The 138,455-nt window shown below is 49.2% G+C and overlaps 1 protein-coding gene, 4 long non-coding RNA genes, 43 other non-coding genes and 1 pseudogene across 48 annotated transcripts in view; 19 read left to right on the forward strand and 30 right to left on the reverse strand.

The window, feature by feature from the left end:
* LOC148638439 (uncharacterized) overlaps positions 1-193 on the reverse strand; it is a 1,942-nt gene extending 1,749 nt beyond the window's left edge. The window contains exon 1 of the long non-coding RNA XR_015931038.1: positions 1-193. This exon is cut by the window's left edge and continues 75 nt beyond it. This is a non-coding gene — a long non-coding RNA (uncharacterized LOC148638439).
* Positions 194-12,429: 12,236 nt separating this feature from the next.
* Positions 12,430-26,970, reverse strand: LOC148638440 (uncharacterized). Its single transcript, XR_015931054.1, has 2 exons — positions 26,897-26,970; positions 12,430-13,921 (listed from the first exon to the last, which is right to left on the reverse strand). It is a non-coding gene; the product is annotated as an uncharacterized LOC148638440 (long non-coding RNA).
* Positions 13,873-16,870, forward strand: LOC148638441 (uncharacterized). Its single transcript, XR_015931047.1, has 2 exons — positions 13,873-13,958; positions 16,407-16,870. It is a non-coding gene; the product is annotated as an uncharacterized LOC148638441 (long non-coding RNA).
* Positions 26,971-33,104: 6,134 nt separating the features above from the next.
* LOC148638442 (uncharacterized) lies at positions 33,105-40,667 on the reverse strand. Its single transcript, XR_015931042.1, has 2 exons — positions 40,621-40,667; positions 33,105-33,446 (listed from the first exon to the last, which is right to left on the reverse strand). It is a non-coding gene; the product is annotated as an uncharacterized LOC148638442 (long non-coding RNA).
* Positions 40,668-47,352: 6,685 nt separating this feature from the next.
* Positions 47,353-47,425, forward strand: trnav-aac (transfer RNA valine (anticodon AAC)). The gene has a single exon. It is a non-coding gene; the product is annotated as a tRNA-Val (tRNA).
* A 574-nt stretch (positions 47,426-47,999) lies between these two features.
* trnah-gug (transfer RNA histidin (anticodon GUG)) lies at positions 48,000-48,071 on the reverse strand. Its single transcript has one exon. It is a non-coding gene; the product is annotated as a tRNA-His (tRNA).
* Positions 48,072-48,765: 694 nt separating this feature from the next.
* On the forward strand, positions 48,766-48,838 carry trnav-cac (transfer RNA valine (anticodon CAC)). The gene has a single exon. It is a non-coding gene; the product is annotated as a tRNA-Val (tRNA).
* A 621-nt stretch (positions 48,839-49,459) lies between these two features.
* trnad-guc (transfer RNA aspartic acid (anticodon GUC)) lies at positions 49,460-49,531 on the reverse strand. The gene has a single exon. It is a non-coding gene; the product is annotated as a tRNA-Asp (tRNA).
* Positions 49,532-50,557: 1,026 nt separating this feature from the next.
* On the forward strand, positions 50,558-50,630 carry trnaf-gaa (transfer RNA phenylalanine (anticodon GAA)). The gene has a single exon. It is a non-coding gene; the product is annotated as a tRNA-Phe (tRNA).
* A 756-nt stretch (positions 50,631-51,386) lies between these two features.
* trnah-gug (transfer RNA histidin (anticodon GUG)) lies at positions 51,387-51,458 on the reverse strand. The gene has a single exon. It is a non-coding gene; the product is annotated as a tRNA-His (tRNA).
* Positions 51,459-54,425: 2,967 nt separating this feature from the next.
* Positions 54,426-54,497, reverse strand: trnaw-cca (transfer RNA tryptophan (anticodon CCA)). The gene has a single exon. It is a non-coding gene; the product is annotated as a tRNA-Trp (tRNA).
* Positions 54,498-59,719: 5,222 nt separating this feature from the next.
* Positions 59,720-59,801, reverse strand: trnal-uag (transfer RNA leucine (anticodon UAG)). Its single transcript has one exon. It is a non-coding gene; the product is annotated as a tRNA-Leu (tRNA).
* Positions 59,802-63,296: 3,495 nt separating this feature from the next.
* Positions 63,297-63,385, reverse strand: trnay-gua (transfer RNA tyrosine (anticodon GUA)). The gene is given in 2 exon segments: positions 63,297-63,333; positions 63,349-63,385. It is a non-coding gene; the product is annotated as a tRNA-Tyr (tRNA).
* Positions 63,386-64,129: 744 nt separating this feature from the next.
* On the forward strand, positions 64,130-64,435 carry LOC148638452 (histone H4-like). Its single transcript, XM_088623363.1, has one exon. The coding sequence runs from the start codon at positions 64,130-64,132 to the stop codon at positions 64,433-64,435; it is 306 nt and encodes a 101-aa protein (XP_088479489.1).
* Positions 64,436-64,741: 306 nt separating this feature from the next.
* LOC148638453 (U7 small nuclear RNA) lies at positions 64,742-64,797 on the reverse strand. The gene has a single exon (XR_015931065.1). It is a non-coding gene; the product is annotated as a U7 small nuclear RNA (small nuclear RNA).
* Positions 64,798-74,328: 9,531 nt separating this feature from the next.
* trnaf-gaa (transfer RNA phenylalanine (anticodon GAA)) lies at positions 74,329-74,401 on the reverse strand. Its single transcript has one exon. It is a non-coding gene; the product is annotated as a tRNA-Phe (tRNA).
* Positions 74,402-75,425: 1,024 nt separating this feature from the next.
* On the forward strand, positions 75,426-75,497 carry trnad-guc (transfer RNA aspartic acid (anticodon GUC)). The gene has a single exon. It is a non-coding gene; the product is annotated as a tRNA-Asp (tRNA).
* A 621-nt stretch (positions 75,498-76,118) lies between these two features.
* Positions 76,119-76,191, reverse strand: trnav-cac (transfer RNA valine (anticodon CAC)). The gene has a single exon. It is a non-coding gene; the product is annotated as a tRNA-Val (tRNA).
* Positions 76,192-76,885: 694 nt separating this feature from the next.
* trnah-gug (transfer RNA histidin (anticodon GUG)) lies at positions 76,886-76,957 on the forward strand. The gene has a single exon. It is a non-coding gene; the product is annotated as a tRNA-His (tRNA).
* Positions 76,958-77,531: 574 nt separating this feature from the next.
* Positions 77,532-77,604, reverse strand: trnav-aac (transfer RNA valine (anticodon AAC)). Its single transcript has one exon. It is a non-coding gene; the product is annotated as a tRNA-Val (tRNA).
* A 109-nt stretch (positions 77,605-77,713) lies between these two features.
* trnaf-gaa (transfer RNA phenylalanine (anticodon GAA)) lies at positions 77,714-77,786 on the reverse strand. Its single transcript has one exon. It is a non-coding gene; the product is annotated as a tRNA-Phe (tRNA).
* Positions 77,787-79,505: 1,719 nt separating this feature from the next.
* On the reverse strand, positions 79,506-79,578 carry trnav-cac (transfer RNA valine (anticodon CAC)). The gene has a single exon. It is a non-coding gene; the product is annotated as a tRNA-Val (tRNA).
* A 694-nt stretch (positions 79,579-80,272) lies between these two features.
* Positions 80,273-80,344, forward strand: trnah-gug (transfer RNA histidin (anticodon GUG)). Its single transcript has one exon. It is a non-coding gene; the product is annotated as a tRNA-His (tRNA).
* A 574-nt stretch (positions 80,345-80,918) lies between these two features.
* trnav-aac (transfer RNA valine (anticodon AAC)) lies at positions 80,919-80,991 on the reverse strand. The gene has a single exon. It is a non-coding gene; the product is annotated as a tRNA-Val (tRNA).
* Positions 80,992-81,098: 107 nt separating this feature from the next.
* trnaf-gaa (transfer RNA phenylalanine (anticodon GAA)) lies at positions 81,099-81,171 on the reverse strand. The gene has a single exon. It is a non-coding gene; the product is annotated as a tRNA-Phe (tRNA).
* Positions 81,172-82,195: 1,024 nt separating this feature from the next.
* trnad-guc (transfer RNA aspartic acid (anticodon GUC)) lies at positions 82,196-82,267 on the forward strand. Its single transcript has one exon. It is a non-coding gene; the product is annotated as a tRNA-Asp (tRNA).
* Positions 82,268-82,888: 621 nt separating this feature from the next.
* Positions 82,889-82,961, reverse strand: trnav-cac (transfer RNA valine (anticodon CAC)). Its single transcript has one exon. It is a non-coding gene; the product is annotated as a tRNA-Val (tRNA).
* A 694-nt stretch (positions 82,962-83,655) lies between these two features.
* Positions 83,656-83,727, forward strand: trnah-gug (transfer RNA histidin (anticodon GUG)). The gene has a single exon. It is a non-coding gene; the product is annotated as a tRNA-His (tRNA).
* A 756-nt stretch (positions 83,728-84,483) lies between these two features.
* trnaf-gaa (transfer RNA phenylalanine (anticodon GAA)) lies at positions 84,484-84,556 on the reverse strand. The gene has a single exon. It is a non-coding gene; the product is annotated as a tRNA-Phe (tRNA).
* Positions 84,557-86,273: 1,717 nt separating this feature from the next.
* Positions 86,274-86,346, reverse strand: trnav-cac (transfer RNA valine (anticodon CAC)). Its single transcript has one exon. It is a non-coding gene; the product is annotated as a tRNA-Val (tRNA).
* A 694-nt stretch (positions 86,347-87,040) lies between these two features.
* trnah-gug (transfer RNA histidin (anticodon GUG)) lies at positions 87,041-87,112 on the forward strand. Its single transcript has one exon. It is a non-coding gene; the product is annotated as a tRNA-His (tRNA).
* A 574-nt stretch (positions 87,113-87,686) lies between these two features.
* trnav-aac (transfer RNA valine (anticodon AAC)) lies at positions 87,687-87,759 on the reverse strand. The gene has a single exon. It is a non-coding gene; the product is annotated as a tRNA-Val (tRNA).
* A 109-nt stretch (positions 87,760-87,868) lies between these two features.
* On the reverse strand, positions 87,869-87,941 carry trnaf-gaa (transfer RNA phenylalanine (anticodon GAA)). The gene has a single exon. It is a non-coding gene; the product is annotated as a tRNA-Phe (tRNA).
* Positions 87,942-88,967: 1,026 nt separating this feature from the next.
* trnad-guc (transfer RNA aspartic acid (anticodon GUC)) lies at positions 88,968-89,039 on the forward strand. The gene has a single exon. It is a non-coding gene; the product is annotated as a tRNA-Asp (tRNA).
* Positions 89,040-89,660: 621 nt separating this feature from the next.
* Positions 89,661-89,733, reverse strand: trnav-cac (transfer RNA valine (anticodon CAC)). Its single transcript has one exon. It is a non-coding gene; the product is annotated as a tRNA-Val (tRNA).
* A 694-nt stretch (positions 89,734-90,427) lies between these two features.
* On the forward strand, positions 90,428-90,499 carry trnah-gug (transfer RNA histidin (anticodon GUG)). Its single transcript has one exon. It is a non-coding gene; the product is annotated as a tRNA-His (tRNA).
* A 756-nt stretch (positions 90,500-91,255) lies between these two features.
* On the reverse strand, positions 91,256-91,328 carry trnaf-gaa (transfer RNA phenylalanine (anticodon GAA)). The gene has a single exon. It is a non-coding gene; the product is annotated as a tRNA-Phe (tRNA).
* A 2,336-nt stretch (positions 91,329-93,664) lies between these two features.
* trnah-gug (transfer RNA histidin (anticodon GUG)) lies at positions 93,665-93,736 on the forward strand. The gene has a single exon. It is a non-coding gene; the product is annotated as a tRNA-His (tRNA).
* Positions 93,737-94,310: 574 nt separating this feature from the next.
* Positions 94,311-94,383, reverse strand: trnav-aac (transfer RNA valine (anticodon AAC)). The gene has a single exon. It is a non-coding gene; the product is annotated as a tRNA-Val (tRNA).
* Positions 94,384-94,492: 109 nt separating this feature from the next.
* Positions 94,493-94,565, reverse strand: trnaf-gaa (transfer RNA phenylalanine (anticodon GAA)). The gene has a single exon. It is a non-coding gene; the product is annotated as a tRNA-Phe (tRNA).
* A 1,024-nt stretch (positions 94,566-95,589) lies between these two features.
* Positions 95,590-95,661, forward strand: trnad-guc (transfer RNA aspartic acid (anticodon GUC)). The gene has a single exon. It is a non-coding gene; the product is annotated as a tRNA-Asp (tRNA).
* Positions 95,662-96,282: 621 nt separating this feature from the next.
* trnav-cac (transfer RNA valine (anticodon CAC)) lies at positions 96,283-96,355 on the reverse strand. The gene has a single exon. It is a non-coding gene; the product is annotated as a tRNA-Val (tRNA).
* Positions 96,356-97,049: 694 nt separating this feature from the next.
* Positions 97,050-97,121, forward strand: trnah-gug (transfer RNA histidin (anticodon GUG)). Its single transcript has one exon. It is a non-coding gene; the product is annotated as a tRNA-His (tRNA).
* A 742-nt stretch (positions 97,122-97,863) lies between these two features.
* trnaf-gaa (transfer RNA phenylalanine (anticodon GAA)) lies at positions 97,864-97,936 on the reverse strand. Its single transcript has one exon. It is a non-coding gene; the product is annotated as a tRNA-Phe (tRNA).
* Positions 97,937-108,804: 10,868 nt separating this feature from the next.
* LOC148638483 (5S ribosomal RNA) lies at positions 108,805-108,923 on the forward strand (annotated as a pseudogene).
* A 623-nt stretch (positions 108,924-109,546) lies between these two features.
* Positions 109,547-109,710, reverse strand: LOC148638484 (U1 spliceosomal RNA). Its single transcript, XR_015931059.1, has one exon. It is a non-coding gene; the product is annotated as a U1 spliceosomal RNA (small nuclear RNA).
* Positions 109,711-111,498: 1,788 nt separating this feature from the next.
* On the forward strand, positions 111,499-111,617 carry LOC148638485 (5S ribosomal RNA). Its single transcript, XR_015931070.1, has one exon. It is a non-coding gene; the product is annotated as a 5S ribosomal RNA (ribosomal RNA).
* Positions 111,618-113,906: 2,289 nt separating this feature from the next.
* On the reverse strand, positions 113,907-114,076 carry LOC148638486 (U1 spliceosomal RNA). The gene has a single exon (XR_015931068.1). It is a non-coding gene; the product is annotated as a U1 spliceosomal RNA (small nuclear RNA).
* A 6,830-nt stretch (positions 114,077-120,906) lies between these two features.
* Positions 120,907-121,025, forward strand: LOC148638487 (5S ribosomal RNA). The gene has a single exon (XR_015931069.1). It is a non-coding gene; the product is annotated as a 5S ribosomal RNA (ribosomal RNA).
* The last annotated feature ends 17,430 nt before the right edge of the window (positions 121,026-138,455 follow it).

Here is a 138,455-nt window from a genome sequence, read left to right on the forward strand (position 1 = left end):
ATCTTTGTCTCTCTCTCTCCTTCCTTTCTGTCTGTCACTCTGTCTGTCCTGCGTTGTCCCAGCTGGGCCTGTCTCCCCGGCTCTCTGCCTTCAGCTCTGTTCGCCGATGTCCCACCAGCCCGTCTCTCTCTCAGCCTGTCTCTTGACTTGCAGGAGGAAGAGGAGGTGGAGACAGCTCCTCCGGCAGGAGAGAGGAAGGAGGTCAGTGCTGGTCCCACCCTGCCTCCTGTCCTGTCTGTGGTGGAGTTTCGCCGTCTTGTCTGTCCCTGGGTCTCAGTGTCTCTCTCTCTTTCAGCCCTGTCTGTCAGTGTCTCTCTCCTCCTCCTCTCTGTCCTCAGTGTGTCTCTCTCCTCCTCCTCTCTGTCCTGTGGTGTCCTGTGGGTCAGTATTAGTGGGCTACACCCAGGCTCACTCACTGCGAGTGTGATCTCAGCAGAGTCTCTGTGCTCTTGGGACACTTGACTCACCTGTCTCTCTCTTTCTCTCCCTGTGCTGTCCCTCTCCTGCCCCCTCTCTCCCTCCAAGGACTCCAGCTGGAGGAGGTCCAATCACCACCTCCTGTGAGACAGAAGAAAAAGAAGGTGGGTAATGCTCTGATCCTCTCTTTACTCCTGTCCAGTGTCCAGTCAGTGTGTCTGTATGAACCCCTCTCTCTCTCAGTGCAGTGTTCATGTACTGGAGTGTCCAGTCATGTGTCTGTATGAACCCCCCTCTCTCTCTCAGTGCAGTGTTCATGTACTGGAGTGTCCAGTTAGTGTGTCTGTATGAACCCCTCTCTCTCTGTGCAGTGTTCATGTCCTGGAGTGTCCAGTCCGACTCTTAACGTGACTCTCCTGTCTCTGCTTCAGAAGCGCTGGTGCATCTTTTTGAAGTCCCTGAGCTGCATGTCGGTGGAGACAGAAGATCAGGACGAGCCAATGGAAGTGGCGGAGACCGTTTCTCAGGAGAGGAAGAGCGAGGGAGAGGAGGAGCAGGCTGCCGGGAAGGACAAGAAGAGGAAGAGGAGGTGCAGTTGAGCAGACGGGGGCGCCGCCCGGTCGTGTCTGTGATTCAAGGAGGAGTCTCCTCTTGCTGTTTGATGTCATGGTGACGTCTGTGTCTATGTCCCTCACACCTGCAATAACAATATTCTTTCCAGGTTCCTTTCCTGGTTCTGTGCCTGCTAAGATCTGGACTGGACTGTGCTGGATCGGAGCTGAGGGGCCCCAGACTGTGCTGGACCGAAGCTGAGGGGCCCTAGACTGGACTGGACCTAACCTGAGGGTCCCCAGACTGGACTTAATCTGTATTGTAATTTTTGTTCTTTTGTTAAGCATCATTAAAATGGTTTTAAAAAAAATCTGTTTAGCTTTTGTTTTTTTCCCTCCCCCTCCCTGAAACGAACGAACAGAGTCTGTCCTTCTCTTTCATCCCGGAGAGTTTGTGGTTGACGGATTGAGGCTGAGAGCCCTCGTCGTCAGCGTGCCACCAGTTGGCGGGGATATATACAGCAGGTGGGAGCCTGGTCAGTACGTGGAGGGGAGACTCCTGGGAAAAACTGAGGTTGCTGCTGGGAGAGGTGTTAGTAGGGCCAGCAGGGGGCGCTCACCCTGCGGTCTGTGTGGGTCCTGATGCCCCAGTATAGTGACGGGGACACTGGACTGTAAACAGGCGCCATCCTTCAGATGAGACGTCAAACCGAGGTCCTGACTCTCTGTGCTCATTAACAATCCCGGGCTGTTTCTGGAGAAGAGTAGGGGTGTTACCCCAGTGTCCTGGCCTGATTCCCCCCCTGGTCTTGACCCATCATGGCCTCCTAATCACCCCCGTCTCTGAACTGGCTCCATCCCTCTGCTCTCCTCCCCACTGAGAGCTGCTGTGTGCTGAGCGGACTGGAGCATCATCCAGGTGGGGGTTGCACACTGGGGGGACTGGAGGGGATCCCCCTGACCTGGGAAGAGCTGGGAAGAGCTCTGAGGGGAGGGTCCAGACTTATTAATTATTATTATTATTCGTGCTGCACTGGGCTTCAGTCCTGGCAGTGAGAGGGGGACTCTGTGATCAGTACAGATACTTATGACTGTATAATAATACACGATAGAAATGGAACACAGGGTAGCGCTGTAGTCTCTTCGAAATGTTTTGAACTGCCAGAAGAAGTTTTCACAACCCAGACTCATGAAGGTACAGGTCTTCTCCCTTCGGCCGGAGCAAGGTGTATGGTGTCCTGGTGATTGCTCCCGTTTTGAACGGAGTTTAATGTTGCGTTTCTACTTTATTAGAGAGAGGCACTGAACATCCTGTGATGGACTGGTGTCCTGTCCAGGGTGTGTGAGTGTGTGTGTCCTGTGATGGACTGCTGTCCTGTCCAGGGTGTATGAGTCTGTGTGTGTCCTGTGATGGGCTGGTGTCCTGTCCAGGGTGTGTGTGTGTCCTGTGATGGACTGGTGGATCACAATATTAATTCTCCTCCTTGATTCCCTCATTCATCGCCAGAGTGAAAGGGGGACACGGCAGTAAAAGCTCAGCCCTGCGGGTGGTGGTCCTCTCGGTATTTTTTTCCCCACGGTTTGAAACAGAAACGGCCGGGTGGTGTTGTAGAGAGGTCGACGTGCCTGGTTTTCCTCGTCTGCGAAGCCCGTTTTTTTTGGGGGGGGGGGTCGCAGCGCTCGGAAAAGAAAATGGCGTTTCTTTTCCCCGCAGGACGTGGCGTGGCCCGAAATTTCCGCCCTTGGGCGCTAGAGGGGAGTGGAGGTTGGTCTTTCTTTGATTTGGGGTTCGGGGGGGATGCTAATTTCACTGAACCAAACCCCACGGAAACCCGTGTTGGACGTGGGGGTGCTGAATGCGCCCTTGACGTGATTTTGTCTTTAAATTCAAGTGCAGCTTTTGTAACCCTTGGGCCGGAAACAGCTGGACCCGTTTCCCCTGCCTGTCCGAGGTGGCGACTACCGGGGTCGTACAGGGACACCCGGCTGGGTGCGACGTCACGGGGGCGTCACAATGAGCCGCCTGACGTCACAGAGCGGCGGATTCTAGCGGGGGGCGGCGCCGGAGCCCCATGAGCTCAGAGGAGTGAAGAGAGAAGAGGAGGAAAGCACTATATAGTCCTTTCTAAACACGTGTTTCTTCCAATAAAGTTACTTCGACTTCAATCGTTAGTTTCAGCTTCAGAATCGCTCTTCAATATCCCCGTGAAATCGGTAAGTCAGTCAAAAGCGCCGCTGGCGAGAAATAACAAAATAAGTGGAGAAGTAAGTTGTTTTTCTTACCGTTACTCCACTCTTATGGGTGTGATCGTGCTGTAAAAAGATATTGAGAGGAGGTGCACCTCTACACAGAGAGTGGTGGGGGTGGGGAACAAAGCCAATACCCTGGCTTCTCTCCAGACACAGCTGGGTGAGCTCCTCCAGTCAGGACAGGAGGCTCTACTGTACACAGAGAGTGGCGGGGGTGTGGAACAAAGCTGATACCCTGGTTCCTCTCCAGACACAACTGGGTGAGCTCCTCCAGTCAGGACAGGAGGCTCTACTGTACACAGAGGGTGGCGGGGGTGTGGAACAAAGCTGATACCCTGGCTTCTCTCAGGACACAGCTGGGTGAGGTCCTCCAGTCAGGACAGGAGGCTCTTCTGTACACAGAGGAGGGCGGGGGTGGGGAACAAGCCGCCCAGCTGTGTGGCTCCGCCCCCTCTCCTCCGCTCTGTGACTCTGCTTGTCTCGACAGGACGATGGACCGACAGAGATGCCTCACGGCCGTGCGCGGTCGCAGCAGGACCCGGGCCCGGCGAGGCGTCGTAAGTCCACCCCTCCCGCCCACCATCCAGCGTCCAGCGTCCAGCGTCCAGCCCTCCTCCGACTGGCCTCTCCGCCCCCAGCAGCGCTCGCTGTATTATAATAATAATAATAATAATAATAATAAACTTCACTGATAGAGCACCTTTCACACACATAGCAGCGCAAAGCGCTTGACAGACCAGGTCATACGGTAACACCTCTAGACGAGGAGAGACACTTCCAGTGGTGATCTTGACTGAGGACACGCCTCGGCTCAAGAGACAGGGTCGCGGGTCCGAGGAAAACCAAGCTGCAGGTCCATTATGGCCTTCTGACAGCACAGATTGCCTCTGGATGTCCCACACTCTTCCTGGACCCACTGTAGAGACTCACCTGTCCAGACATTCACTGGACACACTGGATACACTCACCTGTCCGGACTCTTACTGGACACACTGTACACACTCACCTGTCCAGACTCTTACTGGACACACTGTAGAGACTCACCTGTCCAGACTCTTACTGGACACACTGTACACACTCACCTATCCAGACTCTTCCTGGACACACTCACCAGTCCAGACATTCACTGGACACACTGGATACACTCACCTGTCCGGACTCTTACTGGACACACTGTACACACTCACCTGTCCAGACTCTTACTGGACCCACTGTAGAGACTCACCTGTCCAGACTCTTCCTGGACACACTCACCTGTCCAGACTTTCACTGGACACACTAGATACATTCACCTGTCCGGACTCTCACTGGACACACTGTACACACTCAACTTTCCAGACTCTCACTGGACACACTGTACACACTCACCTTTCCAGACTCTCACTGGACACACTGTAGAGACTCACCTGTCCAGACTCTTACTGGACACACTGTACACACTCACCTGTCCAGACTCTTACTGGACACACTGGTCAGACTCACCTGTCCAGACTCTCACTGGACACACTATACACACTCACCTGTCCACACTCTCACTGGACACACTGTAAAGACTCACCTGTCCAGACTCTCACTGGACACACTGTACACACTCACCTGTCCGGACTCTTACTGGACACACTGTAGAGACTCACCTGTCCAGACTCTCACTGGACACACTGTACACACTCACCTGTCCACACTCTCTCTGGACACACTGTAGAGACTGCCCAAGGCCCCTAGTCTCGACACGACTGGGCTTGGCTATTTGGTTAGAGCTGTCTCAGAGATGGGCTGTTTGGCGTTTTCACAGGTCACACCGGTCAGGCCGAACCCGGACTGGCAGCGGGAGAGGTCCCGGCCCAAGTCCCGGTGCTTTTCCGTAAGTCTGACCCGGTCGCCTTCCGCGAAACTGGACCGGCCGCCCTGTGGTGGGCCCGGTGCCCCACATCTACCCTACAGCTCCCACCACTGACCCCTAAACTCCCGATACCCTACAGCTCCCCACACTGACCCCTAAACTCCCGATACCCTATAGCTCCCAACACTAACCCCTAAACTCCCGATACCCTACAGCTCCCCACACTAACCCCTAAACTCCCGATACCCTACAGCTCCCCACACTGAGCCCCACAGTCCTGATGTCCGAGAGGTCTCTGCTTGCTGTAGTGATTGAGTGAGCTCTGTGGACCTGACCTCTGTCTTGTGTCCTCGTTTCCAGCATCTCCTAGTGGTCCGGCATTTCACCAGACATGAAGGTGAGATCTGGGGAGGAGACAGAGCACCCCCTAACACCCATGTGCTGGGTTACAGGGTAAGACAGCTTCATACTCTTGAACACATCTGTCTACACTCTTACTGGACACACTGGACACACTCGCCTGTCCGGACTCTTACTGGACACACTGTAGAGACTCACCTGTCCAGACTCTTACTGGACACACTGTCCACACTCACCTGTCCAAACTCACACTGTCCACACTCACCTGTCCAGACTCTCACTGGACACACTCACCTGTCCAGACTCTCACTGGACACACTCACCTGTCCAGACTCTCACTGGACACACTCACCTGTCCAGACTCTCACTGGACACACTCCACACTCACCTGTCCACACTCTGACTGGACACACTGGACACACTCACCTGTCCACATTCTCACTGGACACACTGTACACACTCACCTGTCCAGGCGTAGTCTCTGCTCCTCATCCCCCCTGCGTTGTGTTTCCCCCTCTTCCCGCTGGACAGAATCCTGTGGTGTCTTCGTGTCTCCCCGAGCTCGTCCTGGAGAGGGCGGCCGAGCTGCAGCTGGAGCTCCCGGGGTCGCCCGGCTCGTCCCGCTCAGTGTCCCCCCCCTCCGCGCCCGAGAGCCCCCTCCGCTCCCTGCCCCCGGCCCCCCCCTCCGGCCCCCTCAGGCCCCTGCCCGCCCCGCCCCGCCGCCCCCCCTTCCTCCCCGCCATGCCCCTCGAGCCCCCCCTGCTGCCCGGGGCGGTGCCCCTGCCACTGCCCCCGCCCGTCCTGCCCCCCATCGCCCGCCCAGCCCCGCCAGGCCCCGCCTGGTGCTCCCCGGTGGGGAGGGTAAGGAGAGAGGCTGAGATGTCTGACGAGGCAAGTGGGGCAGTCTGTCCGTCTGTCCATCTGTCTGTCTGTCCTTTTCTCTGTCCGTCTTTTCTTCTGTCCATCTGTCATTTTCACTGTCCTTCTGTCCTTCTGTTCGTTTCTCTGTCCATCTGTCCTTCTGTTCGTTTCTCTGTCCATCTGTCCTTCTGTCCTTTTCTCTCTTTCTGATCATCAGTCCATCTGTCCTTTTCTCTGTCTTTTTGTCCGTCTGTACTTCTCTCTTTCTGTCCTTCTGTCTGAGTCTCTTTTTCTCTGTGTCTGTCCCTCTCTCCCTGTCTCTCTCCCTGTGTCTTTCCATGTCTCCCTGCTCTCTGTCTGTCCTCCGTTGTCCCAGCTGGGTCTCTCTCCCTGTGTCTCTTCGTGTGTCTCCCTGTCTGTCTCTCTGTCTGTCCTGCGTTGTCCCAGCTGGGCCTGTCTCCCCGGCTCTCTGCCTTCAGCTCTGTTCGCCGATGTCCCGCCAGCCCGTCTCTCTCTCAGCCTGTCTCTTGACTTGCAGGAGGAAGAGGAGGTGGAGACAGCTCCTCCGGCAGGAGAGAGGAAGGAGGTCAGTGCTGATCCCACCCTGCCTCCTGTCCTGTCTGTGGTGGAGTTTCGCCATCTTGTCTGTCCCTGGTTCTCAGTGTTTCTCTCTCTTTCAGCCCTGTCTGTCAGTGTCTCTCTCCTCCTCCTCTCTGTCCTCAGTGTGTCTCTCTCCTCCTCTCTGTCCTGTGGTGTCCAGGCAGTGTGTCTCTCTCCTCCTCCTCTTTGTCCTGTGGTGTCCAGGCAGTGTGTCTCTCTCTTCCTCCTCCTCTCTGTCCTGTGGTGTCCAGTGGGTCAGTATTAGTGGGCTACACCCAGGCTCACTCCCTGCGAGTGTGATCTCAGCAGTGTCTCTGTGCTCTAGGGACACTTGACTCACCTATCTCTCTCTTTCTCTTTTGTGGTTGACGGATTGAGGCCGAGAGCAGGGCAGTGTTCATGTACTGGACTGTCCAGTCGTGTGTCTGTATGAACCCCTCTCTCTCTCAGTGCAGTGTTCATGTACTGGAGTGTCCAGTCAGTGTGTCTGTATGAACCCCTCTCTCTCTCTCAGTGCAGTGTTCATGTCCTGGAGTGTCCACTCCGACTCTTAACGTGACTCTCCTCTCTCTGCTTCAGAAGCGCTGGTGCATCTTTTTGAAGTCCCTGAGCTGCATGTCGGTGGAGACAGAAGATCTGGACAAGCCGATGGAGGTGGCGGAGACCGTAGCTCAGGAGAGGAGCAGGCTGCCGGGAAGGACAAGAAGAGGAAGAGGAGGTGCAGGTGAGCAGACAGGGGGGCGCCGCCCGGTCGTGTCTGTGATTCAATGAGGAGTCTCCTCTTGCTGTTTGATGTCATGGTGACGTCTGTGTCTGTGTCCCTCACACCTGCAATAACAATATTCTTTCCAGGTTCCTTTCCTGGTTCTGTGCCTGCTAAGATCTGGACTGGACTGGACTGGACTGGACTGGTTCGGAGCTGAGGGACACCAGACGACTGGACTGGAGCCTAGGGACACCAGCTTGGACTGGACCGGAGCTGAGAGACACCAGACTGGACTGGACTGGAGCTGAGGGACACCAGACTGGGCTGCACTGGAGCTGAGGGGCCCCAGACTGGACTGGACCGGACCGGAGCTGAGGGGCCCCAGACTGTGCTGGACCGAAGCTGAGGGACCCCAGACTGGACTGGACCAAAACTGAGGGTCCCCAGACTGGACTTAATCTATATTGTAATTTTTGTTCTTTTGTTAAGCATCATTAAAATGGTTTAAAAAAAAATCTGTTTAGCTTTTGGTTTTTTCCCTCCCCCCCCACCAAAACGAACGAACAGAGTCTGTCCTTCTCTTTCATCCCGGAGAGTTTGTGGTTGATGGATTGAGGCCGAGAGCCCTCGTCGTCGGCGTGCCACCAGTTGGCGGGGATATAGCAGGGGGGGCATCGTGTCCAATACTCCTTGAAACGAGACAGATTTCAAGCCACCTCCGTCTGAAGAGAAGGAAGTCGACCACGAAGTCCAGGGTGTCCTAGGAAACTCTTTAGCCATCGTTTGCCCAGCAGCCATCTCACCCTGCAGCTCCCAGCTGGCAGCCCCCTCCCCACTGGAGCCCAGCAGGTGGGAGCCTGGTCAGTACGTGGAGGGGAGACTCCTGGGAAAAACCGAGGTTGCTGCTGGGAGAGGTGTTAGTAGGGCCAGCAGGGGGCGCTCACCCTGTGGTCTGTGTGAGTCCTGATGCCCCAGTATAGTGACGGGGGACACTGGACTGTAAACAGGCGCTGTCCTTCGGATGAGACGTCAAACGGAGGTCCTGACTCTCTGTGCTCATTAACAATCCCGGGGTGTCTCTGGAGAAGAGTAGAGGTGTTACCCCAGTGTCCTGGCCTGATTCCCCCCCTGGTCTTGACCCATCGTGGCCTCCTAATCACCCCCCTCTCTGAACTGGCTCCATCCCTCTGCTCTCCTCCCCACTGAGAGCTGCTGTGTGCTGACCGGACTGAATTGTCATCCAGGTGGGGGCTGCACACTGGGGGGGCTGGAGGGGATCCCCCTGACCTGGGAAGAGCTCTGAGTGGAGGGTCCAGACTTATTATTATTATTATTATTATTATTCGTGCTGCACTGGGCTTCAGTCCTGGCAGTGAGAGGGGGACTCTGTGATCAGTACAGATACTTATGACTGTATAATAATACACGATAGAAATGGAACACAGGATAGCGCTGTAGTCTCTTCGAAACGTTTTGAACTGCCAGAAGACGTTTTCGCAACCCGGACACGTGAAGGTACAGGTCTTCTCCCATCGTCCGGAGCAAGGTGTATCGTGTCCTGGTGATTTCTCCCGTTTTGAACGGAGTTTAATGTCACGTTTCTACTTTATTAGAGAGAGGCACTGAACATCCTGTGATAGACTACTGTCCTGTCCAGGGTGTGTGAGTCTGTGTGTGTCCTGTGATGGACTGCTGTCCTTTCCAGGGTGTGTGTGTGTCCTGTGATGGACTGGTGGATCACAATATTAATTCTCCTCCTTGATTCCCTCCTTCATCGCCAGAGTGAAAGCGGGACACGGCAGTAAAAGCTCAGCCCTGCGGGTGGTGGTCCTCTCGGCCACACGGGGGCGCTGTGGCCCCACGGGGGGGTTATGTTCAAGTCCCGCTGGGAATCGCACCGACGCGGCGGAGTTCGTGAACGTCCCAGACACCAAAAAAACGAGAGAGAGAAAAAAGGTCGTTTTCGGGGTTCAAGAAGCAACCCCGAGATTCAGAGAGTTTCCCCGCTGAGCTTACTCTGCCGAAAACACGCAGGTTTTATTTTTTTCCCGTGCCCCCCCCTCACACAGGCCATTTCTGTAGCATGAAGTTGTGTTTTTTTGCGCGGCGGTCGGTGAGGGGCGAAATTGTATTTATTTTTTTCCCACGGTCTGAAACGGCCGGGTGGTGTTGTAGAGAGGTCGACGTGCCTGGTTTTCCTCGTCTCCGAAGCCCGTTTTTTTGGGGGGGGGTCATGAGGTCCCACGCAGTGCTCGGAAAAGAAAATGGCGTCTCTTTTCCCCGCAAGACGGGGGGGGGGGAACCCGTGTTTTTTGGACGTGGCGTGGCCCGAAATTTCCGCCCTTGGCCGCTAGAGGGGGGTGGAGTTTGGTCTTTCTTTGATTTGGGGTTCGGGGGGGATGCTAATTTCACTGAACCAAACCCCACGGAAACCCGTGTTGGACGTGGGGGTGCTGAATGCGCCCTCGACGTGATTTTGTCTTTAAATTCAAGTGCAGCTTTTGTAACCCTTGGGCCGGAAACAGCTGGACCCGTTTCCCCTGCCTGTCCGAGGTGGCGACTACCGGGGTCATACAGGGACACCCGGCTGGCCGCTGAGAGTTGGATAAATAACATTTCCACCCAAAAAAAAATGTGGACCCGGCGGCCATTTTTGTTTCGCGGCCGAGCCGTGAGCGCGTCGGGGGCGACGTCACAGGGGCGTCACAGTGAGCAGCCTGACGTCACAGAGCGGCTGATTCTAGCGGAGGGCGGTGCCGGAGCCCCGTGAGCTCAGAGGAGTGAAGAGAGAGGAGGAGGAAAGGACTATATAGCGCTTAATAAAAACGTGTTTCTTCAAAAAAAGATTCGCGGGTTACTTCGACTTCGATCAAATCACAGTTTCAGCTTCAGATTCACTCTGAAGTATCCCCGTGAAATTGGTAAGTCGCTCAAAAGCGTCGCTGGCGAGAAATAACAAAATAAGTTGAGAAATAAGTTGTTTTTTTTAACATTACTCCACTCTTATTGGTGTGATCGTGCTGTAAAAAGATATTGAGAGGAGGTGCACCTCTACACAGAGAGTGGCGGGGGTGTGGAACAAAGCCGATACCCTGGCTTCTCTCCAGACACAGCTGGGTGAGCTCCTCCAGTCAGGACAGGAGGCTCTACTGTACACAGAGGGTGGTGGGGGTGGGGAACAAGCTGCCCAGCCCTGTGGTTGAAGCCGATACCCCGGCTTCTCTCCAGACACAGCTGGGTGAGGTCCTCCAGTCAGGACAGGAGGCTCTACTGTACACAGAGGGGGGCGGGGGTGGGGAACAAGCCGCCCAGCTGTGTGGCTGCGTCCCCTCCCCTCCCCACTGTGACTCTGCTTGTCTCGGCAGGACTATGCACCAACAGAGATGCCGCACGGCCGTGCGCGGTCGCAGCAGGACCCAGGCCCGGCGAGGCGTCGTAAGTCCACCCCTCCCGCCCGCCAGCGTCCAGCGTCCAGCCCTCCACCGACTGACCTCTCCGCCCCCAGCAGCGCTCGCTGTATTATAATAATAATAATAAAGCTCCACACTCTGACCCCTAAACCCCCGATACCCTATAGCTCCCCACACTGACCCCTAAACTCCCAATACCCTACAGCTCCCTACACTGACCCCTAAACTCCCGATACCCTACAGCTCCCCACACTGACCCCTAAACTCCCGATACCCTACAGCTCCATACACTGACCCCTAAACTCCCGATACCCTACAGCTCCCCACACTGACCCCTAAACTCCCGATACCCTACAGCTCCCTACACTGAACCCCACAGTCCTGATGGCCGAGAGGTCTCAGCTTGCTGTAGTGATTGAGTGAGCTCTGTGGACCTGACCTCTGTCTTGTGTCCTCCAGACCTGAAGGTGAGATCTGGGGAGGAGACAGAGCACCCACTAACTTTCCTGAGCTGGGTTAAAGGGTTAGACAGCTTCTTACTGTTGGACACACCTGTCCACACTCTTACTGGACACACTCGCCTGTCCGGACTCTTACTGGACACACTGTACACACTCGCCTGTCCAGACTCTTACTGGACACACTGTACACACTCACCTGTCCACACTCTCACTGGACACACTGTACACACACTCCTGTCCGCACTCTCACTGGACACACTGTAGAGACTCACCTGTCCGGACTCTTACTGGACAAACTCACCTGTCCAGGCGTAGTCTCTGCTCCTCATCCCCCCTGCGTTGTGTCTCCCCCTCTCCCCGCTGGACAGAATCCTGTGGTGTCTTCTTGTCTCCCCAAGCTCATCCAGAAGCTGGAGAGCGCGGCCGAGCTGCAGCTGGAGCTCCCGGGGTCGCCTGGCTCGTCCCGCTCGGGCTCGCCCGGCTCGTTCCGCTCGGTGTCCTCCCCCTCCGCGCCCTCGAGCCCCCTCCGCTCCCCGCCCCCGGCCCCCCCAACCGGCCCCTGCCCGCCCCGCCTCGCCGCCCCCCCTTCCTCCCCGCCATGCCCCTCGAGCCCCCCCGATGCCCGGGGGCGGTGCCCCTGCCCCTGCCCCCACCCGTCCTGCCCTCCATCGCCCGCCCGGCCCCACCAGGCCCCGCCTGGGGCTCCCCGGTGCGGAGGGCAAGGAAAGAGGCTGAGATGTCTGACAAGGCCAGTGGGGCAGAGTCTGTCCGTCTGTCCTTCTATCCATCTATCCTTCTGTCCTTTTCTCTGTCCATCTGTCCTTTTCTCTGTCCCTCTGTCTTTCTTTCTTTTTCTCTGTCCTGTCCTTCTGTCCTTCTGTTTTTCTGTCCTTCTGTTCTTTTCTCTGTCCTTTTCTGTCTTTCTGTCCATCAGTCCATCTGTCCTTTTCTCTGTCTTTTTGTCCATCTGTACTTCTCTCTTTGTGTCTTTCTGTCCTTCTGTCTGAGTCTCTCTTTTTCTCTGTGTCTGTCCTTCTCTCCCTGTCTCTCTCCCTGTGTCTTTCCATGTCTCCCTGCTCTCTGTCTGTCCTCCGTTGTCCCAGCTGGGTCTCTCTCCCTGTGTCTCTCAGTGTATCTCCCTGTCTGTTTCTTTGTCTGTCCTGCATTGTCCCAGCTGGGCCTGTCTCCTCTGCTCTCTGCCTTCAGCTCTGTTCCCCGATGTCCCGCTAGCCCGTCTCTCTCTCAGCCTGTCTCTTGACTTGCAGGAGGAAGAGGAGGTGGAGACAGCTCCTCCGGCAGGAGAGAGGAAGGAGGTCAGTGCTGGTCCCACCCTGCCTCCTGTCCTGTCTGTCCCTGGGTCTCAGTGTCTCTCTCTCTTTCAGCCCCGTCTGTCAGTCTGTCCCTCGATCTCAGTCTCTCTCTCTCGGCCTGCTGTCTGCCTGTCCCTGCCTCTCTGTCTCTCTCTCTTTCAGCCCTGTCTGTCCCTTTGATCTCAGTGTCTCTCTCTCGGCCTGCTGTCTGTCTGTCCCTGCCTCTCTGTCTCTCTCTTTCAGCCCCATCTGTCAGTCTGTCTCTCTCTCTCTCTTTCCTCTCTCTCTCTCTTGGTTTGTTTGTCCCTCAAACTCAATCTTTCTCTTTGCCTGCTGTCTTTCTGTGCCATCATCTTTGTCTCTCTCTCTCCTTCCTTTCTGTCTCTCTCTGTCCTGTGGTGTCCAGTCAGTGTGTCTCTCTCCTCCTCCTCTCTGTCCTGTGCTGTCCAGGCAGTGTGTCTCTCTCCTCCTCCTCTCTGTCCTGTGGTGTCCAGTGGGTCAGTATTAGTGGGCTACACCCAGGTCACTCACTGCGAGTGTGATCTCAGCAGAGTCTCTGTGCTCTTGGGACACTTTACTCAGCTGTCTCTCTCTTTCTCTCCCTGTGCTGTCCCTCTCCTGCCCCCTCTCTCCCTCCTCGGACTCCAGCTGGAGGAGGTCCAATCACCACCTCCTGTGAGACAGAAGAAAAAGAAGGTGGGTAATGCTCTGATCCTCTTTTTACTCCTGTCCAGTGTCCAGTCAGTGTGTCTGTATGTACCCCTCTCTCTCAGTGCAGTGTTCATGTACTGGAGTGTCCAGTCAGTGTGTCTGTATGAACCCCCCTCTCTCTCTCAGTGCAGTGTTCATGTACTGGAGTGTCCAGTTAGTGTGTCTGTATGAACCCCTCTCTCTCTCAGTGCAGTGTTCATGTACTGGAGTGTCCAGTCAGTGTGTGTGTATGAACCCGTCTCTCTCTCTCAGTGCAGTGTTCATGTACTGGAGTGTCCAGTCCGACTCTTAACGTGACTCTCCTGTCTCTGCTTCAGAAGCGCTGGTGGGTCTTTTTAAACTCCCTGAGCTGCGTGTCGGTGGAGACAGATGATCAGGATGAGCCGATGGAGGCGGTGGAGACCGTGGGTCAGGAGAGGAAGAGCGAGGGAGAGGAGGACCAGGCTGCCGGGAAGGACAAGAAGAAGAAGAGGAGGTGCAGGTGAGCAGACAGGGAGGCGCCGCCCTGTCGTGTCTGTGATTCAAGGAGGAGTCTCCTCTTGCTGTTTGATGTCATGGTGACGTCTGTGTCTGTGTCCCTCACACCTGCAATAACAATATTCTTTCCAGGTTTCTTTCCTGGTTCTGTGCCTGATAAGATCTGGACTGGATTGGACTGGTTCGGAGCTGAGGGACACCAGACGACTGGACTGGACAGTCCAGCTAAGATCTGGACTGGACTAGACTGGACTGGAGCTGAGGGACACCAGACTGCGCTGGACCGGAGCTGAGGGACCCCAGACTGCGCTGGACCGGAGCTGAGGGACCCCAGACTGCGCTGGACCGGAGCTGAGGGACACCAGACTGGGCTGGACCGAAGCTGAGGGACCCTAGACTGGGCTGGACCGAAGCTGAGGGACCCTAGACTGGGCTGCACTGGAGCTGAGGGACACCAGACTGGACTGGACTGGAGCTGAGGGGCCCCAGACTGGACTGCACTGGAGCTGAGGGGCCCCAGACTGGACTGCACTGGAGCTGAGGGGCCCCAGATTGGACTGCACTGGAGCTGAGGGGCCCCAGACTGGACTGCACTGGAGCTGAGGGGCCCCAGATTGGACTGGACCGGAGCTGAGGGGCCCCAGACTGGACTGGACTGGAGCTGAGGGACCCCAGACTGGACTGGACCGGAGCTGAGGGACCCCAGTCTGTGCTGGACCAAAGCTGAGGGACCCCAGTCTGGACTGGACTGAAGCTGAGGGGCCACATTCTGGACTGGACTGAAGCTGAGGGGCCCTAGACTGGACTGAAGCTGCGGGGCCCCAGACCGGACTGGACTGAAACTGAGGGACCCCAGTCTGTGCTGGACCGAAGCTGAGGGACCCCAGTCTGGACTGGACTGAAGCTGAGGGGCCACATTCTGGACTGGACTGAAGCTGAGGGGCCCCAGACTGGACTGGACTGAAGCTGAGGGACCCCAGACCCCAGTCTGGACTGATGCTGAGGGACCCCAGACCCCAGTCTGGACTGATGCTGAGGGACCCCAGACTGGACTGTGGAAAACTTTCACATTATCTCCACCTGAGTCCTCAGACCGTCTGCATGACCTTGTATTATTAAGTATTATTTTAAGGTCCTGTGATGATCGTAAGATGGGGGGGGGGGGGTCACTAAATAAACCCTTGACATTGATCTGTATTGTAATTTTTGTTCTTTTGTTAAGCATCAATAAAAATTTTTAAAAAAAAATCTGTTTAGCTTTTGGTTTTTTCCCTCCCCCCCGGAACAACGAACAGAGTCTGTCCTTCTCTTTCATCCCAGAGAGTTTGTGGTTGACGGATTGAGGCGGAGAGCCCTCGTCGTCGGCGTGCCACCAGTTGGCGGGGATATAGCGGGGGGGGCATCGTGTCCAATACTCCTTGTAACGAGACAGATTTCAAGCCACCTCCGTCTGAAGAGAAGGAAGTCGACCACGAAGTCCAGGGTGTCCTAGGAAGCTCTTTAGCCCTCGTTTGCCCAGCAGCCATCTCACCCTGCAGCTCCCAGCTGGCAGCCCCCTCCCCACTGGAGCCCAGCAGGTGGGAGCCTGGTCAGTACCTGGAGGGGAGACTCCTGGGAAAAACTAAGATTGCTGCTGGGAGAGGTGTGAGTGGGGCCAGCAGGGGGCGCTCTCACCCTCCGGTCTGTGTGGGTCCTGATGCCCCAGTATAGTGACGGGGGACACTGGACTGAAGGCGCCGTCCTTCGGATGAGACGTCAAACCGAGGTCCTGACTCTCTGTGCTCATTTACAATCCCGGGGTGTTTCTGGAGAAGAGTAGGGGTGTTACCCCAGTGTCCTGGCCTGATTCCCCCCCTGGTCTTGTCCCATGATGGCCTCCTAATCACCCCCCCTCTCTGAACTGGCTCCATCCCTCTGCTCTCCTCCCCACTGAGAGCTGCTGTGTGCTGAGCGGACTGGAGCATCATCCAGGTGGGGCTGCACACTGGGGGGTCTGGAGGGGATCCCCCTGACCTGGGAAGAGCTCTGAGTGGAGTGTCCAGAACTGGACCGGGGACACAGACCCCATGGACTGACTGGACCGGGGACACAGACCTCTGGACTGACTGGACAGGGGACACAGACCCCATGGACTGACTGGACCGGGGACACAGACCCCATGGACTGACTGGATCAGAGTCACAGACCCCCGGACTGACTGGACCAGGAACTGCCTGGGATAAATCAGTGAATCGATCTGTCAGATCAGCCAACCCTCTGACAACCCAGCAAGCAATTAGATCAGTCAAAAATCGAGTTAGTTAATGAACAAGTTAGTTGAGTTAGTCAATGATCAATTAATCAGTCTGGGCTGTCAAATGATTTTTTAAAAGCTCTCCCTGCAAAACCAAAGTCAGCTCTCCCACTGGTTTCTGGAGCTGGTGCTGAACTAACGTCTTTCATTCATTCCCAGACTTAACAACATCCAGCACCACCACTCCTGCTCCCACAAGTCACAGTGAGTATGGCTGGAACACCACTTCAAGGGTGTGCACTGGGAACACTGGGTATCCTCTGAACACTGGGCGTGCACTGGGAACACTGGGTATCCACTGAACACTAGGCACTAGGGAACACTGGGCCAGGATGGCTTTGCTGTACCTAATCAAACTCTGTTTCTCTTTCAGACTTTAATAAAAGCAGCGCTAATTGTTCAGGTGAGAAAGTATATAACTTCATTAAGGGTCTCCGACCTCTATATGAATTAAAAATAAATTATATGCTGTTTAAAGGGGACAGCGGGGGCTGAAGTAGACAGGATGGCTGTGCAGGGCGTCATCAAACTCTGTTTCTCTTTCAGATTGTGATGCATGTTGCACTGATTGTTCAGGTGAAAAAGTATATAACTTCATTAAGGGTCTCCAGCCTCTACATAAATGAGGAATAAAAGATACGTTGTTTGCACATTGGTTAAAGGGGACAGAAAGGATGCCTTTGTTGTTCCCTGATGTCGTGGGCAGAGCCCAGACACAATTATCCCTAAGTGATACTCACAATACTACATCATGCTTGTGTTACATAACGCTCATATTACATTACATTTGTATTTCCTTCAGAAAAACGCAGGATATGTTGGTGGAGACCTATTAAGGGTTTCTGAAGTCTACACTGGGCAGGTCAAACTCTTGCTCAAGATGTCCTCTTCGACAGGAAGCAGGCCTGTGCAAACTGCAATGACCCGAAAGTACGACCTTTATTAAAAATGGCTAATGACGGTAGCTAGCGATTGTTAAACAAGGTAACGGATATAGAAGACAGACAAAAAAAAACACCATAGATCAGAGAAGGAATGCTTTCCCATCTGGGTAAGAAAGGCCAACTGCATTTCCGGGGGAGGAAAGCTGCTTTAGAGGAAACACCGGAGAAGCAGAACTCAAACACTGGGAACACTGGGTATCCTCTGAACACTGGGCGTGCACTGGGAACACTGGGTATCCTCTGAACACTAGGCGTGCACTGGGAACACTGGGTATCCACTGAACACTAGGCGTGCACTGGGAACACTGGGTATCCTCTGAACACTGGGTGTGCACTGGGAACACTGGGTATCCTCTGAACACTGGGAGGGCACTGAGAACACTGGGTATCCTCTGAACACTGGGTATCCACTGAACACTAGGCGTGCACTGGGAACACTGGGTATCCTCTGAACACTGGGTGTGCACTGAGAACACTGGGTATCCTCTGAACACTGGGTGTGCACTGTGAACACTGGGTATCCTCTGAACACTGGGTGTGCACTGGGAACACTGGGTATCCTCTGAACACTGGGTGTGCACTGGGAACACTGGGTCTCCTCTGAACACTGGGAGTGCACCGAGAACACTAGGTATCGGTGTACAGATGCAGCCATTCAAACTGGGTGAGGTATTTCGCGGCATACCGCGACACGCCCACCGGGGTATCACGCGGTTCACGTGTGTCACGTGACTAACTATCCGGCGTCGCCTTGTAAAACCGCCAGGGGGAGCTTAACCTCTCATGTACAGCATTTGAGCCTTTAATTTTGAACTGTGTATTACAGCATGTTAATCATCAGTCATTAAAATGTTGGTATATTTTATGAAAGCAAGATTGCTCAGTTGGACAAAAGTACACAACCTACCTTTATCAGAAATATTTATGCATCAAAGCCTTTACTGAAGGTATTACTAATAGTATTAATAATGGATGACTTTGGACAAGCTGTATACTCAAAGTATAATTTCTTTAGCACATTTGTACAAGCACTTGGAATCTGTCCAAGCCATACTTTGTCAGGCATTTTGTTTTACTTCAACGGGCATAAAAACTTCCTTGCTTTTAACAGGGCGTTTCATAATTTCTAACTACGAAAATGATTTAAAATGCGACACCTATCATTCAACTAGAGCTTAAAATATCACAAGGATCCTCAAGAGCACAGCAAAGAGTGTATTAAAAGACACTTGTATTTATCAACGCTTTCTTTTCTTATGGAACCACTTCAGAGGGGTGTTCCAGGAATCGGCACTTTAAAGAAAAAAATACACACCAGTATTCCATTTCTCCCTAAACATTGTAAGCTTCAAAGTCTTTAACTAACTTGATACCGGAGTCAACAAGCATACTTTTAGAATTTGATTAAAAGGGAATATAAAATGGAATCGCGTATCTCAAGAATTTAATAACGGTATGATTATATCCGTGTACTGCGGCAGGGCTGTGTAGGGCTGTTTCGCCTGCCTGTTCATGCGAGCTGTCTTGTAGCCTACTGGTCTAGGTGCGTGACTACCAACTGGCAGGTTGTGTGTTCGAATCCAGCTGGTGCTGGACTTTTCATTTTAATTTATTTATTTTTTAATCGCGTAACATAAACATATTACCGTATGCAAACTGTACTGTATACAGTATGTATATGTATATTTAATGTCTTAACTGTGCCCGTTTAAGTATTGAATATTTATATCTAATTTTACCACTGAAGGGAAATCTTAGTAGCTGAGCATAAAAAAATAGGAGCATACTGTAACGCGTGTGAAGGCCATAAACGATATTAATTTTGGAACATAAACATACAGTATATGGCTGGTCTCGGTACTTTAAAGAAAACATACACGAAACATGGTTTCATTATGAGCAGAATCGGTCTTGAGATATTTTTAAGTTGATTTACAGTATTTGAGAGGTATGTCTTAACACCGATACTACAGTGCTTAAGTACTGCTCACGTATATGTTTCTAGGTTTATATTATGCATTTCATACGGTCAAATTACTTTTGAGCAACTAATAAGAACCGCGAAACGGTATGCGTTTTAGTTTCGTTTTGTGCTGGGACCCGTGGATTGATTAGAGATATCAAGTACATACAAGTCATTTTTTAAATGTTGTAGTTCGTCTTGAAAAAATGTTATGAGTACATCATCTATCAACAATTACACAGGTTATGTTTCCATATTGCGGATTTTGGTTACATAATATTATATATGGTTAAATATAATTCAAAATATTTTGCTAACAATGTTAACTGTTTTTGAATAATAAAATGTATTAACTAAGGAGTAGGATGGCACAGTTGTTTGTATGTTTTTTGTTTTGTTTCTTTTTCATAAATACAACAGTAGTACCTGATGTCTCAGTGGCTTTCAAAATTAAATTATGCATGCAAACCTGTGAACTAGAAAGATAACTAAGATATCCATCCATTATATTCCATAATATCCATGAAATATATGGCGCTGAAATATGTGTGACGCAGTGGTGGCCTGACACAGTGAGGTGCCCTGGCAGCTGTATGATGCAGTGGTGGCCTGGCACGGTGAGGTGCGCTTGCAGCTATGTGACGCAGTGGTGGCCTGGCACGGTGAAGTGCGCTGGCAGCTGTGTGTTGTGACGCAGTGGTGGCCTGGCACGGTGAGGTGCGCTAGCAGCTGTGTGTTGTGACGCAGTGGTGGCCTGGCACAGTGAGGTGCGCTGGCAGCTGTGTGACACAGTGGTGGCCTGGCACGGTGAGGTGCGCTGGCAGCTGGGTGATGCAGTGGTGGCCTGGCATGGTGAGGTGCGCTGACAGCTGTGTGGTGTGATGCAGTGGTGGCCTGGCACGGTGAGGTGCGCTGGCAGCTGTGTGGTGTGACGCAGTGGTGGAAATGTTCACCATGTTTCACCATGCTGAAAATGTTTGTACCACTTTTTTGAGGCCTGTTTAATTGTGTCTGAAGTCTGATGTTGTAAATTTTATTGTTAAAAAGATCCATGAAAATGTCACTACTGAAGTTAGCTGGTACTGTTGGTATTGTAAGTGGCAAATAGAGCTCATATTTTAGATTTTGTGTAGTTGCTAGCTGAACTGTGTGTTGGATGCACATGAATATATTCATTATATGCCAGCGCACCTCACCGTGCCAGGCCACCACTGCATCACCCACCAGCCAGCGCACCTCACCGTGCCCGGCCACCACTGCATCACACAGCTGTCAGCGCACCTCACCGTGCCAGGCCACCACTGCATCACACAGCTGCCAGCGCACCTCACCGTGCCAGGCCACCACTGCGTCACAACACACAGCTGCCAGCGCACCTCACTGTGCCAGGCCACCACTGCATCACACAGCTGCCAGCGCACCTCACGGTGCCAGGCCACAACTGCGCCACACCACACAGCTGTCAGCGCACCTCACCGTGCCAGGCCACCACTGCATCACACAGCTGCCAGCGCACCTCACCGTGCCAGGCCACCACTGCGTCACAACACACAGCTGCCAGTGCACCTCTACATACCCAACCACCACTGCATCATACAGCTGCAAGCGCACCTCACCGTGCTAGGCCACCACTGCATCATAAAGCTGCCAGGGCACCTCACCGTGTCAGGCCACCACTGCATCACACAGCTGCCAGCGCACCTCACCGTGCCAGGCCACCACTGCATCACACAGCTGCCAGCGCACCTCACCGTGCCAGGCCACCACTGCGTCACATAGCTGCAAGAGCACCTCACCATGCTAGGCCACCACTGCATCATACAGCTGCCAGGGCACCTCACCGTGTCAGGCCACCACTGCGTAACACCACATAGCTGCCAGCGCACCTCACCATGCCAGGCCATCACTGAGTCAGAGATTAAATAAAACCTCACTCGCACCAAACAAATTTATATTTCTACAACATGATCGAATTTAAGTCACTTTAATAACAATGAATAGTCACCTAGGCGTTACAATATAAACATTTATATTGATTTAAATAACGTTTTGATTTAAATCGCAAATGCGGGTTTAAATATATGTGTTTTTTGATTCACAATCAAACAAATGCAACATAAATTAATATCTTTGTCTTCTAAGTATCTTAATAAACTTTCAGCATAGCTTTCTCCCCGTTTAGATTTATTTTGGGATCAAACGTGGAAAGATTAGATTGTAATCGTTTTTATTTTTTAAATACATTTTAGAAAAGTGTAATCTATACTAAAAAGCTGTACACCACCTGCTATAAAGATACATATTGTAATACTTTCGGGTTCGGATAGGACAGACACAAGAACTCAGACTTGCGGAGTTAAAGCAAGTTAAAGCCTTGATTTTATATATCACCTTTAAAAGTGGCATCTCAAAGCAAAGTAAATACCCAACACTGATTGTACCCATCTGTCATGCTAATAAAGCAGCTTGAATTGAATTGAGAGGGGGGGGTATATTTGCTTTGTGTATAAAGTACATTGTGAATGTTTTCACAGCCTTCACTTTGTCGTTTTATGCCATTTTTTGACCACGCACGAATATTCCTATGTCCGTATCTTCGCAAGGGAATCAGTGTGAATTTTAATACTAATTAAATGACCGCGGGCACTTTCCACCCCCTCTACATTCTCAGAGTAGAACAGACTAATCTTCTAATGAAAGACGGTCCACCCCCCACGGACAGGAAAAGTGCCCACAGGCACTTAAACTTAATATGGTCAGTAACAGTAAACAGTAACATGGTCAGAAGGAGCACGTACAAACGTTTCCGAAATAACCACATGTAAGACTCTGATGCTTAAAATGTTTAGGGAGAAAGTGGAATACTGGTGTGTATTTTTTCTTTAAACTACCAATACCAGCCATATACAGTCTGTAACGTAGGGATTTCTATATGTCTTTATTTAGTGGTTACATTAGTGACAAAGGCTAAACTTTTAGCTTCAGTAACGTGTACATATCTCCCCTTTTTATAAAACGACTTGGTTGAAAACTGTTCCAGAGCCACTGTTGTTTCATCAGTGAAAAGTACATCATGAAATGCCTCTCCCTGTTCAATCCACTGGAAAAAAGAAAAGGAGCATAAAGCTTCTGATGGTCATAAACGATATTCATTAAGGAGCAGCATCAGAGGTATGTTTTTAACTGCACTGCATTGGAGAGAATACCATAGTGTGGTTTTTTTTTACTCCCTGGCGGAAACTGGCTTCCAGAAGAATCAGTATGGCTCAGAGATTAAATAAAACTTCACAGACATTAACGAAGAGCATAACGTGTGTACTGTATACACTGCAAGTACAACCCAACTCTCTGCAGGAGTGCTGGCTGTGACGAATTGAACCGGTTTCACGGGTAGGAGGCGAGATTTCCAGCGAAAGACACCTCCCCCCCCTCAAAAACCCAGTAAGTACAGTACTTACTAGTTAAAGGCTAGGCTCCCGACTACGGCGAAAGGAACCCTTCTTTCATTAGAAGACAATGAACATATTTTAGCCCTGAATGAATTAATAGCAAACATGGTTGACATAAAAGACATTTTTCCAAGAAAGTTTAGCCTTTGTCACTAATGAAACCACTAAATAAAGACATAAATATAAAAATCTTAAGATTTTTAAAATACATGACTTTGCTAAGATTTATTTGAAAATAAAAACAATTACAACCGCCAGGGGAGAGAGAGAACAGGGGAGGGATGTTGGTTCTGCATAAGGGGCGGGGCTATGGAAATTAGGTCTGTTTGGGAATGTGTAGTTACATGTTCTGGCTGTTTGTGAATTATCGTTGTTGAGTATGGAGTGTTGAGGTATTGATTTTGTGTAATGCTTTATGTTGAAAATTGAGGTGGATTTTGTTTATGAGAAACAGGATAAACTGGGATGGGAGGAAGGTTTGGTTTTGCATAAGGGGCGGGATTATGATAATTGGAGGACTGCGAGAGTAAAATGGTTTGATTATTTGATTTTGTATTGTGGTTGTTATCTATGTTTTTGGTTGGTATTATGTTTATATGGTTGTTTTTGTTGGTTGGTTGTTATTATGGTTATTAATAATACGATCTATAGTTGAAATCTGAGCCTAAATAAAAAGAAAAAGCAAGTGACTAGGTTTATGAGCAATCTAATTACTTATTCGTTTAAAACGCTATATAAAATAAAGTTTATTATTAATTTGCTGGACAGAGCGGTGAACATTATTATGCATAAGACAAAGATAACGATCCTGATCAGTTTAGAAATCTGTGTACGCTGTAAGGTTTTTACTTCTTAAACTTTTAAAATACACGTTTTGAATAGAAAGAAATCCTCTTCCTGGTACAGTATGTATAGCAAACCAGCACGTCTTTTTTCTCCAATCAGAGGGGTGTCAGATGGTGTCAGCCAATCACCATTCTGAAGCCCTACCATAATCTCTGGTATGGGGAGACCCCAGAATTCTGTCCCATAGTTTAGACAGATGATAGATACTTTTATTGATCCCGTGAGGGAAATAAAGTAAATCATTTTCATTTTAGGAAATTATTAAACGCTCGGTTAAAAGCAAAGGAGATTGTCTGTTATAGTGGACATAAAAACAAGAGTTCGCTGGCATTATATCCTGGAAGACACAGACCGGCGCCAGACCGGTAAATGCTTGATGAACTAGGGATTGGACAGTTTCCAAGCGCTTGTACAATCGATGGAAATGTTCAAATAAATGTGCAAAAGAAATAAACAAAATAATCATTTATTTCTTTATCATATTGGGTAGCTAATGTCCTGTCTTTGCTAGTTAGTGGCTGTGTTTCTGCGTTGGGTAGCAACGGGTGACTGTTCTCAGGCGGAAGATGTAAACAGCTTAATGTTCGTGTTCAATAATTTTTTTTAATTAAAATTCATTCTATACAGCAATCGCATATTTGGGTACCGTTTCATAAAACTTTCATGCTTAAAATGTTTAGGGAGAAATGGAAGACTGGTGTGTATTTTTTCTTTAAACTACCAAGACCAGCCATACACATTACAGTTTACATACATACAGTAATGTTTATGTTCCTAAATTAATATCGGAACAAGTAATAGGTTTATTCCATGCTGAAAAAAAGAAGAAAGAGAACACAACGTTTCGGCCGTGGAGCCTTCTTCAGGTGTGAGAGAGACAGGGCAGTAGGCAAAGGTAAAGTAGCGGGAGAACAAAGGTTGAGAGGGAGGAGGAGTGAGAGGCGGGAGCAGGGGACAGAAAGAGAGGCCAAATTAATATCGTTTATGACCTTCAGATGCGTTATGCTCCTCTTCTTTTTATGCTCAGCTACTAAAATTTCCCTTTAGTGGTAAAATCCATATAAATATTCAAAACTAAGCGGATTAAAATGTGCACAGTAAAGACATTAAATGATTAAATCTTTGCACTACCAACCAATGCACCACGAGTGCCCCTGTCGGTCATTTTGGCCAGCCAATCACTTGCCCTGCGGTGCCCTCCGGTGCCCCGCGGTGGCTTGTGGGTAGGTTACTGTACCGCGGGTTTTTACCGCGCATTTTGAATGGCTGCATCTGTATCTGATCTCCTCCATGAGGACTCCTTCACCGTCCTGACTCTCCCCTGTGTCTCTGATCCGGTCTCTGTCTGTCTGTGGCTCTTCTGTGAGTTTGACCTTGAGAGATCTGTAATGCAGAGTTCTCACTGGAGCAGTCCGATATGATGGTCAATAAAAGGTCCAGCAAAGTCAAAGCTGGTCGCCTGTATTCATGAAGTTTGTGGGTTTTAATGGATCCGGCCTGAGCAAGCCTGGTTCAGTTAGCAAACGGGCGGCCCACGATCGGCTTTCAACTCATTTCACAACTGCGGTCTCTCATCCTGTGTTTTGGGTTGTTTCAGAACGCCTGGAGAAAACGGACTCCAACTACTGCCTGGCGCAAACCCCACTCCCAGCCGGTCACGGTGAGATCCGAAGACCTTTTAGAACAGGACTCGTAAATATTCCCCTTCCATCGTCGTCAGAAGTATGAAGTGCCTCTGCGGGTTTTTTTAAAAAACCCAGCGATGCCGACTTTGTCTTCACCCGCAGCAGAGCAGGTCAAGGTTTATCCCTGCGCTGGAAGGACAGGAAAAGAGACGCGGCGTTTCGGCCGCGGAGCCTCCTTCGGGCGCATGAAGCCGGAAAAGACCACAGTCGAAATGTCGAAATGCGCGGGCTTGCTAGGTCAGTGCGAGGTGAAGTCGGGGCAGAGCCCCTGGACCACAGCCCCACCACCGGGAGCTCTGCTAAGTGGTGGGTTGGGCAATCATTACTGGATACGAGTGTCAAGTGTTGACACAAGTGTGAGCAGCGTCGATTCGAGTGTGAACGGTGTCGATAGAGTCCTGTTGGTCAGTACAGTGTCAATGCGAGTGCGAACAGTGTCGACACGAGTGTGAACAGTGAGTCCTGTTGATCAATAAAGTATCAATAAAAGTGTGAACGGTGAGTCCTCTTATCTGTACAGTGTCAATACGAGTGTGAACAATGAGTCCTGTTGTTCAGCACAGTGTCAATACGAGTGTGAACGGTGAGTCCTGTTGATCAAAAAAGTATCAATATGAGTGTGAACAGTGAGTCCTGTTGTTCAGTACAGTGTCAATACGAGTGTGGACAGTGAGTCCGGTTCTGTACAGTGTTAACTCATTGAATTCCTTCTTGCTCTGCACAGTTTAACGGGTGAGAACACGTGTTTTATTCTTTGCAGAATTAAAACAGACAGATACTGCTGTTGAATACTCCACAGTCAACAAACCCCGAGCCGCACAAAGTGAGGATCTTTTACTTCTATCTATTAAACTAGCAGAAATAAAACATCATGATAACTTCTTGCTGCTCTGTCCAGTTTTAACACAAGTGTGAACATTTGTAATAATAGTGAGTCCTGCTGTTGTGTACAGCGTGAATACAACCGTGAACAGTGAGTCCTGTCGTCTGTACAGTGTCAATACGCCTGTGAACAGTGAGTCCTGTTGTCTGTACAGTGTCAATACGAGTGTGAACAGTGAGCCCTGTTGTTCAGTATGGTGTTAATGTAAGTCTTATCCTGTATAGTATAAGTTAACATAAGTATTGACCCGTATCCTGTTCTCTACAGACATCACACTACCCAACAGTGATGTGGAGTACACCACCGTCAACAAACTGAGAGCAGCACAAAATGAGGACTTTTTTAACTCTTTACCACAGTATAAAACCCACAGGAGTAATGAGAATGACATTAAAAACAACAACACTGATAGTGAACAAAAGATTTTGAACAATACACATTCTAGTCAGATTTAAATACCCACAGACCTGACCGTTGGAAGTTGTAAAAAAATGCAAATTATTTTTTTTCTGCGTGCAGGTTTTCTAAGAACTGAAGAAAGGTTAAAAACGAGAGAACGCCATTCGGTTTTTCAAGCCTGTCTGGTAGTTAGTGATTAATTGGACCCATGATTTCATCCTCCTGTATCTGCAGAGAAGCCAGGGTATCGGCATCAACAACAAGTCTGGGCAGCTTGTTCCCCACCCGCCTCTGTGTAAAGACGCGTCACCCATTCTTGGTTTTATTTTCACCTTTCACTATACGTGAAGAATTCCAAAAGGTGCACAAATGCTCAGGAGCTATTCTGTGGTTCAGCGATGTCTCTGGAGCCTTTTGTCACAATGTGCGACTTCCCTGTGTGTCTCCCCGAACACAGGGTCTGACTGAAGGGGCACTGACCTGCAGGAATGGGAGGAGACCGAGCTGGGACGGTTCTGCCACGTCAGCGAAACTCTGGACCCCGACTTCATCTGCCAAAGAAACAGCAGCGTCAATTAACTCAGCCAGCGAGTTCAACTGTCGCCTCCCTTCTCTCCATCTCTGTGTGTCCCATCTCTTCATAACCCGTCTCCTATCAATCCTACTGTGTTTCATTTACTCTTCCTCACTCTGTCTCCTGTCCGGTTGTCTGCACTTAAAACTGAGGTATTTCCTGTGATTTCCTCTCTCTCGCTGTGTCTCCTGTCCTGTGGGTTTGTTACTGAGGGATTCTCTGTGATCTCCTCTCTCTCGCTGTGTCTCCTGTCCTGTGGGTTTGTTACTGAGGGATACTCTGTGATCTCCTCTCTCTCATTGTGTCTCCTGTCCTGTGTGTTTGTTACTGAGGGATTCTCTGTGATAGCCTCTCTCTCTCACTGTGTCTCCTGTCCTGTGTGTAAGTATGTTTGTTACTGAGGTATTTCCTGTGATCTCCTCTCTCTCACTGTGTCTCCTTTTCTTCAGTGTTTTAATCCTCTTAAATAATTTAGCTCATTCCTCTCTCACTCACTGCGACTCCTATCCATTCTGTGTTCAGTTCCTCTGACTTGCCTCTTGCATCAGCGCTAGCAATATCATGCATCTATTTAATTTAAAATTATTGATCTGTCACCTTGATAGTTTGATCTCTGCTACAGTTAGCATAGATGGCACAATTAAAAGGACGATGAGCTCAACATCTGTGCGCATCTAATTAACTGAACCGTACAGAACATCCTGCCTCAGCTAGTCTCTCGCTGGCGGGGTCGCCCATCGGCGAGACCACGTCTCCAGGAAATTCTGCGGACTGGACACTGCGGGAGGGTGGGGCTGTGTTTCCACACGAACGCCGGAAATCACTCAGGATCTCCAGAGAGACTCCTGTAGCCTTACAGCATCACAGTCACAGGCCTCAGCATTGCAACTGTATAATATCAAACGCCCAGACACCCTGAGGTGAGGCCGACCAGTCTGAAGTATTACCTGTAAACACCAGGCACACTGGAACCTGACTTCATCGTCCACTTAGCGCAGAGGTGGGGCGGACAGTCAGTTTTCTGGGGAGAAAAAAAACAACACCAGGAATTTAGCATACTGAAAGGATCATGGAGTGATGATCTGGCTGAACCCGCTTGGCTGAGGGCTCCTGGCCAGAGGACGAGGAGGCTGGGACCCCCCCTGCACAGCGAGGAGGAGTGACCAGGGGGGGCAGCTACACAGGTGGAGACGGGGTGGGAGAGGGACGCGTGGGAGAGAGGGGGATCACGTGCAGTATTGACAGTGTTTCAGGAGAGGAGTCAGGAGTGATTGCTAAAATATCGACAGCCGAGTCTGACCGAACTAGGGTGTGGCCATCCCTCTCGAACTTTCATCACAAACTCCTGTCTTCCTGCGGTGTCTCTGAGCAAGCTACCATTTTTCACTGGCTAATAAGAGGTGGAAGAGGTGTTAGTGGGACAGCAGGGGGGCGCTCACCCTGCGGTCTGATACCCCAGTATAGTGACAGGGGACACCATACTGTAAACAGGCGCCATCCTTCGGATGAGACGTAAAACCGAGGTCCTGACTCTCTGTGGTCATTAAAAATCCCAGGGCGTCTCTCGAAAAGAGTAGGGGTGTAACCCAGGCGTCCTGGACAAATTTCCCATTGGCCCTTACCAATCATGGCCTCCTAATAACCCCCCTCTCCGAACTGGCTTCATCCCTCTGCTCTTCTCCCCACTGAGAGCTGGTGTGTGGGGAGCGTTCTGGCGCACTATGGCTGCCGTCGCATCATCCAGGTGGGGGCTGTACATTGGTGGCGGTAGTGGGATTCCCCATTCCCTATGCAGCGCTTTGAGTGGAGTGTCCAGAAAAGCGCTATATAAGTGTAAACAATTATTAATAAAGCCCCTCAGTAGTTGAGATCTCTGTTATATCCATCTAGAAACATGCAATCAGCATGTTATTGATGAAGCAATAGTCACAACATTATTCCACACCTCTAACCCTGCACTAGGGGGCGTGCTTCTGGCTCGGGCCAGGGTGAGAGGCGGGTTATGATGACAGTCATGCTTTCTACACCTTATACTGAGCTCAGAAATGGACCGAGCGGACATCTCATGAGCAGATCCCTCTGCGTATAAGAAAGGCAACTTGTCTAGGCAAAAATACCACAGATTCACATCCGAAATATGATAAAAAGGCAAAAACCCCACACTTGGAATGCAAACGTACCCTAAAAAGGAAACACGGTTTTAAAACCAACTTGATTTTCCCCTGGAGAAACCTTTTTATGGACACATATCGCATCTATTACACATGTATAACTAAATATAAAGATAAAACTTAATATAAGAAGTCATGACGTATCACACATGACGAAGTCTGGTCCAGAAAAAACAGTTTACACTGACCCACCTTTATTTACCCTGGTCACTCACTTCTATTAACTGTTTTAATAAGGGTAACAAATGAATATTTGTTTCAATTTGGGATCTACATCTGGGAGCCCTGAAATGTTGGCCAGAGGGCAGAAGCTGATATTCAGACGTGAGAATATATTAAAAACAAGGATCTGATGTTGTTTTTCACCTGTCTAATCAAAGCTTGTTCAAAAATTATCTGATTATAGGACACATAAGTTTATAATCATACTCATTCCACTTTTTAACCCCGTATATATGCACAATATGAAACGTATATACACTAAATCTCACGTGTGACTCCCATAAAATACATTTCTTTACGAAAATTAGGAACACTTATTACAATTATCAACCCCCCATGACGAGGCAATATTTCATACCTTTGTTTCTTTGTGGGTTCAAAGTTCTGTCCTGTCGTTTCACACGTAATGTTTTGGTAGTTATCTCAATTTTCCTTTGCAATTCTCTCCAAGATCATCATCAACTTTTTGTAAAACGCTATGCACAACTGATATTTAAAGAAAGTCCTGTACCAAAACGTCTTCGTAGGGAAAGACAACTTTTTTTTCCTTACGTTAGTTGCTACACGCTTACTCATAAAATCCATTCACCGCCTTTAAAAAAAAAGTTTCGTTTTTTATTGTGGTTCACTGACATTTCTGTCACAATTCTGAGGGACCCCAAATAAAATTCACTTGCCGGTATAAAGACGCCGGCGAGGTTAAGACAGCTATCGAGCCACCTGCGTATCTAACGGACGTTTAAAATAAAATGGCGTGTAATGTTGCGAAGGGCTACTGTTTTTTTATAGTTTGTCGATTGTAGGGGACGTGGGCCGCGACAGAAATACTGGTCGGAGTAGGAAAAGGTTTATTGATGGTTTATTGTACCGCAACGGTCACAATTGACTTACCAGCAAAGATGGCGCCGAGGCCACATCGACTCCCTCCCGCCCTGCCTCGCACCGAAGCTCGAGCTGCAGAGCGCGACGCCGAACCGCCGGTCCGCGGGCGCGGGCGCCGGACATAGACGTCATAACCCCTTCCGAGGCGCAGGAATTATAGATCACTGTAGTTTCTTCTGGACCCGGGTTAGGGACAGTGTGCCCTCCGTGAGAGTCTTCTGAGGAAGCCAGTGTCTCATGGGTGTCCAGGCTGGGTACCATCTGTCTATCACAGGACACACAGACACACACACTCACACACCCTGGACAGGACACCAGTCCATCACAGGACACACACACACTCACTCACACATCCTGGACAGGACACCAGTCCATCACAGGACACACACACACTCACACACCCTGGACAGGACACCAGTTACTCACAGGACACACACACACACACACACACACACACACACACACACACACACACACACACACTGGACAGGACAGCAGTCCATCACATGACACACACAGACTCACTCACACACCCTGGACAGGACAGCAGTCCATCACAGGACACACACACACCAGGGCCAGTTTTCCCAGAAGCCAATTAGCCCAAAAGCCTGTCTTTGGACCCGGAGAACACAGGGAGACCATGCAGACTCCACACAGACAGTCTCCCCCCCGGGTCCAGACCCGAGCCCGGAGCCCCCCCGCGCTGAACCCCTCCGTACAGACGGCCGCACACAGCTCCGTTGTTCCCGATTCCCGAGGTGATCTGTTAAAAGAAGCCGGTGTGTTGCCTCCAGGTGAGGCCCGCGGCCCGACGCCGGTGGTGGCGGTGGTGGCGGTGGCAGAGAACGCGGCGCCGGTGCCGCCGACGAGCGGGGCGCCCCCCCCCCCCCGTGAGCCCCTCGACGTCGGGGCCGCGGCCCGCCCCAACGACAGCGCCCCCCGATCCGGCAGGCGGCCGGTCTCCCGCAGGGAGAAGACGATGAAGCAGCTGGGGAAAGTGTCTTCCGTCCGAGGTAGGAGCAGCAGGGCTGGGCGTTTTGTTGGAGCGAAGTCCCCCTCCAGATAACCCATGAACCCCGTCTCTACTGTCACTCCAGTCAGGACAGGAGGCTCTTCTGTACACAGAGGGTGGCGGGGGTGGGGAACAAGCTGCCCAGCCCTGTGGTTGAAGCCGATACCCCGGCTTCTCTCCAGACACAGCTGGGTGAGCTCCTCCAGTCAGGACAGGGGGCTCTACTGTACACAGAGGGTGGCGGGGGTGTGGAACAACTCCTTTGTTCGGGGCCTTGGGGAATTCTTGTTGTGAAAGGCGCTATATAAAAAAACTGAATTGAAATTGAATCTTACAGGTTTGGGTTTTTCGGAGATCTTGTCAGAGATCTTGTCTGACGTGCCCGTTTCAAAAACGTAACGACACTCCTCACGCCCGAGCGCCGCCGGTCTGTGACGTAACGTATCCTTACACAACCATGACGGTTTCATCATGGAAAGCACAAAAGCCCGAAAAGTGGTTGACGTTTTAATTTGGCAACGCCACGATGGATCCCAGTTTTTTTTTTTATTTTGGAGGCCAAAGAGGACAAAAAAGGAAACGTCCGGAGGTTGATCGATGGTCATCTCTGCGGTTGTTCTGATGTTCTGAAAAAACAAACCAAAAAAAAAAACACCCCTCTCACGTGATAGGGGCTCCCCCCGGCTGTGACGTTTTACCCTACCCCCTTCGGCCAACGTCATACCGGAAGTCCCGCTTCGGGCCGCGGCGATGCTGACGGACTGTCTTGTAGCGTGAGAAGGGTTTAAATTTCGACTTAAGCAGTTGGCCGTCGTTATATTTCACGAGGTATAATACGGGGGGAAAAAGAACATTTATATTTATCAACCTACTAGTAATACTGGGTGGATGTCACGTTCCCCAAAGTTCAGTGCCTCTCTCTAATAAAGTAGAAACGGGACATTAAACTCCGTTCGAAACGGGAGAAATCACCAGGACACGATACAACTGACGTCCGGAAAAAAAAGAAAAAAAGAACTCCTATTCCCATTTGTAATGACCCCGTCGCGTTTTTCCCGGTGTACGCTTCTCTTTCGGAGACCGTTTCTCTCTGGTGTTGTTTTGCTGTTGGAATAAATGCCGAGGTGACCCTTCTGTGTGGAGTCTGCGTGTTCTCTCCAGCGGGTCGTTTCCTCCACCGCAGGGGCTGGTCGAACCGGGGTCTCCCAATCGTCACAGAAGTGTGTGTCGTTTTGGGTGGTGGTGCGGTGGGGGTGCATCGGGGATACTGCGCCCCGAGGGGGTGGCCTCTCACCTTACTCCGGATGAAGGGAGAAGACCTGTACCTTCACGAGTCCGGGTTGTGAAAACTTCTTCTGGCAGTTCAAAACGTTTCGAAGAGACTACAGCGCTACCCTGTGTTCCATTTCTATCGTGTATTATTATACAGTCATAAGTATCTGTCCTGATCACAGAGTCCCCCTCTCACTGCCAGGACTGAAGCCCAGTGCAGCACGAATAATAATAATAATTAATAAGTCTGGACCCTCCACTCAGAGCTCTTCCCAGGTCAGGGGGATCCCCTCCAGCCCCCCCAGTGTGCAGCCCCCACCTGGATGATAATCCAGTCCGCTCAGCACACAGCAGCTCTCAGTGGGGAGGAGAGCAGAGGGATGGAGCCAGTTCAGAGAGGGGGGGTGATAAGGAGGCCATGATGGGTAAAGACCAGTGGGGGAATCAGGCCAGGACACTGGGGTAAAAACCAAAAGCGAAACAGATTTTTAAAAAAAAAAAATTTATTGATGCTTAACAAAAGGTCATCAGTCCAGTCTGGGGCCCCTCAGCTTCAGTCCAGACTGGGGTCCCTCAGCATCGGTCCAGCACAGTCTGGGGTCCCTCAGCTTCGGTCCAGCACAGTCTGGGGTCCCTCAGCTTCAGTCCAGACTGGGGTCCCTCAGCTTCGGTCCAGCACAGTCTGGTGTCCCTCAGCTCCAGTCCAGTCTAGTGCCTCTCAGCTCCGGTCCAGTCCAGTCTGGTGTCCCTAGGCTCCAATCCAGTCGTCTGGTGTCCCTCAGCTCCAGTCCAGTCCAGTTCAGTCCAGTCCAGTCCAGTCCAGTCCAGTCCAGTCCAGTCCAGTCCAGTCCAGTCCAGTCCAGATCTTAGCAGGCACAGAACCAGGAAAGGAACCTGGAAAGAATATTGTTATTGCAGGTGTGAGGGACACAGACACAGACGTCACCATGACATCAAACAGCAAGAGGAGACTCCTCCTTGAATCACAGACATGACCGGGCGGCGCCCCCCTGTCTGCTCACCTGCACCTCCTCTTCCTCTTCTTGTCCTTCCCGGCAGCCTGCTCCTCTTCTCCCTCGCTCTTCCTCTCCTGAGCAACGGTCTCCGCCACCTTCATCGGCTCGTCTTGATCTTCTGTCTCCACCGACACGCAGCTCAGGGACATCAAAAAGACGCATCGGCGCTTCTGAAGCAGAGACAGGAGAGTCACGTTAAGAGTCGGACTGGACACTCCAGGACATGAACACTGCACTGAGAGAGAGAGGGGTTCATACAGACACACTGACTGGACACTCCAGTACATGAACACTGCACTGAGAGAGAGAGGGGTTCATACAGACACACTGACTGGACACTCCAGGACATGAACACTGCACTGAGAGAGAGAGGGGTTCATACAGACACACTGACTGGACACTCCAGGACATGAACACTGCACTGAGAGTGAGAGGGGTTCATACACACACACTGACTGGACACTCCAGTACATGAACACTGCACTGAGAGAGAGAGGGGTTCATACAGACATTCTGACTGGACACTGGACAGGAGTAAAGAGAGGATCAGAGCATTACCCACCTTCTTTTTCTTCTGTCTCACAGGAGGTGGTGATTGGACCTCCTCCAGCTGGAGTCCGAGGAGGGAGAGAGGGGGCAGGAGAGGGACAGCACAGGGAGAGAAAGAGAGAGACAGGTGAGTCAAGTGTCCCAAGAGCACAGAGACTCTGTTGAGATCATACTCGCAGTGAGTGAGCCTGGGTGTAGCCCACTAATTCTGACCCACTGGACACCACAGGACAGAGAGGAGGAGAGAGACACACTGAGGACAGAGAGGAGGAGGAGAGAGACACTGACAGACAGGGCTGAAAGAGACACTGAGACCCAGGGACAGACAAGACGGCAAAACTCCACCACAGACAGGCCTGGGGGCAGGGTGGGACCAGCACTGACCTCCTTCCTCTCTCCTGCCGGAAGAGCTGTCTCCACCTTCTCTTCCTCCTGCAAGTCAAGAGACAGGCTGAGAGAGAGACGGGCTGGCGGGACATCGGCGAACAGAGCTGAAGTCAGAGAGCAGAGGAGACAGGCCCAGCTGGGACAACGCAGGACAGACAGAGAGACAGACAGGGAGACACACGGAGAGACACAGGGAGAGAGACCCAGCTGGGACAACGCAGGACAGACAGAGAGCAGGGAGACACACGGAGAGAGAGGAGGGAGGGAGACCCAGCTGGGACAACGCAGGACAGACAGAGAGCAGGGAGACACACGGAGAGACACAGGGAGACAGGCCCAGCTGGGACAACGCAGGACAGACAGAGAGCAGGAAGACATGGAAAGACACAGGGAGAGAGACAGGGAGAGAGGGACAGACACAGAGAAAAAGAGAGACTCAGACAGAAGGACAGAAAGACAGAAAGAGAGAAGTACAGATGGACAAAAAGACAGAGAAAAGGACAGAAAGACAGAGAAAAGGACAGAAAGACAGATGGACAGAAGGACAGATGGACAGAGAAAAGGATAGATAGAGTGATGGATAGAAAGACAGAAAAGGACAGAAAGACAGATGGACAGAGAAAAGAACAGAAAGACAGAAGGACAGAGAAAAGGACAGAAGGACAGGACAGAGAAAAGGACAGATGGACAGAGGGACAGATGGACTGAAGGATAGATGGACAGACGGACAGACGGACAGACTCTGCCCCACTTGCCTCGTCAGACATCTCCGCCTCTCTCCTTGCCCTCCGCACCGGGGAGCCCCAGGCTGGGCCTGGCGGGGCCGGGCGGGCGATGGGGGGCAGGACGGGCGGGGGCAGGGGCAGGGGCACCGCCCCGGGCAGCAGGGGGGGCTCGAGGGGCATGGCGGGGAAGAAGGGGGGGCGGCGGGGCGGGGCGGGCAGGGGCCTGAGGGGGCCGGAGGGGGGGGCCGGGGGCGGGGAGCGGAGGGGGCTCTCGGGCGAGGAGGGCGAGCCCGAGCGGGACGAGCCGGGCGACCCCGGGAGCTCCAGCTGCAGCTCGGCCGCCCTCTCCAGCTTCTGGACGAGCTCGGGGAGACACGAAGACACCACAGGATTCTGTCCAGCGGGGAGAGGGGGAGACACAACGCAGGGGGGATGAGGAGCAGAGACTACGCCTGGACAGGTGAGTGTGTACAGTGTGTCCAGTGAGAATGTGGACAGGTGAGTGTGTACAGTGTGTCCAGTCAGAGTCTGGACAGGCGAGTGTGTCCAGTGTGTCCAGTAAGAGTGTGGACAGGTGTGTCCAACAGTAAGAAGCTGTCTTACCCTGTAACCCAGCTCAGGGGTGTTAGGGGGTGCTCTGTCTCCTACCCAGATCTCACCTTCAGGTCGTGTGAAATGCCGGACCACTAGGAGACGCTGGAAACGAGGACACAAGACAGAGGTCAGGTCCACAGAGCTCACTCAATCACTACAGCAAGCAGAGACCTCTCGGCCATAAGGACTGTGGGGGTCAGAGTGGGGAGCTGTAGGGTATCGAGAGTTTAGGGGTCAGTGTGGGGAGCTGTAGGGTATCGGGAGTTTAGGGGTCAGTGTGGGGAGCTGTAGGGTATCTTGAGTTTAGGGGTCAGAGTGGGGAGCTGTAGGGTATCGGGAGTTTAGGGGTCAGAGTGGGGAGTTGTAGGGTATCGGGAGTTTAGGGGTCAGTGTGGGGGGCTGTAGGGTATCGGGAGTTTAGGGGTCAGTGTGGGGAGCTGTAGGGTATCGGGAGTTTAGGGGTCAGTGTGGGGAGCTGTAGGGTATCGGGAGTTTAGGGGTCAGTGGGGGGAGCTGTAGGGTAGATGTGGGGCACCGGGCCCACCACAGGGCGGCCGGTCCAGTCTCGCGGAAGGCGACCGGGTCAGACTTACGGAAAAGCACCGGGACTTGGGCCGGGACCTCTCCCGCTGCCAGTCCGGGTTCGGCCTGACCGGTGTGACCTGTGAAGACGCCAAACAGCCCATCTCCGAGACACCTCTGACCACATAGCCCAGCCCAGTCTTGTCGCGACTAGGGGCCTTGGGCAGTCTCTACAGTGTGTCCAGTGAGAGTGTGGACAGGTGAGTCTCTACAGTGTGTCCAGTGAGAGTGTGGACAGGTGAGTGTGTCCAGTGTGTCCAGTAAGAGTCTGGACAGGTGAGTCTCTACAGTGTGTCCAGTGAGAGTCTGGACAGGTGAGTGTGTACAGTGTGTCCAGTGAGAGTGTGGACAGGTGAGTGTGTACAGTGTGTCCAGTGAGAGTCTGGACAGGTGAGTGTGTCCAGTGTGTCCAGTAAGAGTCTGGACAGGTGAGTCTCTACAGTGTGTCCAGTAAGACTCTGGACAGGTGAGTGTGTACAGTGTGTCCAGTGAGAGTCTGGACAGATGAGTGTGTACAGTGTGTCCAGTGAGAGTGTGGACAGGTGAGTGTGTACAGTGTGTCCAGTGAGAGTCTGGACAGGTGAGTCTCCACAGTGTGTCCAGTAAGAGTCTGGACAGGTGAGTGTGTACAGTGTGTCCAGTGAGAGTGTGGACAGGTGAGTGTGTACAGTGTGTCCAGTGAGAGTGTGGACAGGTGAGTCTCTACAGTGTGTCCAGTGAGAGTCTGGACAGGTGAGTCTGTACAGTGTGTCCAGGAAGAGTCTGGGACATCCAGAGGCAATCTGTGCTCTCAGAAGGCCATAATGGACCCGCGACCCTGTCTCTTGAGCCGAGGCGTGTCCTCAGTCAAGATCACCACTGGAAGTGTCTCTCCTCGTCTGGAGGTGTTACCGTGAGACCTGGTCTGTCAAGCGCTTTGCGCTGCTATGTGTGTGAAAGGTGCTCTATCAGTGAAGTTTATTATTATTATTATCATACAGCGAGCGCTGCTGGGGGCGGAGAGGCCAGTCGGAGGAGGGCTGGACGCTGGACGCTGGACGGCGGGCGGGAGGGGTGGACTTACGATGCCTCGCCGGGCCCGGGTCCTGCTGCGACCGCGCACGGCCGTGAGGCATCTCTGTCGGTCCATCGTCCTGCCGAGACAAGCAGAGTCACAGAGCGGAGGGCAGGGGGCGGAGCCATACAGCTGGGCGGCTTGTTCCCCACCCCCGCCCTCCTCTGTGTACAGAAGAGCCTCCTGTCCTGACTGGAGGACCTCACCCAGCTGTGTCTGGAGAGGAGCCAGGGTATCAGCTTTGTTCCACACCCCCGCCACTCTCTGTGTAGAGGTGCACCTCCTCTCAATATCTTTTTACAGCACGATCACACCCATAAGAGTTGAGTAACGGTAAAAAAAACAACTTATTTCTCCACTTATTTTGTAATTTCTCGCCAGCGGCACTTTTGACTGACTTACCGATTTCACGGGGATTCTGAAGAGCGATTCTGAAGATGAAACTAACGATCTAAGTCGAAGTAACTTTATTGGAAGAAACACGTGTTTAGAAAAGACTATATAGCGCTTTCCTCCTCTCTCTTCACTCCTCTGAGCTCACGGTGCTCCGGCGCCGCCCCGCGCTAGAATCCGCCGCTCTGTGACGTCAGGCGGCTCATTGTGACGCCCCCGTGACGTCGCCCCAAACGCGCTCACGGCTCGGCCGCGAAACAAAAATGGCCGACATTTTTCACGGTTGCTGTTTTTTTTTGGGTGGACATTTTATTTTTCCAACTCTCGGCGGCCAGCCGGGTGTCCCTGTACGACCCCGGTAGTCGCCACCTCGGACAGGCAGGGGAAACGGGTCCAGGTGTTTCCGGCCCAAGGGTTACAAAAGCTGCACTTGAATTTAAAGACAAAATCACGTCGAGGGCGCATTCAGCACCCCCACGTCCAACACGGGTTTCCGTGGGGTTTGGTTCAGTGAAATTAGACCCCCCCCCCCCCCCGACCCCCAAATCAAAGAAAGAAAACCAGGCACGTCGACCTCTCTACAACACCACCCGGCTGTTTCTGTTTCAAACCGTGGGAAAAAAATAAATAAAATTTCGCCCCTCACCCACCGCCGCGCAAAAAAACACAACTTTACGCTACAGAAACGGCCTGTGTGAGGGGGGGCACGGGAAAAAAAAATAAAACCTGCGTGTTTTCGGCAGAGTAAGCTCAGCGGGGAAACTCCCTGAATCTCGGGGTTGCTTCTTGAACCCCAAAAACGACCTTTTTTCTCTCTCTCGTTTTCTTGGTGTCTGGGACGTTCACGAACTCCGCCGCGTCGGTGCGATTCCCAGCGGGACGTGAACATAACCCCCCCCCGTGGAGCCACAGCGCCCCCGTGTGGCCGAGAGGACCACCACCCGCAGGGCTGAGCTTTTACTGCCGTGTCCCGCTTTCACTCTGGCGATGAAGGAGGGAATCAAGGAGGATAATTAATATTGTGATCCACCAGTCCATCACAGGACACACACACACCCTGGACAGGACACTAGTCCTTCACAGGATACAAGTCCATTACAGTACACACACACACCCTGGAAAGGACAGCAGACCATCACAGGACACACACACACACTCACACACCCTGGACAGGACAGCAGTCCTTCACAGGATATAAGTCCATTACAGTACACACACACACCCTGGAAAGGACAGCAGACCATCACAGGACACACACACACACACTCACACACCCTGGACAGGACAGCAGTCCATCACAGGACACACACACACTCACACACCCTGGACAGGACACCAGCCCATCACAGGACACACACAGACTCATACACCCTGGACAGGACAGCAGTCCAACACAGGACACACACACACTCACACACCCTGGACAGGACACCAGTCCATCACAGGATGTTCAGTGCCTCTCTCTAATAAAGTAGAAACGCAACATTAAACTCTGTTCAAAACGGGAGCAATCACCAGGACACCATACACCTTGCTCCGGCCGAAAGGAGATGACCTGTACCTTCATGAGTCTGGGTTGTGAAAACTTCTTCTGGCAGTTCAAAACATTTCGAAGAGACTACAGCGCTACCCTGTGTTCCATTTCTATCGTGTATTATTATACAGTCATAAGTATCTGTACTGATCACAGAGTCCCCCTCTCACTGCCAGGACTGAAGCCCAGTGCAGCACGAATAATAATAATAATTAATAAGTCTGGACCCTCCCCTCAGAGCTCTTCCCAGCTCTTCCCAGGTCAGGGGGATCCCCTCCAGTCCCCCCAGTGTGCAGCCCCCACCTGGATGATGCTCCAGTCCGCTCAGCACACAGCAGCTCTCAGTGGGGAGGAGAGCAGAGGGATGGAGCCAGTTCAGAGACAGGGGTGATTAGGAGGCCATGATGGGTCAAGACCAGGGGGGGAATCAGGCCAGGACACTGGGGTAACACCCCTACTCTTCTCCAGTTTTTCCCAGGAGTCTCCCCTCCAGGTACTGACCAGGCTCCCACCTGCTGGGCTCCAGTTTTCCACAGTCCAGTCTGGGGTCCCTCAGCTTCAGTCCAGACTGGGGTCTGGGGTCCCTCAGCTTCAGTCCAGTCCAGTTTGGGGCCCCCCAGCTTCAGTCCAGTCTGGGGCCCCTCAGCTTCAGTCCAGTGCAGTCTGGGGCCCCTCAGCTTCAGTCCAGTCCAGTCTGGTGTCCCTCAGCTCCAGTCCAACGCAGTCTGGGGCCCCTCAGCTCCAGTCCAGTCCAGACTGGGGTCCCTCAGCTTCGGTCCAGCGCAGACTGGGGTCCCTCAGCTTCGGTCCAGCGCAGACTGGGGTCCCTCAGCTTCGGTCCAGCACAGTCTGGGGCCCCTCAGCTTCGGTCCAGTCCAGTCTGGGGCCCCTCAGCTCCGGTCCAGCACAGTTTGGGGTCCCTCAGCTTCAGTCCAGCACAGTCTGGGGTCCCTCAGCGTCAGTCCAGCACAGTCTGGGGTCCCTCAGCTTCGGTCCAGCACAGTTTGGGGTCCCTCAGCTTCAGTCCAGACTGGTGTCCCTCAGCTCCAGTTCAGTCCAGTCCAGTCCAGTCCAGATCTTAGCAGGCACAGAACCAGGAAAGGAACCTGGAAAGAATATTGTTATTGCAGGTGTGAGGGACACAGACACAGACGTCACCATGACATCAAACAGCAAGAGGAGACTCCTCCTTGAATCACAGACACGACCGGGCGACGCCCCCCTGTCTGCTCACCTGCCCCTCCTCTTCCTCTTCTTGTCCTTCCCGGCAGCCTGCTCCTCCTCTCCCTCGCTCTTCCTCTCCTGACCCACGGTCTCCGCCGCCTCCATCGGCTCGTCCTGATCATCTGTCTCCACCGACACGCAGCTCAGGGAGTTTAAAAAGACGCACCAGCGCTTCTGAAGCAGAGACAGGAGAGTCACGTTAAGAGTCGGACTGGACACTCCAGGACATGAACACTGCACTGAGAGAGAGAGAGGGGTTCATACAGACACATGACTGGACACTCCAGTACATGAACACTGCACTGAGAGAGAGAGGGGTTCATACAGACACACTGACTGGACACTCCAGTACATGAACACTGCACTGAGAGAGAGAGGGGTTCATACAGACACACTGACTGGACACTCCAGGACATGAACACTACACTAAGAGAGAGAGGGGTTCATACAGACACACTGACTGGACACTAGACAGGAGTAAAGAGAGGATCAGAGCATTACCCACCTTCTTTTTCTGCTGTCTCAGAGGAGGTGGTGATTGGACCTCCTCCAGCTGGAGTCCAAAGAGGGAGAGAGGGGGCAGGAGAGGGACAGCACAGGGAGAGAAAGAGAGAGACAGGTGAGTCAAGTGTCCCAAGAGCACAGAGACTCTGCTGAGATCACACTCGCAGTGAGTGACACCGACACTAACCAGCCTCAGGACAGCACTGCTAGAGCACCACAACCCAGACTCAACCACATCACAGCACAGATCAAACAGCAATATCTCACACACTGGGACACACACACACAAACACAACATAAACTGGAATGCTACAGAACCTTACACAGACAATACACACTAGCTGAATATTTGACCAAAATAAAAAATAACAAACAGAAACAGACCCTGACGAAGTACAGGCTCAGTGACCACAACCTGGCCATAGAAACTGGGCGACACAGGCAGACCTGGCTGCCCAGAGAGGACAGGCTGTGCTCCCACTGCCAGCGGGGAGAAATAGAGACAGAGGTGCACTTCCTACTGCACTGTGAAAGATACTCTGGGATTAGAGAAACATTCTTCCCGAAATTCAGAAATCTAATCCCAGAGTTCCCACACCTGCCAGAATCACAACGGGTCCCAATCCTACTGGGAGAGGGATGAGGGAACTCAGTTGATCTGGCAGCCCAGTATGTGATCTCCTGTCACAGCCTGAGGAACAGTGAGTCTGTCTCCCAATAATGCTCCAGCCTCCTACAGTATATGTCAATATTTTATAATATGTCTTTGTTGTAAATGTCTGTAACATGTCTGCGTTACGCAGAGAGTGGCGGGGGTTGGATGTCAAGGCCTGACGATACCGCATTACGCAGAGAGTGGAGGGGTGGGATGTCAAGGCCTGACGACACTGCTTTATGCAGAGAATGGAGGGGTGGGTGTCTGGGCCATACGACACTTCTTTATTCAGAGAGTGGAGGGGGTGGGATGTCAGGGCTAGATGACACTGCTTTACACAGAGAGTGGAGAGGTGGGTGTCAAGGCTATACGACAGTGCTTTCCGCAGAGAGTGGTGGGGGTGTGATGTCAGGGCCATACAACAGTGCTTTACACAGAGAGTGGTGGGGGTGGGATGCCAGGGCCATATGACACTGCTTTACACAGAGAGTGGTGGGGCTAGGATGTCAGGGCCATATGACACTGCTTTACACAGAGAGTGGTGGGGGTGGGATGTCAGGGCTATACGACAGTGCTTTCGGCAGAGAGTGGTGGGGGTGTGATGTCAGGGCCATACGACACTTCTTTACGCAGGGAGTGGCAGGGGTGGGATGTCAGGGCCTGATGATACTAGTTTACACAGTTAGTGGTGGGGGTGGGATGTCAGGGCCATACGACACTTCTTTATGCAGAGAGTGACAGGGCTTGACGACACTGCTTTATGCAAAAAATGGAGGGGTGGGTGTCAGGGCTATATGACAGTGCTTTCCTCAGAGAGTGGTGGGGGTGTAATGTCAGGGCCATACAGCAGTGCTTTACACAGAGAGTGGTGGGGGTGGGATGTCAGGGCCATATGACACTGCTTTACACAGAGAGTGGCGGGGGTGGGATATCAGGGCCTGACAACACAGCTTAACGCAGAGTGTGTCAGGGTTATACGGCAGTGCTTAACGCAGAGAGTGGTGGGGGTGTGATGTCAGGGCCATACGACAGTGCTTTACACAGAGAGTGGCGGGGGAGGGATGTCAGGGCTTGACAACACTGCTTTATGTAGAGAGTGGAGGGGAGAGTTTCAGGGCCATAAGACACTGCTTTATGCAGAGAGTGGAGGGATTGGTGTCAGGGCCATACGACACTACTTTACACAGAGAGTGGCGGGTGTGGGATGTCAGGTCCTGACGATACTAATTTACGTAGACAGTGGCGGGGGTGGGATGTCAGGGCCTGACGACACTGCTTTATTCAAAGAGTGGAGGGGTGGCTGTCAGGGCTATACGACAGTGTTTAATGCAGAGAGTGGAGGGATGGGTGTCAGGGCTATACGACACTTCTTTACGCAGGGAGTGGCAGGGGTGGGATGTCAGGGCCTGACGATACTTATTTACGCAGAGAGTGGCAGGGGTGGGATGTCAGGGCCTGAAGATACTGCTTTTCGCAGAGAGCGGAGGAGGTGGGATACGACCTCTCAGTGGGGCCAGCAGGGGGCACTCACCCTGCGGTCTGTGTGGGTCTTAATGCCCCAGTGTAGTGACGGGGGACACGACCTGGCCCACCAGCAACGAGCAGGTTACCAGATCTAGACAAAGGGGGCAACTCTTAGTCGTATGAGCTTAGTCACACATCGCAGCGATTAAAAAAACAAAACAAACATATTATGTCTGTTACTAACGACTTTTTTTTCCTACATTGAAAGTCTCTTTCCCGGGTGATTTTCTAGCGCGACTGGGGCTCTTCATTTCTCCTCAGTGTCTCATCGCGGGCGGATTTGAAACAGACCACAGAAGGTGGTCACACACTATATTATTATTGAGAGACAGGCTCACTGTACCTCAGGCTGGGACAGTAGATCACACTGTATTATTATTATTAATATTATTGAGAGTCTGGCTCACTGTTCCCCAGGCTGGGACAGGAGATCCCACACTGTATTATTATTATTGAGAGACAGGCTTACTCTCTGTTCCTCAAGCTGAGACAGGACATCACATACTGTATTATTATTGATTGACAGGCTCACTGTTCCTCAGGCTGGGACAGGAGATCACACACTGTATTATTATTATTGAGAGACAAGCTCACTGTCTGTTCCTCAGGCTGGGACAGAGGATCACACACTGTATTATTATTATTTAGAGACAGGCTCACTGTCTGTTCCTCAGAGTTGGACAGGAGATCCCACACTGAATTATTATTATAGAGAGACAGGCTCACTGTATGTTCCCCAGGCTGGGTCAGGAGCTCACACAGTATTATTATAATTATTGAGAGACAGTCTCACTGTCTGTTCCTCAGTCTTGGACAGGAGATCACACACTGTATTATTATTATTGAGAGACAGGCTCACTGTCTGTTCCCCAGGCTGGGACAGGAGATAACACTGTATTATTATTGAGAGACAAACTCACTGTCTGTTCCTCAGGCTGGGACAGTAGATCACACTGTATTATTATTATTGAGAGTCTGGCTCACTGTTCCCCAGGCTGGGACAGGAGATCCCACACTATATTATTATTATTTAGAGACAGACTCACTGTCGTTTCCTCGGTCTGGGACAGATGGTCATACACTGTATTATTATTGAGACAGGCTCACTGTCTGTTCCTCAATCTGGGACAGTAGATCACATTGTATTATTATTATTAATATTATTGAGAGTCTGGCACACTGTTCCCCAGGCTGGGACAGGAGATCCCACACTGTATTATTATTATTTTGAGACAGGCTCACTGTTTGTTCCTCAGGCTGGGACAGGAGATCACACACTGTATTATTATTATTGAGAGACAAGCTTACTCTCTGTTCCTCAGGCGAAGACAGGACATCACATACTGTATTATTATGGATTGACAGGCTCATTGTTCCTCAGGCTGGGACAGGAGATCAGACACTGTATTATTATTATAGTGAGACAGGCTCACTGTATATTCCCCAGGCTGGGACAGGAGGTCATACATTATATTATTATTATAGAGAGACAGGCTCACTGTATGTTCCACAAGCTGAGACAGGAATTCACACTGTATTATTATTATTGAGAGACAGGCTCACTGTCTGTTCCTCAGGCTGGGACAGAGGATCACACACTGTATTATTATTGAGAGACAGGCTCACTCTCTGTTCCTCAGGCTGGGACAGGAGATCACACATTGGCTTGTTATTGAGAGGCAGGCTCACTGTCTGTTCCTCAGGCTGGGACAGGAGATCACACACTGTATTATTATTATTGAGAGACAGGCTCACTGTCTGTTTCTCAGGCTGGGACAGGAGATCACACACTGTATTATTATTATTGACAGATAGGCTGACTGTCTGTTCCTCAGAATGGGACAGGAGATCACACACTGTATTACTATTATTGACAGATCGGCTCACTGTGTCTTCGCTTGGGCTTGAACAGGAGATCACACACTGGATTATTATTATTGAGAGACAGGCTCACAGTCTGTTCCTCAGGCTGGGACAGGAAATCACACACTCTATTATTATTATTGAGAGACAGGCTCACTGTCTGTTCCTCAGGCTAGGGTAGGATATCACACACTGTATTATTAGTATTGAGAGAAAGCCTCAGTGTTCCCCAGGCCGGGAAAGGAGATAACACATTGTATTTTTATGATTGAGAGACAGGCTCACTGTTCCTCAGGCTGGGACAGGAGTTCAAACTGTATTATTATTATTATTGAGAGACAAGCTCACTGTTCCTCAGGCTGGGACAGGAAATGACACACTGTATTATTATTATTGAGAGACAAGCTCACTGTTCCCCAGGCTGGGACAGGAGGTCATACTCTGTATTATTATTATTGAGAGACAAGCTCACTGTTCCTCAGGCTGGGACAGGAGATCACAAACTGTATTATTATTATAGAGAGACCTGCTCTTTCCTGACTGTTCCTTAGGCTGGGACAGCAGGTCATAATCTGCTTTTTTATTATTGAGAGACTGGCTCACTCCTGTCTGTTCCTCAGGTTGGGAAAGGAGATCACACACTGTATTATTATTATTGAGAGACGGGATCACTGTCTGTTCCTCTGACTGGGGCAGGAAATGACACACTGTATAATTAGTATTGAGAGACAGGCTCAGTGTTCCCCAGGCTGAGACAGGAGATCACACACTGTATTATTATTATTGAGTATCTGGTTCACTGTTCCTCAGGCTGGGGCAGGATATCACACACTGTATTATTAGTATTGAGAGACAGCCTCAGTGTTCCCCAGGCTTGGACAGCAGATCACACACTGTATTATTAGTATTGAGATACAGACTCACTGTCTGTTCCTCCTGCTGGGACTGGAGATCACACACTATTCTATTATTACTGAGGGACATGCTCACTGTTTGTCCTTCAGACTGGGACAGGACATTCCACACTAGGTTATCATTATTGAGAGACAGGCTCGCTGTCTGTTCCTCAGGCTAGTACAGGAGATCACGCACTGTATTATTATTATTTAGATACAGGCTCACTGTGTGTTCCTCTGGCTGGGACAGTAGATCACACTGTATTATAATTATTGAGAGGCTGACTCACTGTTTCCCAGGCTGGGACAGGAGATCACACACTGTATTATTATTGAGAGACAGGCTCACTGTCTGTTCCTCTGGCTGGGGCAGGGAATCACACACTGTATTATTAGTATTATTAAGAGACAGGCTCGCTGTCTGCTCCTCAGGCTGGAACAGGATATCACACACTGTTGTAGTGTTCTCTCACGAGGCACCAGTTCTGTAGGGGTTTGGGCATTTACTGGGACAATTATTTTGTGGCAGTAAATCACAAAATTGATTATTTTAATGGTCTTAGAATCCAACCATGCGACATAACTCAAACAACGCACACACAGGTACTAATACACGAGGATACATTTGTTAATATATAGAATATGCATGCAAACCTAACAGATCTTATCGTAAGGGTTATCAGAATACAAAAGATATAAATTCATTCAGTTACAAAGAGTTACACATATCAAGAGGACATAAGTTCTTTATATCATTCATTTAGACCGTTTCGTAATTGAACTTGTTTACAACTTCTACATGAGATACTCAAAACAAGTACATAACCCTTAGGAATTAATTTGATATCAACTGGTTGGGAGCAGTAATGCAATAAGGTTGAATACTCACTGCCGGGGGGGCCCTTTTCTCACCGTTTCCGTAGTGCAGCGGTTATCACGTTTGCGTCACACGCGAAAAATCCCCGGTTCGAAACAGCCTCGTTTTGTATGCTCCTGTACTTCACTTGAACGACCGGTCACATGTTCCTTTCCTTCTGAGTGACGTTCCTGCAACACTCTCCCGCTCCTCTTGGTGCGCTCATGCCGCAACACAGGAAGGCTGGTGCAGGTGGCTGTGTGCTCTTTGCACCGCCGAAATAGCTCAGCTGGGAGAGCGTTAGACTGAAGATCTAAAGATCCTGGGTTTCGGCATTTTGTTTCATCGCGCCCTTTGTTCCTCTCTCCAGCGCCCCCTGCCTAAAGTGACGCGTCCCTTTCTCAGCCCGAAACGCAAGCGAGACACCAGCAGCAGTCCCTACAGGTTTCCGTAGTGTAGCGGCTATCACGTTCGCCTAACACGCGAAAGGTCCCCGGTTCGAGACCGGGCGGAAACAGCCTCGTTTTGCACGCTCCTGTACTTCACAGAGGTCTTGAGCGACCGGTCATTTGTTCCCAATGTATTTCCGGTGCCTTCGTGCACTCTTGTACCAAACGCACGTTCCTTCTGTACGCGGAGCCGATCATTTGCAATTGGGCTGTGCCGACAGACCAGGTCGAGCTCTGTCGGCTCAAAAGCAGCGCAGGACCTGCAAGAACAACAGAAAGATTAGCATCCAGCGGGGGCCTCTTAGTGAGCCCAAGAGCTCATCAAGAATCGGCTCCAGCAACAGGGCTGGGCGCATTGTTCCATTCTCCGCCCACTCTCGGTGTAAACAAGTCCCTCCTGGTCTCTGCTTGAAATGCACTTTCCTGCGTTTGCTTTGGTGTAACTGGCTTCCCCTGCATGGGCGAATGTGAAGAAGATCCTTAGTAAGTCATTGAAGAAAACCGAGAAGAGGTCGGAGTGGCCTCTGTCGTTCATCAACGATCCAGTCAGGCAGTACTCCTCTGTAAAGCGCCGTTCGTTCACGTCGATTGGCTTTTTTTTGCCTTCATTCGTGCGAGTAGTAAAAGCAGACGCCCCTATTCTGCCGTGACCCGGATTCGAACCGGGGTTGTTGCGGCCACAACGCAAAGTACTGACCACTATACGATCACAGCGAGTTACCGAGACACACGCGGCAGGGCGGAAAGGGCTGTGCTCTCTTCGTGTGACATAATTCGGAAAAGTCCTGACGTTGCATTTCAACTGAGCCCCAGTATACATCGACCCTTCGACACTCTGAGTGACAACTCTCTTGCGTGTTTTCTCATATTTATGTAGTTTGCTTGCATGATGCCGGGAACAGCATGGTTGTTTGCTGCCATATAGTCTAGCGGTTAGGGTTCCTGGTTTTCACCCAGGCGGTTCGACTCGGTTTTGCCTCCTGCTTTCCAAAAGATCAGCACCGTGTACGAAAGAGCCGCATTAAAACTACTCGAACGTGCAAAACGTGCGAGAAGAGGGGGCGCTTGTTTCCAACCGAAACTTCTCGCGTGTGAGACGAGCTGATCATCGCTGTGGGAGGGTTACTCTGGTAGACAGGGCTGACCTTCGGCAATAGGATTTATAGTCTCCAAGATGATATTTGCACTTTCTGGAGAGGCGATTTTCTCCACTTCAGTAGCCCGATTTCGTCGATTGCGTGGAGAGGGCTGTAGAATGTGGCGCCGCCTTTCCTGCTCCGTCCATGACAGGCGTGCTGGTCTCTGGAGAGAGAGCACGGTCCATCAGCGCACTCCAATAAAGGCACTGGAAGCAGCTAAATCGCATTGGCGAAGCTCAGCGCTGGGCCGCTGGGCACGTCTTACCACCGTTTCCGTAGTGTAGTGGTTATCACGTTCGCCTCACACGCGAAAGGTCCCCGGTTCGAAACCGGGCGGAAACCGACATCTTTTGTCGCCAGGCACAAAAGGGGATTGGGGATTCGCCTAGCGCTGTGATCGAACAGACCCACTGGACCCACCTCTTAGTGTGGCGGGATCTGCACAGTGCATGTCACAGCGCATCCTGCTTTCACTTCAAGGCGCGTCCTGATGCACCCCAGTCTCCCGCGTGACAGGTGGGGACAGGTGACAGGTCCTATACTAACGAGGAAGACATCGCTCTCTCCGACCCCCGGCATCGTGTCCCGACCCACCGTGCTGGAAGCCGACGCGTGCTGTGATTCCTTTACGGAGCAGAAATGACAACCGAGGAGCCGAGAGATCATTTCAGCATTTCGCGTCTGAACGGAAAACACAAACGACCAACTCGGAATGACTTGCCTTTGACGCTTCTCAAAGCGTTCTTTGTGCATCGAACAGACCCACTCACCTCTTAGTGTGGCGGGATCTGCACAGTGCATGTCGCAGCGCTTCCTGCTTTCACTTCAATGTGCTTCCTGATGTCGAGTCGACTGCCGTGCGGAGGCTCTGAAAGCGAGAGCAATGAAAAGGTGCACGACGCTGTGAAAGAAAACAGAGAAGTGAAAGGCAGTCATTTCTCTAAGGAGGTGAAAGAAAAGCTACTCCCCGTCGGGGAATCGAACCCCGGTCTCCCGCGTGACAGGCGGGGATACTTGCCACTATACTAACGAGGAAGACATCGCTCTCTCCAACCCCCGGCATCGTGTCCCGACCCAGCATGCTGGAAGCCGACGCGTGCTGTGATCCCTTTACGGAGCAGAAATGACAACCGAGGAGCCGAGAGATCATGTCAGCATTTCGCGTCTGAACGGAAAACACAAACGACCAACTCGGAATGACTTGGCTTTGACGCTTTTCAAAGTGTTCTTTGTGCACGACGACTGCGCCGCCTAGCAGATACAAAGGGGTTGTACAACTTTGAACTAGCAAATGGAAGAGGGCTAAGCCCCCTCTCTTTTAGCCCAGGTTCGATCTGTCTCCCAGAATCACCAGGGCGCACACACACACACACACCCGTGCCGTTGAAGTGCTCTGCTTCATTTCTAAGGGCAACTCAACATTCACTCCTATCCCGAGTGCAGAAAAGACAGCATCCACAGCAACAACAGCTCAGGTCTCTGCACAGGAGCTAAGCTGCCCTCATCTCCTCTGCTCTGCGGCTCCTGCAGAGTGGAGTCCTGCCTGGAGCCGTTTTTGCAGGCGGCGGCTCCCCGCGCCCTGTCTGGGCGTCGTGTCCAAGAGCTCCTGGGAGGAAGAGAGAGCCCTCCCACTCGGGGGCTTTTCCATTGTCTGTGTGAGGAGGGGCGGGTGTGTCCAGTAGCTTATCGAGCGGAAGCCTGGGGCGGCGGAGAGCTGTGATCGTGCAGACCTTGAGGTGTCACCTCTTTGTCTGCTTTCCCGCCCCCCCTCCGCCCAAGCTCTGCTCCAAAGTAGCCCGGCAACCCCTCACACCTGCACGTGTCACAACCTAAGGTGCGGTCATGAGACACCCATGGGGTGTCGTTCTGTTCTTGCTAATTGTTTCCTGCCCGTCGCAGGCAGGAGTCCATGCGAGGAAGATGCGCTGGACAGAGCTCAGAGGGCGCAGCTGGGTGGCTTTCCTTCTGAGTGACGTTCCTGCAACACTCTCCCGCTACTCTTGGTGCGCTCATGCCACAACACAGGAAGGCTGGAGCAGGTGGCTATGGGCTTTGCGCACTGCCGAAATAGCTCAGTTGGGAGAGCGTTAGACTGAAGATCTAAAGGTCCCTGGTTCGATCCCGGGTTTCGGCATTTCGTTTCATCGCGACCTTTGTTCCTCTCTCCAGCGCCACCTGCCTAAAGTGACGCGTCCCTTTCTCAGCCCGAAACGCAAGCGAGACACCAGCAGCAGTCCCTACAGGTTTCCGTAGTGTAGCGGCTATCACGTTCGCCTAACACGTGAAAGGTCCCCGGTTCGAGACCGGGCGGAAACAGCCTCGTTTTGCACGCTCCTGTACTTCACAGAGGTCTTGAGCGACCGGTCATTTGTTCCCAATGTATTTCCGGTGCCTTCGTGCACTCTTGTACCAAACGCACGTTCCTTCTGTACGCGGAGCCGATCATTTGCAATTGGGCTGTGCCGACAGACCAGGTCGAGCTCTGTCGGCTCAAAAGCAGCGCAGGACCTGCAAGAACAACAGAAAGATTAGCATCCAGCGGGGGCCTCTTAGTGAGCCCAAGAGCTCATCAAGAATCGGCTCCAGCAACAGGGCTGGGCGCATTGTTCCATTCCCCGCCCACTCTCGGTGTAAACAAGTCCCTCCTGGTCTCTGCTTGAAATGCACTTTCCTGCGTTTGCTTTGGTGTAACTGGCTTCCCCTGCATGGGCGAATGTGAAGAAGATCCTTAGTAAGTAATTGAAGAAAACCGAGAAGAGGTCGGAGTGGCCTCTGTCGTTCATCAACGATCCAGTCAGGCAGTACTCCTCTGTAAAGCGCCGTTCGTTCACATCGATTGGCTTTTTTTTGCCTTCATTCGTTCGAGTGGTAAAAGCAGACGCCCCTATTCTGCCGTGACCCGGATTCGAACCGGGGTTGTTGCGGCCACAACGCAAAGTACTGACCACTATACGATCACAGCGAGTTACCGAGACACACGCGGCAGGGCGGAAAGGGCTGTGCTCTCTTCGTGTGACATAATTCGAAAAAGTCCTGACGTTGCATTTCAACTGAGCCCCAGTATACATCGACCCTTCGACACTCTGAGTGACAACTCTCTTGCGTGTTTTCTCATATTTATGTAGTTTGCTTGCATGATGCCGGTGAAGTGGAAATCTAATAAGTAAATTGATTCTTAAAAATGTAGAGAGCTTTGAAAAAATATATTGGTGCTTTTAGATAATATATTTCAAGGATGTAACTGCTGTGCTACAGTGCGTGCAGAATTTTAGAAAACAGTTCGTCAACAAAGTACACTGTTTAGGTTAGTTTAGAAGACAATGTACCAAAACAATATATGCTGTCTGGGTCATTAGAATTAGCTGAAAGTAACTGATAAGCTTTGAATAACAAATCTAGTTTTTCTTCTCTCGCTCTATGATGTAATCTGTTTTCTCTTAGAGAAAGGGGAAGTTTTAGAAGGGACCAAGTGCTGAATTTTTTTACAGCGCAACGTCTTATAAAAACCCTGTACTGCTTGTAACAAATTGAGTCTCTGGTTGCACTTTGCAGGGCTCCCAATATTGCAATATTGAAATAAAGACCTTACTCAGGTGAGAACTCTCTCTTGTGGCTTCCTTGATAGTTATATTTCCATGACAATTTGGGGGCTCGTCCGGGATCACAAACCTGAGCGCGAACGGCTGCTGAAACTCCATCCGGACCCGGACAATTTTAGCAAATTGGACGAACCTCGGAGGATAAACTGTTTATCCTTCCAGAGACGCGTCTGGAGTATTGGCAGCTGTCTGACGTCAGTAAGTGATCCTTTAAAATTAATAGTTATATTTCCATGACAAGAGAAAAACCATCAACACCCCTACCACCTCCACCAATCCTAACCTTGTTGTTACTATACCCTCTGACCTTTCCCTTTCACCCCTTTGCATCCTCAGCTAACATATTTTAAAATTACAATAGACTGTATAGTATTTATGTTTAAAATTAAGGTAAATATGTCAAAATATCAAAATCCAACTGCACAGTGCTATTGTAAGAATGCTTGTCAAGTTCTCAAACAAACCTGCATTGTATTTTTAAAATATTTCAGCAGAGGATTCTGGATAACTGGAGTATAAATGAAGATTCGACGATAATTTTTTTTGAGTGAATATGGTTTTCTGGGGAGTTGCAATGTTGGGCATTATTGGACATTTCCCGGTGACCCTGACACGTGTTAAACACTCGCATTTCCTGCAAATATTAAAATGGTTAAGGTTTCGCTGAGAAATCCAATCGACTGAAGACAATGTTTATATTGCAAAAGAACCCCGTCCCTGGGTGGACTCGAACCACCAACCTTTCGGTTAACAGCCGAACGCGCTAACCGACTGGTAAGGTCATTTCTCGAATCACAAGTTTTCGGTTAAAAAAAAATCTCTTCCCGTTTATTTTGCCAGCCTGTAATATTTCTTCTGCACTGATAACCAAGAATTGAATTTCATTTTTCGCAAGCTGTGTGAATTTCATCAAAAACAAGTTTTCCAGAAAGGAAATGAACACATGCATTTAACGAAATCAAGCCCTTTGTGATTGCCCGAAATGATACGTTCTGTACTACAAGATAGGAAGAAAGACACGGCTGGGATTTGAATCTCGGTTCTTTTGTTTAATAGAGAAGCGCTTTAACCAACTAGGCTACAGTGACAGGGTACCCATCACCTTTTACAGCCGCTTGGACACACCGCTCTGAGACATCTGCGTTCAGTAAGCGCTGAACCTGCGCTCAGAGCAAATTGCCTCTTTTACATAGCAGCCCCGACACTGAGAAACGAAGAGAACTGGCTTTTATCTGCCATTTTCATGTCCAATGCGTTTGACATCTCCCAAGGGCGACAGAGTTCTTTTGCGACACTATTTCTTCTTCTTTTTTATTTCTGTACGCTTTGATAAAAAACGAGAAATCGTGCAACGGAAAAATATCTTTTTTTCATAGAGAAAACGTGCACCAGGAAATGTTGTGTTGAGAAGAAATGATTTAACATGATACGTGACCTAATTTATCGGAGCAATTGCTCGACCAGCAAGATCTGGAGAGGTTGGAGAGTCTGGTGGATGTGATAATTATACGGTGTTGTGGAAGAAAACAGTCTTTCTTTGAATTCTCAGTCAATCGGAATTTCAGTGCGAAACATAAACCCCTTGTCTGATTTAAAGAGATTATATTTTAAAACTCATAAAAAATCAGAAAACACATGTTTCTCACTTTGAAATTTTAGACGGAGCGGTGCATGACTAGTAGCGGCGCTGAGCACACTTTGGGGGAATTCAGGTCATGTGAAATGCCAGCGGTTTAATAAACAACGCGTCTGATTTCGGATCATAAGATTGTAGGTTCGACTTCTACCTGGTTCGTGTAAATTTTATTCAAGCTCCTCAGTAATAGATGTATATTATGTAATGAACCGCACCTGAAAGCAAACGTTGGGTCTGTTTCCTTTGTTTTCCAGCATGAAATAGCAAATCGTTACAAAAAGCACCTGCTAATGTCCAATAGCGGGTTTTGTTCTCAAATTACAGTTTCAGGCTTCAGACACTTTTTAATAAAACAAAAGTGTCCGGAAACTCATTAACTTTCAGGTTTGCTTGAACCTGTATTAAAAAAAGTTATCTGAAACTTCCGGGATTCCATTATCTGATGTAGCTGTCTCTAAAGTTGGACGTGATGTTAAGCAGATGTGAACTGTGCCTTTTCTCTTAAAAAAAAAAAAAAAAAGTTCTTTTTTCCCCTCCACTCCAATGCTGGAGACTGTAAGCCTGTGTGAGCCCCACACTGCGTGTCCTGTACTGCTCTATTTTGTTTTGATTATCTATGTGGTGTACAGATAGAACTCAACTGCATGGGGTGAATTCCGTGTTCAGGACCAGCAGAACCTGAAAAAGTAACAGCTGACCACGACATGATTTGAACACGCAGCCTTCTGATCTGGAGTCAGGCGCGCTACCGTTGCGCCACGAAGTCACGGTTGTCAGAGCTGTTGAATTTCCCAAAGGAGACAAATCAGCTTCACAAAAAAAAAAATCTCCTGTGAAGAGCGCAGCTCTCCGAAGAGAGTCTCTTCTTCACAGACCACATTTTATTCTTCCTGCGCAGCTCTTGTGCAGGTGTTGTTCTCAATTACAGATCCAGGAACACTGATTTTTTTTCTATTTTTTTTAATTAAGTACCCCATGGTGCAACGGTAGCACGTCTGACTCTAAATCCCCAAGTTCATTTTCAAAGTATATCGGAGTCAACTGATACTGATCAGGTTCTGCTGCTACTGAACCCGCAGTCTTCACCTTAAGGTTCAATTCCTCAAGCCTTTTGACCTTATATGTCCATCCCTTCTCGTCAAAACTCGTATTTTCACAGAGTACCCTTCAGAAATCGCAGTATAGAATGAAAAAACTCCAGTAGATCTCGGCCGCTGTTGGTGATTTTCCTTTAAAAAGAAATGAATCTCTGGAAATTTTACGGAGTGTATCACTTTCACTGAGACCGAGAAGTGTTAAGCTGTACATGAGTCTTTGTGGTTCGGTTGTTAACCAAAAGGGTGGTGGTTTGAGCCCTCCCAGGGACACTATGAGCCTTTTAATGTACACACCCGTCTCACTTTATCTCCACGGCCGGTCTTGTACCGCAATCAAATACAGAGCCCGTAGGAGGCAGTAAGCTCGCATATATAGCTCACTGTGTATATAATGAAGAAGCAGAGGTTAGTTTCTCATCTGCGCGTTACAGAGCCTTACGCAACTCGTACTGTACCAACAGTTAGGGTTTGATCCCTGCACGGGCTATTAGTTGAAAAGCCATTGTAAATGACGTGTAAGAGATTTATAGATACTGTAGATCAGTAGTTCTCAAACTGTGGTACGCGTACCGGCAGTGGTACGTGGAGTGCCACCAGGTGGTACGCCAAATGACCCTGGAACTGTGTAGTGTGCACTGAAAAATCGGGACGGGTTTTCATATTTTGTATTTTAATACTTGTCGAATACGCAGGCTACATACTACGATACAGTGCGTGCTAATACTTCAGTGGACACAAGAGATACTCTGTAATTCTATACCACTCTATAGGAATGCGTGCTGCGGATGCAAGTGACCAATTGTATTTAAAAAAGCTATTGTATCTCCAGCAAATAGGGAGAAAGGAGAATTAGCGTGATTTTGGAACAATGCCAACATTGTAAACACAGGAATGCATAGAAATACGTGCTACGAACGCAGGCAATCTTGTGAGCACACGAAAGCGTGATAGAAAAATATTTAAGAACTGTTCGAATTTGAGAAAAATACACAGAGCGTCTCTGTGTTTCGCTCCCATGCGCATGAAATAAAAACTTTAAATAAATACGGAAATAAAAACGGAAACGCGGAAAAAGCTTGCGGATTGCTAAAGCAGGTAAGCTACACTATTTTTGAAGAACCTTATTTACAGTTGGCAAAAGAGCTGACACGTATTATGTGTGGAAAAAAAGCTGCTAAACAGCTCGACCTGCTGCCCCCCTCCCCCTGAAAGACACAGTCATTTATAGAATTATTGAAATGAAGGATTATATCAAAAGTACACTGATAGAGCGCGTTAAGATGAGCAGATGTTTTTCACTGCAATTAGATGAGTCTGTAGTCGATTTGGCCAATTTGCTCGTTTAGATTCGAGTTTGAGGGTATGTCTCATGAAGACTTTCTGTTCTGTAAACCGCTACCAACAGGAACTACAGGAGAGCACATATTTCAGCTTCTGAATGAATTTATCGAAGAGAATGACCTCGACTTGATAAAATGCATCTGAGTTTGTACCATTGTTCTCCAAGAAGGAAAGCTGTTTAACACTGACGTCACTCCTTTTTATTTAACCCAGATTGTGAAGACAACTCCACCCTATCAAAGGAAAATGTTGCACAAAAGTTGGAAAGCACACTCTGAATCCATCTGTACTGTATATTTGATTTCCGCGATCCGTTCAAGGCTGCTTGGTGCTTCGCAAGCAAGTCATGTTCAGGGAAGAAACTCAGCTTAGAGAACTACTGGTGCATTTTCACTCATTGAATTTGATCTTTGTACTCTCTTTACATTCTCAGCTATAATATTTCAAAATTACAGTTCGGATTTGTTGGAAAACTTCACAGGCATTATTAAGTTAGGACTGTACAATTGTATTTTAATATCTTGGTATATTTACCTTCATTTTAATATGGATGTAACCATAAATGTTGTACTTTTGTCGTACATTTTAACTGAGGACGCACGACGACTATTATACCTTGTGATACATGCAAGACATCTGTAAACGAAGATGTAATTAGTCAAATTGGCAATTAACAGAAAACCACAATTGTATAATATTATTTCTCTATGTCGATGATCAGTTGAAGGATTTGAAGAAACTATATATTATTCCTCGATATCGATGATCAGTTGAAGGATTTGAAGAAACAGCAGTGATAGCAGGTGATTTTGGTTTTGAACCCATCTTTACACCTCAATAATCCATTTGTCCTCGAAAAAAGAAAAGACAGGCATGTTTTGAGTCTCATAATGATCATCTTCTCGATCCAAAGAAACATATAAATTTGATTCCTTCCATAGTATTTTGGATTTTCTTACGAAGATCTCACGAAGTATTGCCAGGATCTATATTTAGCGTTCGGTAGCGATAACACTGCTGATATTGATTGAGTAGAAATCTATGATGTATTGACAACTTTATCTGAAGTGAGAAGTCCTAGAACGCTGTCTATGAAGTGTTAGGATTCATACCAAGATATACTTTTTGTTTTCAACCCAAAATGCTGCTATTGCATTACACATTATGTGAACATTACCAGTTTTGGTAGCTTCTCTGCATGATTTTTCAAAACTGAAACTAAATACAAAATTATTTAAGATCAACCATGACAAAAAAATTATAAATCAGGACTAATATTAATATCAACTGATGTTACTACAGAAAAAAAGATGTAACTGAAATATTAATAAGACTATGCAAGCCTAAAAAGTAGAACAATTCAATTTATATAACTTTTTTTTTTAGAAATGGGCTCACACACCGGAAGACACTAACGTTTCTCTTCGTTAGAGTATGTGAATAACAGTTTAACCCAAAATATTTGGAGTCCAGAGGGAGGACTTGCTCGCTGAATGATCTCTCAAGAAATCCCTGGTGAGATTCAACAGGTGTTTTCTTCAACAGCCACTAAAAGTCTGATGACCTTCTCTGGATTTCCTGAATATGACGTAAAATTAGTTCAAATCATTTGGTAGTTAACACAACGAAATGCTTTGGAGGTACATTTAAAACAGCAGAGCAAGACTGTAGCACTTCGTGTGTGACTGAATTTAATTGTGTAAACCTGGCTCTCTATGAACACGAGCAAAGAGTTCTTACTCAACAGAAGATTGCGATGTGAGCACAATAATATAAGACATCTGGAGACGCCAGAGATTGAACTCAGGACTTCATACATGAAAAGCATGCACTCTACCACTGAGCTACATCCCCTATGGCACAGATGGTGGAACTGACTTAAAGATGTGCATATGTTTACTGACCACAATCCACCCTTCATGAATAATTGAAATGAATAATTTATTTTTATATCCAGTCACATGGGCGACGGTGGTTGATTCTTCAATGGGGGAGTGCGTTTTTCTACCTCCTTACTCGACTGTCTTTCAATTATGTTTTCTTTGAAACCTTTTTGCATCTTTTAAGTGCTTGCAATTAAATTACGCATAGAAAAACAGCAGTACAGTTGATGTTCATGGACTGATGCACACAACTCCAGTGATAAAGCCCTTTTGTAAATATTGTAGAAGAATGTTAAAGGGCGAAACAACGCTCCAACCACGTGAATGGTAACAAGAAGGATCGTGTTCTTATTTAATATGTGCTTTTGAATTGCCTAGTCAATACACACAGGCTTTAGAGATGGACAAATAATTGAGTGAATCAAATTAGTTTTTGTTGGTCGTCTGTGTCTTCATAACTTTGTAGGTGAGAGAGAGGATTGCGAAAATGTGCAGGTGCTTCTCAGAAGTGCGTTGGTGGTATAGGTTCCTTCAAATAACTGAGCCAGTGCATCCCAAATCTTTTCAAGATGATCTGTGATCTGGTAACACATCTCCTGAAACTAACATTCGAGGTAGGAAGTGTGCTCTTAAACACCAAAACACTCAAAAAGGAAGAAGCAGATCTCTGTACACAAGACGGTAGTGCGATATTAGAATTTCAGAGTTCTTGACGGATTCAGGCTCCTTCTCAGAGGTCCTTGCTCGCCAAATAACTTTGCATCTGAGGAAGAGCACCACGGAAAAAACCCAACTCAACAAGAGAGCGCGTTGGTTGCTCTTGCTCTTAATGCAAGGAGCTGTTTTTTTTTCCTCGCAATAATAATTATTAACCAGAAACAGCAGCACAGGTAGGTCGCATTTGTGATTATGTCATTTCTCTGCTTCAGCAAGGTCAATAAAAGACTCTGAAAGTAGTAAAGCAATCTCTCTGTAGATTGCGCTGCTTTTTACCCAGAGTAAAACTATTGGATTGAAGGAATGCTAACCGCTGGGTTAAAATGTATAGTTGTTATTTGGAGAAATCTGTAAACTCGTGATCGACAGTGCTGATTATTTTCCGGAGACGGAGCACTGATGACCTATCCGAGCTAATTGATAAAGCTCACCCAGTGGATACTCTAGCAGAACGTCAAAGAACATTCACCTTTGTATCCAAAGAAACCACAGGAACAACATCAGGAAGCACAATCAATTCCCCTTTTAAATCTTTCCTGTAAGGTATGCTATGTGAATTCATGAAGTTAATCCTCTGATCTCTTTTGATCACGAACAAAGTACTTCTGATGGAGCGCTATGTTCAAAGATTTAATAAGCTTTACCCCTGCCAACGATTCGGCGTGAAGAATTAAAAGTTTCACAGACAAAAGCAGCTCACCAGCACAGCCAATATTGAATGTACTGTACTTGCCGGTACACTATCATGTGCACTGCCTCAAAAGTGATCTTGGCAGATGTTGTTCCCTACATAAAGCTGAACGTGCCAAAGAGAATTTCTGTTGAGAAAACAAAATATTTTTTCTGCCTTGATGTTAAGCCTGTCTTTTAGAAAGTTTATATCTTAACACCTGCAGCCTAACAAAAAGCACTTTTACTGATCGTATTGCAGGTCTTAAAACATTAACATTTGGCAGCGGTGGGATTTGAACCCACGCCCCCAGAGAGACTGGAGTCTAAATCCAGCGCCTGAGACCGCTCGGCCACGCTACCTTCCTCCATGTCCATCTTCCTCACATTGCTGGCTTGGACTGGGGGGCTTCAGCTCTTGTCGTCGGATCTAATGATATCATGACATGTGGAAGTGACTGCACCTTCATCTTCCGAGATGCTTTCAATAGCACAAACGCTACTTTCACCGGCACAAACATAGCAATAACGAAGGAGGTGGGTTTCATCCTTTGTGCTGTTTGTAGGGGCGCAACTCTACGTCGATCTACTGACTTGAAGAGCAAAAATCAAAATCCTCTCCTACTACTATTGCTTTTTTCATAGTTTCTTCAAATCCTTCATTTGAACGTCGATTTTGAAGGATATTGATGATAATACCACATAAATTGTGGTTTTCTTGTGATCGCCAATTTTATTCAAATATCAGCCTTTTTTACGGTTCCTTGCGTGTTTCACAAGGTATAATAGCCCCCCTCGCATCCTCAGCTAACATATTTTAAAATTACAATAGCTTATACAGCATGCATGTTTACATTTATATTAAAATTAAAGTAAATATACAAGAATACATACAGTACTAACCCAATAATTCTTGTCAGGTTCTCCAACAAATCTGCGTTGTTATTTTAACATGTTTCAGCTGAGCGTGCAAAAGGAGTATAAATGAATTTTCCCGCCAGCCATTCAAAGACCAAATTCCATGAGTGAACATTATTTTCTCAGAAGTTGCCGGTATTGGACTTTGCCGGTGGTATTGAATTATGTCCAAACTGTTGTAGTAGTTCCTTCTTGAAATTCGACACGTGCAAAGCACTCGTAATATCATAGGTGTTAAAGTTCGCTGAGTCTATTCGAGTCATGGTGTGTATCCCTGCCTATCATTGGGAGACAGGTAGCTTTTTTACACTCAGATTCCAATCTTCAATGCTTTGTGTGAGAGCTTACATAACTTTCATTTTCTCACATTTTCTGACGACTGTTCCAAAGGGGCACCCTGTCAATTCCGAATACTTTTCAAAAATCTGACATTCATTTATATAAGAGACAGACCAAGTAATAATTCTACATTAGTTCAGGTGGGTAAACCTGAACTAACTAACTAATAAACCTATTAATAATTCTACATTAACATGTCCTACACTGATCAGACTAATTGACATGGTCTGATTCAGAGCCTGTGCAGTTCGTGCTAATTACAACAACGACAGTTCTGAACCCTCATCACCGAACTGAGCACAAGTTCAGCTGTTCTCCAGTTTTGTTACGCATGGTTTTTCATTGCAATTGAGTTCAGAGCTGGAGCTGATCTCCAGACAGTACAGTGTTTTGGGTAAGTTGTCGACGCAGGAGGCTGCAGACAACTTACCCAAAGTGTTTTCTATAGCTTTCAGGTGCAGTTCATTTATATAAAAGAATGTAAGTGGTATAACCTCAACAAGCCAGATGGCAGTCGAACCTATAATTTTCTGACACGAGGCCTAACGCGTTATTCATTACGCCACTGATCCTGCTATTATAGTGTTAAAAAAACGCGTTTTCTACGTCTGTTTAAAAATCACTAAAAAAGACAAAGGGCTTGTGTGTTGCGCTAAAATTCCGCTTCATTTCGAATGCAAATAAAAACCGTTTTGTTCCGTGAAATCATACATTTGTCACATCCTTCATACTATACTTCTCTCTTGTATTAGTAAAGCATTTTGATTTAAACTGAACAATATATTGTAATGCAACAAGGGCTCAGGTGGGCGCCGTCGCCACATTAGGTCGGCCCCCCACCGTTGGGAGCTCGAACCCGGGACTCCCATGTCTCTCTGCAGCGACCCAGCCCGGTGAGCTAAAGAGAGATCTCCCCACAACCCACGGGCTGTGGTCCTGCTATCACAGGGAAGGGCAGTGACGTCACCTGCTCTGGTACACCGGCTCTTACACAGTGCCTGTCGGCCGTAAGCGTTACACTATGAAAGGTTTCATCTATACACTTACACATAATAAGTATACGAATAAAGAAGCCGCAGCTCAGGTATTAGAGAGATTTAAAATCGGATCGGAGGATTTAGAGTCCAGACTGCAAACCAACAGCTGACACAGGTCTTTTATAGAACCGTTTTGAATTCCTCTACTTTGTCCACGTGACGTCATTGTCCTGCTCGCAGCCGAGCCCGACACACGTCTGGTTTCTGTCGCTGGGCGCATACCCTGCGGTCCATGCGGGTCCTGATACCCCAGTACAATGACGGGGACGCTAAACTGTAAACAGGTGCCGTCCTTCGGCTGAGACGTAAAACCAAGGTCCTGACTCTCTGTGATCATTCAGGAGAATGGTGGTGGTGGCGGGGAGTCCCCATTACCTGTAAAGCGCATTGAGTGGAGTATCCAGAACAGCGCTATATAAGTGTAAGCAATAATGATTATTATTATTATTATTATGTAAAATGCAATAAAAAATAAAACAAAATATCAAACTTTGATTCAAAATTGATTAATATAAAACTGATAAAGCTAATGCTTTTTTCAGGGCTATATCTACTTTTTTTTTTAAAAAGCGAAGTCTGTCGCGACTGAAAGTTAGAGAAGGTATACCAGCGGGTGCCTTCATATCGTGAGCGTCAGTCTCGCCCGTAGCTGCGAGAAGGTTAAAAGCGCACAAGTGATTTGTCTTTCGTCAAAGTAACTGCCGGAGCAGTAAGACTCAGAGCACCATCCAGCAGCTGTAGACGATGTTCGGGGAAGAGCTAATTCTGTTTTCAGCACAGGGAGTGAGAATGAGCTCAGTCCGGCTCCCAGCAGAATCCACCCTGGTTTGGTTACAGTGAGTCTGAGGCTCTTTGGATCGTAACGTAAAAAAAACAATTGCTCACATCGTGTGACTTCCACCACAGGAAGGAAAGATATCACTTAAAAAAATCAGAACTGAAGATTTGGATCCGGGGCCTCATACTTATAAAATTATTAAAATAATAGTTATCAAAATATCAGATTGTGTTTCTGCAAAATTTCGTGCACAGTACGCCATTTTTATCTAAAACAGTCACAACGAGGGCTTTACACGCAGTCTGGGGTATTTTCCCCTTTTATATTTTTGCCACTTTATATCGAACCTGTTATACTCCCAGAAGTGCACAGTAGCTTGTACTTTTCACCGCTGGTATAAACAGATGTGTGCCGTGTTTGCCTTTGTAAGCATTTGTTTAAAAAATAAGTTCACAATACGATAAAAACACAGAAAGCACAAACTTTATAATACAACGATACAAAATCAATACCAAATCATTATGCCAATTAAGTAACTATCCTTTGAAAACAGAGAACACCTTTATATCTACAAAAAACTTGACATTTGTATGTATTTTTGAATTACAAAGCAGACAGTGTAGTCCCTTAATTCAAAGATCAGATCTTGGCAAAAAAAAGACAATCAGACGTGGGCTGAATTCGGAAAAGGAGCCTTTGCTTAGTCGATTATTGAGCTTTTGATCAATGTCTGAATAAAACAGAGTCACTTTTTTAACTCTTTGATTAAATTACATGAAAAGCACCTTCCTTCGAGCCGGAATCAAACCAGCGACCTAAGGATTCCCTGTTGACTCCACTACAGTCCTCCGCTCTACCAACTGAGCTATCGAAGAGATGCGGTGGCATTGCTCTCTGGCACATACTGCCCAATGAAGTAAAATGTGAAACGGGATTTAAATCCCACTTCGACATCAAGTTTCCAACTCGTTTCCTTAGTCTCATTTACCTTGAATTTAAGCCACGAACCAGGATTTTACTGTATAAACTTCCGGGGATATTACAAAATGTTTGATGGGGCATCAATCATTCCAGGCGGAAATTGATTCCTTTTTTTTCTCGAGGGATCATATTAAACATTTCATTAGTCTCGAGAGGAGGATCACCAGTAGACACAAAACAGTTTCTTTCTGTCTTTATTAGAAAGTAGCGATTGTGCTACATTAATAATATTTTCGTGGAAATAAAGAAGTTGTAAATTTTAAAAATTTATATTTGAATCGAAATGTGGTTTTGAGTTAAATATTAGCGTGTTCATGTAATTAGTTTGTGTTTGTCATTACTATATATATTGCCATGTTACTAGAATTTGTAACTGAAGTTTACTAGTTGTGTTTTTTATGATGATTAGACATTTGAATACAATATTGTATATAATGTATAATTTGAACTACATATTGTTCAGGTGTGAATAATTGTATATTTTAAGAATACATTTCTAAAACAAATCATTGGCTTTATTTACTAGTTTCTACACCTATAAAAATCTTTCTTTGATGTATAATAGACATCAAAGAAAGATGTCTATTATACATCAAAGATGAGCAGTGTGTGTCGTGTTCACAGCTGATAACTAGAAGATGTCTGGAAGAGGCAAAGGCGGAAAGGGACTCGGGAAAAGAGGTGCTAAGCGTCACCGTAAGGTTCTCCGCGACAACATCCAGGGAATCACCAAGCCCGCAATCCGCCGCCTGGCTCGCCGTGGGGGAGTGAAGCGGATCTCCAGGCTGAACTACGAGGAGACCGGCGGGGTGCTGAAGGTGTTCCTGGAGAACGTCACCTACACCGAGCACGCCAAGCACGCCAAGAGGAATACCGTCACTGCCATGGACGTGGTGTACGCGCTGAAGCGCCAGGGCCGCACCCTGTACGGCTTCGGAGGCTAAACAGGAGCGGAGCTTCACTACCGGACCCCGACGTATAAACCCAAGTGACCCAGTGACATTTGTCACTGCTGAGGTTGCTTTATGGGTCTATTTTCTATACTGTGCTGATCAATTGGAAATCAAATGGCAAAAAAGACCCGTTCCCGCACCTAAGGTCAAATATTAGGAATCAAAACTGCTTGAGTGTATGGAAGCACACAGCTTTACCAAGATTTCCAAGTGCAAGATCTTTTTATTCATAAAAGACCCTATTTATGTTGTATGAGAAATATTAATATTAATACAGAATCCTTTTTCACCAAATAAATGGGGTTCCTGACTTCAGAAAGCCTTCTAGACAAATACTAAAAGAGCAAAAATTCAATTTGGTAAATGAAATGAAAACACATACCCTACCAAACCTTGAGTACAGCCCATTCAGGATGATAATACAAAACCATTTATAATTCAACAAATAAAACCTGTCAACTGGTAATCACCACTTATCATAAAAAAAATAAGTAGCAATACACAGTAGGGGACTCTTGGGTGCAAGTTAAATCCATGCAAGAAGGGGTTTAGTGTTATATTTCCAAATCAGATATGCAAATGAGAGATCTGGCCCAGCCAATCTCAAAGCTCCCATGGTATGGAATGGAGCTGCTCCCCTCTTCTAGTTATTCACACTGGAGTTAGGTTACATATTAGCACATTTCATCTAACAGTTGCTCCAGAAACAAAAACGTAAACAAATGATCTGGAATGTGACCACACCTATGAGAATGTAGTTCAACAGATAACTTGTAAACCTTGTCATAAGATGTTTTTTGTTCTACAAAATATACTTTATTCTGCAAAAAAAACATCTCAAAAGGAACATCTCACACATATTAACACTCCATGTAATAAAAAACAACGGCGGAACGGATATTGATTGTCCGTTATCAATCTTTGCGAGTGGGGGCGGATTTGCGCAATTAAGAGAGTCCCTCCAAATCTACCACTTGCTATTGTCCTTTAATCTCTGTATAGGTCCCAAAGTCCATTCCAGCGCTCCCTCGCCGTGGGGAGACCCCATTTGGCGACGTGGTGCTTCGTCCTCCTCCTGAGGTCCGCCAGGATCCTCTCCTCCAGCTCCCTCGCCCCCCACTTTATGTTGTGCCGGATGAGAGTGTTCCTCGCCTTCCACAGTCCTTGTTTTGTGAGGGACAGTAGCAGCCCCCACAGGTCCTGTGTCCCCTTGTCCAGTCTGGTGGGTGCCAGCCCCCAGCAGAATGTACTGGTAACTGAGCACTGCATCCTTTCCCAGGAGTTGCATAATGTTGTCCATTCTGCCCCACACCACCTTGGCGAAGAGGCAGCTCCAGAACACATGCTCCTGAGTCTCCTCGACAAAACACGTGTCCCGGGGGCAATGCGGATTCCTGGTTAGCGAGTGTCTGTAGAGGACCTCTCTGGTAGCCAGTCTCTTGTGCACAGCCATCCAGTTGAGGTCCTTCAGTTGGTTGTCAAGTTCTTTGGGCTGTGTCCTTTCCCAGACTTGTCTGGGAACCTGCAGCCTTTCGTCAGCGACCAAATGCCCCCTCACCTCTTTGTACAGGGCTCTGTGGTTGGTGCAGAGCTCTGGCTGTCTCGTGGCCTCGTACCTCCTGCTCCACTTGACAGCGTGGGTGTAGAACTTCGGTCGCCTCTCTGCCTTGGGCCCAGTGTTTGACCACTGGACCAAGTGCCTCATCGGGACGGAGAGCCACAGCCTGACAAAGTACTGGTACTTGTGGCCAATGGGCTCCTGCAGCGCCCGACAGAGGTTGCAGTAGAAGATGCAGTCGAGTTTCAGGGGGAAATGTGGGACATCTCGAACCCCTTCCTCGACCGGCTGACACATCCGGTTTTCGAGTGATGTACTCGTACTTGCCGCCCCAGACGAGGCCGAAGATAATCCCTTGCAGCGCTCGTCTGAGTCTGGCCGGCAGCGGGTACACCACCGCCAGGTAAACCAAAGCCGGCAGGATGTCTGCTTTCAACACCATCACTTTCCCTGTGTAGGACAGCGACCGCGTTTTCCACAGACCCAGCTTCGCATTCACCTTGGCGATCCTCTTGGTCCAGTTGTTGGTCTCATTGTCCTGGCTCTGGAAGGAAACCCCCAGTATTTTGAGGGGCTCCGTGCAGAGCTTGAGATCCTCCGGCACTGTCGTCCTGTGCTTCCAGGGCTCGAAGAACTTCAGTTTTCTCTTTCGGCGGTTGAGTTTCGACCCCGAGGCTCTGGAGTATTGCTCCATGACCTGCAGGGCCCTCCTCAACCCCCTGTCCGACCTCAGGAACAGCGTTGTGTCGTCGGCGTACTGGGAGATCTTCAGGGTTTCCCCCGCGCCTCCCGGTATCTCCAGGCCGTCGATGACAGGGTCCCGTCTCACCGTCTCTGCTAAGGGCTCTTGAAGAGGAGATGATGCCCTCCCTCATGGTGTCTCCGAGTTTCCCCCGGCGGAAGATCCACTTCCACCAGATCTGCCGCCAGGGTGTCCCAGAAGCAGGTGTAGAATTCCTTGGGGAGTCCGTCCGGCCCCGGCACCTTGCCATTCTCCATGGACAAGAGCGCCGCCTTCAGCTCCTCGGCCGCGTTCGGACCCTCCAAGTCCTCCCTCACCTCCTCCGGTACTCGTGCCTTCAGCTCCTCCAGAAAAGCATCGCCTGCCTCCACCTCCGTCTGCTTTTCTGAAAAGAGCTCCGTGTAGAAAGCGGTGGCCGCTTCTACTTTGTCGCTCTCGTCCAGCACTTCCTCTCCATCTCCTCGTCTCAGGCCATGGATCACCCTCTTTTTCTGGGCTCCTCGGACCTGATTGAGTTTGTGGAGCCTCTCCTTCAGGTCCCGTGCCCGGGCTGAATTGAAGGCTCCTCCCCCGTTAGCCGAGCTGTACTCCTCCTCTAGTTGTCTCTGGAGTCGTGCAGCTTCCTTCCTCTCCCTGGCCTCCTTCCGTCTGCAGTACGTCTGCGCCAGGGTTCGGGTCCTGTCCTTCACCGACTCCCACCATTCCACCATGGAGCTGTAGCCATCTCTCAGATCGACCCAGCTCGCGTAGTCTTTACGGAACAATGCCTTGAAGTCGTCTTCCTCCAGTATCTCCCGGTTCAGCTTCCAGTACCCACGACCGAATCCCGGCAGGTTGGTGTTAGCCACCACCATCAAGCGCTCGTGGCTGGAATACCACTCCGGGGACACCGTCGCCGATTCCAGGGAGCAGGTCGTGTGCAGAAAGATGTAGTCCATGCAGCTGCACACTCCCCGGGAGTTTTTCCATGTCGTTCCGGCGTCGTTAGGGCGGCACCGTCTGAAACCGTCTACCAGGGAGAACTGCTTGAGTAGCGACTCCAGCTCTGCCGAGCTAGCGTTGCTCCCCTTCTCCCGGTCAATGTTGAAGTCCCCGCCAAGCACCACCTGTCTGTAGGTGGTGCAGCAGCTGGCCAGGTCAGCAAACACTTCCTTCCGGATAGAGGGTTCCGTCGGAGCATAGACATTAATTGCTCTCAACTTCTGCCCCCTCCAGTCGATGTCTGCGACCAGGATCCGGCCCTGCACCACCGAGAAGGAGGAAACCAGCGTCATCTCTGGGTTTCTGAGGAGGATTCTCACTCCGGAAGAGTGGACCCCTCCTACGCTCCAGCATGATTCTCCCTTCGTCCATTCCCAGGTGAATGTCAGCTTGTCCCTTTCATCTTTCAGGTGGACCTCCTGTAAGAAACAAACTGAGAAAGACTTTGAGACCAGATCATGAAAGTCTCTTAGCCCTCTCACGTTAGTTGTTAGAAAGGTAAGTTTCACAATCATGATTAAACAAGTGAAAGTTGAACCTCCTCTCTTTGTGCTTAAAGTGGAAAACTTGGGAGTCTACATCTGGGCACTGTTTAGCCTAGATGTAACTCCTCTCGTTCGGGTCCTGGGGGGAATATGCTGGGCTCCCTCCAGGTCTCGCTGGGGACTGAAAGGTAAACATGCTGGACAGGTCCAGCCCTACCATCAGTCCCAGCTCCAGGGCGGCTTCAAAGTAATCTTGTCTTCCTCGAGGATACTCTCCGCCACCGCTTCGGGAAGGCTTTTTTCTTCCCTTTCTCCAGGAGTTTCGGGGACCTCCAGTTGCTCCAGTTTGTGCACAGGAGAAAAGATGACTGTGGGTCCCAGCAAGTCAGGAAGAGGACTGGTTCGTTCCTGATGAAGAGCTAGTTCTGAATAGTGATTCAGCTGTCCACAGTTCCGACCTGTTCACGAGGCCTGCTGCTGGTTACTCTCTGGCAACCTCCACTCTAGACTCTTAGAACAAAGGAAGGTTCTGGCACTCGGACACACTGGCCGTTCCGTGGTTGTCCGGGCTGAGTCTCAGGATGGTCAGGAGGCGCTCTGCGAGAATGTCCTGCCCTTGGGAGCCTTCTGCTCCTGGGCCGTCCTGCCCTGGAATTCTCCTTTGAATTCCCTTTAGAACAGTCCACAGAATCCTCTCCAGAATCTTACTGAATCTTACTGAATCTTACTGAATCTCGTGTTGCCTGTTTTTACCTGGAGGAACTTCAGCTCATTGATTGGCTGAAAGTTCCATGGGCACCAGAGTCCCACGTGGGTTACTCGGCCCTACCAGTCCCTGATTGGTTGATCAAGGTGAGATATGAGTCACTTACTCCCGACACTTAGGAATGCAGTCCAGACGTCCAACTGGCACTCCCTAGACAGATAGGCGCCAATGGATGACCATTGATCATGATAGCCAGGCTTAGCTAAGTGCATCCCCCTTTGGGAGCTGTCCTTATCAAAAGAAAACATCTTAAATCAGCCTGCATGAATAGTTTCTCTGTGGCTGCACCACAGAGATGAACAGAGAAATGGGGCCTCATTTGGGAAGCTCAGAAACACTTAATTCTGCCTTATTATTAAGCCTCGCCGCTACACCACTCTTTTCTTTTGTCCTTCCGAAGGTGGATCCTCTTTCCCTTCTTGCTCGGAGTTATCCAGGGCCCTTCCTCCGGTCAGCCATTTTGTCCGTCGTCCTGGCGGCCATCTTGAGGCACTGGTGCGGCTGGGGTGTGGCCTCGGCAGTTTCGGTTCTCTGCGGGGTAGGTGCGGGTTCTTTGTTCTCACCTCTCTCCCTTTGTCTTGAGACCGGTTTCTGCTGGTCGGCTTCCACCACCTGCGCAAACGAAGGTTTGCTTACCTTGCATTAGTGAAGGAGGTGTCCCTCGGCACCGCATCCATCGCACTTTTTGGCTGCCCGGCAGGTTTTTGCCAGGTGCCCCTCTTTGTTACAGTTGTGACATCTGACGATGTCACACGTGTTCTCCTTGTGGCCTGACTGTCTGCACTTCTTGCAGAAATCCGGCATCCTGGGGTAGTAAAGGTACCCCCTGTTGGCTCCGATGTTGAAGCGGGCCAGGGGGTGCTGGAAACCGTCGACGCCCTCTAGGTCCTCTTTCAGGAGGACTCGGTACTGGCCTTTGCCGTACCAGACGCCGCAACTGTCCCTGATCTCCGTCGGTTTGCCCACCACAGTTACATACCTCCCTAGGTACGCTGTTACCAGTGCCATTGGTACGTAGGGGTTGTACGTGAGGATTGTGATGGTCCTCTGGTTTGTCTTCCTCATAGGCTCCGGCCTGAAATCAGAGAAACGGGGGTGCTTACCTTTTTCTCTGATCATTTTCGTTGCCTTTTCATATGAGGCGTCCGTGGCTATGTAGGCCTCCATGTATCTCTCTGCCTTGTTGTCTTGCAGGCAGTAGAGATCTCCGGCCACCAACTGCAGGATCCCTCTCAGGAAGGTAATGAAAAAGGATTTCGCAGTTGGCATCGTCTCTGTTTTCTTGGTCCAGTGGAACCGGATCAGTGTCTTCTTGTCTGCCATCTGGAAAGGAGAAAAAAGAAAAAAGGAGAGAAAGAGAGAGAGCAAGGTCCTGTGGAGAGGACGGTTTAGCTGCTAAAGGAGCAGCGAGTGAGCCCTGGACTTTGTCCTTGTGGGCAAAGCCCAGCTAGGTGCAAGCGCAGGAGGAGAGAGAGAGAGGGAGCGGATAGCGCTTCTGAGTCTCGAGGAAGAAAGCAAGCACCGCGGGCAGGCCACAAGTACCTACTCCCAGCCAAGAGGCCAAGGAGGTGGAGCAAGAGAAAGGGGGAGGGGAGAGGAGAGAGCAGAGAGAGAGAACGTTGCTGCCGGATCCCAACCAGCTCAGCTGCTGATTGGCCTTAACCCCCTAGGCTCAACCTAGGGCGATACCAGCTCAAGCACTCTTCAGGATCTTCGATTGCCTTCTAGAACTTTGGAAAGACAAGAACTGCGGGCATGCCACTTGAACTTGATCTTAGCCAAAAGGCCGATAAAATTGGATTCCAGCTCACTGGCCCTGCAAAACTTAGTTCAAGACTTTAAACTCTCAGTGTAACGGACACGAACTGGAATCCGTGTCAGATATTGTAGAAGACCCTATGCGATGCGGTAAGAGCTGGAGAAAACAGGAGGCGTGGTAAAAGGAACACAGAGGGGTTTAATAGTGCACAAAATAATAGTGACAGTCCGTGAGACAGTGTACGGGGAAGACAAAACGGCATCCAAATCCAAACGAGTCCAAGGGCAGGTCAAAGCACAGTCCGAAAGTCCATCAACTGGAAATCCATCCTGGAACGCGACAAAGTTAAAATCCCCGAGAGAGGGGAGCACACAGACGAACGAAACATGGAGGTCCAAGGGTGACGGGGCGAGATCCTCCAGACCCCGGGCTCAGGAAACGGGAGGTGTCGGGGATGAGGCCTATGCCCTCAGGAGACGGACGTAGGGTTTCCTGGTGCTAGGCGGGCCTCGCGACATCTTACCCTAATGATGAGCCCCGAGGACTGGAGGAGCTGGTCTTTAAATAATAACACTAAAAGGGTACACCTGGAGAGCTAAATGACACGAACGATAATGAGAGCAGTGGAGCGCCCTCTAGGGAGGGATGTCGGGCGTGACAGTACCCCCCCCTTCAAGGGCGGCTCCTGACGCCCTACACAATTAAAAATAAGGGCAATACTATCAACAAGAATATCACAAGCACAGACTATATACAACCAGAGAAGGAAATTCAGAATCACTATATACACAAGAGATAAAACCGGAGAATACTATATACAAAACGGTAGGGCTGTCCACTCTCAAAATAGTTCCAACGGGGAAAGAAAAAAAAAACGGAGAAACAAAACGGTCCAGGAAAAAAAAAAATCCAAGAATTCCTTTAGAAAAAAAAAAATCCACAAAAAATACCTTGTCCAGCGAAACAGGAATGGATCTTGACAGGAAAACAGGAAGGGCATCTTGAAAAAAAAAGGTCCAGATGAGGGTCCGGGTGTTCCAGATTACCGCTCGCGGGGTCTAGCATAGGCTCATCATTCTGTAACGGACACGGACTGGAATCCGTGTCAGATATTGTAGAAGACCCTATGCGATGCGGTAAGAGCTGGAGAAAACAGGAGGCGTGGTAAAAGGAACACAGAGGGGTTTAATAGTGCACAAAATAATAGTGACAGTCCGTGAGACAGTGTACGGGGAAGACAAAACGGCATCCAAATCCAAACGAGTCCAAGGGCAGGTCAAAGCACAGTCCGAAAGTCCATCAACTGGAAATCCATCCTGGAACGCGACAAAGTTAAAATCCCCGAGAGAGGGGAGCACACAGACGAACGAAACATGGAGGTCCAAGGGTGACGGGGCGAGATCCTCCAGACCCCGGGCTCAGGAAACGGGAGGTGTCGGGGATGAGGCCTATGCCCTCAGGAGACGGACGTAGGGTTTCCTGGTGCTAGGCGGGCCTCGCGACATCTTACCCTAATGATGAGCCCCGAGGACTGGAGGAGCTGGTCTTTAAATAATAACACTAAAAGGGTACACCTGGAGAGCTAAATGACACGAACGATAATGAGAGCAGTGGAGCGCCCTCTAGGGAGGGATGTCGGGCGTGACACTCAGACACATATAGATGTATATATCCCACAACAGCAGGATATACATGGTCAGGGAGGAATAGCAGCTCCAGAATTTACTATTGCTTTGTCTCAGAGAGAGTGAAAGTTGTTGGGGTCACTCTTCAGCCTGTCTTCTTCTCAGATCATCAGGCTTTAGGGTGTAGAGTGGAACTCCAGGGCGGGACTGTCTTTGGCCCAGGCCTCTGGAAACTCAACACAAAGCTGCTAGAGAACGAGGGGGTAGTATCCCGCTACAAGGAGAAACTATCACAGTGGCTGTCCTTGCAGTGTCTGTACGGGTCAGTAAGAGAGTGGTGGGAGGAGGTGAAGGTGAGGACAAAGGCCTTTTTCATGGCTGAGGGAAGGAAGGCTGCTGCCAGACGGAGAGGAGTGCTAGCCAGGAAACAGAGGCAGCTGCAGCGTCTCTACACGATGCTGCACAGTGGCTTCGATGTGCTTGAGGATATCACCCTTTTAAAAAAGGACATCCGGAGCATAGCCGAAGAAAGCAGTCGAGGAGTGCTGTTAAGAAGCAGAGTGCAGTTCTTGGAAGAAAATGAGAAGTGTACCTGCTTCTTTTTCAGGAAAGTGGTAGGCTCCAAGTCTGTCATGGAAAGTGTAGTTGATGAGGAGGGAAGAGAGAGAACAGAGCTGAGTGCTATCCTCTCCTGCATCGAGGCCTTCTTGTCACGGACGTCCAAAGGGACTAACTGTGGGGAGCAGGAGTGCGGAAAAAGACCCATATGCGTAGCGGCGAGACGGGAAAAAGGCCCGGGCTCATTAGTGCAAAGAGTTCAGGAATGCCGTATAGAAACCTGTGCCCTCAGGGAGCGGACGTGGGGCGCCCTGGTGCTAGGCGGGTCTCAGGACATCCGAACGTCAGTGCTGAGCGAGGACAGAGTGCAAGACCCGGAAATATATAGCCCAAGGGAAAGAGAGGGAAAGGAAGGACAGCAGACCAGGAACTAGGGACAGGACAGAGAAGGACCGCCCTCTGGCTGCAGAGCGCGTGACACTTCTACTCAAGACTGTACAGCTCTACAGAGGTAAAGGATGAAGAAATTCATTTTTTTACCTCAAAGCTAGAAAACGTTTTGAGTGAAGAAGATAGGGAAGTACTTGAGGGGGATTTGACAGTAGAAGAGCTGAGAGGCTATGCAGAGCTTACAGAAGGGGAAAACTCCGGGTGCTGACAGGCTCCCTAAAGGGGCGTCTGCTTTTACTACTCGCACGAATGAAGGCAAAAAAAAAAGGCAATCGATGTGAACGAACGGCGCTTTACAGAGGAGTACTGCCTGACTGGATCGTTGATGAACGACAGAGGCCACTCCGACCTCTTCTCGGTTTTCTTCAATGACTTACTAAGGATCTTCTTCACATTCGCCCATGCAGGGGAAGCCAGTTACACCAAAGCAAACGCAGGAAAGTGCATTTCAAGCAGAGACCAGGAGGGACTTGTTTACACCGAGAGTGGGCGGAGAATGGAACAATGCGCCCAGCCCTGTTGCTGGAGCCGATTCTTGATGAGCTCTTGGGCTCACTAAGAGGCCCCCGCTGGATGCTAATCTTCCTGTTGTTCTTGCAGGTCCTGCGCTGCTTTTGAGCCGACAGAGCTCGTCCTGGTCTGTCGGCACAGCCCAATTGCAAATGATCGGCTCCGCGTACAGAAGGAACGTGCGTTTGGTACAAGAGTGCACGAAGGCACCGGAAATACATTGGGAACAAATGACCGGTCGCTCAAGACCTCTGTGAAGTACAGGAGCGTGCAAAACAAGGTCTCGAACCGAGGACCTTTCGCGTGTTAGGCGAACGTGATAGCCGCTACACTACGGAAACCTGTAGGGACTGCTGCTGGTGTCTCGCTTGCGTTTCGGGCTGAGAAAGGGACGCGTCACTTTAGGCAGGGGGCGCTGGAGAGAGTGACAAAGGGCGCGATGAAACAAAATGCCGAAACCCGGGATCGAACCAGGGACCTTTAGATCTTCAGTCTAACGCTCTCCCAACTGAGCTATTTCGGCAGTGCGCAAAGCCCACAGCCACCTGCTCCAGCCTTCCTGTGTTGTGGCATGAGCGCACCAAGAGTAGCGGGAGAGTGTTGCAGGAACGTCACTCAGAAGGAAAGCCACCCAGCTGCGCCCTCTGAGCTCTGTCCAGCGCATCTTCCTCGCATGGACTCCTGCCTGCGACGGGCAGGAAACAATTAGCAAGAACAGAACGACACCCCATGGGTGTCTCATGACCGCACCTTAGGTTGTGACACGTGCAGGTGTGAGGGGTTGCCGGGCTACTTTGGAGCAGAGCTTGGGCGGAGGGGGGGCGGGAAAGCAGACAAAGAGGTGACACCTCAAGGTCTGCACGATCACAGCTCTCCGCCGGCCCAGGCTTCCGCTCGATAAGCTACTGGACACACCCGCCCCTCCTCACACAGACCGTGGAAAAGCCCCCGAGTGGGAGGGCTCGCTCTTCCTCCCAGGAGCTCTTGGACACGACGCACAGACAGGGCGCGGGGAGCCGCCGCCTGCAAACACGGCTCCAGGCAGGACTCCACTCCGCAGGAGCCGCAGAGCAGAGGAGATGAGGGCAGCTTAGCTCCTGTGCAGAGACCTGAGCTGTTGTTGCTGTGGATGCTGTCTTTTCTGCACTCGGGGTAGGAGTGAATGTTGAGTTGCCCTTAGAAATGAAGCAGAGCACTTCAACGGCACGGGTGTGTGTGTGTGTGCGCCCTGGTGATTCTGGGAGACAGATCGAACCTGGGCTAAAAGAGAGGGGGCTTAGCCCTCTTCCATTTGCTAGTTCAAAGTTGTACAACCCCTTTGTATCTGCTAGGCGGCGCAGTCGTCGTGCACAAAGAACACTTTGAAAAGCGTCAAAGGCAAGTCATTCCGAGTTGTTCGTTTGTGTTTTCCGTTCAGACGCGAAATGCTGACATGATCTCTCGGCTCCTCGGTTGTCATTTCTGCTCCGTAAAGGGATCACAGCACGCGTCGGCTTCCAGCATGCTGGGTCGGGACACGATGCCGGGGGTTGGAGAGAGCGATGTCTTCCTCGTTAGTATAGTGGCAAGTATCCCCGCCTGTCACGCGGGAGACCGGGGTTCGATTCCCCGACGGGGAGTAGCTTTTCTTTCACCTCCTTAGAGAAATGATTGCCTTTCACTTCTCTGTTTTCTTTCACAGCGTCGTGCACCTTTTCATTGCTCTCGCTTTCAGAGCCTCCGCACGGCAGTCGACTCGACATCAGGAAGCACATTGAAGTGAAAGCAGGAAGCGCTGCGACATGCACTGTGCAGATCCCGCCACACTAAGAGGTGAGTGGGTCTGTTCGATGCACAAAGAACGCTTTGAGAAGCGTCAAAGGCAAGTCATTCCGAGTTGGTCGTTTGTGTTTTCCGTTCAGACGCGAAATGCTGAAATGATCTCTCGGCTCCTCGGTTGTCATTTCTGCTCCGTAAAGGAATCACAGCACGCGTCGGCTTCCAGCACGGTGGGTCGGGACACGATGCCGGGGGTCGGAGAGAGCGATGTCTTCCTCGTTAGTATAGGACCTGTCACCTGTCCCCACCTGTCACGCGGGAGACTGGGGTGCATCAGGACGCGCCTTGAAGTGAAAGCAGGATGCGCTGTGACATGCACTGTGCAGATCCCGCCACACTAAGAGGTGGGTCCAGTGGGTCTGTTCGATCACAGCGCTAGGCGAATCCCCAATCCCCTTTTGTGCCTGGCGACAAAAGATGTCTGTTTCCGCCCGGTTTCGAACCGGGGACCTTTCGCGTGTGAGGCGAACGTGATAACCACTACACTACGGAAACGGTGGTAAGACGTGCCCAGCGGCCCAGCGCTGAGCTTCGCCAATGCGATTTAGCTGCTTCCAGTGCCTTTATTGGAGTGCGCTGATGGACCGTGCTCTCTCTCCAGAGACCAGCACGCCTGTCATGGACGGAGCAGGAAAGGCGGCGCCACATTCTACAGCCCTCTCCACGCAATCGACGAAATCGGGCTACTGAAGTGGAGAAAATCGCCTCTCCAGAAAGTGCAAATATCATCTTGGAGACTATAAATCCTATTGCCGAAGGTCAGCCCTGTCTACCATAGTAACCCTCCCACAGCGATGATCAGCTCGTCTCACACGCGAGAAGTTTCGGTTGGAAACAAGCGCCCCCTCTTCTCGCACGTTTTGCACGTTCGAGTAGTTTTAATGCGGCTCTTTCGTACACGGTGCTGATCTTTTGGAAAGCAGGAGGCAAAACCGAGTCGAACCGCCTGGGTGAAAACCAGGAACCCTAACCGCTAGACTATATGGCAGCGAACAACCATGCTGTTCCCGGCATCATGCAAGCAAACTACATAAATATGAGAAAACACGCAAGAGAGTTGTCACTCAGAGTGTCGAAGGGTCGATGTATACTGGGGCTCAGTTGAAATGCAACGTCAGGACTTTTCCGAATTATGTCACACGAAGAGAGCACAGCCCTTTCCGCCCTGCCGCGTGTGTCTCGGTAACTCGCTGTGATCGTATAGTGGTCAGTACTTTGCGTTGTGGCCGCAACAACCCCGGTTCGAATCCGGGTCACGGCAGAATAGGGGCGTCTGCTTTTACTACTCGCACGAATGAAGGCAAAAAAAAGCCAATCGACGTGAACGAACGGCGCTTTACAGAGGAGTACTGCCTGACTGGATCGTTGATGAACGACAGAGGCCACTCCGACCTCTTCTCGGTTTTCTTCAATGACTTACTAAGGATCTTCTTCACATTCGCCCATGCAGGGGAAGCCAGTTACACCAAAGCAAACGCAGGAAAGTGCATTTCAAGCAGAGACCAGGAGGGACTTGTTTACACCGAGAGTGGGCGGAGAATGGAACAATGCGCCCAGCCCTGTTGCTGGAGCCGATTCTTGATGAGCTCTTGGGCTCACTAAGAGGCCCCCGCTGGATGCTAATCTTTCTGTTGTTCTTGCAGGTCCTGCGCTGCTTTTGAGCCGACAGAGCTCGACCTGGTCTGTCGGCACAGCCCAATTGCAAATGATCGGCTCCGCGTACAGAAGGAACGTGCGTTTGGTACAAGAGTGCACGAAGGCACCGGAAATACATTGGGAACAAATGACCGGTCGCTCAAGACCTCTGTGAAGTACAGGAGCGTGCAAAACGAGGCTGTTTCCGCCCGGTCTCGAACCGGGGACCTTTCGCGTGTTAGGCGAACGTGATAGCCGCTACACTACGGAAACCTGTAGGGATTGCTGCTGGTGTCTCGCTTGCGTTTCGGGCTGAGAAAGGGACGCGTCACTTTAGGCAGGTGGCGCTGGAGAGAGGAACAAAGGGCGCGATGAAACAAAATGCCGAAACCCGGGATCGAACCAGGGACCTTTAGATCTTCAGTCTAACGCTCTCCCAACTGAGCTATTTCGGCAGTGCGCAAAGCCCACAGCCACCTGCTCCAGCCTTCCTGTGTTGTGGCATGAGCGCACCAAGAGTAGCGGGAGAGTGTTGCAGGAACGTCACTCAGAAGGAAAGCCACCCAGCTGCGCCCTCTGAGCTCTGTCCAGCGCATCTTCCTCGCATGGACTCCTGCCTGCGACGGGCAGGAAACAATTAGCAAGAACAGAACGACACCCCATGGGTGTCTCATGACCGCACCTTAGGTTGTGACACGTGCAGGTGTGAGGGGTTGCCGGGCTACTTTGGAGCAGAGCTTGGGCGGAGGGGGGGCGGGAAAGCAGACAAAGAGGTGACACCTCAAGGTCTGCACGATCACAGCTCTCCGCCGCCCCAGGCTTCCGCTCGATAAGCTACTGGACACACCCGCCCCTCCTCACACAGACCGTGGAAAAGCCCCCGAGTGGGAGGGCTCGCTCTTCCTCCCAGGAGCTCTTGGACACGACGCCCAGACAGGGCGCGGGGAGCCGCCGCCTGCAAACACGGCTCCAGGCAGGACTCCACTCCGCAGGAGCCGCAGAGCAGAGGAGATGAGGGCAGCTTAGCTCCTGTGCAGAGACCTGAGCTGTTGTTGCTGTGGATGCTGTCTTTTCTGCACTCGGGGTAGGAGTGAATGTTGAGTTGCCCTTAGAAATGAAGCAGAGCACTTCAACGGCACGGGTGTGTGTGTGTGTGCGCGCCCTGGTGATTCTGGGAGACAGATCGAACCTGGGCTAAAAGAGAGGGGGCTTAGCCCACTTCCATTTGCTAGTTCAAAGTTGTACAACCCCTTTGTATCTGCTAAGCGGCGCAGTCGTCGTGCACAAAGAACACTTTGAAAAGCGTCAAAGGCAAGTCATTCCGAGTTGTTCGTTTGTGTTTTCCGTTCAGACGCGAAATGCTGACATGATCTCTCGGCTCCTCGGTTGTCATTTCTGCTCCGTAAAGGGATCACAGCACGCGTCGGCTTCCAGCATGCTGGGTCGGGACACGATGCCGGGGGTTGGAGAGAGCTATGTCTTCCTCGTTAGTATAGTGGCAAGTATCCCCGCCTGTCACGTGGGAGACCGGGGTTCGATTCCCCGACGGGGAGTAGCTTTTCTTTCACCTCCTTAGAGAAATGATTGCCTTTCACTTCTCTGTTTTCTTTCACAGCGTCGTGCACCTTTTCATTGCTCTCGCTTTCAGAGCCTCCGCACGGCAGTCGACTCGACATCAGGAACCACATTGAAGTGAAAGCAGGAAGCGCTGCGACATGCACTGTGCAGATCCCGCCACACTAAGAGGTGAGTGGGTCTGTTCGATGCACAAAGAACGCTTTGAGAAGCGTCAAAGGCAAGTCATTCCGAGTTGGTCGTTTGTGTTTTCCGTTCAGACGCGAAATGCTGAAATGATCTCCCGGCTCCTCGGTTGTCATTTCTGCTCCGTAAAGGAATCACAGCACGCGTCGGCTTCCAGCACGGTGGGTCGGGACACGATGCCGGGGGTCGGAGAGAGCGATGTCTTCCTCGTTAGTATAGGACCTGTCACCTGTCCCCACCTGTCACGCGGGAGACTGGGGTGCATCAGGACGCGCCTTGAAGTGAAAGCAGGATGCGCTGTGACATGCACTGTGCAGATCCCGCCACACTAAGAGGTGGGTCCAGTGGGTCTGTTCGATCACAGCGCTAGGCGAATCCCCAATCCCCTTTTGTGCCTGGCGACAAAAGATGTCTGTTTCCGCCCGGTTTCGAACCGGGTACCTTTCGCGTGTGAGGCGAACGTGATAACCACTACACTACGGAAACGGTGGTAAGACGTGCCCAGCGGCCCAGCGCTGAGCTTCGCCAATGCGATTTAGCTGCTTCCAGTGCCTTTATTGGAGTGCGCTGATGGACCGTGCTCTCTCTCCAGAGACCAGCACGCCTGTCATGGACGGAGCAGGAAAGGCGGCGCCACATTCTACAGCCCTCTCCACGCAATCGACGAAATCGGGCTACTGAAGTGGAGAAAATCGCCTCTCCAGAAAGTGCAAATATCATCTTGGAGACTATAAATCCTATTGCCGAAGGTCAGCCCTGTCTACCAGAGTAACCCTCCCACAGCGATGATCAGCTCGTCTCACACGCGAGAAGTTTCGGTTGGAAACAAGCGCCCCCTCTTCTCGCACGTTTTGCACGTTCGAGTAGTTTTAATGCGGCTCTTTCGTACACGGTGCTGATCTTTTGGAAAGCAGGAGGCAAAACCGAGTCGAACCGCCTGGGTGAAAACCAGGAACCCTAACCGCTAGACTATATGGCAGCGAACAACCATGCTGTTCCCGGCATCATGCAAGCAAACTACATAAATATGAGAAAACACGCAAGAGAGTTGTCACTCAGAGTGTCGAAGGGTCGATGTATACTGGGGCTCAGTTGAAATGCAACGTCAGGACTTTTCCGAATTATGTCACACGAAGAGAGCACAGCCCTTTCCACCCTGCCGTGTGTGTCTCGGTAACTCGCTGTGATCGTATAGTGGTCAGTACTTTGCGTTGTGGCCGCAACAACCCCGGTTCGAATCCGGGTCACGGCAGAATAGGGGCGTCTGCTTTTACTACTCGCACGAATGAAGGCAAAAAAAAGCCAATCGACGTGAACGAACGGCGCTTTACAGAGGAGTACTGCCTGACTGGATCGTTGATGAACGACAGAGGCCACTCCGACCTCTTCTCGGTTTTCTTCAATGACTTACTAAGGATCTTCTTCACATTCGCCCATGCAGGGGAAGCCAGTTACACCAAAGCAAACGCAGGAAAGTGCATTTCAAGCAGAGACCAGGAGGGACTTGTTTACACCGAGAGTGGGCGGAGAATGGAACAATGCGCCCAGCCCTGTTGCTGGAGCCGATTCTTGATGAGCTCTTGGGCTCACTAAGAGGCCCCCGCTGGATGCTAATCTTTCTGTTGTTCTTGCAGGTCCTGCGCTGCTTTTGAGCCGACAGAGCTCGACCTGGTCTGTCGGCACAGCCCAATTGCAAATGATCGGCTCCGCGTACAGAAGGAACGTGCGTTTGGTACAAGAGTGCACGAAGGCACCGGAAATACATTGGGAACAAATGACCGGTCGCTCAAGACCTCTGTGAAGTACAGGAGCGTGCAAAACGAGGCTGTTTCCGCCCGGTCTCGAACCGGGGACCTTTCGCGTGTTAGGCGAACGTGATAGCCGCTACACTACGGAAACCTGTAGGGACTGCTGCTGGTGTCTCGCTTGCGTTTCGGGCTGAGAAAGGGACGCGTCACTAGGCAGGTGGCGCTGGAGAGAGGAACAAAGGGCGCGATGAAACAAAATGCCGAAACCCGGGATCGAACCAGGGACCTTTAGATCTTCAGTCTAACGCTCTCCCAACTGAGCTATTTCGGCAGTGCGCAAAGCCCACAGCCACCTGCTCCAGCCTTCCTGTGTTGTGGCATGAGCGCACCAAGAGTAGCTGGAGAGTGTTGCAGGAACGTCACTCAGAAGGAAAGCCACCCAGCTGCGCCCTCTGAGCTCTGTCCAGCGCATCTTCCTCGCATGGACTCCTGCCTGCGACGGGCAGGAAACAATTAGCAAGAACAGAACGACACCCCATGGGTGTCTCATGACCGCACCTTAGGTTGTGACACGTGCAGGTGTGAGGGGTTGCCGGGCTACTTTGGAGCAGAGCTTGGGCGGAGGGGGGGCGGGAAAGCAGACAAAGAGGTGACACCTCAAGGTCTGCACGATCACAGCTCTCCGCCGCCCCAGGCTTCCGCTCGATAAGCTACTGGACACACCCGCCCCTCCTCACACAGACCGTGGAAAAGCCCCCGAGTGGGAGGGCTCGCTCTTCCTCCCAGGAGCTCTTGGACACGACGCCCAGACAGGGCGCGGGGAGCCGCCGCCTGCAAACACGGCTCCAGGCAGGACTCCACTCCGCAGGAGCCGCAGAGCAGAGGAGATGAGGGCAGCTTAGCTCCTGTGCAGAGACCTGAGCTGTTGTTGCTGTGGATGCTGTCTTTTCTGCACTCGGGGTAGGAGTGAATGTTGAGTTGCCCTTAGAAATGAAGCAGAGCACTTCAACGGCACGGGTGTGTGTGTGTGTGCGCCCTGGTGATTCTGGGAGACAGATCGAACCTGGGCTAAAAGAGAGGGGGCTTAGCCCTCTTCCATTTGCTAGTTCAAAGTTGTACAACCCCTTTCTATCTGCTAAGCGGCGCAGTCGTCGTGCACAAAGAACACTTTGAAAAGCGTCAAAGGCAAGTCATTCCGAGTTGGTCGTTTGTGTTTTCCGTTCAGACGCGAAATGCTGACATGATCTCTCGGCTCCTCGGTTGTCATTTCTGCTCCGTAAAGGGATCACAGCACGCGTCGGCTTCCAGCATGCTGGGTCGGGACACGATGCCGGGGGTTGGAGAGAGCGATGTCTTCCTCGTTAGTATAGTGGCAAGTATCCCCGCCTGTCACGCGGGAGACCGGGGTTCGATTCCCCGACGGGGAGTAGCTTTTCTTTCACCTCCTTAGAGAAATGATTGCCTTTCACTTCTCTGTTTTCTTTCACAGCGTCGTGCACCTTTTCATTGCTCTCGCTTTCAGAGCCTCCGCACGGCAGTCGACTCGACATCAGGAAGCACATTGAAGTGAAAGCAGGAAGCGCTGCGACATGCACTGTGCAGATCCCGCCACACTAAGAGGTGAGTGGGTCTGTTCGATGCACAAAGAACGCTTTGAGAAGCGTCAAAGGCAAGTCATTCCGAGTTGGTCGTTTGTGTTTTCCGTTCAGACGCGAAATGCTGAAATGATCTCTCGGCTCCTCGGTTGTCATTTCTGCTCCGTAAAGGAATCACAGCACGCGTCGGCTTCCAGCACGGTGGGTCGGGACACGATGCCGGGGGTCGGAGAGAGCGATGTCTTCCTCGTTAGTATAGGACCTGTCACCTGTCCCCACCTGTCACGCGGGAGACTGGGGTGCATCAGGACGCGCCTTGAAGTGAAAGCAGGATGCGCTGTGACATGCACTGTGCAGATCCCGCCACACTAAGAGGTGGGTCCAGTGGGTCTGTTCGATCACAGCGCTAGGCGAATCCCCAATCCCCTTTTGTGCCTGGCGACAAAAGATGTCTGTTTCCGCCCGGTTTCGAACCGGGGACCTTTCGCGTGTGAGGCGAACGTGATAACCACTACACTACGGAAACGGTGGTAAGACGTGCCCAGCGGCCCAGCGCTGAGCTTCGCCAATGCGATTTAGCTGCTTCCAGTGCCTTTATTGGAGTGAGCTGATGGACCGTGCTCTCTCTCCAGAGACCAGCACGCCTGTCATGGACGGAGCAGGAAAGGCGGCGCCACATTCTACAGCCCTCTCCACGCAATCGACGAAATCGGGCTACTGAAGTGGAGAAAATCGCCTCTCCAGAAAGTGCAAATATCATCTTGGAGACTATAAATCCTATTGCCGAAGGTCAGCCCTGTCTACCAGAGTAACCCTCCCACAGCGATGATCAGCTCGTCTCACACGCGAGAAGTTTCGGTTGGAAACAAGCGCCCCCTCTTCTCGCACGTTTTGCACGTTCGAGTAGTTTTAATGCGGCTCTTTCGTACACGGTGCTGATCTTTTGGAAAGCAGGAGGCAAAACCGAGTCGAACCGCCTGGGTGAAAACCAGGAACCCTAACCGCTAGACTATATGGCAGCGAACAACCATGCTGTTCCCGGCATCATGCAAGCAAACTACATAAATATGAGAAAACACGCAAGAGAGTTGTCACTCAGAGTGTCGAAGGGTCGATGTATACTGGGGCTCAGTTGAAATGCAACGTCAGGACTTTTCCGAATTATGTCACACGAAGAGAGCACAGCCCTTTCCGCCCTGCCGCGTGTGTCTCGGTAACTCGCTGTGATCGTATAGTGGTCAGTACTTTGCGTTGTGGCCGCAACAACCCCGGTTCGAATCCGGGTCACGGCAGACTAGGGGCGTCTGCTTTTACTACTCGCACGAATGAAGGCAAAAAAAAGCCAATCGACGTGAACGAACGGCGCTTTACAGAGGAGTACTGCCTGACTGGATCGTTGATGAACGACAGAGGCCACTCCGACCTCTTCTCGGTTTTCTTCAATGACTTACTAAGGATCTTCTTCACATTCGCCCATGCAGGGGAAGCCAGTTACACCAAAGCAAACGCAGGAAAGTGCATTTCAAGCAGAGACCAGGAGGGACTTGTTTACACCGAGAGTGGGCGGAGAATGGAACAATGCGCCCAGCCCTGTTGCTGGAGCCGATTCTTGATGAGCTCTTGGGCTCACTAAGAGGCCCCCGCTGGATGCTAATCTTTCTGTTGTTCTTGCAGGTCCTGCGCTGCTTTTGAGCCGACAGAGCTCGACCTGGTCTGTCGGCACAGCCCAATTGCAAATGATCGGCTCCGCGTACAGAAGGAACGTGCGTTTGGTACAAGAGTGCATGAAGGCACCGGAAATACATTGGGAACAAATGACCGGTCGCTCAAGACCTCTGTGAAGTACAGGAGCGTGCAAAACGAGGCTGTTTCCACCCGGTCTCGAACCGGGGACTTTTCGCGTGTTAGGCGAACGTGATAGCCGCTACACTACGGAAACCTGTAGGGACTGCTGCTGGTGTCTCGCTTGCGTTTCGGGCTGAGAAAGGGACGCGTCACTTTAGGCAGGTGGCGCTGGAGAGAGGAACAAAGGGCGCGATGAAACAAAATGCCGAAACCCGGGATCGAACCAGGGACCTTTAGATCTTCAGTCTAACGCTCTCCCAACTGAGCTATTTCGGCGGTGCGCAAAGCCTACCGCCACCTGCTCCAGCCTTCCTGTGTTGTGGCATGAGCGCACCAAGAGTAGCGGGAGAGTGTTGCAGGAACGTCACTCAGAAGGAAAGCCACCCAGCTGCGCCCTCTGAGCTCTGTCCAGCGCATCTTCCTCGCATGGACTCCTGCCTGCGACGGGCAGGAAACAATTAGCAAGAACAGAACGACACCCCATGGGTGTCTCATGACCGCACCTTAGGTTGTGACACGTGCAGGTGTGAGGGGTTGCCGGGCTACTTTGGAGCAGAGCTTGGGCGGAGGGGGGGCGGGAAAGCAGACAAAGAGGTGACACCTCAAGGTCTGCACGATCACAGCTCTCCGCCGCCCCAGGCTTCCGCTCGATAAGCTACTGGACACACCCGCCCCTCCTCACACAGACCGTGGAAAAGCCCCCGAGTGGGAGGGCTCGCTCTTCCTCCCAGGAGCTCTTGGACACGACGCCCAGACAGGGCGCGGGGAGCCGCCGCCTGCAAACACGACTCCAGGCAGGACTCCACTCCGCAGGAGCCGCAGAGCAGAGGAGATGAGGGCAGCTTAGCTCCTGTGCAGAGACCTGAGCTGTTGTTGCTGTGGATGCTGTCTTTTCTGCACTCGGGGTAGGAGTGAATGTTGAGTTGCCCTTAGAAATGAAGCAGAGCACTTCAACGGCACGGGTGTGTGTGTGTGTGCGCCCTGGTGATTCTGGGAGACAGATCGAACCTGGGCTAAAAGAGAGGGGGCTTAGCCCTCTTCCATTTGCTAGTTCAAAGTTGTACAACCCCTTTGTATGTGCTAGGCGGCGCAGTCGTCGTGCACAAAGAGCACTTTGAAAAGCGTCAAAGGCAAGTCATTCCGAGTTGGTCGATTGTGTTTTCCGTTCAGACGCGAAATGCTGACATGATCTCTCGGCTCCTCGGTTGTCATTTCTGCTCCGTAAAGGGATCACAGCACGCGTCGGCTTCCAGCATGCTGGGTCGGGACATGATGCCGGGGGTTGGAGAGAGTGATGTCGTTCTCGTTAGTATAGTGGCAGGTATCCCCGCCTGTCACGCGGGAGACCGGGGTTCGATTCCCCGACGGGGAGTAGCTTTTCTTTCACCTCCTTAGAGAAATGACTGCCTTTCACTTCTCTGTTTTCTTTCACAGCGTCGTGCACCTTTTCATTGCTCTCGCTTTCAGAGCCTCCGCACGGCAGTCGACTCGACATCAGGAAGCACATTGAAGTGAAAGCAGGAAGCGCTGCGACATGCACTGTGCAGATCCCGCCACACTAAGAGGTGAGTGGGTCTGTTCGATGCACAAAGAACGCTTTGAGAAGCGTCAAAGGCAAGTCATTCCGAGTTGGTCGTTTGTGTTTTCCGTTCAGACGCGAAATGCTGAAATGATCTCTCGGCTCCTCGGTTGTCATTTCTGCTCCGTAAAGGAATCACAGCACGCGTCGGCTTCCAGCATGCTGGGTCGGGACACGATGCTGGGGGTTGGCGAGAGCGATGTCTTCCTCGTTAGTATAGGACCTGTCACCTGTCCCCACCTGTCACGCGGGAGACTGGGGTGCATCAGGACGCGCCTTGAAGTGAAAGCAGGATGCGCTGTGACATGCACTGTGCAGATCCCGCCACACTAAGAGGTGGGTCCAGTGGGTCTGTTCGATCACAGCGCTAGGCGAATCCCCAATCCCCTTTTGTGCCTGGTGACAAAAGATGTCTGTTTCCGCCCGGTTTCGAACCGGGGACCTTTCGCGTGTGAGGCGAACGTGATAACCACTACACTACGGAAACGGTGGTAAGACGTGCCCAGCGGCCCAGCGCTGAGCTTCGCCAATGCGATTTAGCTGCTTCCAGTGCCTTTATTGGAGTGCGCTGATGGACCGTGCTCTCTCTCCAGAGACCAGCACGCCTGTCATGGACGGAGCAGGAAAGGCGGCGCCACATTCTACAGCCCTCTCCACGCAATCGACGAAATCGGGCTACTGAAGTGGAGAAAATCGCCTCTCCAGAAAGTGCAAATATCATCTTGGAGACTATAAATCCTATTGCCGAAGGTCAGCCCTGTCTACCAGAGTAACCCTCCCACAGCGATGATCAGCTCGTCTCACACGCGAGAAGTTTCGGTTGGAAACAAGCGCCCCCTCTTCTCGCACGTTTTGCACGTTCGAGTAGTTTTAATGCGGCTCTTTCGTACACGGTGCTGATCTTTTGGAAAGCAGGAGGCAAAACCGAGTCGAACCGCCTGGGTGAAAACCAGGAACCCTAACCGCTAGACTATATGGCAGCGAACAACCATGCTGTTCCCGGCATCATGCAAGCAAACTACATAAATATGAGAAAACACGCAAGAGAGTTGTCACTCAGAGTGTCGAAGGGTCGATGTATACTGGGGCTCAGTTGAAATGCAACGTCAGGACTTTTCCGAATTATGTCACACGAAGAGAGCACAGCCCTTTCCGCCCTGCCGCGTGTGTCTCGGTAACTCGCTGTGATCGTATAGTGGTCAGTACTTTGCGTTGTGGCCGCAACAACCCCGGTTCGAATCCGGGTCACGGCAGAATAGGGGCGTCTGCTTTTACTACTCGCACGAATGAAGGCAAAAAAAAGCCAATCGACGTGAACGAACGGCGCTTTACAGAGGAGTACTGCCTGACTGGATCGTTGATGAACGACAGAGGCCACTCCGACCTCTTCTCGGTTTTCTTCAATGACTTACTAAGGATCTTCTTCACATTCGCCCATGCAGGGGAAGCCAGTTACACCAAAGCAAACGCAGGAAAGTGCATTTCAAGCAGAGACCAGGAGGGACTTGTTTACACCGAGAGTGGGCGGAGAATGGAACAATGCGCCCAGCCCTGTTGCTGGAGCCGATTCTTGATGAGCTCTTGGGCTCACTAAGAGGCCCCCGCTGGATGCTAATCTTTCTGTTGTTCTTGCAGGTCCTGCGCTGCTTTTGAGCCGACAGAGCTCGACCTGGTCTGTCGGCACAGCCCAATTGCAAATGATCGGCTCCGCGTACAGAAGGAACGTGCGTTTGGTACAAGAGTGCACGAAGGCACCGGAAATACATTGGGAACAAATGACCGGTCGCTCAAGACCTCTGTGAAGTACAGGAGCGTGCAAAACGAGGCTGTTTCCGCCCGGTCTCGAACCGGGGACCTTTCGCGTGTTAGGCGAACGTGATAGCCGCTACACTACGGAAACCTGTAGGGACTGCTGCTGGTGTCTCGCTTGCGTTTCGGGCTGAGAAAGGGACGCGTCACTTTAGGCAGGTGGCGCTGGAGAGAGGAACAAAGGGCGCGATGAAACAAAATGCCGAAACCCGGGATCGAACCAGGGACCTTTAGATCTTCAGTCTAACGCTCTCCCAACTGAGCTATTTCGGCAGTGCGCAAAGCCCACAGCCACCTGCTCCAGCCTTCCTGTGTTGTGGCATGAGCGCACCAAGAGTAGCGGGAGAGTGTTGCAGGAACGTCACTCAGAAGGAAAGCCACCCAGCTGCGCCCTCTGAGCTCTGTCCAGCGCATCTTCCTCGCATGGACTCCTGCCTGCGACGGGCAGGAAACAATTAGCAAGAACAGAACGACACCCCATGGGTGTCTCATGACCGCACCTTAGGTTGTGACACGTGCAGGTGTGAGGGGTTGCCGGGCTACTTTGGAGCAGAGCTTGGGCGGAGGGGGGGCGGGAAAGCAGACAAAGAGGTGACACCTCAAGGTCTGCACGATCACAGCTCTCCGCCGCCCCAGGCTTCCGCTCGATAAGCTACTGGACACACCCGCCCCTCCTCACACAGACCGTGGAAAAGCCCCCGAGTGGGAGGGCTCGCTCTTCCTCCCAGGAGCTCTTGGACACGACGCCCAGACAGGGCGCGGGGAGCCGCCGCCTGCAAACACGGCTCCAGGCAGGACTCCACTCCGCAGGAGCCGCAGAGCAGAGGAGATGAGGGCAGCTTAGCTCCTGTGCAGAGACCTGAGCTGTTGTTGCTGTGGATGCTGTCTTTTCTGCACTCGGGGTAGGAGTGAATGTTGAGTTGCCCTTAGAAATGAAGCAGAGCACTTCAACGGCACGGGTGTGTGTGTGTGTGCGCGCCCTGGTGATTCTGGGAGACAGATCGAACCTGGGCTAAAAGAGAGGGGGCTTAGCCCACTTCCATTTGGTAGTTCAAAGTTGTACAACCCCTTTGTATCTGCTAAGCGGCGCAGTCGTCGTGCACAAAGAACACTTTGAAAAGCGTCAAAGGCAAGTCATTCCGAGTTGTTCGTTTGTGTTTTCCGTTCAGACGCGAAATGCTGACATGATCTCTCGGCTCCTCGGTTGTCATTTCTGCTCCGTAAAGGGATCACAGCACGCGTCGGCTTCCAGCATGCTGGGTCGGGACACGATGCCGGGGGTTGGAGTGAGCTATGTCTTCCTCGTTAGTATAGTGGCAAGTATCCCCGCCTGTCACGCGGGAGACCGGGGTTCGATTCCCCGACGGGGAGTAGCTTTTCTTTCACCTCCTTAGAGAAATGATTGCCTTTCACTTCTCTGTTTTCTTTCACAGCGTCGTGCACCTTTTCATTGCTCTCGCTTTCAGAGCCTCCGCACGGCAGTCGACTCGACATCAGGAAGCACATTGAAGTGAAAGCAGGAAGCGCTGCGACATGCACTGTGCAGATCCCGCCACACTAAGAGGTGAGTGGGTCTGTTCGATGCACAAAGAACGCTTTGAGAAGCGTCAAAGGCAAGTCATTCCGAGTTGGTCGTTTGTGTTTTCCGTTCAGACGCGAAATGCTGAAATGATCTCCCGGCTCCTCGGTTGTCATTTCTGCTCCGTAAAGGAATCACAGCACGCGTCGGCTTCCAGCACGGTGGGTCGGGACACGATGCCGGGGGTCGGAGAGAGCGATGTCTTCCTCGTTAGTATAGGACCTGTCACCTGTCCCCACCTGTCACGCGGGAGACTGGGGTGCATCAGGACGCGCCTTGAAGTGAAAGCAGGATGCGCTGTGACATGCACTGTGCAGATCCCGCCACACTAAGAGGTGGGTCCAGTGGGTCTGTTCGATCACAGCGCTAGGCGAATCCCCAATCCCCTTTTGTGCCTGGCGACAAAAGATGTCTGTTTCCGCCCGGTTTCGAACCGGGGACCTTTCGCGTGTGAGGCGAACGTGATAACCACTACACTACGGAAACGGTGGTAAGACGTGCCCAGCGGCCCAGCGCTGAGCTTCGCCAATGCGATTTAGCTGCTTCCAGTGCCTTTATTGGAGTGCGCTGATGGACCGTGCTCTCTCTCCAGAGACCAGCACGCCTGTCATGGACGGAGCAGGAAAGGCGGCGCCACATTCTACAGCCCTCTCCACGCAATCGACGAAATCGGGCTACTGAAGTGGAGAAAATCGCCTCTCCAGAAAGTGCAAATATCATCTTGGAGACTATAAATCCTATTGCCGAAGGTCAGCCCTGTCTACCAGAGTAACCCTCCCACAGCGATGATCAGCTCGTCTCACACGCGAGAAGTTTCGGTTGGAAACAAGCGCCCCCTCTTCTCGCACGTTTTGCACGTTCGAGTAGTTTTAATGCGGCTCTTTCGTACACGGTGCTGATCTTTTGGAAAGCAGGAGGCAAAACCGAGTCGAACCGCCTGGGTGAAAACCAGGAACCCTAACCGCTAGACTATATGGCAGCGAACAACCATGCTGTTCCCGGCATCATGCAAGCAAACTACATAAATATGAGAAAACACGCAAGAGAGTTGTCACTCAGAGTGTCGAAGGGTCGATGTATACTGGGGCTCAGTTGAAATGCAACGTCAGGACTTTTCCGAATTATGTCACACGAAGAGAGCACAGCCCTTTCCGCCCTGCCGCGTGTGTCTCGGTAACTCGCTGTGATCGTATAGTGGTCAGTACTTTGCGTTGTGGCCGCAACAACCCCGGTTCGAATCCGGGTCACGGCAGAATAGGGGCGTCTGCTTTTACTACTCGCACGAATGAAGGCAAAAAAAAGCCAATCGACGTGAACGAACGGCGCTTTACAGAGGAGTACTGCCTGACTGGATCGTTGATGAACGACAGAGGCCACTCCGACCTCTTCTCGGTTTTCTTCAATGACTTACTAAGGATCTTCTTCACATTCGCCCATGCAGGGGAAGCCAGTTACACCAAAGCAAACGCAGGAAAGTGCATTTCAAGCAGAGACCAGGAGGGACTTGTTTACACCGAGAGTGGGCGGAGAATGGAACAATGCGCCCAGCCCTGTTGCTGGAGCCGATTCTTGATGAGCTCTTGGGCTCACTAAGAGGCCCCCGCTGGATGCTAATCTTTCTGTTGTTCTTGCAGGTCCTGCGCTGCTTTTGAGCCGACAGAGCTCGACCTGGTCTGTCGGCACAGCCCAATTGCAAATGATCGGCTCCGCGTACAGAAGGAACGTGCGTTTGGTACAAGAGTGCATGAAGGCACCGGAAATACATTGGGAACAAATGACCGGTCGCTCAAGACCTCTGTGAAGTACAGGAGCGTGCAAAACGAGGCTGTTTCCACCCGGTCTCGAACCGGGGACTTTTCGCGTGTTAGGCGAACGTGATAGCCGCTACACTACGGAAACCTGTAGGGACTGCTGCTGGTGTCTCGCTTGCGTTTCGGGCTGAGAAAGGGACGCGTCACTTTAGGCAGGTGGCGCTGGAGAGAGGAACAAAGGGCGCGATGAAACAAAATGCCGAAACCCGGGATCGAACCAGGGACCTTTAGATCTTCAGTCTAACGCTCTCCCAACTGAGCTATTTCGGCGGTGCGCAAAGCCTACCGCCACCTGCTCCAGCCTTCCTGTGTTGTGGCATGAGCGCACCAAGAGTAGCGGGAGAGTGTTGCAGGAACGTCACTCAGAAGGAAAGCCACCCAGCTGCGCCCTCTGAGCTCTGTCCAGCGCATCTTCCTCGCATGGACTCCTGCCTGCGACGGGCAGGAAACAATTAGCAAGAACAGAACGACACCCCATGGGTGTCTCATGACCGCACCTTAGGTTGTGACACGTGCAGGTGTGAGGGGTTGCCGGGCTACTTTGGAGCAGAGCTTGGGCGGAGGGGGGGCGGGAAAGCAGACAAAGAGGTGACACCTCAAGGTCTGCACGATCACAGCTCTCCGCCGCCCCAGGCTTCCGCTCGATAAGCTACTGGACACACCCGCCCCTCCTCACACAGACCGTGGAAAAGCCCCCGAGTGGGAGGGCTCGCTCTTCCTCCCAGGAGCTCTTGGACACGACGCCCAGACAGGGCGCGGGGAGCCGCCGCCTGCAAACACGACTCCAGGCAGGACTCCACTCCGCAGGAGCCGCAGAGCAGAGGAGATGAGGGCAGCTTAGCTCCTGTGCAGAGACCTGAGCTGTTGTTGCTGTGGATGCTGTCTTTTCTGCACTCGGGGTAGGAGTGAATGTTGAGTTGCCCTTAGAAATGAAGCAGAGCACTTCAACGGCACGGGTGTGTGTGTGTGTGCGCCCTGGTGATTCTGGGAGACAGATCGAACCTGGGCTAAAAGAGAGGGGGCTTAGCCCTCTTCCATTTGCTAGTTCAAAGTTGTACAACCCCTTTGTATGTGCTAGGCGGCGCAGTCGTCGTGCATAAAGAGCACTTTGAAAAGCGTCAAAGGCAAGTCATTCCGAGTTGGTCGATTGTGTTTTCCGTTCAGACGCGAAATGCTGACATGATCTCTCGGCTCCTCGGTTGTCATTTCTGCTCCGTAAAGGGATCACAGCACGCGTCGGCTTCCAGCATGCTGGGTCGGGACATGATGCCGGGGGTTGGAGAGAGTGATGTCGTTCTCGTTAGTATAGTGGCAGGTATCCCCGCCTGTCACGCGGGAGACCGGGGTTCGATTCCCCGACGGGGAGTAGCTTTTCTTTCACCTCCTTAGAGAAATGACTGCCTTTCACTTCTCTGTTTTCTTTCACAGCGTCGTGCACCTTTTCATTGCTCTCGCTTTCAGAGCCTCCGCACGGCAGTCGACTCGACATCAGGAAGCACATTGAAGTGAAAGCAGGAAGCGCTGCGACATGCACTGTGCAGATCCCGCCACACTAAGAGGTGAGTGGGTCTGTTCGATGCACAAAGAACGCTTTGAGAAGCGTCAAAGGCAAGTCATTCCGAGTTGATCGTTTGTGTTTTCCGTTCAGACGCGAAATGCTGAAATGATCTCTCGGCTCCTCGGTTGTCATTTCTGCTCCGTAAAGGAATCACAGCACGCGTCGGCTTCCAGCATGCTGGGTCGGGACACGATGCTGGGGGTTGGCGAGAGCGATGTCTTCCTCGTTAGTATAGGACCTGTCACCTGTCCCCACCTGTCACGCGGGAGACTGGGGTGCATCAGGACGCGCCTTGAAGTGAAAGCAGGATGCGCTGTGACATGCACTGTGCAGATCCCGCCACACCACCGAAACGGTGGTAAGACGTGCCCAGCGGCCCAGCGCTGAGCTTCGCCAATGCGATTTAGCTGCTTCCAGTGCCTTTATTGGAGTGCGCTGATGGACCGTGCTCTCTCTCCAGAGACCAGCACGCCTGTCATGGACGGAGCAGGAAAGGCGGCGCCACATTCTACAGCCCTCTCCACGCAATCGACGAAATCGGGCTACTGAAGTGGAGAAAATCGCCTCTCCAGAAAGTGCAAATATCATCTTGGAGACTATAAATCCTATTGCCGAAGGTCAGCCCTGTCTACCAGAGTAACCCTCCCACAGCGATGATCAGCTCGTCTCACACGCGAGAAGTTTCGGTTGGAAACAAGCGCCCCCTCTTCTCGCACGTTTTGCACGTTCGAGTAGTTTTAATGCGGCTCTTTCGTACACGGTGCTGATCTTTTGGAAAGCAGGAGGCAAAACCGAGTCGAACCGCCTGGGTGAAAACCAGGAACCCTAACCGCTAGACTATATGGCAGCGAACAACCATGCTGTTCCCGGCATCATGCAAGCAAACTACATAAATATGAGAAAACACGCAAGAGAGTTGTCACTCAGAGTGTCGAAGGGTCGATGTATACTGGGGCTCAGTTGAAATGCAACGTCAGGACTTTTCCGAATTATGTCACACGAAGAGAGCACAGCCCTTTCCGCCCTGCCGCGTGTGTCTCGGTAACTCGCTGTGATCGTATAGTGGTCAGTACTTTGCGTTGTGGCCGCAACAACCCCGGTTCGAATCCGGGTCACGGCAGAATAGGGGCGTCTGCTTTTACTACTCGCACGAATGAAGGCAAAAAAAAGCCAATCGACGTGAACGAACGGCGCTTTACAGAGGAGTACTGCCTGACTGGATCGTTGATGAACGACAGAGGCCACTCCGACCTCTTCTCGGTTTTCTTCAATGACTTACTAAGGATCTTCTTCACATTCGCCCATGCAGGGGAAGCCAGTTACACCAAAGCAAACGCAGGAAAGTGCATTTCAAGCAGAGACCAGGAGGGACTTGTTTACACCGAGAGTGGGCGGAGAATGGAACAATGCGCCCAGCCCTGTTGCTGGAGCCGATTCTTGATGAGCTCTTGGGCTCACTAAGAGGCCCCCGCTGGATGCTAATCTTTCTGTTGTTCTTGCAGGTCCTGCGCTGCTTTTGAGCCGACAGAGCTCGACCTGGTCTGTCGGCACAGCCCAATTGCAAATGATCGGCTCCGCGTACAGAAGGAACGTGCGTTTGGTACAAGAGTGCACGAAGGCACCGGAAATACATTGGGAACAAATGACCGGTCGCTCAAGACCTCTGTGAAGTACAGGAGCGTGCAAAACGAGGCTGTTTCCGCCCGGTCTCGAACCGGGGACCTTTCGCGTGTTAGGCGAACGTGATAGCCGCTACACTACGGAAACCTGTAGGGACTGCTGCTGGTGTCTCGCTTGCGTTTCGGGCTGAGAAAGGGACGCGTCACTTTAGGCAGGTGGCGCTGGAGAGAGGAACAAAGGGCGCGATGAAACAAAATGCCGAAACCCGGGATCGAACCAGGGACCTTTAGATCTTCAGTCTAACGCTCTCCCAACTGAGCTATTTCGGCAGTGCGCAAAGCCCACAGCCACCTGCTCCAGCCTTCCTGTGTTGTGGCATGAGCGCACCAAGAGTAGCGGGAGAGTGTTGCAGGAACGTCACTCAGAAGGAAAGCCACCCAGCTGCGCCCTCTGAGCTCTGTCCAGCGCATCTTCCTCGCATGGACTCCTGCCTGCGACGGGCAGGAAACAATTAGCAAGAACAGAACGACACCCCATGGGTGTCTCATGACCGCACCTTAGGTTGTGACACGTGCAGGTGTGAGGGGTTGCCGGGCTACTTTGGAGCAGAGCTTGGGCGGAGGGGGGGCGGGAAAGCAGACAAAGAGGTGACACCTCAAGGTCTGCACGATCACAGCTCTCCGCCGCCCCAGGCTTCCGCTCGATAAGCTACTGGACACACCCGCCCCTCCTCACACAGACCGTGGAAAAGCCCCCGAGTGGGAGGGCTCGCTCTTCCTCCCAGGAGCTCTTGGACACGACGCCCAGACAGGGCGCGGGGAGCCGCCGCCTGCAAACACGGCTCCAGGCAGGACTCCACTCCGCAGGAGCCGCAGAGCAGAGGAGATGAGGGCAGCTTAGCTCCTGTGCAGAGACCTGAGCTGTTGTTGCTGTGGATGCTGTCTTTTCTGCACTCGGGGTAGGAGTGAATGTTGAGTTGCCCTTAGAAATGAAGCAGAGCACTTCAACGGCACGGGTGTGTGTGTGTGTGCGCCCTGGTGATTCTGGGAGACAGATCGAACCTGGGCTAAAAGAGAGGGGGCTTAGCCCTCTTCCATTTGCTAGTTCAAAGTTGTACAACCCCTTTGTATCTGCTAGGCGGCGCAGTCGTCGTGCACAAAGAACACTTTGAAAAGCGTCAAAGGCAAGTCATTCCGAGTTGGTCGTTTGTGTTTTCCGTTCAGACGCGAAATGCTGACATGATCTCTCGGCTCCTCGGTTGTCATTTCTGCTCCGTAAAGGGATCACAGCACGCGTCGGCTTCCAGCATGCTGGGTCGGGACACGATGCCGGGGGTTGGAGAGAGCGATGTCTTCCTCGTTAGTATAGTGGCAAGTATCCCCGCCTGTCACGCGGGAGACCGGGGTTCGATTCCCCGACGGGGAGTAGCTTTTCTTTCACCTCCTTAGAGAAATGACTGCCTTTCACTTCTCTGTTTTCTTTCACAGCGTCGTGCACCTTTTCATTGCTCTCGCTTTCAGAGCCTCCGCACGGCAGTCGACTCGACATCAGGAAGCACATTGAAGTGAAAGCAGGAAGCGCTGCGACATGCACTGTGCAGATCCCGCCACACTAAGAGGTGAGTGGGTCTGTTCGATGCACAAAGAACGCTTTGAGAAGCGTCAAAGGCAAGTCATTCCGAGTTGATCGTTTGTGTTTTCCGTTCAGACGCGAAATGCTGAAATGATCTCTCGGCTCCTCGGTTGTCATTTCTGCTCCGTAAAGGAATCACAGCACGCGTCGGCTTCCAGCATGCTGGGTCGGGACACGATGCTGGGGGTTGGCGAGAGCGATGTCTTCCTCGTTAGTATAGGACCTGTCACCTGTCCCCACCTGTCACGCGGGAGACTGGGGTGCATCAGGACGCGCCTTGAAGTGAAAGCAGGATGCGCTGTGACATGCACTGTGCAGATCCCGCCACACTAAGAGGTGGGTCCAGTGGGTCTGTTCGATCACAGCGCTAGGCGAATCCCCAATCCCCTTTTGTGCCTGGTGACAAAAGATGTCTGTTTCCGCCCGGTTTCGAACCGGGGACCTTTCGCGTGTGAGGCGAACGTGATAACCACTACACTACGGAAACGGTGGTAAGACGTGCCCAGCGGCCCAGCGCTGAGCTTCGCCAATGCGATTTAGCTGCTTCCAGTGCCTTTATTGGAGTGCGCTGATGGACCGTGCTCTCTCTCCAGAGACCAGCACGCCTGTCATGGACGGAGCAGGAAAGGCGGCGCCACATTCTACAGCCCTCTCCACGCAATCGACGAAATCGGGCTACTGAAGTGGAGAAAATCGCCTCTCCAGAAAGTGCAAATATCATCTTGGAGACTATAAATCCTATTGCCGAAGGTCAGCCCTGTCTACCAGAGTAACCCTCCCACAGCGATGATCAGCTCGTCTCACACGCGAGAAGTTTCGGTTGGAAACAAGCGCCCCCTCTTCTCGCACGTTTTGCACGTTCGAGTAGTTTTAATGCGGCTCTTTCGTACACGGTGCTGATCTTTTGGAAAGCAGGAGGCAAAACCGAGTCGAACCGCCTGGGTGAAAACCAGGAACCCTAACCGCTAGACTATATGGCAGCGAACAACCATGCTGTTCCCGGCATCATGCAAGCAAACTACATAAATATGAGAAAACACGCAAGAGAGTTGTCACTCAGAGTGTCGAAGGGTCGATGTATACTGGGGCTCAGTTGAAATGCAACGTCAGGACTTTTCCGAATTATGTCACACGAAGAGAGCACAGCCCTTTCCGCCCTGCCGCGTGTGTCTCGGTAACTCGCTGTGATCGTATAGTGGTCAGTACTTTGCGTTGTGGCCGCAACAACCCCGGTTCGAATCCGGGTCACGGCAGAATAGGGGCGTCTGCTTTTACTACTCGCACGAATGAAGGCAAAAAAAAGCCAATCGACGTGAACGAACGGCGCTTTACAGAGGAGTACTGCCTGACTGGATCGTTGATGAACGACAGAGGCCACTCCGACCTCTTCTCGGTTTTCTTCAATGACTTACTAAGGATCTTCTTCACATTCGCCCATGCAGGGGAAGCCAGTTACACCAAAGCAAACGCAGGAAAGTGCATTTCAAGCAGAGACCAGGAGGGACTTGTTTACACCGAGAGTGGGCGGAGAATGGAACAATGCGCCCAGCCCTGTTGCTGGAGCCGATTCTTGATGAGCTCTTGGGCTCACTAAGAGGCCCCCGCTGGATGCTAATCTTTCTGTTGTTCTTGCAGGTCCTGCGCTGCTTTTGAGCCGACAGAGCTCGACCTGGTCTGTCGGCACAGCCCAATTGCAAATGATCGGCTCCGCGTACAGAAGGAACGTGCGTTTGGTACAAGAGTGCACGAAGGCACCGGAAATACATTGGGAACAAATGACCGGTCGCTCAAGACCTCTGTGAAGTACAGGAGCGTGCAAAACGAGGTCTCGAACCGGGGACCTTTCGCGTGTTAGGCGAACGTGATAGCCGCTACACTACGGAAACCTGCAGGGATCGCTGCTGGTGTCTCGCTTGCGTTTCGGGCTGAGAAAGGGACGCGTCACTTTAGGCAGGTGGCGCTGGAGAGAGGAACAAAGGGCGCGATGAAACAAAATGCCGAAACCCGGGATCGAACCAGGGACCTTTAGATCTTCAGTCTAACGCTCTCCCAACTGAGCTATTTCGGCGGTGCGCAAAGCCCACAGCCACCTGCTCCAGCCTTCCTGTGTTGTGGCATGAGCGCACCAAGAGTAGCGGGAGAGTGTTGCAGGAACGTCACTCAGAAGGAAAGCCACCCAGCTGCGCCCTCTGAGCTCTGTCCAGCGCATCTTCCTCGCATGGACTCCTGCCTGCGACGGGCAGGAAACAATTAGCAAGAACAGAACGACACCCCATGGGTGTCTCATGACCGCACCTTAGGTTGTGACACGTGCAGGTGTGAGGGGTTGCCGGGCTACTTTGGAGCAGAGCTTGGGCGGAGGGGGGGCGGGAAAGCAGACAAAGAGGTGACACCTCAAGGTCTGCACGATCACAGCTCTCCGCCGCCCCAGGCTTCCGCTCGATAAGCTACTGGACACACCCGCCCCTCCTCACACAGACCGTGGAAAAGCCCCCGAGTGGGAGGGCTCGCTCTTCCTCCCAGGAGCTCTTGGACACGACGCCCAGACAGGGCGCGGGGAGCCGCCGCCTGCAAACACGGCTCCAGGCAGGACTCCACTCCGCAGGAGCCGCAGAGCAGAGGAGATGAGGGCAGCTTAGCTCCTGTGCAGAGACCTGAGCTGTTGTTGCTGTGGATGCTGTCTTTTCTGCACTCGGGGTAGGAGTGAATGTTGAGTTGCCCTTAGAAATGAAGCAGAGCACTTCAACGGCACGGGTGTGTGTGTGTGTGCGCCCTGGTGATTCTGGGAGACAGATCGAACCTGGGCTAAAAGAGAGGGGGCTTAGCCCTCTTCCATTTGCTAGTTCAAAGTTGTACAACCCCTTTGTATGTGCTAGGCGGCGCAGTCGTCGTGCACAAAGAACACTTTGAAAAGCGTCAAAGGCAAGTCATTCCGAGTTGGTCGATTGTGTTTTCCGTTCAGACGCGAAATGCTGACATGATCTCTAGGCTCCTCGGTTGTCATTTCTGCTCCGTAAAGGGATCACAGCACGCGTCGGCTTCCAGCATGCTGGGTCGGGACATGATGCCGGGGGTTGGAGAGAGTGATGTCTTCCTCGTTAGTATAGTGGCAGGTATCCCCGCCTGTCACGCGGGAGACCGGGGTTCGATTCCCCGACGGGGAGTAGCTTTTCTTTCACCTCCTTAGAGAAATGACTGCCTTTCACTTCTCTGTTTTCTTTCACAGCGTCGTGCACCTTTTCATTGCTCTCGCTTTCAGAGCCTCCGCACGGCAGTCGACTCGACATCAGGAAGCACATTGAAGTGAAAGCAGGAAGCGCTGCGACATGCACTGTGCAGATCCCGCCACACTAAGAGGTGAGTGGGTCTGTTCGATGCACAAAGAACGCTTTGAGAAGCGTCAAAGGCAAGTCATTCCGAGTTGGTCGTTGGTTGTGTTTTCCGTTCAGACGCGAAATGCTGAAATGATCTCTCGGCTCCTCGGTTGTCATTTCTGCTCCGTAAAGGAATCACAGCACGCGTCGGCTTCCAGCATGCTGGGTCGGGACACGATGCTGGGGGTTGGCGAGAGCGATGTCTTCCTCGTTAGTATAGGACCTGTCACCTGTCCCCACCTGTCACGCGGGAGACTGGGGTACATCAGGACGCGCCTTGAAGTGAAAGCAGGATGCGCTGTGACATGCACTGTGCAGATCCCGCCACACTAAGAGGTGGGTCCAGTGGGTCTGTTCGATCACAGCGCTAGGCGAATCCCCAATCCCCTTTTGTGCCTGGCGACAAGAGATGTCTGTTTCCGCCCGGTTTCGTACCGGGGACCTTTCGCGTGTGAGGCGAACGTGATAACCACTACACTACGGAAACGGTGGTAAGACGTGCCCAGCGGCCCAGCGCTGAGCTTCGCCAATGCGATTCAGCTGCTTCCAGTGCCTTTATTGGAGTGCGCTGATGGACCGTGCTCTCTCTCCAGAGACCAGCACGCCTGTCATGGACGGAGCAGGAAAGGCGGCGCCACATTCTACAGCCCTCTCCACGCAATCGACGAAATCGGGCTACTGAAGTGGAGAAAATCGCCTCTCCAGAAAGTGCAAATATCATCTTGGAGACTATAAATCCTATTGCCGAAGGTCAGCCCTGTCTACCAGAGTAACCCTCCCACAGCGATGATCAGCTCGTCTCACACGCGAGAAGTTTCGGTTGGAAACAAGCGCCCCCTCTTCTCGCACGTTTTGCACGTTCGAGTAGTTTTAATGCGGCTCTTTCGTACACGGTGCTGATCTTTTGGAAAGCAGGAGGCAAAACCGACATCAGGAAGCACATTGAAGCGCTGCGACATGCACTGTACAGATCCCGCCACTACTGGGCCCGATTTCCCCGGATCGAAACCGGGCGGAAACAGGCCTGTTTCGTTTGTTGCCACGCACACTGTTTGGGGATTCGCTTAGCGCTGTGATCGAAAAGACCCACCCGCAGCGCATCCTGCTTTCACTTCAGTGCATGTCCTGATGTACCCTGGTCTCCCGCGTGACAGGTGGGGATACTCGCCACTATACTAACGAGGAAGACATCGCTCTCTGCTTAGTGTGCAAAACACTTACTTGCAGCATTGTGGGTGCTGTGGTTTAAATGCTATTGGTTTGTGAACAGAATACCCCTATCCCAGTGCATTGTGCCACATTAAATAAACGCGCGAGAAAAAGAGATTCAGAACGCAAAGCTGTGTCAGTGTTCTGTGTAAAAAATCGGTTTGAACATCATGGGAGCTGTTTTTAATAAGCTCCTGCTTTTAATCTTCCTACTGTCAGTATTATTGTGCATATAGTTGACTCTTACCTGAATGAAAACAGGACGTAAAGGAAGGGTTTGAGAATTCAGACAAAGCTTTATTCGCGTGCTTACAGTCTGAGTAATTGGAGACTGCGCTATTCTGTTGCCTATGGTCATATACGGGTTTTTCGCATGAAGCCGTATTGAACAGTATTTCTCGCGTTGTGAACTTGTGTATACAGCGGTCCCCCGGGTTCCAGTTAGTGCGTAATTACGCATCGATGAAAAACCGGAGGTTTAAAAAAAGATAATTAGCTCACTGATACTTTGATGTAGAGGCTGTGGAAATATCCACATGTCGTGGTCTTTAAAATGTATTTGGTTTGAAGGCGTTCTGTGCTTCCGTTGCGAAGATATGGACAAAATAATATTCGTGCTTGGTCAAAAAAATGTCATATAAATGAAAAAGTAAAGGCTGAGAAAGCATACACAATGTGTTTTATACACAAGTATTCTCGCGATTCTTAGAGGTTTCGTGTAAACGCTACAGGCGTGCCAAAATCGTTTTTGAACTTCAAGCTAACTTTACCCCAGTCTGGTACCGTAGGTCACGTAGCTTAAAATCCCAGTCATGTTTTTTTTTCCTATCTTCTTCTATCATAACGTACTATTTCGGACTGTCACAAAGGGCTTGATTTCGTTAAATGCATGTATTCATACTTGTATTTCAAGAAATTCACACAGCTTGCGAGAAATGAAATTCAATTCTTGATTATCAGTGCAGAAGAAATATTACCAGCTGGCAAAAAAAGGTTTTTTTTTAACCGGAAAGTTGTGATGCAAGACACGGACCCACCATTCCCTCTGTGTGGCGTGTTTGGTTGTTAACTGAAAGGTTGGTGGTTCCAGCCCACCCAGGGACAGGTTTCTTTTGCGATGTAAACATTGTCTTCGCAAAGGTCGATTGGATTTCTCAGCGAAACCTTAACCATTTTAATTTTTGCAGGAAATGCGAGAGCTTAACACGTGTCAGAATCACCGGGAAATGTCCAATTACTGTATGCCCAACATCGCAACTCCCCAGAAAACCAAATTCACCCAAGAAAAAGTCGAGTCGTCATTTATACCCCCGTTGCATCCTATGCTGAAATATTTTAAAAATACAATGCAGATTTGTTTAAGAACTTGCGAGCTTTGTTACATTAGCACCGTGCATTTGGACTTCGATATTTTGACACATTTACCTTAATTTTAAACATAAATACTGTACAATCTATTGTAATTTTGTTGTACTATTAAAATATGTTAGCTGAGGATGCAAAGGGGTGAAAGGGAAAGGTCAGAGGTGTAGTAACACCAAGGTTAGGATTGGTGGAGGTGATAAGGGTGTTGATGGTTTTTCTCTGTAGAGAATTTTGAGTTTTTTATCCTTCTCTGAAGTGAGAAACTGGAAGAGTTGGGAGTTGAGGGATCTGATGAGGTTAGTTATGGAAGGAAGTTGATGTGGAGCTTTTAACCGTAAAAACTCCTTAATGTCTTTGATGTTGTCATCAGCGATAAACTGCATTCAGCAAAGATAAAAATAAAATTATCTTTGCTTACTGCCCTGTCTTTCTCACACCTGAAGAAGACTCCACAGCCGAAACATTGTGATTCTTTTCTTCTCTTTTCAGCAGGAATAGTCCTTTACTTGTTCCTTTGCAGCCTACGCATGCTGACGCAGCTACTCACCTGATATCTAACATTCTATAATCACAACTATGAATGTCCACTTTGGGTATTTTTTCCATGATTATTTATTATTATTATTTATTCTGTCATTGAAGCATATTTTATGTCATACTGAAGTGTCATAATCACTGAAAAAATATTTTGTTTCATTTAGAAAGTAAGAAAATTATAAATCACTAGGAATTGCATTTAGCCTGTTCTGATCTAGATTTTCTATATACTTTAACATGCCATGTTCACAATGTCACAACTCAGAAATGAAACAGTGAAGTGTTGTAATTACAAATGTACATAGCGTCGGGACATTGAGATGTTTTAGTAATGTGGAAGGAGGGACATGCAATGTTCACAGGGTCAAATTTATAAAAGGCTACTGTAAAATTTATTGTATTTCGGGATTATGAGAGCCTGTTACATTGTGTCTCACACCTCAGAAACTGAGAGAAAGTGTCAGAATTTTGAGACATTTTTATAACCAGGGGTAGGTTCATAGCAATAAGCAGAAAGTGCGATCATCCTTTGCTCATCCTCGGTTAACCATATATTCTCATATGCCATGTTCTGAATGTCCCATTTAAAAATGCTATATTAAAATTAAGACTTTTTTATGATCAGAAGGCAAGGTTGTGGTAAAATTGGTTTTCGATTTTCTGAAATGCGTTTCACACAAAAATTCAATTTGGATAGTCACTACTTATATATTCCCCTTAACTGAGGATATGTACAGTAATCCATCCTGATTAGTACTTTTAAAAATTACTGTAGAGAGCCATCAGAAAGGGAATTAAAACTTGCATTAAACAAAATCAAGCATGTAATCATCCATAGTGAAACATTTTGTAATACAAGACAGGAAGAAAGACACTGGTGGGATTTGAGCGCAGAATCTCCTGTTTAATAGGAAAACACTTTAACCAAATCAGCCAAGATGCTGTCAGAGTATTAACATCATGTCTGCGTCAGTGATTACAGCTGACTATCGCTGGAGGACAGCTCACTGTGACCAAGTCAGCCTGCATAATGAGGGGGAAGAGACCAGCCTCTGTGATGCACTATAGAGTTACACTAACCTTCTATCCAACTGTTCTATGCTGCATTCTATCCTAGTGGAAAATATTGGTTTCTGTGCGTGTAATATTCCTTTTTTTGTCAAATATTTTCAAGCACAAATTTTGCTGTTGAAAATAAGCCTTGTGGTTTTCAATGTTGTGATCCTTTTCCCCCAGTGTCACCCAAATTCATACACTGTGCTTTGGCAATTCTTCAGGCGATATTGTTTAGAGGAGCTCAGTTGAATTAGTTTGCGTATATAAAGTATTTATTTTCCCTTTAATCCTTTAAAACATATTACATTTTCAAAACATTGTATCTTTCTTCCTACTAATTGTAGCCGCAATGCTTGTTAATAAGACAGAATTAAGTGTTGCTGTGCTTTCCCAAATGAGGCCCCATCTCTCTTTTCACCTCTGTGGTGCAGCCACAGAGAAGCTATTCAGGCAGGCTGATTTAAAGATGTTTTCTTTTGATAAGGGACAGCTCCCAAATGGGGATGCATTTAGCTAAGCCTGGCTATCATGATCAATGGGCATCCATTGGTGCCTATCTGTCTAGGGAGTGCCAGATGGACATCTGGACTGCATTCCTGTGTCAGGAGTAAGTGACTCATATCTCACCTTGATCAACCAATCAGGGACTGGTAGGGCAGAGTAACCCACGTGGGTCTGATGCCCATGAAACTTTCATCCAATAAACGAGCTGAAGTTCCTCCAGGTAAAAACAGGCAACACAGAGCTCCAAGACTATTCTAAAGGGAATTCAAAGGAGAATTCCAGGGCTGTGAGATAATTCCAGGGCGGGACGGCCCAGGAGCAGAAAGGCTCCCAAGGGCAGAACATTCTCGCAGCGCGCCTCCTGACCATCCTGAGACTCAGCCTGGACAACCACGGAACGGCCAGTGTGTCCGAGTGCCAGAACTTTGGCACTAAGAGTCGAGAGCGGAGGTAGCCAGAGAGTAACCAAAGGATCCACCCGAGGTTAGCAGCAAGCCTCGTGAACAGGTCGGAACTGTGGACAGCTGAATCACTATTCAGAATTAGCGCTTCATCAGGAACGAACTGGTCTTCTTCCTGACCTGCTGGGACCCACAGTCATCTTTTCTCCTGTGCACAAACTTCGCTAGTTTCAGCCAAAACTAACTAGCCGGTCTTCAGAGAGCATCAGCAGCGCAACGTCTCAAGCCACACAGCAGAGCCATGCACGGAGCCTTTGAGCCCGCAAGAGACCTAAATCCCCAGAGATTGGATGAGTATTCCACTTCACTGCATTACTGCTCGAGAATTCAATTGTTATCCCAACCAGTTGATATCAATTTAATTCCTAAGAGTTATGTACTTGTTTTGAGTATCTAATGTAGAAGTTTTAAACAAGTTCAATTACGAAACGGTCTAAATGAATGATATACTGAACGTATGTCCTCTTGATATGTGTAACTGTAACTGAATGAATATATATCTTTTGTATTCTGATAACCTTTACGATAAGATCTGTTAGGTTTACATGCATATTCCATATATTAATAAATGTATCCTCGTGTATTAGTACCTGTGTGTGCGTTTTTTTAGTTATACCGCATGGTTGGATTCTAAGACCATTAAAAGAATCAATTTTGTGATTTACTGCCACAATTAATAATTGTCCCAGTAAATGCCCAAACCCCTACAGAACTGGTGCCTCGTGGGAGCACACTACAACAGTGTGTGATCTCCTGTCCCAGCCTGAGGAGCAGACAGCGAGCCTATCTCTCAATAATAATAATACAGTGTGTCATTTCCTGCCCCAACCAGAGGAACAGACAGTGAGCATGTCTCTCAACAATAATATGAATAAACTGTGTGATCTCCTGTCCCAGCCTGAGGAACAGACAGTCAGCCCGTCTCTCAATAATAATAATACTGTTACGATCCCTGCCTCCCGGCAACGGAAGAGGCAGAAGTAGGCGTAGCCCTACTCCATCAGTTTTCCTATTCACCACCACACCCCCGTCTCATCCTACTTAAGCACCTGTCTTTCCCTACCTCCTTGCTCAGTATTGGTTTCCCTTTCGAGCTTCCTGGTTGCCCTACTCCTTCTTCTACCTAGTGTTCTTCTTGGCTTTCGGTTTACGGTTTTTCCCCTTTTGACTACAGCTTTTCGGACCACGGCTTGGCTTCGTTACTCACGCTCTGTTTTGGATCTCTGGCTACCCCTGGACTATCGGATTGCTCTATTGTCTACGATTTCGGATCACGCTTTGGCTTCGGTAACTCGTTCCCTTTTGGATATCTGTCTTCCCCTGGACTCTCGGCTCGTTCCTTCGACTACGGCTTTCTTTGGATCACGGCTAGGCTTTGTCAGCTTCTGCAAGTGGGTTCTCTCACTGGTTTCGGTTTCTCTCACCGAATCCGTAAAATATACGGTGTGTGATCTCCTGTCCCAGCCTGAGGAACAGTCAGTGAGCCTGTCTCTCAATAATAATAATACAGTGTGTCATTTCCTGTCCCAGCCTGAGGAACAGACAGTGATCCTGTCTCTCAATAATAATAGAACAGTGTGTGATCTCAAGTCCCAGCCAGAGGAACAGACAGTGAGCCTGTATCTCAATAATAATAATACAGTGTGTGATCTCCTGTCCCAGCCTGGGGAACACTGAGCCTGTCTCTCAAAACTAATAATACGGTGTGTCATTTCCTACCCCCGCCAGAGGAATAGACAGTGAGCATGTCTCTCAACAATAATATTAATAAACTGTGTGATCTCCTGTCCCAGCATGAGGAACAGACAGTGAGCTTGTCTCTTAATAATAATACAGTGTGTGATCTTCTGTCCCAGTCTGGGGAATAGAAAGTGAGCCTGTCTCTCAGTTATAATAATATAGTATGTGATCCACTGTCCCAGCCTGAGGAACAGACAGGAGTGAGCCCGTCTCTCAATTATAATACAGTGTGTGATCTCCTGTCCCAACCTGAGGAACAGACAGGAGTGAGCCAGTCTCTCAATAATAATAAAGCAGATTATGATCTCCTGTCCCAGCCTAAGGAACAGTCAGGAAAGAGCAGGTCTCTCGATAATAATAATACAGTGTGTGATCTCCTGTCCTAGCCTGGGGAACAGACAGTGAGCCTGTCTCTCAATAATAATAATACAGTGTGTGACCTCCTCTCCCAGCCAGAGGAACAGTGAGCTTGTCTCTCAATAATAATAATACAGTGTGATCTCCTGTCCTAGCCTGAAGAACAGTGAGCCTGTCTCTCAATAATAAAAATACAGTGTGTGATCTCCTGTCCCAGCCTGAGGAACAGACAGTTAGCCTGTCTCTCAATAATAATAATACAGTGTGTGACCTCCTCTCCCAGCCTGGGGAACAGTGAGCCAGACTCTCAATAATAATAATACAGTGTGATCTACTGTCCCAGCCTGAGGAACAGTGAGCCTGTCTTTCAATAATAATAATACAGTGTGTCATCTCCTGTCCCAGAATGAGGAACAGGTAGCTTGTCTCTCAATAATAATAATAGATTGTGTGATCTCCTGTCCCAGCCTGAAGAACAGTGAGCTTGTCTCTCAATAATAATAATGCAGTGTGTGATCTCCTTTCCCAGCATTAGGAACAGACAGTGAACCTCTCTCTCAGTAATAAAAATACATACAGTGAGCCTGTCTCTCAATAATAATAATACAGTGTGTGATCTCCTGTCCCAGCCAGAGGAACAGACAGTGAGCCTGTCTCTCAATAATAATAATAATAATAATAATAATACAGTTGTAGTGTGCTCTCACGAGGCACCAGTTCTGTAGGGTTTGGGCATTTACTGGGACAATTATTAATTGTAGCAGTAAATCATAAAATGATTCTTTTAATGGCCATAGAATCCAACCATGTGATATAACTCAAACAACGCATACACACAGGTACTAATACATGAGGAAATATTTATTAATACATAAAATATGCATGTAAACCTAACAGATCTTATCGAGAGGGTTATCAGAATACAAAAGTTATATATTCAATCAGTTACGAAGAGTTACATATATCAAGTGGACATATGTTCAGTATATCATTCATTTAGACTGTTTCGTAAATGAACTTGGTTATAACTTCTACATTAGATACTCAAAACAAGTACATAACTCTTAGGAATTAAATTGATATCAACTGGTTGGAATAACAATTGAATTCTCGAGCTGTGATGCAGTGAAGTTGAATGCTCATCCAATCTCTGGGGATGCAGATCTCCTGCGGGCTCTCTGGCTCCGTGCCAGGCTGTGCTGTGTGGCTTGCGACGGTGTGCTGCTGATGCTCACTGACCGGCTAGTTAGTGTTGGCTTTAACTAGCAAAGTTTGTGCACAGGAGAAAAGATGAGTGTGGGTCCCAGCAGGTGAGGAAGAAGACTGGTTCGTTCCTGATGAAGCACTAGTTCTGAATAGTGATTCAGCTGTCCACAGTCCTGACCTGTTCACGAGGTTTGCTGCTGATGCTAACCTCGGGTGGATCCTCTGGTTACTCTCTGGCAACCTCCGCTCTAGACTCTTAGAACAGATGAAAGTTCTGGCACTCGGACACACTGGCCGTTCCGTGGTGGTCCGGGCTGAGTCTCAGATGGGGCCTCATTTGGGAAAGCACAGCAACACTTAATTCTGTCTTATTAACAAGCATTGCTGCTACACTGTAGTCTGCATTATTTAGGCTGATTATCGAGGTTAGCCTTTATTTGGTCATGGGGGCCTCGGTACTGTATGCTAATTCTCAAGACAGATTCACCTGTTTTCTGATTGCTTGGTTCTGTACCAGTGCAGACATGTCAAATAGTGATTGGCTGTACCTCTATCGCATCCGTGCTCAATGAATGAAATCAGTAAGAAATGAATATATGTATAGTTATACGAAAAACCAGTGGTGGATCAGACAAGATCGGGCGTGTTCAGGGTGGTGTGGCTGTAAGTGAAAGCAGTGGCGTCTGACTCGCAACTTGAAGCTGTGTGGCGGGGGCTCCGTGTCCCCTGAGCAGGATTGAAGGATTGTTCGTGTGCAACTCATTGGAAACGAGCTTCTTTCCAAATCGCATTGCGTGCCTGGATGTTGGCGAATGTTCTCCCTTGTGCTGGCTTGTCCTGCACTTGAGAAGCACAAGGCAAGTCTTCACAAGACAAAAACCTCCAGTACACAGCACTCTGAAAACACACTGGAGGTTTTTGTCTTGTGAAGACTTGCCTTGTGCTCCTCCAGTGCAGGACAAGCCAACACAAGGGAGCTCATTCGCCAACATCCAGGTACGCAATGCGATTTGGAAAGAGCCTCCTTTCCAAAGAGTTGCACACGAACGATCCTTCAGTCCCGCTCGGGGGGCACGGAGCCCCAGCCACACACAGTTTTAAGTATCGAGTCAGGCGCCATGACTTTCGATTGCGGCCACACCACCCTTAATGTGCTCGATCTTGTCTGATCTCGGAAGCTAAGCATCGCCGGGCCTGGTTAGTACTTGGGTGAGAGACCACCTGGGAATACCAGGTGCTGCAAGCTTTTGCTCTCTCGGCCAGCAGGGGTTGCCGTTGGTGCCGTAGGCTTTGGGAGGAAAACCTGGAGGATGGAAAGGTGATCTATAGCCTCAACTCTAGAGATGTTTTGTTGCTATGGCATGTGTGTGACCCATATAAAAAAAAACCTGTTTGTAAAACGAATAACAAAGCTGCCTCTAAATCTGCAAATGAAGATGAGTCGATAAACCACTTGTTTTTCGTATAACTATACATATATTCATTTATTACTGATTTCATTCATTGAGCACAGATACAATAGAGGTACAGCCATTCACTGTTTGACATGTCTGCACTGGTACAGAACCTAGCAATCAGAAAACGGGTGAAACTGTCTTGAGAATTAGCATACAGTACCGAGGCCCCCATGACCAAATAAAGGCTAACCTCGATAATCAGCCTAAATAATGCAGACTACAGAAAAACGACTGACTTTGAAAAGGGAACGAATGTCCGGAAGGAGTAGTGTAACCAGCTTGAAATGCTTCTCCGGACCTCTAACTAAAAGAAACCGGGAACCAGCAGTGGCATCGACTCTTTTCGAACTGGGATCCGATGGTGGCTCGTGGTGTCATAACTCTTCCTTATCTGATATTGGACCAAGCACATCAGGGGAGAGCGCGAACGCAGTCCCCCACTACCAAAAATTATGCAGTCGAGATTCCCACATTTGGGGAACTCGCAGGGGTCAGCACAGCCGGAGTGCAATGGCCGAGCCTCGCTCTGGGTGAACCTCCTTCTTGATCAAGGTATCTCCCCTGTCAGGTAAGTATGAGCTGTACAAGCCCCTGCAAGCGGCCCGCACCCACAGCACAAAGGACACAGCCTAGGCCAGCTCCTCGCCCCGCACGCCACCGCCTCAGCTGGGCCCACTCTTTCGCATACTCACACGCCACACTAACACTCAAAAGGGTGGGCAAAACGAGAAGACGACCGCGCCGTTTCCTACACATCTGCAGTCGCCATTGCGCATTCGCAGCATGTCCCGGGACGCAATTCGGCCTCATTTGTATAACACCAGACCGGCAGATCGCTACGCAAGCTCGCGTCGTGCGCCTGCCACACACTGAACAAACACCGGAGCCTTTTCAGCAATTTCCAAAAACGGGCCTGCTCGCCTGCCCACAAGGCTCCGTCTCTTACCCGCTCTCCAGAGCCTGCTGCCTTCTGTGTTGTTCTCTCGGCACCGCTGCAGCGCACACAACTCCTGCAGTGCGGGGAGAAAGTTTCCACGCTCCGCCGCAGGGAAGGCTCGCTCCGTGCGCACACGTCCTTTCAATGCCAGTTCAACAAGTGCTCCGCATTAGCAGCGTCGGGGCTCCGGCGTGTCGCACCTCACTTCACCTCGCACAGCCCCCTCCTTGAATGTCTGGTGCTGGGCATGCCCCGCTCTCCTCCACCTTATCTTATCGCATGTGACCACCGACAATGGCCACAATGCCGGGGAATGGCACCTGTAAAGTGTTAATTGGGGCACAGGAACAGCCCGTCTCATCTCGGGGGCCGGCTTCAAAGACAATACAGCAAACACAGCGGGGCGGGGGAAGTAGACGACACGACACATGCAGGTACATTCAGCTCCGGCGGGAACGAGTCATTTGTCGGTCTTTTCAAGTGCTGGGAGCCGAGTAATCCTTCGCTTGTATCGTTTCTCCCCGGTGACTAGATCTCACCCTGCGACTCTCGACTGGGCTCACCCACGGCAGCCCAGCAGGTGTGAGCCTAGCCGGCACCCGGATGGGAGATTCCCCCCGGAAAAGCTCAGGTTGCTGCTGCTCCTACAAGAGGTGTGACTGGGACCAGTAGGGAGTGCTCACCCTGCGGTCTGTGTGGCCTTCTTATGCCCCAGCATCCTGATGGGGACACTCTGCTGCACTCTTCGGGGGAGGCATAAAACCGAGGTCCCGACCCTCCTTGGCCATTAAGAAATCCCAGGGCGTCTCTCAAAAAGAGACTCCGGGGGTGTCACTCTGGTGTTAGTGTTCCCCTTTACCAATCAGTCGGGGTCTCTTCCTAATCCCCGTCTCATATGTAACAATCAATGACGAGGCCCCCCTGTCCCGCGATATTGTATTTGTCTCCTGGCCGCTGGCTGGCGCCGTGAGATTTAGTACTCGCGCAAGAGACCAGGGGCAGAGCGCGAACGCGGTCCCCCGCCCCCAACAAAGTGTGCACTCCAGGTTCCCTCTCGGGGCTCTGCAACACAGCGGAAAGGCAGCGAGAAGGAGCCTCTTGCTCTGAGGCCACAAGAGGGCGGAGGCGCCGCGCGCCCGGCCGACGTGTTGGACTGATGCGCTTTATGTGCTGAAATAAACACGCGACAGCCCAGAAATGTTTTCAGAGTGCTGTGCATTGGAGGTTTTTGTCTTGTGAAGACTTGCCTTGTGCTCCTCCGTGCAGTTTGTTTGTTCTCCTCCAGACAACATCCAGGTATGCGATGCGATTTGGAAAGAGGCTCCTTTCCAAAGAGTTGCACACGAACGATCCTTCAGTCCCACTCGGGGGGCACAGAGCCCCAGCCACACACAGCTTCAAGTAGCGAGTTAGGGGCCATGGCTTTCGCTTGCGGCCACACCACCCTGAATGTGCCCGATCTCGTCTGATCTCGGACCCTACGCAGGGTTGGGCCTGGTTAGTACTTGGATGGGAGACTTCCTGGGAATACCAGGTGCTGCAAGCTCTTGCTCTCTCGGCCAGCAGGGGTCGCCATTGGTGCCGTAGGCTTTGGGAGGAAAACCTGGAGGATGGAAAGGTGATCTATAGCCTCATCTCTAGAGATGTTTTGTTGCTATGGCATGTGTGTGACCCATATAAAAAAAAAACATTTGTAAAACGAATATCGAAGCTGCCTCTAAATCTGCAAATGAAGATGAGTCGATAAACCACTTGTTTTTCGTATAACTATACATATATTCATTTATTACTGATTTCATTCATTGAGCACAGATACAATAGAGGAACAGCCATTCACTGTTTGACATGTCTGCACTGGGACAGAACCTAGCAATCAGAAAACGGGTGAAACTGTCTTAAGAATTAGCATACAGTACCGAGGCCCCCATGACCAAATAAAGGCTAACCTCTATAATCAGCCTAAATAATGCAGACTACAGCAAAACGACTGACTTTGAAAAGGGAATGAATGTCCGGAAGGAGTAGTGTAACCAGCTTGAAATTGTCACGGACGTCCAAAGGGACAAACCGTGGGGAGCAGGAGAGCGGAAAAAGACCCATATGCGTGGCGGCGAGACGGGAAAAAGGCCCGGGCTCATTAGTGCAAAGAGTTCAGGAATGCCGTATAGAAACCTATGCCCTCAGGGAGCGGACGTGGGGCGCCCTGGTGCTAGGCGGGTCTCAGGACATCCGAACCTCAATGCTGAGCGAGGACAGAGTGCAAGACCCGGAAATATATAGCCCAAGGGAAAGACAGGGACAGGAAGGACAGCAGACCGGAAACTAGGGACAGGACAGAGAAGGAGCGCCCTCTGGCTGCAGAGGGCGTGACAGTACCCCCCCCTTCATGGGCGGCTCCCGACGCCCATACAAATAAATAAGCTGCACAGCACAGGGGGGAGGAAAAACCTCATTTAACTGAAAGGAAACCTCCGGGAATCCACGGCTGAGAGCTACCCCTTCCTCCGGGGTATAAACCTTTATTGGGTGGAGGAAGGGGGGGTAGAGAAGAGCTCCGGAGACTTAAAACAAAAAAGTACACAAGCACAAACACAACAGACAAAAACCTGGGAAAGACCAGGGAGACGAACCACAAAAAAAAATAGGAACCAAAAACAGGTAGGAACCAAGGTTCCGAGACACAGAGAGCAGGGGGGACCAAAAAGGAGGGGAAACCAGGAAGAAAAAAATCAAAACAAAAGGCAAAAAACAAGAAAAAGAACACAAAAACCCCGGGGAAAAATACCGCAGACTGGGCAAATGGCACGTTCACATTCTAACGCTGATATCGGAGTGGACAACCTGAGGAAAGCCAGACCGAAGTCCGCTCACAGACACAGATGCCCGGAATGATATCCAGCAAAAGAATGGAGGAACGGCAAATGGGCACGTTCGCATACTAACGCTGATATCGGAGTGGACAACCTGAGGAAAGCCAGACCGAAGCCCGCTCACAGACACAGATGCCCGGAGTGATATCCAGCGAAAAGCATGGAGGAACGGCAGAAAGCTTACCATTCTATCACTGATATCGGAGAGAGCAAGACCAGGAAGAGCCAGGCACGAGAACCCGCTCCAGACACAGAAGCTCGGAGTGATATCCAGTAATAAGAATAGGCAAGCCAGCTCAACATTCAATCACTGATATCGGAGTGATCTACCCGAGGAAAGCCAGGTACAGGACCCGCTCACAGGCACGGAAGATCGGAGTGATATCCAGTGATTAGAATAGAGGAACTGAAAAAAAAACAGCCCAGAGAACAAGAAAAAAAAAAAAACTGCGGCAAGACAAAAAAAAAACGCCGCTCGCGGGGTCAGTAGGGGGCTCAGCATTCTGTCACGGACGTCCAAAGGGACAAACCGTGGGGAGCAGGAGAGCGGAAAAAGACCCATATGCGTGGCGGCGAGACGGGAAAAAGGCCCGGGCTCATTAGTGCAAAGAGTTCAGGAATGCCGTATAGAAACCTATGCCCTCAGGGAGCGGACGTGGGGCGCCCTGGTGCTAGGCGGGTCTCAGGACATCCGAACCTCAATGCTGAGCGAGGACAGAGTGCAAGACCCGGAAATATATAGCCCAAGGGAAAGACAGGGACAGGAAGGACAGCAGACCGGAAACTAGGGACAGGACAGAGAAGGAGCGCCCTCTGGCTGCAGAGGGTGTGACAGAAATGCTTCTCCGGACCTCTAACTAAAAGAAACTGGGAACCAGCAGTGGCATCGACTCCTTTCGAACTGGGATCCTATCGCAGCTCGTGGTGTCATAACTCTTCCGTATCTGATATTGGACCAAGCACATCAGGGGAGAGCGCGAACGCAGTCCCCCACTACTAGAAATGATGCAGTCGAGATTCCCACATTTGGGGAATTCGCAGGGGTCAGCACAGCCGGAGTGCAATGGCCGAGCCTCGCTCTGGGTGAACCGATTTCGATTTTTAAGAACTTTATTTTCTTTTCACAAAAAAATACAGGACATCACAAATTAGAAAGCTTTACATTAATATACATACTTAAAACAGTATATTTGATCACATCTCATTACATTTTGACACGGTACCAGTTACATAGCAACAATTTCTTTTTTTTGGTGCAATTCACATTCTTTACTTAAACATGATAATGTTTTTCACAGTTTCTTGAGATATTGACCTATGCTCTCTATTTCCCACAGATTTTCTGCTTCCTCCCTCCCTTCTCTCCACAGATCTCTGAGGTAATAGTTCTCTCGCGTGATGAACAGGGCCAGGCTACCTGCTGCCTTGACTGGGACCTCGATGCCTTTGAACAGCCCCATGTTCCTCACTCTCCACAGGGCGTCTTTCCCACTGTTCACCACGGCCCAGATCCTGTCAAACACGTCAGGAGGAAGTTTGACAGGAGAGATGCCGTATATGACGAAAGCAGCGGTCAGGGTAAATTGGGGCGAGAGAGCTTGCAACCAATCTTCAAACTGTGCCCAGAAGGCCTTAGCAAAAAAGCAGGACCACAGGAGATGGGTCACAGTCTCCTCCTCGCGGCAGCCCACCCTAACGCAGCGAGGGCTGGGGGTGAGGCCCCTACGGTACAAGAAAGTTCGTACCGGTAAGCACTGGTGGACGACACTCCAGGCTAAATCTCTGTGAATGTTGCACAGAAACTTAGAGGATGTGTGTTTCCACACCTTCCTTGTTTGGGCTGATGTTAAAATGCCCACAGGGGTCTGCCTATTGTTCTGGGGTGCAACGAAATCTTCCAGTTTTTGGACGCTGACATCTCGGAGGGGAATATGGCCAATTGGGTGAGATCTTAGAAAACTTTTAACTGTCCCATAAATTGCAGGGCATGTGTCAGAGAGTGGGACGTCCAGCTTGGGTCTGACACCCCACACTCTGAACACCTCCCTACCTACCCAGAGCCTGGAAAAATAAGTCCAGGTACGCGCTGCAGGTGCTGTTGCAAAGCCTTTCAGCACAGAGGCCAGGAAAATGCACAGCAGCTTCGTAGCAATATCTGGGACAGACTTCCCCCCTGAGGGTAATGGCCTATACATTATTTCCCTTCTGAGTCTTTCCTGCTTCCCACCCCATAGAAATTGAAACATCAATCTCCTCAGCACCGCCGCAACACGGTGTGGGATTGGGAAGGTAGAAGCCAGAAAATTCAAGACAGGCAAGAGCTCGGCTTTGATGACCAGCACCTTCCCTGTCATGGTGATGTCTCGGTCCTTCCATTGCATCAGTTTTTTGTTTAAGATTGGCAATTTGTTCTGCCAATTTACTGTTCCCATCTCTTCTCCAAAATACACCCCCAGGACCTTAATTCTCTTCTCTTGCAGCCTGAGATCATGTCCTTCTTTTGGCTCCCTCCAGTTCTGATAAAAAATCTCACTCTTAGATTTGTTAATTTTTGCGGAGGAAGCCAAAGAGAACCGATCACAGCACTGCAGAGCTCTGCTAATTGAGGCATTGTCAGAGAGGAGCAGGGTGACGTCATCCATGTATAGAGATGTCTTTACCTCTCCTCCCCCACTTCCAGGCACTGGTATCCCATTAATGGCCTGATTCTGGCGCAAGGCACAGGCTAAGGGCTCCATAGCCAAAACGAATAACAAGGGGGATAATGGGCAGCCCTGCCTCACCCCTGAACAGACTTCAGTGGGGCGTGATCTATTGTCATTAACCATGACTCTGCTGTTGCTACCTGTGTACAGCAGGTTAATCCACTTTCTCATGATGGGGCCAAACTTCATGTGCTCAAGTACCGATGTTAAGTACTGCCGGTTTAGACGGTCAAAGGCCTTTTCTAGGTCTACACCTAAAATGCACAGAGGGAGGGAGCATTCCTCTGAGTACAGACAGACATCCCTCAACAAGGCCAGGTTGTCGCTCATCAGGCGTCCTGCTATCCCACAAGTCTGTTCTTTCCCTACCAGTGAGGCCACTACATTTTGTAGGCGCAGGAAAAGGGCTTTGGACAGGATCTTAGTGTCCACGCCTAACAGGCTGAGGGGTCTCCAGTTCTTTATGTCATTCTTTGCTCCTTTCTTAAACAAGAGAGAGATAGTGCCTTCTCTTAAGGAGTCAGGCAGCAATTCTGTCTTATAGCTTTCCTCGAATAGGAGCAGTAGCGGATCCTGAAGCAGATCCCAAAAGGTGCAGTAAAATTCTTTAGGGAGCCCGTCAGTACCCGGAGTTTTCCCCTTCTGTAAGCTCTCCATAGCCTGTCTCAGCTCTTCTAATGTCAAATCCCTCTCAACTACTTCCCTATCTTCTTCACTCAAAACGTTTTCTAGCTTTGAGGTAAAAAAATGAATTTCTTCATCCTTTACCTCTGTAGAGCTGTACAGTCTTGAGTAGAAGGCCTCGGTGCAGGAGAGGATAGCACTCGGCTCTGTTCTCTCTCGTCCCCCCTCATCAACTACACTTTCCATGACAGACTTGGAGCCTACCACTTTCCTAAAAAAGAAGCGAGTACACTTCTCATTTTCTTCCAAGAACTGCACTCTGCTTCTTAACAGCACTCCTCGACTACTTTCTTCGGCTATGCTCCGGATGTCCTTTTTTAAAAGGGTGATATCCTCGAGCACATCGAAGCCACTGTGCAGCATCGTGTAGAGACGCTGCAGCTGCCTCTGTTTCCTGGCTAGCACTCCTCTCCGTCTGGCAGCAGCCTTCCTTCCCTCAGCCATGAAAAAGGCCTTTGTCCTCACCTTCACCTCCTCCCACCACTCTCCTACTGACCCGTACAGACACTGCAAGGACAGCCACTGTGATAGTTTCTCCTTGTAGCGGGATACTACCCCCTCGTTCTCTAGCAGCTTTGTGTTGAGTTTCCAGAGGCCTGGGCCAAAGACAGTCCCGCCCTGGAGTTCCACTCTACACCCTAAAGCCTGATGATCTGAGAAGAAGACAGGCTGAAGAGTGACCCCAACAACTTTCACTCTCTCTGAGACAAAGCAATAGTCAATTCTGGAGCTGCTATTCCTCCCTGACCATGTATATCCTGCTGTTGTGGGATATATACATCTATATGTGTCTGAGAGTTTAAAGTCTTGAACTCAGTTTTGCAGGGCCAGTGAGCTGGAATCCAATTTTATCGGAGAGCTAGACTGCCTGTCTGTGTGCTCTAAGACACAATTAAAATCCCCTCCCACTATCACGTCTGTGCTACATAACACATCCACACACAGCAACCTGCCATCTATGACCCTCTGAATACTTTTCAATTTGAAGGCCCATTCTTTGAAAAGAATGGCCACGCCAGAGGCTCTGTTGTTATTGTCCCCTGACCAAACAGAAGGCCCTTTATCCCACCTATCTTCAAAGCTTTTATACCTCTCTTGATAGGCTAAAGCACACTCCTGCAACATCAACACATCTCCCTCTCTCTGCTGGAGGTAATCAAAGACAGACTGGCATTTAACTCTGTCATTGATACCTCTGGTGTTAAGAGAAATTATGTTTAGAGTCATATCACATAAGAAAGTGGAACCAGTCTTTACAAAACACATTTCTCTTCTGTCTCACCTGTTACCTTCTTCTTTTTCTTTTTCTTCTTACCAATTTGAATGAGCCTTCATCAGGGTGGCAGCAGTAAAAGCTTTCACTGGGTCCAACTCAAGGAAGGGGGTAGAGGGAGGGGTGGAGGGGTTCCAGTTGTCCCCATCGCCATGCTCTCCTTCCTCCTCACTTGGGGAGAAAACAGAGTCATTTTTCCTTTTCCTCAAGTCCAGCTCCTGGGAGCACTGAGGGTAATGGGGTGCAGCCGATGTACCAGTCTCCTCTTCCCCCTCACCCACCAGCTGCTGCAGATCCTCTGTGATGGACTGGATGGAGGAGAGGAGGGCATCTGTAGCACTTGCAGAGTCTGAGAAAAGCTGCTCTGCTGAATCCTGGGTATCCTCGCTGGACCCGCTCCACCGGGGGGCCCCACACTGGCCCTCGTTCTGCGGAGCAGGAGTGGGGGAGGGGTCCTCACTGTTCTCAGGGGTTTTCAAACCCTCGTGCTTTTCTGGTGCAGTCCGCGGTTGTGGGGACGTAGTGGATTTCTCTTCCACCGGCCCCGGAGCCACAGCAGGACTGATCCTGGCTGGAGGCTGAAAGCCTTTGTCCAACAAGGGTTCATTGTTTGACTTGTCGTTTGCTTTGGCTTTTCAGGCCGGTTTGGCTGAAACAAGCACTGCCTCATCCTTTTTCATTTTGAGTTTATTGGCGTAGGCGTGGGGGTAGTTCTTAAAAACGTGTCCTTACGAGCCACATAAATTTCACTTTGGCAGCATTGAACAGTCAGAGGCTAAATGTCCCTGTTTGCCACAGGTCTTGCAGCATTTCACAGTGCAGGATGATGCCAGGTGTCCCACAGCACCACAGCGCCGACACACCTTTGGTTGTCCCACATAAAAAACATAGCCATTGCAGGCGCCCAGCCGGATTGTAGAGGGCAGGTGCCTTGAGCCTCCATTTACATTGTCCGGTAGCAAGCGAACCTCGAATTTCCTTGCTCCTGTTTTTATACCGCCAACATCTCTAACCTCAGTTCCATGGTGGACGGTGCAGTACTGGTTAAGCCAGGTGTGAATGTCCTCCGTCTTTGCCAGTTCCGAGAACATAACAACATGCACCGTTTTCCTCTCTCTCTGTGTCAGAGGCTGCAAGTTGATCTTTTCAAGGGCAGGAACTTTCCCTCTTTTTGCCTCAAACACATCCACACATTGTTCAAACAGAGAATAGGTAGCAAAAACAACCTCAAATGCTTTCTGACCTGGGAGAGCAAAGATGAAATCCAAGTGCCGAGGTTCAAAGCCAACTCATTCTGCAACACTTTTCTGCTGAACTGCATACGATCCATGAAGAGGTCATCCAAAAGCTCACAACACACAGCATTCTTGCGGGATCCAAAAGTTGCCATTTCGTGAACTACAAAACAAACACTGCTTCTACAAAACAAGAAAACAATCCAACAACTCCACCTACAGGCTGATCAAGGTATCTCCCCTGCCAGGTAAGTATGAGCTGACAAGCCCCTGCAAGCGGCCCGCACCCACAGCACAAAGCGCGCAGCCTAGGCCAGCTCCTCGCCCCGCACACCAACGCCTCCTGCTGGGCCCACTCTTTCGCACACTCACACGCCACACTAACACTCAAAAGGGTGGGCAAAACGAGAAAACGAGCTCGCCGTTTCCTACACATCTGCAGTCGCCAATGCGCATTCGCAGCATGTCCCGGGACGCAATTCGGCCTCATTTGCATAACACCAGACCGGCAGATCGCTACGCAAGCTCGCGTCGTGCGGCTGCCACACACCGAACAAACACCGGAGACTTTTCAGCAATTTCCAAAAAATGGGCCTGCTCGCCTGCCCACAAGGCTTCGTCTCTTACCCGCTCTCCAGACCCTGCTGCCTTCTGTGCTGTTCTCTCGGCACCACTGCAGCGCACACAACTCCTGCAGTGCGGGGAGAAAGTTTCCACGCTCCGCCGCAGGGAAGGCTCGCTCCGTGCGCACACGTCCTTTCAATGCCAGTTCAACAAGTGCTCCGCATTAGCAGCGTCGGGGCTCCGGCGTGTCGCACCTCACTTCACCTCGCACAGCCCCCTCCTCGAATGTCTGGCGCTGGGCATGCCCCGCTCTCCTCCACCTTATCTTATCGTGTGTGACCACCGACAATGGCCACAATGCCGGGGAATGGCACCTGTAAAGTGTTAACTGGGGCACAGGAACAGCCCGTCTCATCTCGGGGGCCGGCTTCAAAGACAATACAGCAAACACAGGGGGGCGGGGGAATTCAGGTACATTCTCCGGCGGGAATGATTCATTTGTCGGTCTTTTCAAGTGCTGGGAGCCGAGTAATCCTTCGCTTGTATCTTTTCTCCCCGGTGACTAGATCTCACCCTGCGACTCTCGACTGGGCTCACCCACGGCAGCCCAGCAGGTGTGAGCCTAGCCGGCACCCGGATAAGAGATTCCCCCCGGAAAAGCTCAGGTTGCTGCTGCTCCTACAAGAGGTGTGACTGGGACCAGTAGGGAGCGCTCACCCTGCAGTCTGTGTGGCTTTCTTATGCCCCAGCATCCTGATGGCGACACTCTGCTGCACAAACAGGCGCCGTCCTTCGGGGGAGGCATAAAACCGAGGTCCCGACCCTCCTTGGCCATTAAGAAATCCCAGGGCGTCTCTCAAAAAGAGACTCCGGGGGTGTCTCTCTGGTGTTAGTGTTCCCCTTTACCAATCAGTCGGGGTCTCCTCCTAATCCCCGTCTCATATGTAACAATCAATGACGAGGCCCCCCTGTCCTGCGATATTGTATTTGTCTCCTGGCCGCTGGCTGGCGCCGTGAGATTTTGTACTCGCGCAAGAGACAGCGTGAATACGGTCCCCCGCCCCCCACAAAGTGTGCGCTCCAGGTTCCCTCTCGGGGCTCTGCAACACAGCGGAAAGGCAGCGAGAAGGAGCCTCTTGCTCTGACGCCGCAAGGCCACAAGAGGGCGGAGGCGCCGCGCGCCCGGCCGACGTGTTGGACTGGTGCGCTTTATGTGCTGAAATAAACACGCGACAGCCCAGAAATGTTTTGAGTGCTGTGCACTGGAGGTTTTTGTCTTGTGAAGACTTGCCTTGTGCTCCTCCGAGCAGTTTGTTTGTTCTCCTCCAGTGCGGGACAAGCCAACACAAGGGAGCACATTCGCCAACATCCAGGTACGCAATGCGATTTGGAAAGAGGCTCCTTTCCAAAGAGTTGCACACGAACGATCCTTCAGTCCCACTCGGGGGGCACGGAGCCCCAGCCACACACAGCTTCAAGTAGCAAGTTAGGCGCCATGGCTTTTACTTGCGGCCACACCACCCTGAGTATGCCCGATCTCATCTGATCTCGGAAATTAAGTAGAGTTGGGCCTGGTTAGTACTTGGATGGGAGACTTCCTGGGAATACCAGGTGCTGCAAGCTTTTGCTCTCTCGGCCAGCAGGGGTCACCATTGGTGCCGTAGGCTTTGGGAGGAAAACCTGGAGGATGGAAAGGTGATCTATAGCCTCATCTCTAGAGATGTTTTGTTGCTATGGCATGTAAAACGAATATCTAAATCTGCAAATGAAGATGAGTCGATAAACCACTTGTTTTTCGTATAACTATACATATATTCATTTATTACTGATTTCATTCATTGAGCCCAGATACAATAGAGGTACAGCCATTCACTGTTTGACATGTCTGCACTGGTACAGAACCTAGCAATCAGAAAACGGGTGAAACTGTCTTGAGAATTAGCATACAGTACCGAGGCCCCCCATGACCAAATAAATGCTAACCTCGATAATCAGCCTAAAGAATGCAGACTACAGCAATACGACTGACTTTGAAAAGGGAATGAACGTCCGGAAGGAGTAGTGGAACCAGCTTGAAATGCTTCTCCGGACCTCTAACTAAAAGAAACCAAGAACCAGCAGTGGCATCGACTACTTTCGTACTAGGATTCTATTGCAGCCATGCAGTTCGTGTTGTCGTACAGATGCAGCCATTCAAAGTGCACGGTATAGACATGTACCGGAGGTAATTGGCTACGGTGTCGCGCATTGTGACGCATGATGACGCAAAATAACACGGTACGTGATTGGTTGACCGACAGGGGCACTCGTGGTCCGTTGGTCTGTCTTAGAAAGATTTACAGTAAATGTCTTTACTGTGCCTGTTTTAGTATTGAATATTTATATGGAATTTTACCACTGAAGGGAAATCTTAGTAGCTGAGCATAAAAAGAATAGGAGCATACTGTAACGCATGTGAAGGCCATAAACAATATTAATTTTGTAACATAAACATACAGTATATGGCTGGTCTTGGTAGTTTAAAGAAAAAATACACACCAGTATTCCATTTCTCCCTAAACATTTTAAGCATCGAAGTCTTTAACTAACGTGATACCGGAGTCAACAAGCATACTTTTAGAATTTGATTAAAAGGGAATATAATATGGAATCGCGTATCTAAAGAAATTAATAACGATATAATTATATGAATGTACCGCAACACAAGAATAGTACACGCTGTACATTGTCTGTTGATAATGTTTCTGTAGTGCTTTTTCAGGATTGTGCATGTGACCTTGCCGGTGGCACTGTGGGTTAGGCTCCTGACTCCCCTATCACACAGTCTGTGATCAAATTCTGCAGGAACCATGACTTCTTTTAACAAACATTTCTTTGAAAAAATGAAACGTTTCCCTGGGTCAGAGATTAAATAAAACCTCACTCACACCAAACAAATTTATATTTCTAAATATCACAACATGATCGAATTTAAGTCATTTTAATAACAATGAATAGTCACCTAGGCGTTAGAATATAAACATTTATATTGATTTAAATCGTGTTTTGATTTAAATCGCAAACACGGGTTTAAGTATATGTGTTTTTTGATTCACAATCAGACAAATGCAACGTAAATTGATATCTTTGTCTTCTAAGTATCTTAATAAACTTTCAGCATAGCTTTCTCCCCATTTAGATTTATTTTTCTTGGGATCTTGGGATCAAACGTGGAAAGATTAGATTGTAATCGTTTTTATTTTTTAAATACATTTAAGAAAAGTGTAATCTATACTAAAAAGCTGTACACCACCTGCTATAAAGATACATATTGTAATACTTTCGGGTTCGGATAGGACAGACACAAGAACTCAGACTTGCGGAGTTAAAGCAAGTTAAAGCCTTGATTTTATATATCACCTTTAAAAGTGGCATCTCAAAGTAAAGTAAATACCCAACACTGATTGTACCCATCTGTTATGCTAATAACGCACCTGGAATTGAATTGAAGAGAGAGAGAGAGCGAGCAAGAGAGAGCATCGCGTATCTAAGGAAATAGCAGTATAACCTTGTTCATCCACAAACATTGCTACAGTATTAATTTGGTTGTCTCCTCTTGCCAGAAAGTTCTAAATTGCATTTTGAGTGCGGTTTTTGACTTTTTTTTAATTGCAACCCATAAATAAAGCTGATACTGTTTAGACTTCTAATTATTTTAAACTGTATTACAGCAGCACAATGCAACATAAATTGCAAAAATGCACTTGGAATCTGTCCAAGCCCTGCTTTGTCAGGCATTTTTTTTACTGTAACGGACATAAAAACTCCCTTGCTTTTAACAGAGCATTTTATAATTTCTAACTACGAAAATTATTTAAACTGCTACACTTATCATTCAACCAGAGCTCGAAATATCACAAGGATCCTCAAGAGCACAGCAAAGACTGTATTAAAAGCACAATGCAACGTAGATTGTTAATAAGACAGAATTAAGCGTTGGTATGCTTTCCTAAAGGAGGCCCCATCTCACCCTCCATCTCTGTGGTGCAGCCACAGAGAAAGTATTCATGCAGGCTGATTTAAGATGTTTTCTTTTGATAAGGAACAAGCTCCCAGACGGGGATGCACTTAGCTAAGCCTGGCTATCATGATCAATGGTCATCCATTGGCGCCTATCAGTCTAGGGAGTGCTGAATGGACATCTGGACTGCATTCCTAAGTGTCAAGAGTAACTGACTTATATCTCACCTTGACCAACCAATCAGGGACTGGCAGGGCGTGGTAATACCACGTGGGTCTCCAATGCCTGCCAAACTCTCAACCAATCAGCACACATCTGGGTCTTGGTCAAAAAGGGAGCAAGCTCAGATCGGGGCTCTCCTTGGCCATTTTCGCACATCCTCAGAGACAATCACGTGACAACTGCTGTTGTCTGCAAAGGGACTTGGACTTTGTTTTAAGCGCGAGGCCGAGGATCTCGTACGTACTCAGAATTCTACCAACGTGAATCCCCTCTGAGCAACGACTGCCCTGCGCGCCGCAGTTAGTTTCCTCCGCCCGTCCTACTCCGAGCTCCACCTTGACTGGTTGGCCGGTAGCCAGAGGACGCCGACACAACGCCCATTGGACAACCGCTGGAACGGAGGCTGCAACAGAGCCTGTCAGCTGGTTTGGTGTTCGTGCCGGGAAATTTCAAATCCATACACAGTGGATAAGTAAACCCCATGTTCTACATTGCGTCTCGAGAATTCAATTGTACCTCAACACAAGTTGTTATCAATTTAATTCATGAGTAATGTATTTACTTCCGAGTTTAGAGCAACAGTGGGTAATAACACTGATTAGCGATTTGGTAACCGAACGATATATATTGACATATATTCTCTGTTGTGTATCTCTTTGTGTTTGGATCTCTTCGAGATTATATACCTTGTATATTGATAACCTTGTATATTGGTATTGGTAGTTTAAAGAAAAAATACACACCAGTATTCCACTTTCTTCCTAAACATTTTAAGCATCAAAGTCTTACATGTGGTAAGATTTTACCACGTTTCGGAAACGTTTTTACATGCTCCTTCTGACCATCTTAAGTTTATATACTTTGTGAAAAGTCATAATATATTAACATTTTCTGTGAATGCGCTCGTTATCGGAGTAAACAAAAGCATACTTTTAGAATTTGATTAATAGGGAATATAATATGGAATCACGTACCTAAAGAAATTAATAACGATATAATTATTTTTATGTACCGTAGCTCAAATAGTAGTATAATACACTTTCTATGGATACATGTGCTTCTACGCAACGCAGAAACACATCCACAAGTAACATTACCTAGCTAAGAGAGGACATTGGCTAGCCAATATGATAAATACAGTGGAAAAAAGCAATTGGGAAAAGAAGACCTGCTGATCTGTTATACATACCAGGAAGAGAACAGAATATGATTTTTTCTGTTTGAAACGTGTGTTGTCTTTATGAAATTCATGTATTTTAAACATTTAATTAAGAAGAAAAAAACTTACAGAAAGATACTAAGCTGATCACAAGATAGAAAGATCACCCGTTTTTCGCGCATATAAACTGGCTATTAACTGGGTGAACTGTTATTAACTGGAGTGAACTGGGTGAAAACACATAATATGAACATGAAACAAAACAAAAAATAAAAATAAGATACAATCTACAGACATTAAAACCGGTGTCATGGAAATATAACTATCAAGGAAGCCACAAGAGAGAGTTCTCACCTGAGTAAGGTCTTTATTTCAATATTGCAATATTGGGAGCCCTGCTGCCACTTCGCAAAGTGCAACCAGAGACTCAATTTGTTACAAGCAGTACAGGGTTTTTATAAGACGTTGCGCTGTAAAAAAGCTCAGGGCTTTGTCCTTTCTAAAACTTCCCCTTTCCCTAAGAGAAAACCGATTACATCAAAAAGCGAGAGAAGAAGCACTAGATTTGTTATTCAAAGCTTATCAGTTACTTTCAGCTAATTCTAACGACCCAGACAGCATATATTGTTTTGGTACATTGTCTTCTAAAGTAACCTAAACAGTGTACTTTGTTGATGCACTGTTTTCTAAAATTCTGCACGTACTGTAGCACAGCATTTACATCCTTGAAATACATTTATAAATAAATTTATTTTTTGCAAAGCTCTCTACATTTTAAGAATCAATTTAGTTATTAGATTTCCACTTCAAGACTTGTTCGGCTGGCGTTCGGGGAGTCGCGTTTTTCAGAATTGTATTGAGATCGTTTTCCACAGAGCTCAGATGTCAAAGCACAGCAGCAGCTCTCCACAGCGATCCTCTATAGCGCCCTTTCTCCCGCAGCTCCGTCCTCATTGGAAGGAAGCAAGAGTGAAAGCCTGAAGTGAAATAGAGCGGCCTTTCCGTGACTTTCACAGCAGTCGCAGTGGTCAGCAGCCTTGGTACGGCCCCCTCCACCTGAGTGAACACCACTTCTTTTTCCTGAAGTCTTTCACCAGAAGAGTAATAACTCTTAGAAAAATCTACACATTGTTCCACTGCCTCAGCTGTGCCGTTTTGCAGAACAATTCTAGCTGAAGTTGTAAAATTTCTCTTTGGCCCGTTCCTGCAAAACATCTTATTATGAACAAACAAATCATAATAATAATGTGCATCTAGGGGAATCACTCCCAAGGGTAACCCCCCCTTAAAACTATATTGTTCTACCCATCAGGTTCTGCCACTAGATAAGAGAACCTTTCCCATGAAATCATTTTTTGACCTTCATGATCCCTTCAGGGCGTACAATTAGCACAGAAGCAGCAGCTTTAGTCCACATGTTTTTCCAGCAGGATATTAACAGTATGATTATAACGAATAATACCAGACACACAAATATGTATTGAACCAGAGACCCTCTCCAGGATCCTAGCACAGACTGTAGCCATGCACCAATGCCCCAATCATCTGGATTATAATTATGATATATATTTTTCTTCATCATAGATGTGCTTTGCTAAGTCATTAATTTGCTAATAATTGTCTAGAATACAAGTACTGTTTAGTCTTTGCTCACCTAAACAGCTGTCTATCACCCTAATAGAGAATGGCCTAAAACTGTGATTATAGCGAGGAGCATACAGTTATTTCCATTCTAATACATCTGAGTTACACTCAGACTAAAAGCAGGGCTATTTACCCATGCCAATTAACCTAAATAATCACCTCTACCAAAGGGGATTACTCCCATGAGCATCTTTTATAGCAATACAATCCCAACAGGAGCTCTGATTATTATTTGTGGCTGACTGATAAAGTATTGATTCCATATCCCCATTTATTAAAGTAAAACTCCTTACACTTAACAGGTACACTGTCACCCCCCCTCAGGAAGCTCAACAAACACAGAAACAGTGACAATATAATAATGTTCACTCAGTCTCTGGTGCAGTGGTTCGGTGTCAGCGCAATGCGTAGATCCAGCGATCTCATCCTGTCACTCAGATGGCAGAGTCGGTAGTCAGTTGCACTTGATATGGTCCTTCCCAGCAGGGTTGCAACATCTGGCAGGGTATATCTTCCTCACCCACACCCACTCGCCAGGTATCAGGTCGTGTCTTCCCTCTACTGGAGGTCTCCAAGTGTCCAGCACCTGTTCACCAGCCCCGTGCACCACTTCAATTAACAACCTACAATACTACAATAGAGAATTAGCAAATTCAACAATCCATTAGCCAAATTCATCCCTCTAGGAAGTTTCGTTGATTGGCCTGTGATGATATCAAACAGGCTCTATTACACAGTTCTGTTTGATCCAGCCCGCATTCCATGGCGTTCCTTCAGTCTGATGTCTAGTCGATCTTTTAGAGTTCTGTTCCTTCATTGCACTGTTCCAGCAGACTGAGGGTGATCTCAGTCCATCTCACCCCGAATAATGCAGCCACAGCCTGTCCCTTGATCATAATACAAGCGGTAGGTCAGTGCCCACCGAGGGCTTATCTCCATCATCAAGTGTTTGGTAGACACAGAGGCAGTGACAGCAACCCACTGGGAAAACAGATGATAAGAGCCAAGGTTTCCCTTTACAATTGTAAATTGTAAACATTTGCTACTGCGTGAAAGGTTTCTCAGGAGCAGGCCTTTTGAGCTGTAGCACCTGCACCTGAACTGTAGTTGAGTTCCTTTGATAAGCATCACATTGAGTTACCACATAAGTGGCTACTGCTTCAAACACGGTCCCCACCCAGGTGTCCGACAGAGTGCATTTGTCGAGCTACAAAGGGCATTAGGCTGTGAGGGCATGCAGAGCGTCCAGTGTGCTGGCAGCACCACACTCTTTTCTAACCATGTCCTTTTCTCTGCTTTAGAGGCCTCAGCCTGAATATCCTGTAGCTGTCCCCTTTTCACCAACAGAGGTCTCACAGGGGTCTCAGACTCCTGTTCTACCTGGACTGTGCACCTGACAGCTACATCTGCAAAGTTGTTCCCTCGAGTTACTGGAAACATTTCTTTATTATGTGATTTATACTTTACCACAGCTACTTCAGCCAGTAGCTGCAAAGCTTCTAACAGTTCAGAGACAAACCCAGCATTCTTGACTGGAGTCCCTTCCATGTTGGGGAAATCCCTATTCCTTCACTGCCATCCAAAATTGTAGCATACACCAAATGTATATATACAGTCTATATAAATTGCTACAATTTTCCATTTAGCATATTTACAAGTTTCAATTAAATATTTTCATTCGGTCTGCTAGTTCTACACCAGATTATTCACAGTTTATACAGCCAGGCAGGTAGCCTGCACAACACATAAACACGGCCCCTTGGCCACCGCATCAAGGGGTCCTGAATAATAATAACCCACCAGACGATGCCTATCTCCATGCTCCTGCACCAGCACAACGGCTCACAACCCATTTCTTTCACTTACAGACAGATTACATACAGATGATCCGTCTGAGGGAATCCAGTCCAGGGCCAGTGCCTGCAAAAAAGCTTGTCTCAAAACATCAAAACCGGTTTCTGCTGCAGGGGTCAAGGCAATTTTGTCTTTAGACTGCACTACCCCCCTTAAACCAATACGTCACTGGACAAGCTCGTTCTGAGAAGGCATTCACCCTGGCTTTATCATGTAGTTGGTTTTATACTCCTTTTTTTTTCAAGATCCAGTACTTGGAGTAGCCCGGCCTTATGGATTCCCTCAATAGGTAAAACAATCACAATATCACATAACTCTATTGAGTTAGGTTTACATAAATGCTATTTCATGCAGTAATTCCTTATAAAATGCTACAGTCTGGGCCTAAAATAGATCTGGGGTGTCCCCCACCCACATCAGTAGTTGAAACTGTACATCTTTACCCAAGCAGACTCTGACAGCTTATATTTGCTTTAAACACAACCCTTGCACTCCTTCTCCTGTAGCCTCCTGTTACCTATTAGAAAACTTTATATCACATTTTTATGCTGTTTTAGTCTAAAAACAGAACAGCTGTGCTCCTGTGTCCCCCAGTTACTGCACACTGTAAGATTATTTCACTTTTATTTCAATCCTGAGATAAATTTAGGAAGGCTAAAGAGGGGTTTACTAGATTAAAGCTGTTAGTTCACGCACGGCTCTCGTTTCAGCTTCTGACATGTTCTTTAATTGTGAAATCAAGCCTCTTTCTTCCAATTTCTCCAAAAAACACATTTTTTTTAGTAACTGCACACCAGCTTATTAGTAGTTTTGTCTTTGGGGTTTTATATCTCGGTATAACATGAAAGTCGCACAATAGTTTCGACAAACTGGCGGCTCCCTTTTCTCCTCCTTGGGAGTCTTTTTACCTCCCATTTGCAGCGCTCGCACTTCTGCATGCATGCTTCGCGAGTTATTAAATCAAATCTGTCTCCACTGTCCGTAATATCAGGAAAGCATAGTTGTACATTCTTGGCAACATCAGGTTTTAACACACTCAAGTAAATTTGGTTTATTACTGTGGAAGTATCTTCATTCACTTCCTTTTCATCGGCTAACCCCGAGTATACTATCCATAAAGCTATAAACCTTTCTGTAAAATCTGAAAACATCCTCACTTCCTTCTGCTGACATGCTGTTACTTTTCTCTAATCAGTTTTCGGTGGGTAATGCTCTTTCAAAAATCTCCACACTAATTCCCACCCTTCTCCCAGATTCTCCCTTAAGGCGTTCTATTTCTTCTTTTGCTGTTTCTTTTTCTGCATATATAACTTCGTTTCGTTCAGCCATTGCTTTTAGCTTTTCCATCAGGGATTTTTGCGTCTCATCTATGATATTCTGTTGAATTCTCAAATATTCCTCTAACTATTGTTTATTTTTATCCAAATATTCATACACTTTTCTACATTCCTGTTCAGCCTAAATTCCGTCTGACAGTCAATATTTCTTTTAAGTTTCACTTTGGATTAATCAAACTTTTTTTCTTCACACCAAACCATTTTCACGTCTCCCACGCGCCCCGCGGAATCCCCCAGTCGAGACAAACTGACGAACTATCACAATACGGGAACACGGACCAGGTTCCAAATCCTGGCTTTAAACACGCAGTTGAATTGAGTTACCATTTTCGGCTCTTCTGCGAGTACAGTTCTAGTTACTACCTTCAGCCGTACTGCAGTCGTGTACCAGGATGCAACACCTGGATTTTTTCGCACGGGCAGGGCGAGACGCTATTCCTTTAGCAATCCCTCTTTTTCTACCCCACCTTCACAAAAGAGGCATCTAAAAACACATACACCATTAACTCATTTTTCTGTTGTATTTGCTTCAGCTTCAGGAAAACCCTGAACCCACCACAGCAACATGGAGAGGACAAGGGACTTTTTAGAAAAGAGGAGTCCTTACCTCTTTTTAGAAGCGGCCGCCTATCTTTTCCTCTCCATGTCCGTGTGGTTTAATTTAGATGGACACTTCTTCATCATTTGGGTCATGTATCCGCCAATCTGCCTCCTCCTTTTTACAGGATGTTGTAAACCTTTAGGAACAATATGATCTAGCAACAAGGTTATGTCACTGTAATTACAGATGCAGCCATTCAAAGTGAGCGGTACAGAAACGTACCGCAGGTATGATGACACGGGGTACCGCGGTGCGTGATTGGTTGACCGACAGGGGCACTCGTGGTCCGTTGGTCTGTCGTAGAAAGACTTACTGTAAACGTCTTTACTGTGCCCGTTGTAGATATTGAATTTTACCACTGAAGGGAAATCTTAGTAGCTGAGCATAAAAAGAATAGGAGCATACTGTAACGCGTGTGAAGGCCGTAAACGATATTAATTTTGGAACGTAAACATACAGTATATAGCTGGTCTTGGTACTTTAAAGAAAAAAATACACACCAGTATTCCATTTCTCCCTAAACATTGTAAGCTTCGAAGTCTTTAACTAACGTGATACCGGAGTCAACAAGCATACTTTTAGAATTTGATTAAAAGGGAATATAATATGGAATCGCGTATCTAAAGAATTTAATAACGGTATGATTATATCCGTGTACTGCGGCAGGGCTGTGTAGGGCTGTTTCGCCTGCCTGATCATGCGAGCTGTCTTGTAGCCTACTGGTCTAGGTGTGTGACTACCAACTGGCAGGTTGTGTGTTTGAATCCAGCTGGTGCTGGACTTTTATTTTAACAAACATTTCTTCGAAAAAATAGGTAAGCGATATTATGGACAATCAATTGACTTTTATATTTCAAAATATCGCAACATGATCGATATTTGCGATATTTTGAACATATCTTCCCTCCTGACAGCGGTTCCTGCTTCTATTGTGTGTGTGTGTGCAACAGTAAATTTTTATAGAGAAATGGAGGCTGGACAGTATGCGTTACAATATAAACATTTATATTGATTTAAATCGTGTTCTGATTTAAATCGCAAACGCGTGTTTAATTATGTGTTTTTTAATCATGATCAGACTAATGCATTTCTACATTTTCTGTATGAACCAGCTTAGAGGTTCATACAGAAAGACAGCTTGTGTTTAAATTGAGTGTAAGGTAATTTATGCTTCTAAAGTCATGGTCAGTATTGTTGTACTGTGCTGTACTGTGTCACATTATTTTATAGCATTTTTATTGCGTTATTAAATCCGGTGGCGCTGTGTTAGTTTCCTGACTCACATTATTTAAACTGCGACACTGATCATTCATCTCTAAATAAACTTTATTTTATATAGCGTTTTAAGCGAATAGGTAATTAGATTGCTCATAAACCTAATCACTTTTTCTACATAAACACAGTGTGATTGCTCTCTGAAAATGCTTTTCCTTTATTTTTAAAGTAGGCTCAGATTTCAACTATAGATCGTATTATTATAAACTTTCTTGGAAAAATGTATTTTATGTAAACCATGTTTGCTGTTAATTCATTTAGGGCTAAAATACGTTCATTGTCGTCCAATCGAGTCGAGTTGACATTGGAAGCCTGCCACACCCGGACTGTTAAACCAACGCATTAGCACGTCAAAGCCCATTGAGCCAGTATTGGCTTTAGTATTTAGTATTTAGTATATTGTAACGCTTACGGCAGACAGGCACTGTGTAGGAGCCGACGCACCAGAGCAGCGCATCGAGGGAGCGTCTGCATTTATAACTTAGTTTTTAAAATTAGTCAAGCAATAAGAAGCATCTCCTTTTACTTAGTGCCTGAGCATACTGCAACGCGTGTGAAGCCCATAAACGATATTAATTTTGGAACTTAAACATACAGTATATGGCTGGTCTCGGTACTTACACACATACACACCAGTATTCCATTTCTCCCTAAACATTTTAAGCATCGAAGTCTTTAACTAACGCGATACCGGAGTCAACAAGCATACTTTTAGAATTTGATTAAAAGGGAATATAATATGGAATCACGTATCTCAAGAATTTAAAGACCAGACAATCGCAAACTCGTTTTCAATAAAATTATTTTATTCATTCAGCAGTTTGTGAGAGGGACATCCAGCAGGGAGAGACACACACACCGCTTTTCATTGACAAAATTGTTTTTTTTCAATTCCTCTTGTCTAACAGGAATGTTTTGTTTGTGGACAGACTGTTAGACAAGAGGAAAAGACCGCCTCCTCCTACGAAGCATTTCGTTGATCCGATCACGAATTCTTTTCCAGTCGTACGCAGCAAGGGTTGAGAATCTCCGATTCACCATCGTACTAATGGTTTCCCGGAAATTGCAAGGCAAGGCTCTTTTGCCTCTGGACCCATCGAAATTTACAGATGTGGTCCACCCCCAGTAAATTTCAAAAGTCACAAGATTTCGAAACACGAGGGCGGCGTAGCGGTCGGCTCTTGCTTTCCCGTCTATGCCGATGCACTGCAAGTACAACCCCCCCTCCATCTCCGGGGTGATGGGTAGCAGTTGGACATCTGGGAGAATTATTCGTCCCACTGGCATCTGTGAATTCCGCTGTGCTTCCTGGGGGGAGATAGCCGGCGGGGACAGCATCAACAGATTCCTGCGCGGTGGTGAACTGAGAGGCCGGGATGGAGTGTCCTGAGGCGGTGTGTGCTCTGCGGGGGGCAGAGCTTACGCCAGGCATTGCAGCCTGCGCGGTGGGGAGAGGCACTTTTCGGGAGACAGCTGCTCAACTGTTTGACTGCTGGAACTCTAGCCTCCCAATTCTCCCCAGTAATGCATCATAATGCTCCCGCTGCTGCCGAAATGTCTCCATACAGGTGCTGCTTCTACAGGTTGGCACCCTGGCCAGTGGCCGAGAGCAGAGACCCACGGCCTGTGGCAAAATAACATAATTCATGTAAGAAATAAAGTCACACAGTAGTATTCATCAGTCGCGGAACAGAAGTCAAAATAAACTTTTCTTTTTTTCCATCTTACCGCTTTCTTTTTTACTGTCCTGGTGGTAGATCGTTTCGCCGGTGCGGTGTTTTCTTGAAGAACAGGCTACGAAGAAATAATTATAATTGAATTTAAAATTCAAAACGGCAATAATACCTTGTAATATGCGCTGTAATCGCGTATTTCAGATGAAGTCTGCTGTATTTGCTTACCCTTCGCTCTTTGGAAGCTGGGGCGGCAGAAGCACCCCGTCTCTTCCGTAAAACGCCTTGGTCTCCATACTGTACTATGGTCGCTGTAGTGCAGGTTCGCAGTTTTTTTTTTTGTGATGGGAGCTCACCCAATCCCTTGGTGTCTTTTATGCGTCACACATACTGTATTTCAGCGCCATATATTTCATGGATATTATGGAATATAATGGATGGATATCTTAGTTATCTTTCTAGTTCACAGGTTTGCATGCATAATTTAATTTTGAAAGCCACTGAGACATCAGGTACTACTGTTGTATTTATGAAAAAGAAACAAAACAAAAAACATACTAACAACTGTGCCATCCTACTCCTTAGTTAATACATTTTATTATTCATAAACAGTTAACATTGTTAGCAAAATATTTTGAATTATATTTAACCCTATTTTTTCTTTAGTTTTGTATTTAACTTATTATATGATAGTCAGACTTAATGTATATTTGAACAATGAAAATATATTTTTACAAGATTTTACATTAAGCATTTAAAATTAATATGGTTAATAATAGTAAACCGTAACATGCTGTAACAAGATCGGTTAAACTGCGAAGAAAATGCTTTCAGAGAAAATGTTTCAGGTGTGAAGAACATAGATCTCCAATGCAATTTCAACCAAACCTGTTCCCACACACCCTGCCCCCACTACCATTAGAATATACACAAACATTTTAGCGTTTCATTCTGAGCAGAAGACCCTCACACCTGAGTGCTGGCTGTGACGAATTAAACCGGTTTTACAGGTTTCAATCATAGACCATGTGACATGGGACTCAGTAAACTACAGTAACACCGTATTTGATAACGCTATAAAAACGCTATAAAATAATGTGACTTGGCACAGAACAAGTTTACAGCACAGTACAAAAATAAATGCTGACCATGACTTTAGAAGCATAAATTGCCTTACACTCAATTTAAACACAAGCTGTCTTTAGCCCTCTAAGCTGGTTCATACAGAAATGTAGAGATCCAGGCTCAGAACACACAGCTTCATTAGCGAATACATATGCAGGACAACTAGAGAAGACGTTTTACAGAGGATAGATTTTTAGAAACATCCCATCAGACATCCCATCATATTCACAACGTGAAATCTAGAAAATAATATTACCTAACCAAAATCCGCAATATGGAAACAGAACCTGTGTAATTGTTGATAGATGATGTACTCGTAACATTTTTTCAAGACGAACTACAACATTTAAAAAATGACTTGTATGTACTTGATATCTCTAATCAATCCACGGGTCCCAGCACAAAACGAAAGTAAAACGCATACCGTTTCGCGCTTCTTATTAGTTGCTCAAAAGTAATTTGACCGTATGAAATGCATAATATAAACCTAGAAACATATACGTGAGCAGTACTTAAGCACTGTAGTATCGGTGTTAAGACATACCTCTCAAATACTGTAAATCAAGTTAAAAATATCTGAAGACCGATTCTGGTCGTAATGAAACCATGCAAGGGAGTTTTTATGTCCGTTGCAGTTCTTTTGCAACATGAATATAATTATATCGTTATTAATTTCTTGAGATACGCGATTCCATATTATATTCCCTTTTAATCAAATTCTAAAAGTATGCTTGTTGACTCCGGTATCACGTTAGTTAAAGACTTCGAAGCTTAAAATGTTTAGGGAGAAATGGAATACCGGTGTGTATTTTTCCTTGTGATATTTTAAGCTCTAGTTGAATGATAGGTGTCACATTTTAAATCATTTTCGTAGCTAGAAATTATGAAACGCCCTGTTAAAAGCAAGGAAGTTTTTATGCCCGTTGAAGTAAAACAAAATGCCTGACAAAGTATGGCTTGGACAGATTCCAAGTGCTTGTACAAATGTGCTAAAGAAATTATACTTTGAGTATACAGCTTGTCCAAAGTCATCCATTATTAATACTATTAGTAATATCTTCAGTAAAGGCTTTGATGCATAAATATTTCTGATAAAGGTAGGTTGTGTACTTTTGTCCAACTGAGCAATCTTGCTTTCATAAAACATTTGAATGACTGATGATTAACATGCTGTAATACACAGTTCAAAATTAAAGGCTCGAATGCTGTACATGAGAGGTTAAGCTCCCCCTGGCGGTTTTACAAGGCGACGCTGGATAGCTAGTCACGTGACACACGTGATACCGCGTGATACCCCGGTGGGCGTGTTGCGGTATGCCGTGAAATACCTCACCCATTTTGAATGGCTGCATCTGTACAAATGTCAATTTTTTTTGTAGATTTAAAGGTGTTCTCTGTTTTCAAAGGATAGGTTCTTAATTGGCATAATGATTTGGTATTGATTTTGTATCGTTGTATTATAAAGTTTGTGCTTTCTGTGTTTATATCGTATTGTGAACTTATTTTTTAAACAAATGCTTACAAAGGCAAACACGGCACACATCTGTTTATACCAGTGGTGAATTGTACATTTTTATTAAGTACAAGCTACTGTGCACTTCTGGGAGTATAACAGGTTCGATATAAAGTGGCAAAAATATAAAAGGGGAAAATACCCCAGACTGCGTGTAAAGCCCTCGTTGTGACTTTTTTAGATTAAAATGGTGTACTGTGCACGAAATGTTGCAGAAACACAATCTGATATTTTGATAATTATTATTTTAATAATTTGATCAAATTGAGGCCCAGGATCCAAATCTTCAGTTCTGATTTTTTTAAGTGATATCTTTCCTTCCTGTCGTGGAAGTCACACGATGTGAGCAATTGTTTTTTTTTATGTTGCGATCCAAAGAGCCTCAGACGCACTGTAACCAAACCAGGATGGATTCTGCTGGGAGCCGGACTGAGCTCATTCTCACTCCCTGTGCTAAAAACAGAATAAGCTCTTCCCCGAACATCGTCTACAGTTGCTGGATGGTGCTCTGCGTCTTACTGCTCCGGCAATTACTTTGACGAAAGACAGATCACTTGTGCGCTTTTAACCTTCTCGCAGCTACGGGCGAGACTGACGCTCACGAGATGAAGGCACCCGCTGGAACACATTCTCTAACTTTCACAATCGCGACAGACTTCGCTGTGTCAGTGTTCTGTGTAAAACGTCGGTTTGAACATCATGGGAGCTGTTTTTAATAAGCTGCTGAGAAAAGAATATTTTAATCTTCCTGCTGTCAGTAGTATTGTGAATATAGTTGACCCTTACCTGAATGAAAACAGGATGTAAAGGAAGGGTTTCAGAAATCAAACAAAGCTTTATTCCCGTGCTTACAGTCTGGGTAATGGGAGACTGCGCTGTTCTGCTTCCTATGGTCATATACGGGTTTTTCGCATGAAGTCGTATTGAACAGTATTTCTCGCGTTGTGAACGTGTGCACACAGCGGTCCCCCGGGTTCCAGTTCGTGCGTAATTACGCATCGATGAAAAACCGGAGGTGGAAAAAGGGTGTGGAAATATCCACAAGTCGTGGTATTTAAAATGCATTTGGTTTGACGGCGTTCTGTGCTTCCATTGCGAAGATATGGACAAAAGAATATTCGTGCTTGGTCAAAAAAATGTCATAAAACCGAAAAAGTAAAGGCTGAGAAATCATCCACAATGTATTTTATACACAAAGCAAGTGTTTTTGTAACTCTAAGAGGTTTCGTGAAAGCGCTACAGGCGTGCCAAAATCGTTTTCGAACTTCGAGCTAACTTTACCCGTAGGTCACGTAGGTTAAAATCCCAGTCATGTTTTTTTTCCTATCTTGTGGTACATAACGTACCATTTCAGACTATCACAAAGGGCTTGATTTCGTTGAATGCATGTATTCATTTCCTTTCTGGAAAACTTGTATTTCAAGAAATTCACACAGCTTGCGAGAAATGAAATTCAATTCTTGATTATCAGTGCAGAAGAAATATTACCAGCTTAACCTGAAAGTTGTGATGTGAGACACGGACCCACCATTCCGTCTGTGTGGCGCGTTCGGTTGTTCACTGAAAGGTTGGTGGTTCGAGTCCACCCAGAGACGTGTTTCTTATGTGATGTAAACATTGTCTTCGCAAAGGTCGATTGGATTTCTCAGCGAAACCTTAACCATTTTAATATTTGCAGGAAATGCGAGTGCTTAACAGGTGTCAGAATCACCGGGAAATGTCCAATTACTGTATGCCCAACATCGCAACTCCCCAGAAAACCATATTCACCCAAGAAAAAGTCGAGTCGTCATTTATACCCCCGTTGCATCCTCTGCTGAAATATTTTAAAAATACAATGCAGATTTGTTTAAGAACATGCAAGCATTGTTACATTAGCACCGTGCATTTGAACTTCGATATTTTGACATATTTACCTTAATTTTAAACATAAATACTGTACAATCTATTGTAATTTTGTTGTACTATTAAAATATGTTAGCTGAGGATGCAAAGGGGTGAAAGGGAAAGGTCAGAGGGTGTAGTAACACCAAGGTTAGGATTGGTGGAGGTGATAAGGGTGTTGATGGTTTTTCTCTGTAGAGGATTTTGAGTTTTTTTTCCTTCTCTGAAGTGAGAAACTGGAAGAGTTGGGAGTTGAGGGATCTGATGAGGTTAGTTATGTAAGGAAGTTGATGTGGAGCTGTTAGCTGTAAAAACTCCTTAATGTCTTTGATGTTGTCATCAGCGATAAACTGCACTCAGCAAAGATAAAAAGAAAACTATCTTTGCTTACTGCCCTGTCTTTCTCACACCTGAAGAAGGCTCCACAGCCGAAACATTGTGATTCTTTTCTTCTCTTTTCAGCAGGAATAGTCCTTTACTTGTTCCTTTGCAGCCTACGCATGCTGACGCAGCTACTCACCCGATATCTAACATTCCTATAATCACAACTATGAATGTCCACTTTGGGTATTTTTTCGATGATTATTTATTATTATTATTTATTCTGTCATTGAAGCATATTTTATGTCATACTGAAGTGTCATAATCACTGAAAAATTTTTTTTTTCATTTAGAAAGTAAGAAAATGATAAATCACTAGGAATTGCATTTAGCCTGTTCTGATCTAGATTTTCTAAATACTTTAACATGCCATGTTCACAATGTC

This window comes from Lepisosteus platostomus (assembly GCF_059453375.1).
Source record: "Lepisosteus platostomus isolate fLepPlt1 chromosome 5 unlocalized genomic scaffold, fLepPlt1.hap1 SUPER_5_unloc_1, whole genome shotgun sequence".
Classification (NCBI taxonomy): domain Eukaryota; kingdom Metazoa; phylum Chordata; class Actinopteri; order Semionotiformes; family Lepisosteidae; genus Lepisosteus; species Lepisosteus platostomus.

What these genes read in the sequence shown, in the direction of transcription:
- LOC148638452 (XM_088623363.1), top strand. Translation starts at nt 64,130, where the DNA reads ATGTCTGGAAGAGGCAAAGGCGGAAAGGGACTCGGGAAAAGAGGTGCT.